This window comes from Canis aureus, chromosome 14 (genome assembly GCF_053574225.1).
Source record: "Canis aureus isolate CA01 chromosome 14, VMU_Caureus_v.1.0, whole genome shotgun sequence".
NCBI lineage: Eukaryota > Metazoa > Chordata > Mammalia > Carnivora > Canidae > Canis > Canis aureus.
The window spans coordinates 65,757,024-65,901,202 of NC_135624.1; the positions used below are offsets into that span (position 1 = coordinate 65,757,024).

Consider the following 144,179-nt stretch of genomic DNA (forward strand, 5'->3'; position numbering starts at 1 on the left):
TTTTAGTGTTTCAATGTCTGAAACTGAAGGTGATGACCTTTAAGAAATAATACTTGAGAATAGTCACAGAGTCCTTTCGGCATAGCAATTACAGTGTAGTCTTTGGGATTTTTATTTATTTCATCAACAAGTATTTATTCGACTCCTACTGTTTGTCAGACATTGTGCATACAAACGTGAGCTGGTTAGAGATGGTTCCCTGTGGCAGGGGAGAAGGATAGTAAACAAGCAATCACATATGATGTCATACGGATAGAAAAAGTCCCTGCTGTGGGACTGCATTGATCGGCACTCAATCTAAGCTGAAGGTGTAGGGGGAGAGTAAGGGGAGGGCACCCCATTCCTACTGCCACTAACTTGCTGTACATCCTCAGACAATTTCCCTACAATCCAAGACCTCCATATTTTTGTGTAACATGGAAGAATAATATCCACATCACATCACAAAGGCTTTAGCGAACTGTATCAAATGACTATATAAAGTACCTAATACAAGGGCCAGCAGACAATAGATGTTTATTTCATGAAGTTATTTTTCCTTTTGCCATTTTCCAAACTTCCATTTACTAATGAGGAGAACAGGAAGAAAGTTTTACTTAGATAATGGATAATAAGTATAGCAAACAGAAGTGAATCAGAGCACAGTTTGCTAATTCAATTTTCCACCTGCTGGTGGATTCTGCTATGTGTCCCATCCCCTACTAGTGGATTCTGCTGTGTGTCCCATCCCCTACTAGTGGATTCTGCTATGTGTCCCATACCGTGCTGAACACAGCAGATGTGAAACCAGAGTCCCAGGAGCTTGTCATCACAAGACTCTATACTCACAGAGGAAACTGCCATATAGCTCTCTGCTGTTGTGCCGGAGAACATACTAATAAAAAGCTGGTAACTGGTGTGATGTGGGGAAAGGAGGGAGAGGAATGGTTTATTCAAAAGATGTATTTTGTCTAGAGAAGAGAGGATTTGGAATGAGGGCAAATCACATGTTCTCTGCTCAGACAGAACCCAAACCGATGACTAGAACACACCAGTACTCAGTGCATGAAGAATTTTCTAGTACTAGAGGTGATTCTAAGTGGGGTAAGCCTCATGGTACAGCAATGAGTACCCAGACTGCAAGCAATCCTCACCCAGGTTTTCTGTGGGATCTGGAGATCCAGTCCTGGTCTTTCTAAGGTTCCTTCAAACTCTTGTTTCTATGACTCATATAAGAATTAGGTTTACTGTGAAATAATATTCATTAAAAATTGTCACTGTCTCTTGTATGCTTTCCATTTTTAATCTTAAAAGTCAGTGTGACTGGGTGACGGGCACTGAGGGGGGCACTTGACGGGATGAGCACTGGGTGTTATGCTGTATGTTGGCAAACTGAACTCCAATAAAAACATATACAAAAAAAATGTCAGTGTAAACATCTCACTCTCTTATGGAACAAATTCCGTGCTACCTTTCAAGTCTTACCACAAAACTCATCCCCTTGCTTTTGTTTAGATAATCCTCGCTGCTTGTTTTTCCTCTGGCCTGAAATTCCATTAGCCACTGATAAAGGACCTAACACGATCTTTTGTTTTCAGAATCTCTTGCTCTGAGATGAGAATTCAAATACGATGTAAATTTTGTCCAATTTTTTCTTTATAAAAAAGAGGAATTAATTTAACACACATGCAACAGTTTTTCTGTTTTTTGTTTGTTTGTTTGTTTTTTTAAGTGTCAGCCCCAATCAATTAATACTGGTTCTCTTGTGGCACTGCACAGTGAATGCTAAAGCTGAGCCAAGGTGCAGAGAGAAAGAGGGCAGTGATCAGTTAGTCATGTCTGCAGTAGGTGACCTTCTGGGGCACTCACCCAAAGGATTAGCCATTCCTAGTGTAATAATAGGTCCAGTTCTGATGTTTCCATAAGGCTCGGAGGAAGATCTCAGGGGCACAGCAGAAGAGACACTGAGAATTAGCGCTCTTTAGAAGACCCTGAGAAGGATGATGAAACCTGCTAAAGAGAATTCTTCCTTTTCTGACTCTAGTTTTCCACACACATCATCCATATTCTTTAGCATTAGCCGATGTGTCCCAAACCTAAATAAGAACAGATCTGTGGTTATTATTATTATTATTATTCTCTAGGAAACCAGAAATAAGAACACATGGGTAGTATAATCAAGTGATGGACTGCCAGTCTTAGATATTATTTGGTCCAAATCCTCCAGATATAAACAAGGAAACTCAGGACAGGAATTGTTAAAGTAGTAACTGGTGATCTTCCATTTCCAAAACTTTTGGACTTCACATTTTTCTTAGACTTTTTATTTGACCAGTAAGTACCTGTTTCCTCCCCTAAACCCCCAATCTGGATGTTAGGCAAAGGTGACAATAGTTCAGGAATGTCGACAGCTTAGTTTTCAATACTAGCTCTTGGATGGTGTGGGCTCCAAAGTCAGACAGACCTGAATTTCTACCTGTGAGTCTATGAGCAAATTACATGCTCCTGAGTCTATTGTTGCTATTGATCATTTTTTTTTAAATTAAGCTTTTTGTTTTGATTCCAGTATTGCTAACATGCAGTGTTATATTAGTTTCAGGTATACAATATAGTGATTCAGCAATTCTATACATTACTCTATGCTTATTGTACACAGTTAAGAGTACAGTAGTGTACCCTTAATCCCCTTCACCTATTTCATGCATCCCTCACCCACCTCCCCTCTGTTAACTGTTTGTCCTCTAAACTCTGTTTCTTGCTATGTCTCTTCCTCTTATTTTTTTCTTTGCTGTTGTTTTGTTCATTTAATTCCACATGAAGTGAAATCATATGTTATTTGTCTTTCTCTGACTTGTTTTGCTCAGCATTATACTCCTTAGCTCCATCCATGTGGTAAGATTTCATTCTTTTTGTGGCTGAATATTCCATTGCATATGTATACCATTTCTTCTTTATCCATTCATCAGTCCATGGAACTTGGGCTGCTTCCATAATTTGGCTATTGTAAATAATGCTCCAGTAAACAGAGGGATGCATTTATCCCTTTGAATTAGTGTTTTTGTACTTTTTGAATGCATACTCAATTGTGTGATTACCGGAGCACAGTGTATTTCTATGTTTAATTTTTTGAGGAACCTCCATACCATTGTCCACAGTGGTTGCACCAGTTTGCATTCCTGCCAGCAGCATATGAGTTTGTCTTTCTCTACATCCTCACAAATATTTGTTGTTTCTTGTGTTTTTTATTTTAGCTATTCTGACAGATATAAGGTTGGTTGCACCAGTTTGCATTCCCGCCAGCAGTATATGAGTTTGTCTTTCTCTACATCCTCACCAATATCTGTTGTTTCTTGTGTTTTTTATTTTAGCTATTCTGACAGATATAAGGTGAGTTCTCATTGTGGTTTTGATTTTTATTTCCCTGATGATATATTGAGCATCTTTTCATGTGTCTATTGGCCATCAGGATATCTTCTTTAAAGACATGTCTGTTTATGTCTTCTGCTCATTTTTAAATTGGATTGTTTGTTTTATTGGGTGTTGAGTTGCATCAGTTCTTTACATATTTTGGACACTAACCCTTTATCAGATATGTCATTTGCAAATATCTTCTCCCAGTCAGTAGTTTCCTTTTAGTTCTATTGATTGCTTCCTTCACTGTGCCAAAGCTTTTTATTGTGATGTAGTCCCAATGGTTTACTTTTGCTTTTATTTCCCTTGCCTCAGGAGACATACCTAGTAAAATATTGTTATGGCCAATGTCAAAGAAATTACTGCCTGTGCTCTCTTCTAGGATTTTTATGGTTTCGGATCTCACATTTAGGTCTATAATCCATTTTGAGTTTATTTTTGTGTATAATGTAAGAGAGTTGTCTAGTTTCATTCTTTCGCATGTATCTGTCCAGTTTTCCCAACATCATTTGTTAAAGAGAATCTTTTTTTCCTATTGCATAATTTTTCCTCCTTTGTAGAAGATTAATTGACCACACAATTATGGGTTTATTTCTGGGTTTTCTATTATGTTCCATTGAACATTGTGTCTATTTTTTGCCAGTACCATACTGCTTTTATTGCTACAGTTTTGTAAAACAGAGAGAGAGAGAGCAAGAGAGAGAGACAGAGAGTATGAGCCAAGGGGAGAAGCAGAGGCAGAGGGAGAAGCAGACTCCCCACTGAACAGAATGCTCAATGCTGGGGTCAATCCCAGAAATGCCAAGGTGCAAAGAAACCAGAGATATGGGAACAAATCAGACCACCCTGCCTCAGGCATCTGAGGTGGGGCCCTTTTATGGCAGTCACATTGTGATCAACAAAGAATAAACAGATCGCAAAATAGAAGGATTTCTTTTTTAAAATTCCCCTGACTATTCGGGGTCTTTTCTGATTCCACACAAATCTTAAAATAATTTGTTCTAACTCTCTGAAGAAAGTCCATGGTATTTTGATAGGGATTGCATTAAACGTGTACATTGCCCTGGGTAACATTGACATTTTCACAATATTAATTCTGCCAATCCATGAGCGTGGAATATTTTTCCATCTCTTTGTGTCCTCCTCAATTTCTTTCAGAAGTGTTCTGTAGTTTTTAGGGTATAGATCCTTTACCTCTTTGGTTAGGTTTATTCCTAGGTATCTTATGCTTTTGGGTGCAATTGTAAATGGGATTGACTCCTTAATTTCTCTTTCTTCAGTCTCATTGTTAGTGTATAGAAATGCCACTGACTTCTGGGCATTGATTTTGTATCCTGCCACGCTACCAAATTGCTGTATGAGTTCTAGCAATCTTGGGGTGGAGGCTTTTGGGTTTTCTATGTAGAGTATCATGTCATCAGCAAAGAGGGCGAGTTGGACTTCTTCTTTGCCAATTTGAATGCCTTTAATGTCTTTTTGTTGTCTGATTGCTGAGGCCAGGACTTCCAGTACTATGTTGAATAGCAGTGGTGAGAGTGGACATCCCTGTCTTGTTCCTGATCTAAGGGGAAAGGCTCCCAGTGCTTCCCCATTGTGAATATTTGCTGTGGGCTTTTCATAGATGGCTTTTAAGATGTCGAGGAATGTTCCCTCTATCCCTACACTCGGAAGTGTTTTGATCAGCAATGGATGCTGTATTTTGTCAAATGCTTTCTCTGCATCTAATGAGAGGATCATATGGTTCTTGGTTTTTCTCTTGCTGATATGATGAATCACATTGATTGTTTTACGGGTGTTGAACCAGCCTTGTGTCCCGGGGATAAATCCTACTTGGTCATGGTGAATAATTTTCTTAATGTACTGTTGGATCCTATTGGCTAGTATCTTGTTGAGAATTTTTGAAAACCATATCTGAGGCATCACAATGCCAGATTTCAGGTTGTACTACAAAGCTGTGGTCATCAAGACAGTGTGGTACTGGCACAAACACAGACACATAGATCAATGGAACAGAATAGAGAACCCAGAAGTGGACCCTGAACTTTATGGTCAACTAATATTCGATAAAGGAGGAAAGACTATCCATTGGAAGAAAGACAGTCTCTTCAATAAATGGTGCTGGGAAAATTGGACATCCACATGCAGAAGAATGAAACTAGACCACTCTCTTGCACCAGACACAAAGATAAAATCAAAATGGATGAAAGATCTAAATGTGAGACAAGAGTCCATCAAAATCCTAGAGGAGAACACAGGCAACATCCTTTTTGAACTCGGCCACAGCAACTTCTTGCAAGATACATCCACGAAGGCAAAAGAAACCAAAGCAAAAATGAACTATTGGGACTTCATCAAGATAAAAAGCTTCTGCACAGCAAAGGATACAGTCAACAAAACTCAAAGACAACCTACAGAATGGGAGAAGAGATTTGCAAATGACGTATCAGATAAAGGGCTAGTTTCCAAGATCTATAAAGAACTTATTAAACTCAACAGCAAAGAAACAAATAATCCCATCATGAAATCGGCAAAAGACATGAAGAGAAATCTCACAGAGGAAGACATAGACATGGCCAACACGCACATGAGAAAATGCTCCGCATCAGTGGCCATCAGGGAAATACAAATCAAAACCACAATGAGATCCCACCTCACACCAGTGAGAATGGGGAAAATTAACAAGACAGGAAACAACAAATGTTGGAGAAGATGTGGAGAAAAGGGAACCCTCTTGCACTGTTGGTGGGAACGTGAACTGGTGCAGCCACTCTGGAAAACTGTGTGGAGGTTCCTCAAAGAGTTAAAAATAGACCTGCCCTACGACCAGCAATTGCACTGTTGGGGATTTACCCCAAAGATGCAGATGCAATGAAACGCCGGGACACCTGCACCCCGATGTTTCTAGCAGCAATGTCCACAATAGCCAAACTGTGGAAGGAGCCTCAGTGTCCATCGAAAGACGAATGGATAAAGAAGATGTGGTCTATGTATACAATGGAATATTCCTCAGCCATTAGAGACAACAAATACCCACCATTTGCTTCGACGTGGATGGAACTGGAGGGTATTATGGTGAGTGAAGTAAGTCAGTTGGAGAAGGATAAACATTATATGTTCTCCTTCATTTGGGGAATATAAATAATAGTGAAAGGGAATATAAGGGAAGGGAGAAGAAATGTATGGGAAATATCAGAAAGGGAGACAGAACATGAAGACTCCTAACTCTGGGAAACCAACTAGGGGTGGTGGAAAGGGAGGAGGGCGGGGGGTGGGGGTGAGTGGGTGACGGGCACTGAGGGGGGCACTTGACGGGATGAGCACTGGGTGTTATTCTGTATGTTGGTAAATTGAACACCAATAAAAAATAAATTTATTAAAAAATAGAAGGAAGCCATTAAAAATGTTATTATCAGTCCTTATTCAAGCCAAGTTGTCACAAGAATGTTAAGGTCACAAACTCCCTGGTCAGTTCTAAATAAAAGACTGTCAGTGGAGATCCATGTTGGTAACCCTGTCAGGACCCCTCCCACTCCTGAGAGCTTTTTCTGTATCCTTGCTTAATAAAATTCTATTGCTTTGCTCACTCTCCTTTGTCCACGAGATTCAATCTTTGACTGTGAGACAAGAACTTAGCTCTCCTGCTTTAAATAGAAGAATAGATTAACTCTTCTAAATAGAATAGATTAACTCTTCTTTAAATGTTTGGTAGAATTTGCCTGTGAAGCCTTCTGGCCCTGGACTTTTGTTTGTTGGGATTTTTTGATTACTGATTCAATTTCATTGTTGGTAATTGGTCTGTTCAAATTTTCTGTTTCTTCCTGTTTCCAACATGGCAGGTCAATCCAAATCCTCCAGGTCTGCCTATTTTCTGAAGTCCCAGGCCTCTGTAACAAGTAAGACTCCCAAGTGTCTCTTGTTGAGGATACTATAGTCAGCATACTAGAATCAGCCCTTGCAAGGATTCCAGATTTGTCTGCTCTGCCAGTAATCATGGCTCCTGGGTGTCTCTGAGTGAAGGATATTCCTGCAGCCCAACAAAGTGTCGTACTTGCAAAGTAGTCCAGACTCCTTTACTTGTACCCTATAGACAGGCTGCATGATGTGTTCTCAAGCTTCCCCAGAGCTTGAAGCTCCCAGGTGCTTCTTTGGCTGGCTTCTCAGTCCTATGGGCAGGCCCTGACTTGGCAGGGAAAATGCAAGTTCTCTGGGTCTCCTCAGATATAAGCCTCAAGAGCTGCATGCACTCGGAAGTGATTTCTGGTTGCCTGTCCTGGGACATTGAATAAGTTCACTCCTTGAACTGATAGAAGAAAAGGCCCAATCTCATTGCTACCTCCCATTTCTCATAGAGCACCTTCAGCACCAGGATGTGCTTCATCTGCACTGTCACTTCTTGACATCTTCACTAGTCCAGTAGATCCACGTGGTACTTGTGCCTGCCCTTGGGTGTCATGATGTTCTCAATCTCATACAGCTACTGGGCTAAGAGCCTGCCTAAGCAGTTGTCTTGGTTCACCCTTGCCAGAGCTGTCAACAGCTCCATGGCCCTTAGACGGACTGCATGATGTGTTCTTGGCCATTTCCAGAACTTGAGTCTTCCAGGTGCTGCTTTTAGGTGGTTACCTAGTATGGCAGGCAGGCCTAGATAATCTTGAGTCCCATTTTCTTTTTCAAGGAATAAGAATTCTGTTATCTGCATAAAGTCATAAAAATCACCAGATTCACAATGAACACTCAATAAGTTAGGTCCCATTTCCTTGGGTTTGCTCCCAAGGCCTATGCTCCCCACTATCTCTAGGGACTTGAAAATGTGCCCAGCACTGGAACCAGGGCTTTAACCATTTATTTGAATCTGTGGTAGTACATGTTTACCTTCCCTCCTACCACTTCAGAACTTTGTACATGTCAACAGGCATTCCCAGGAAATGAAATATTTACCAAAGGTGCTTATTGATTATTACAAGGCCTACATGGTATAATCTTGAAAAAACAAGTAGATTGACATGACTCATTTTAAAATCCAGTATTCATTAATGAATGCCATCCATTAGCAATATTTCTTCATTGCCATGAATTTCTTCAATTTTATCAGGGTTGTATTGGTCTAGAAAAAATATTCACTAGGAAAAGGTTAATTATTAATAGTAATTACTTGAAAAGAGTATAAAGGGATTCCTCAGTTCTTTCAGATGATAGAGCACCTTCTTTAAAGGTTCATCTGGAACAATGAAGATTTTTAGACCTATATGTTTTCTTGTTTTCTTCAGCTACGTTCAATGTCAAACTCTTCAGAGAAGTTTACTAGCTGCAGGTAGGGATCCTATTTACAATCTATACATGCCATGTGCCAGGAGATAAGGCATGATGACTCCTAAAATATATACTTAAATGGAAGAAAAGGCTTATATTCTTCAGTGCTCATCACTGTCAACAGAGTCATTGGAAATTGCTAGAAATTAATTTGTGGAAGGGATGTGAAAGAGAGCGAATATATTGAGGCAACACACACAGAAAGATCTCGTTTTAGCTTGGCTTGCACTCTGGGTGAGGGATCTATACATTTCAAATTTGTGTTTGAAATTGGGTAAACAATTTTGGATAAAGCAACTGTGTTCATAGTAGCAAGAAAAATATTATGACCCACTTTTTTCAGTACCTATTCTGTGCAAGGTGCTGGGCTTGGAGCTTCACATCTATGTTTCCATTGAATCCTAATAACTATCCAATGTGGTAGAGTTTATTTCTGTTTTCTAGGTAGAGAAATAGAAATTTTGAGAGCTTACACAATTTTCCCAAGGCCACACTCAATATAAGAGCTAGAAGTTGAACTCAGAGTAACGGACTCCAAAGCTTTTGTATTAATAGCGATAATAATGTTTCTTTATTTAACAGAAAGCTGTTCAGCTCTTAAGAAACCATTAGTATAAGAAGATATTGTTTTGTTGAGTTTTTTAAAAGATTTTATTTATTTATTCACAAGAGTCACATAGATAGAGGCAGAGACACAGGCAAAGGGAGAAGCAGGCTCCATGCAGGGAGCTGGATGCAAGACTCGATCCCAGGATCCTGGGATCACGACCTGAGCCAAAGGCAGACGCTCAACCGCTGAGCCACCCAGGTGTCCTGAGAAGATATTGTTTTTAAGAGAGAACTTGTAAGTGGAGGTGATAAGAAAGATAAAGTTGATAGTAAACCCAAGATGCTTGAGATGCTGTCTTTGCCAAATGAAGCCTGGCAAAGTGCTAATATTTATACGTTTGCTCCCAATGTTTAATTTTCTTAATATTCCTTGGATACGCTAGTAGCTTCTAATACAAAGAGTTAAATAGCCAAATAGCCAAATCATGTTAATTAATTCAGATGTGTCAACACAAGTACATGCAACTCATTTGTAAGCAAATGACAGATTTCAAGTACACAGTATATTTGAATAGAAATAAGTTATTTACAGAATGCAGTTGAAACACAGGTGAAGGTATATTCTAGCAATTCATTTTAATTTTGATGGCAAATAAAATAGGTCTGGAAGTTTATAAGTGAATAAATATGGATTTCAGAATTATAAAGGGAGATTTCAATTTTGAAAATATCCTCTTAATGCAAAAAAAAAAAAAAAATCTCGTTTTTTTTTTTTTTTTCAGCCTTGCGCCACATTAATAGCCAGAATTATCTGCAGGAGAACTTAAGAGACATGTGAGTCTTATCAATATTCTCTTATCTGAAATTTGAAATCACGATTATTTCGGAAGGGGGAGAAGGGCATTGTTATTTGATCTAACAATAACGGAGGAAGAGTTTGATTTTATCTTTAACACTCTTACAAGTGGTATGTTTCAGCACCAGCATTATGGTTGCTCAGTTTCTTCAGAAGTTAACTTATGAAGAAGTACAAACCATAGTTGAAGAGTTGGTAGATCTAACAGACAAGTGCAAGATTCTCAAGCCACATGAATCACCGTCAGAATGCGCTCACCAATTGGTAGGTAAATCATGTTTTGCCTTTCTCTCTTTTTTTTTTAAACTAAAATTCCAACCAAAAGGTGTTATCATGAAGTGGGATGTTGAATAATTAGGTATGAAATTTTAAGGAAACAATATGTATATCAATCACACTCAAAATATAATCTTTGTAGGTTTATAAATCTACAGTTTTTCACTTCATCTCTGAGGGCTCAGACTCAGAGAACCCAAACACTCAAGAGAATGAATTATAACCTAGAATGCCAATTTGTTCGTTTAAGTTGGTTGCTTTGCCTCTCTCACTGGAATATTGTTGTCTGACATCCTCATATAAAGGTCCCTGGGAAATCAAAGTACTAATTTTAAAAAGTTTTTAAAAATACTTGAAAAATAAGAAAGAAGTGAATATTATTATAGGCCTTTTTCTTAGCCAGCAAAAAATCTTGGGGATTACTACTGTCTCATAAAGTATATCTATCTTGTGATGAGCAAATTTTGATGAACACTAACATATTTGTACAATCCACATATTTTTTGGATCACTTATATCATGCCAAACATTTTAAATTACAAATTAATAGTTTTCTTTTTTGTCAGTAAGTTTTTTTTTTTTAATCCACCTTCTTGGGGCTAAAACCTACCCACCTACTTACTAGACTCTTAGTAGACATAGAAAACCATCAGTCTTAGGACACCTGGGTGGCTCAGCGGTTGAGCGTCTGCCTTTGGACCAGGGTGTGATCCTGGAGTCCTGGGATCGAGTCCCACATCAGGCTTCCTGCATGGAGCCTGCTTCTCCCTCTGCCTGTGTCTCTTCCTCTCTCTCTATCTGTGTCACTCATGAATACATAAATAAAATCTTTTAAAAAATCATCAGTCTTATTAGAAACACATTTTATTTTATTTTTAAACACCATGACCTTAGCTGAAATTCAGAGTTAGCTGCTTAACTGACTGCACCACCCAGGCGCCCCTAGAAACACATTTGAAATGAAGTTCTCCTAGTGACTAGTCTCACTTATTTTAATAGTGATTCCTTTTTAATTCTACTTCAAAAGATGGCCTTTTTTTTTTTTTTTACCTTTATCCCCTAAATCTGGGCATGTATTGTTTGAAGTTTGTAGCATCCCACACATTTACTGCCACTCAAAGGTATTTGAAAAGTAACTGAATTATTACATTTTCATTTGAACATTTGACACTGAATACATACTGTCTCAGAGTTCAATTCTTAAAATAACTTCCCATGGAAACCAAACTAAAAACAATTAGGAAGCAAGGAAAGAAAACTACCATCTTTTTCTTTCTTGGTGGATAGTTACAAGAAATACTTTGATTTTGCTGGGCTCTGAAATTTTGGCTTCTGTTTAATGCCTTTTAATGACTATATGAAAACATATTCAAAATCACAATTATTTTGGAAATGAAAGAATGATAAATTCCATTTAGCCCATGTCTAACATGTGGAAATTTAGACTTAAAAACATAAAAAACTTCTGCTCTAGAGAGCTATGTCCAGGGATTACTAAATACAGAGTGTATGATCATATGCTCAGGGGACTTTTCTTATAATAATCCTTTACCTTTCCTAAGAGTGTAGATCACACCTGCTTCCCCTTTACATTATTATTTCCTCCTGCAGATGACTACTTTTCTGGAACACATTTGTAATAACCAAGGAAAGGCTGAGAGACAGGAGTTTTCTGACTGTTGCAATATAAATAACAAAGCAAGACTCAAGTGCTTCCTATTATACAAAAAAGATGATGCAGATGACAGTGATGTATTCCAAATTCCAAATCCTGAGCAGATCTGTGAGACGCACAAAGAGAATCAAGTGTCAGTGAAGGAGAGGTAAGCCATTTCTCTCTGAAGAAGAGTGTTTTCAAATTTTGAAGACAGGTCTTTTTTTATATATATGGGCCTCTGAGAACACAATGCTTTATTACTTGGAATTAGAGTAAAATTTTGAGCTACAATATATATATTTTCTCCCTCAGAATGACAGTTACAACCTTAGTGAAACCAGACAGGGCATAGAAACATCTGTATGTAGAACATTACAAATGACTAGGACAAAAACATTTTTAAAGATAATTTTAAAAATGACTAGGACAATGTGAAGGACCCATCTCCTTAGGTTAAATTAGTCAGACCCGTAGCAAATGATGTTGAAAGGTACAGCAAGTAAGCAGAGCATAATACACAGAGAGTACTAGGGACAGAGAGTGGGTGATAGCTCTGGCAAGGGGCTGGCATTTGGAAGATCCATCAAGGGATAGCAGAGAGTGTATCTGATAGGCTTGGTGAGAACTAGGAGTAAGTGGCAATTGCAGATTAGACAGAGATGAGTTTTCTGCTCATAAACTCTCATTTTATAATTCCCACCTAGAGTGGATAGCATTATAGCAGATGCGTAGGGAAGGTCTTATTTCGTTTTCCTAATGAGCAAAGAGGTCTATCTGTTAAGAGTGGGGTATGAGCAAGTGCCTGGGTTTAGAGGTAGGTAACCAATGCCTAGAGAGGTAGAAATGACAGGAGAAACACAAGACTTCAGTTCTCAAGGAATGCAATTCTAGCTGTCTTATCAAGACAGGCTCAGATAATGGGAATAAGGCAAAGATCTGATGCTTGTTCTAGAGGGCAAGGAGCATGGTGATGATTTGATTTCAGATTTTAGACATGAAACTTTTGATCAGAGATAAATGAGCAGAGTGACTTGATGCCGAATTACATAAACTACTTTAATTCACTTATTTGGGTACAGAATTACTGAGCCTTGAAGAAGAAATTAATTGGACCTGGATCCTTAGGTAGAAAGGACTAGATCCCTAGGTGTCTCAGTCGATTAAGCATTCAACTTTTTATTTCAGCTAGGATCATGTTCTCAGGGTCTCGAGAATAAGCCCTGCATACAGCTCTGCAGTCAGGATGGGGTCTGCTTAAGACTCTACCCTTCCCCGCTGCTTGAGAGAGAGAGAGAGAGAGAGAGAGAGAGAGCGCAAGCTCATTCTCTCCCTCCCTCCCCCCAATCTCTCTCTCTCTCAAATAAATAAATCTTACCAAAAAAGAAAAAAGAAAAAGAAAGGACTAAGAGACTGGGGGTTGGGCAGGTTACAACCTGTCTGGCATTAGGGGCAACTGAATGGGAACCAAAATAGGACCCAGCTACCTATTTACTATGATGCTTCCATTCTAAGAGAGAATTATAAAATCAGGTTTGGGTTGAACATTCAGAGATTACAAAATCTAACCTATACTCAGACAGTGAATCTAATCTCTTCTTGAATATTTACAATGAAGTCAATATAAGGAGTTATTTTAAACGCTAATCTTAATATGCAGACAACTATAAATACTCAGAGGAAAAATAATTTTCTAATTACTTGTCTCATAATTATAAGGCAACAACTTCATTTAATTCTCAACCAAGGAAACAGTAACCATATATCAGAGCTGGGAGGAAAAGTCAGCTATTTCAGATTTTTCAAAAGACGGCATAGTATACAGATACACAAAACCATCGTTACTGTATCTTTGGATTATCTAAGGAATTTTCGATAACAGTTTTAATTTATTATAAGCTTCTATTGAATATCTGACTGTAGAAACCCACTTCTAATTAAGTGTGACCCTATGATATCTTACTATAGGGACATTTCATTTTTTTAATGTCTCTAATTAGTAGAAAGCTTTTCCTTATATTGAGTTAAACTTTGTCTTTGGAGATTTAAAATTAGAATTGGCTCATATTGAGTATCTTCCAAGGGAACTAAGTTACCATAGTACAAAAATGAACTCTTAATTCAGCATAGACAATAAAGAGCAGAGGTATTGAATGGCTTTGGTGAAATTTGGTATTGACAAGAGAAACACAAGGCTTCAGTTCTCAAGGAATACAATTCCTTATGTTAGGAGGCAGCTGTATGTTGATAATACCAGTTCTGTCGTTCTGTTTCTATAGGTTGGGCTTGAGAGACTCTGCTGATAGAAGCCCATTGACTAAACTTCCAGGGCTTTGAGGCTGCTTAGTGAGAGTGAAGAGGAATTTTTTGGGGGGATGGGGGGAGGGAGGATCACAGACCTACTTTTCTAAGTATTGTTAATGAATGATGTTTGGTTCTATTATTTGGCCTATTTTTCCACCTCCATAGTTTGCGGATGACTTTTTTCTTTATAGGTTTTTAAAAAGCAAAAGTAATAATACTTTTACAGGGTAAGCTAACTTTAGTGTGGTAGCAAATAATCTCTAATTTTCAGCAGCTCAGTATAACAAAAAAACAGAATTTTTTTTCACTCATGCTATCTGTCCAATGAAAATTGGTAGGCAGTCTGCTTATCATAGTCACTTAGGGACTTAGGTTGACAAAGATACCATCTCAACACTTACTTCCTTGATTACTATGGCAAAGGAAGGGGATAATAGTAAATCATGTATTGCTTCTTAAGCTTGTTTAGAAACAGCACTCATCATTTTTACTCACACATCATTAACCAGCAAGTCACATTGTCATACCTCATCTCACAGGAGGCAGAAATGTGCAATCCTACCATTTGCCTGAAAGGAGGGGAGCTGGAAATATTTGGTAAACAACTCTACTGGCAACTGCCTCGGTCATCCACCCACACACAAAAAATGATTTTCTACCTTTAACCGAAAGGAAATGTTACCACAGAATTGCTACACACCAGTTGTTAGATAAGGTGTCTGTTGACGTTTGGTTAGCGCTTCAGGTCTCCTGCAAATCTTGTCTTTATTAGGGCCCCAGGATTTGTATCTGGGCAGAGGGCAGTAACAAATACTCTTCTGATGAAGTCACATATGGATATAGTCCCTGACCCCAGAAACTCTAGCCACCTCCTTCGGTTATTGTTTTCTAGACCCTGCAGCACTAAGGGATTTCTATAAAATATTTTAAGCATTTCCTTGGATATTTGTCATGAGATACCATTGCTTTTTCAATCATTTCAGGGAGGGCAATGGTAGCAATTTTTCATTTGACTTCATTGGCTTCTGCAGCTGTATTTTTCTCTAGGATCCCAAAAGGACTTGGAGTTAGATCCCAAAGGAGCAGGGATATAGATTTATGTATTATCCAAGGAACTGGTGGTGGATGGAAGTTAAAACAAGAACCAAGTTCCTATTCTATCACTTCCTCCATTATCCTTTCAATGTTGAAAACCTGATTTTCTGGTGTCACCATTTTTCTGGTGATATAGGCCAACTCTACAGACACTACATCTTAAACTTGCATTAAGAATAGTATTATAATAATCAGTATGAGTCTTGAGTGTTACTTTCATTTCGTTTTAATTGGCTATCCTGACACTTGACATCTCATCTCTCTCTATCTTGGCTCAGCTGCTGACAGTTCTCCTCCCACGGGTAACCGAGGAAAGCAAGTGTTTCCAGCTCTATATTATCTGGAGCATGTGTTTCCAAGGTCATCGAAATAGAAAAAAAGAGAGCAGGGAAAAAAAAAAAAAGAGAGCGAGAGCAGGGAACTGTGCTGAGACATTACCAGCCACACCTCAAAGCATTGTGGAGCACATTCATTCACATTTCATCCTCCAGAATTCAGTTACATGTTCTTGACCTAACTGCAAGGGAGTCTGGAAAAGGAGTCTCCCTGTGCACACGGAAAAAGAAAATGGATTTGCGTGAGCATTAAGCCAGTTTTTGCCTGTAATGTCATCTGGGTTTTTGTTTTTGTTTTTAATTAGAGAGACAGTATGAGCGTTTAGAGGGAGGGACAGAAGGAAAGGGAGAGTAAGAGAGAGAAGGCCAGGCAGACTCTGTGCTGAGCAGGGAGCATGACATAGGGGCTAGACCCCAGCACCGTAATATCAGGACCCGAGTGGAAGACAGATGCCTAACTGACTGAGCCACCCAGGCACCCCGCATGCCTATAATGTCCTCTTGTTCAGTAGTTTTGCATTTGTGTCTGTGGGGTCTTTAAGCAAACTTTGCAAAAATAGGAGGAGACATGCATTATAAGTGAAAGGCAGACCTGATGCCCAGGCTCTGTGTGTGAGGGATAAATGAACTAGAGAGGGAAATAAAGATGGGGGCTTAGGAACAAACCAAAATACTGAGGGACACATCTTGGAGGACTGGCATTTCCTAGTCTAGAAAGAACTTCTGGATGATCTTGAGAGACTCCCCTCACCCCACTAATAGCTTCTAAATTTAATCCTCCTGCACCAGATGTACAATCCTGCATTTACAATTCATTTTGGCCTACTGAACTTTCTATCTTCCACTTCTTCCATTTATATAAAAATGACAAGTTTTAATTACTTTTTCTTTCCCCACCAGCCTGGAAGTCACAATTGGTCACTTTCTGGGCATTCTGTGAATGTCTAATTTCATAGTGATCTGTCCAGAGTGACGTGAACACGTGATGATGTCTTTACATAGTATAGTGCTATCTTATCTCTTTCATCATGAAATTCTAGAAGTTTCAGGTCGACAAAACTAAATGCAGAAACTGTGTTGACACATGTTCTTGGATTCTAAATTACACAACTTTGTATTTGCCAAATTACAGGTACATTTATGAAATGTCTAGAAAGTATCCATTCTTGTATGGACCCACTATTCTGACAATGTCTGCTTGCTATGAAACAGCTATTCACTCATGTTGCCAAGAAGAAAATAAAACTGAATGCTTCCAGATGAAGGTAAAATATTCATATGTCAACTGTTATTTAGAGCCTTGTTCTGCGGTGTGTGGACTGTGTACCAGCAACATACGCATTACCTGGCGTCTCATTGGAAATGCAGAATCTGAAGCTCTTCTCCAGACATACGAAATAAGACTCCATTGTACAGAGATACTGAAGCAATTCATATTGTTATTAAAATTTGAAAAGTGTGAATTAGCATAGACACTACTTTGTCATAAATATTTAATATTCAAGTTACCATTGTTGCATATCAAAATACCCCAAAATTTATTGACTCAAAACCAAGGATCATTTTATTATCTCTCATGATTTCTGTGGGTCGGGAGTCCAGGAAGGGTTCATCTGAGCAGTTCTGGCTCATGATCTTTCTTGTGGTTGCAGTCAGACAACGGCTGAATTTAGGACTCCGGGGGCCTGAATCACCTAGGGGCTAGTTCAAGATCTCTTTCTTCTCCCAGAATCTCAGGGCCTCTCCACGTGGTCTTGGTTAGTTTGGGATTCCTCGCAGCATGGTAGCTTCAGGGCAGATGGATTGCTTACATGGCCAAAGACTTCAAGAACGCATATAATAGTGGCTAAAGCAGAAGTCGAATGGCCTTTAATGAACTAGTCTCAGAAGTTACTTCTGTCATACACTATTAGTTGAAACACCATAAAACCTTACCAGTTTGAAGGGGACAGTATATATACTGTACCTTTTGATTGGGAAGACTGTCAAAGTCTCATTGTAAGAAGGGCAAGGAATAGAAGATATCCCTACAGCAATCTTTGGAAAATACAATCTACCACACTTAATTTTAACCATGTAGCCTTTCTCTTTCATTGAATGGATATGAATCAGTGATTAGTTCTATGATAAAAGTACTTTTCATGCATGCTCGTTTCAGGATTTAAATATTAACATAAAATGACCATCTTTACTAGAGAGGGCACCAGATGGATTTTCCAAAGGTTGTACTGAAATGAGTAGTAGTTTGATAATCATTTTGATGAATTCTCAAGATTAAATACAGGACCACTTTGTTCTTACTGTTTTCTTTGATCTTCTCAGTGTAAAATTATTTCATATTCTTCAAAACCCCTATTTCTCTATTTCTCTAAACCTATTTTTCATATTGAGCTCCTCTTTGTCTGCTTTCTGTAAGAAATTAAATAATATATCTAAAGAGTTTCTGTCATATGCTAAGTACTCAATAATTATAGCTATTATCGTTAAAGATAATATTAATGATATCATTATAATATATAGCTTTAATTTATATTATATACTTTATATATAAATATATTTATTATATAAATTTATTATCTCCCTCTCTGTTTGTTCCCTAGTGACTCCTTCAGAAGTCAATTTTGAATTCCTAAGCAGGACAGTTTTTTTGCTTTTTGGTTTATATTAATTAAAAACAGAAAAACAAATGATCATGCACACTTATGTCTTATTACTTCACATTTCTAAAGAATGAACGTTTTTGTAGAGGTTAAGTTTTTTTTTTTTTAAGTAACTTGTGCTTACTCTTTTAAGTTACAAAGTTTTCTTAATTTTAATCCTTCTCAGTGGAGAAGTTTCCTTCATGTATAACATGCACCTATAAAGTTACCTTAGAGTTCTTCCCTCCTCTATCCTACTTTATGATCTTTACAGTATTGCTGATACCAGGATGTCTATTCCTAATGGTTCTGGCTTCTTCTCAGGGAAAATGACATAACCAAGTGTGTAAAAATTAAGTCTATGATCAGAGAATATGGTTTATGAATTAAGTCTTCACAGACTCTTGGAGAAGTAGACAATCTTATTTGTACTAGATTTTAAATGGGTAGAATACAACAAAATAAGGATTAAAGTAATAATTATATTTATAATTGATTAAAAATATAATTAGTTATATTTAATAATAATTATTAAATTATGATTATTGTGCCAGTTTTGTGGTTTGAATATTACTTTTGTGTATATTTTTTTAATTTGTTCTTAAAAATAGTACTCTAAGGTACAGTTAGCCAACTGGTCATTATAATGTTTAAGTGAAAATATAGAGCTGTTCTGAAATTTAAAAATATTGCTAATATTTCCAACACATAGAGATACCAATTTTAGATTTTTCCTTTTGTTCATTTCTCTATCCACAGATTTTCTTTTGTACGTTGTGATCATACTGAAGACTTAAACTTTCTTTTTAGTAGAAGTATAAATTTTGTCAAAATTAATGTGCCATTATTTACTTTACCATCACAATGTTGAGACACATTTTATTTGTTTCCAAAATTTTACCATCATAACAAAATATGCATGCTCTTCTTTTTGCATAATTATGTTTTTATTTATGTAGAAGAATTTATTTGCAATAGTTTCAAAAGTAAAAATCCTGGGTTAAAAACTATGAACATATTTGTGGGGGAGGGGGACTTCATTAATGTATATTGCGAAACTGGAGCATATATTTTAGATAAGCAGTAGGAGACATGTCTAAGATGACAGAGCTAGGAACTTGAATAAAAACAAGATACAAGTATAAGACCTAATTGAAATGTATTCCTTTGGCTCTCTGGACTTTTGTTTGCTTAATTTCATGTCTTCTTTTCATTCCAAATGTTTGAGGTTCTAGAACAAGTGATTTCTGGGAAGTAAGATACTATTTTATAAAACCAACCAACCAACCAACCAACCAACCACATTTGATCTCTTTTAAATAAGGCAATAAGGACTTTCTAATTCTGAGGAGATAAACAACTTGTACTTTCCTTTCTTGTTTACTGATTACACGAGTGGCTTTTTCTGTTACTACCACATTTCTGTGATGAGTTGTTTTTCTAATTACAGCTAGAACCCATCAGAAAATACATTAGAGAAATATCTTGGAGGCATCACCATTTATGTGAAATTGGAATTAAATTCAACCATAAAGTAGCAAAAGCAGTGTAAGTTACTGATTGAGATACATGAATTTTATTGCTTTTGGATTACCCCATTTGATCAAACTCATGTGAAAAATTATTTTTCTTTTATTTAATAATGTCTCTCAATGCAAACTTGTTTCCTTTCTCTACACATATGCTATTTGCCCATTTGATAGGACACAGAGAGCTGGGCTTGAGACCGCCCAATCCTTCTCTCTACCCACTATCTCCTGCCTCAGTTTCTTCCATCTGGTCAGATCCCTTAGCCTCTGCCTTTAGTGCACAAAAGATTCTGTACATGAAGATGCAGGCACTTAATTGTTCCACATGATAAAGGCTGGAAGACAAAATATTTTCTTTCCTCTGAGAAGATAGGAAAGATTTTGGCTCCAGTGAAATGCAGAACAGAAAAATTTAGTGGTGTTTTGTAGGTGTTTTGATGGAAGAGTGTGGGGTGAGGAGAATTTGTTTTACTCAGTGTGCCTATTTCCTGGTCCAGATTGTATTTCTGTCCAAGTTTACCTGTGAAGAGATGTATCTTCCCTTATATCACCTCCTTTCCCAATCTGGGACAGCATTGGGCTGCACGGGAGCTTAGTTCTCCTTACAAGGCAGTCTCATTTTTCCTCTTGCCAGAGACATTTTGGGGATGTTGCTCAGCTGTCAATAGGGAGAGGCAAGGGAGACCCAAGACTCTTGTAATCATTGTCTTTATGATGAAGAATTTTACTTGGAAATTCAGGTCAGATAAATTTCCAAGTTATCCATCTAAGCAACTCAGCTTCTTTAAGTGATAACTTCAATGATGAAAATGACTATGTTTTGCATGATTATGAATTGAATGGTGTTTGTTTTATGATTTAGATCTTTGTGTGGCTCTGAGTGCTATCACTGAAGAAATAGAAGGCATTTAAAAGTATATATTTAAAATATACTCTCTTCATCCTACATTTGCAAATGTGTTTCTATTATTTTGGTTACTCAATGAACTAGAACTAATTTTAGAAAGGATTGAACTCAAAATATGGTCTAAAATGTACTTATTTTTCTTTTCAGGGAATTGGTTCTGCTGACTAAAAAACAACCAAAAACTAACTTTTCTGAAATTGCCAGACTGGCCGTGTATATTAAAAATCTGCATCAGACATGTTGTGAAGGAGATGTAGTCGCATGTGTACTTGGCAGGGTGAGAGCCTCTCCTTTCTTAAAATTCACTTCAGGCTTTAAAAAAACTTACAATTCTAAAAACTCTAAAATTCGAAACAATAACAACAAACCTTACAACTCTTAAAGAAAGGTGACCATGATATGTAATGAATCTAAAATGAAGTAATGAGCACTTCTCAATATTACCAGTAGAATTGACAGTAGTGTCTCCCCTCTTCTCTCATCCCAAGTCAGGCAATGATTTTTTTCTTCCTTCCTTCCCTACTTTTCTCCTTCTACTCCTCCATCTCTTCCTCCCCCACTTCCTTTCCTCCTTACTTATCCTGTCCTTCTTCACTTTATTCTGTTACTCTTTAATTTTTAGAGCTGACCTTTAATTTCCTTAGAAATAGGGTTTGTATTTCATTCATCTTTGAATCCCAAGAATTGCAACTGAGGGCCCAGGCCATATCAGCCTGGAGGATAAAAGAAGCATGAAGACAAAGAGGTCGGTGTGGGGTTTGGGGGCATGGACACCATAGAATTCCCCCGCCCCTCATCCAAGTGTAAAGTCTTCAAATGCCAGAGAAGGAAAAATTTTAACTGTCAAAAATTCAACGAGGCTTTAGTAAATCACAGATTACAAGTCCTGTTCTTATTATTTCCGCAAATTAGAACATTGATTAATTTTCATCATGATAAATAAAACCCAGGAACAAAGAGAAGCTAGAATCCTAATTTCATGGGGATATCTATGACTCTTATGGACAGGAGCCCCCACCTTCAACTATTTTAGTCCCATTCCATGAAAGATTAAAGGATGTGAGTAACAGTGGAAATTAGAAATAGAAAGCCATTGCATAGACACTCAGTAGAATCCCTTGGATTCTGCAGCCTCAACTATTTACTTTGTAAATGGAATGGAATGGAGCCAGGGTCAGACCACACGTATTCTTTGGTACCATTGTGGTTGTCAAATCAGTGCCACATTCAGCCCTACTGCTGGGAAAGGTGACAGGAGCCACTGCTACTTTCATCTTGGAGATAGACAATATAATGTTGTTCTTGAGTTACTTTCTGTATGGCAGTAATCCCAACTAGTGCTGGAAGAAACACTACCTTGCATACTTAGAAGGAGTCCTGGCTTTTCAGGACAGGCAATTAGAATGTTATTTGCATGAAGGTTGGGTGAACTTGGGAGTAGAGTTAAAAGAAAGTGGAGGCCTGACAGACGCAATCATAGTTAAAGAAAATAAAACAAAATCTCTAATATCCTTTAAAACATAAATAAGGAGCCTCGGTGTCCATCGAAAGATGAGTGGATAAAGAAGCTGTGGTCTATGTATACAATGGAATATTCCTCAGCCATTAGAAATGACAAATACCCACCATTTGCTTCCACGTGGATGGAACTGGAGGGTATTATGCTGAGTGAAGTAAGTCAATCGGAGAAGGACACACATTATATGTTCTCATTCATTTGGGGAATATAAATAATAGTGAAAGGGAATATAAGGGAAGGGAGAAGAAATGTGTGGGAAATATCAGAAAGGGAGACAGAACGTAAAGACTGCTAACTCTGGGAAACGAACTAGGGGTGGTGGAAGGGGAGGAGGACGGGGGTTGGGAGTGAATGGGTGACGGGCACTGGGGATTATTCGGTATGTTAGTAAATTGAACACCAATAAAAATAAATTAAAAAAAAAAATAATACCTATGCCAAACCAGTAACTCCATTTCTGGTTCTACATCATGTCAGGAATGCCAGAACAATCTTCAATGATTTCATTGTATTGGCTAGTATTCACAGACAATATAGATAACTATAAATGGTTCTAGTATTCCTGTCTTGGTCCAAACTTTAAGGAAACAGGTTTAAAGTTACTGGCTTGACAACGGTATTGTTTACATGTTAAGGGATTTTTCACTCTTATTTTAGAGGTTTGAGTTTTTTAAAAGATTTTATTTATGTATTTGAGAGAGAGAATGTGCATGTGCATGAGCAACAGAGTAGGGATGGGGGTGGGGGTGGGTAATGCGTGTGAGGGGAGAGAATCCTAGAGCAGACTCCACACTAAGCACGGAGCCCAATGAAGGGCTCCATCTCATGGCCCTGAGATCATGACCTGAGCCAAAATCAAGAGTTCCACGCTTAACCAACTGAGCCACCCAGGCATCCTGAGGTTGTTTTGTTTTAATTAGTTTGATTTCTGAACATTAGTAAATGTTTTGTTTTCTTAGGATGATCATTTGATTTCCATTTAACTTATCCATTGGTGAATTATATTTAAAGATTTCTTAATTTTTAACCATCTTTAGGTTGCTTAAATCAATTTAATTTTGTTATATTTCTGGATTTTACATATATATAATTTTCAAATTTTTGCATTTCTGTTTACATAAAATTGGTCTAGAACTTCCAGTATTTGGTAGTCTAGAACTACCAATACTTTTGGTATTCAGTTATGCTAACTTCCAAAAATTACACTGTTTTTCCTTTCAAAATCTCTGAAATAACTTCATAGTATTGAGAATTACCTGCTTTGTGAAGGTTTGAAAGAACTTGTCCATGAAACTGGAGCAGGACTGGAGACAGAAACCTGGGTGACAGCTTTTCCATTTCTTTTGCTATAGATTTATTTTGACATTTTTCAGTCGATCCTCACTACTTATTCACGCACTTGTGAATTCACCTATTTGTCAAAATTCATTTGTAAGCCCCAAATCAGCACTCAGCACTTTTATGGTCATCTGCAGGCTGACCGGTGTGTGCTCAGAGCCGCGAAGAATTGGGAGTTGTGTGATGCCCATAATCCTGGCTGGGGGGGACTACTGAGTCAACAGCCCTAGGGAATGCCTTCTTGTTTTAGCTCTCATACTGTAAATAAGTGTCCTTTCTGCAGTCTAGTGCCACATTTTTCACATTTGTGTGTGTGTGTGTGTGTGTGTGCGTATGTGTGATTTAGCTGTTTGAAATGGCCCTCAAGCATAGTAAGTGCTGAAGTGCTGACTGGGGTTCCAAAACACAAAAAAAGTCATGATGTACCTTAAGGACAAGCTAATGTGTTAGATGTATTAGTTCAACATTAACAAATCATCAATACATATTAAATAAGGGGTATTTAAATAGAAACACACATAAAACAAGGCTATATCTTGATCTGTTGACAACAAAAATGTGACAGAGGCTTATAGGAAACTAGTCTTGGATTCCCCTTAGAGCTGATGAGTTCGTATTCACAAATTCAGTGAATTTATAACTGTTGTGACTAATGAGCATCAATCAAATGTTGTGACTAATGAGCATCAATCAAATGTTGTGACTACCATTTTTCGGTCAGGTTTTATAATATACATTTTTAAAATAAAGTTTCCTTTATGAGCATCTTCTCACTGAGGTATTGGGTTCTACATAATATTGCTATTGGATAACTAAAAACATCAAGCATATAATTATAGTTCTTTTCTCCATGTAGTTGCATTTTCGCCTTTATTTAGCTTTGCAAAGGTCCTACCTAATGTACTGGTCTTCTCCCAGGGAAAGTTTTTGGACTTATTTACTAATTCTGCTAGGTTTCTGCTTTTAATTTTATTAGCCTTCTCAGGTTTGTGTAGCTGTTTTTAGTTCAGTTGTTTGGATTGACTTCTTACTTTTTCTGTACTCATTCTTTTTCAATAACATTGTTAACAAGAATGATTTCAGTTGAACATCATTTCTTTGATACACTATTTTCCAGTTTGTTTATTTATTTATTCATTTTAAGAATGTTAATTCCAAGATAGTCAACATAGTGTCATATTAGTTCCAGGTATACAGTGTAGTGATACAGCAATTCTGTGCATTACCCAATGCTCATCATGATAAGTGCACCTTTTCTACTGTTTATTTTTCATATTGATTTAATTGTCTTTTTATTAGAGTATTTCTCCCAATGCTTTTAGGAATGATACATGGGTTATTTATTACCTTTGAACTGTATGTCCTAGAAAGTTTTCTATACTTATCACTGCTTATAACATTACATGATACTTCACAACATCACATCAATTCAAAAAGCAAGTAATCTGTATTGTAGATGTTAATTTTTAATGTTAACTCTACCTAATCACTCAGTCAACATAATTCAATTTTACATTGCCGAGTTCTCTCTCGTTCTTTGACTTCAAAGCACTATTGGACCAACATTTTGGGGTTGTATAATAATTGCTATAGTACAGACTTTTAAAAAAACAATTTCTTTGTGCCAACTGCTAATTCTAAGCACTTCACTCTTATTCAGAAAACACTTTTTTAGTACTTTACCTGTGCCAGGCTCTTTTTTTTCTTCCTAATAATTATTAAGCCATTTAATTCCCATAATCTTAGCAAGTATTATTTTAACCCCATTTTATAGATGAGGAAATTGAAGGAGAAAAGGCTAAGTACCTTGCCTAGGTCACTCAGTTGGAAGATAGCAGTCAAGACTAGAAATCAAGAAGTCTGACTTCAGACCCAAAGCTGTCAATCACTGTACTGGTTTATTTTTCCAGTGATGATTGCAGAAGATGATAGGGAGAAAGACTGTATTCTTACAGTTTCTTTCATCAATTTTCTTCCCCCTCTTTTTTTTTTATTGGAGTTCAATTTGCCAACATATAGCATATCACCCAGTGCTCATCCGCCAAGTGCCCCCCTCAGTGCCCGTCACCCCATACCCCCACCCACCTCCCTTTCCACTACCCCTTGTTCATTTCCCAGAGTTAGGAGTCTCTCATGTTCTGATATTTTCACTCATTTCTCTCCTTTCCCCTTATATTCCCTTTCACTATTTTTTATATTCCCCAAACGAATGAGAACATATAATGTTTGTCCTTCTCCGATTGACTTACTTCACTCAGCATAATACCCTGCAGGTCCCTCCACGTTGAAACGAATGGTGGGTATTTGTCGTGTCTAATGGCTGAGGAATATTCCATTGTATACATAGACCACAGCTTCTTTATCCATTCATCTTTCCATGGACACCGAGGCTCCTTCCACAGTTTGGCTATTGTGGACATTGCTGCTATAAATGTTGGGGTGCAGGTGTCTCGGTTTTTCTCTGCCTCTGTATCTTTGGGGTAAATCCCCAGCAGTTCAATTGCTGGTCGTAGGGCAGGTCTATTTTTAACTCTTTGAGGAACCTCCACACAATTTTCCAGAGTGGCTGCACCAGTTCACATTCCTACCATCAGTGCAAGAATGTTCCCCGTTATCCACATCCTCTCCAAAATTTGTTGTTTCCTGTCTTGTTAATTTTCCCCATTCTCACTGGTGGGAGGTGGTATCTCATTGTGGTTTTGATTTGTATTTCCCTGATGGCAAGTGATGGGGAGCATTTATTTTCTCATGTGCTTGTTGGCCATGTCTCTGTCTTCCTCTGTGAAATTTCTGTTCATGTCTTCTGCCCATTTCACGGTTGGATTGTTTGTTTCTTTGCTGTTGAGTTTAATAAGTTCCTTATACATCTTGGAAACTAGCCCTTTATCTGATATGTCATTTGCAAATATCCTCTCCCATCCTGTAGGTTGTCTTTGAGTTTTGTGGACTGTTTCTTTTGCTGTGCAGAAGCTTTTTATCTTGATGAAGTCCCAATAATTCATTTTTGCTTTAGGTTCCCTTGCCTTCATAGATGTATCTTGCAAGAAGTTGCTGTGGCCAAGTTCAAAAAGGGTGTTGCCTGTGTTCTCCTCTAGGATTTTGATGGAATCTTGCCTTACATTTAGATCTTTCATCCATTTTGAGTTTATCTTTCTGTATAGTATAAGAGAATGGTCTAATTTTATTCTTCTGCATGTGGCTGTCCAATTTTCCCAGCACCATTTATTGAAGAGACTGTCTTTCTTCCAGTGGATAGTCTTTCCTGCTTTTTCAAATGTTAGTTGACCATAGAGTTGAGGGCTCATTTCTGGATTCTCTATTCTCTTCCATTGATCTATGTGTCTATTTTTGTGCCAGTACCACACTGTCTTGATGACCACAGCTTTGTAGTACAACCTGAAATCTGGCATTGTGATGCCCCCGGCTCTGGTTTTCTTTTTCAATATTCCCCTGCTATTCGGGGTCTTTTCTGATTCCACACAAATCTTAAGATGATTTGTTCCAACTCTCTGAAGAAAGTCCATGGTATTTTGATAGGGATGTGTAAATTTCCCTGGGTAGCCTTGACATTTTCACCATATTAATTCTTCCAATCCATGAGCATGGAATATTTTTCCATCTCTTTGTGTCTTCCTCCATTTCTTTCAGAAGTGTTCTGTAGTTTTTAAGGTATAGATCCTTTACCTCTTTGGTTAGGTTTATTCCTAGGCATCTTATGCTTTTGGGTGCAATTGTAATTGGAACGGAGTCCTTAATTTCTCTTTCTTCAGTCTCATTGCTTGTGTACAGAAATGCCATTGATTTCTGGGCATTGATTTTGTATCCTGCCACTCTGCAGAATTCCTGTATGAGTTCTAGCAATCTTATGGTGGAGTCTTTTGGATTTTCAATGTACAGTATCATTTCATCTGCAAAGAGGGAGAGTTTGACTTCTTCTTTGCCTTGTATTTCTTTTTGTTGCCTGATTGCTGAGGCTAGGGTTTCTAGTACTATGTTGAATAGCAGTGGTGAGAGTGGACATCCCTGTCTTGTTCCTGATCTTAGGGGAAAGGCTCCCAGTGCTTCCCCATTGAGAATGATATTTGCTGTGGGCTTTTCATAGATGGCTTTTAAGATGTCGAGGAATGTTCCCTCTATCCCTACACTCTGAAGAGTTTTGATCAGGAATGGATGCTGTATTTTGTCAAATGCTTTCTCTGCATCTATTGAGAGGATAATATGGTTCTTGATTTTTCTCTTGTTGATATGATCACTAATGGCTTTACGAATGTTGAACCAGCCTTCCATCCCGGGGATAAATCCCACTTGGTCATGGTGAATAATCTTCTTAATGTACTGTTGGATCCTATTGGCTAGTATCTTGTTGAGAGTTTTTGCATCTGTGTTCATCAAGTATATTGGTCTATAATTCTCCTTTTTGGTTGGGTCTTTGTCTGGTTTTGGAATGAAGGTGATGCTGGCCTCTTAGAACAAGTTTGGAAGTACTCCATCTCTTTCTATCTTTTCGAACAGCTTTAGTAGAATAGGTATTACTGCTTCTTTAAACGTTTGATGGAATTCCCCTGGGAAGCCATCTGGCCCTGGACTTTTGTGTCTTGGAAATTTTTTGATGACTGTTTCAATTTCCTCCCTGGTTATCGGCCTGTTCAGGTTTTCTGTTTCTTCTTGTTCCAGTTTTGGTAGCTTATGGTTTTCCAGAAATCCGTCCATTTCTTCTAGATTGCCTAATTTATTGGCGTATAGCTGCTCATATATGTTTTTAAAATCATTTGTAAAAAAATAAAAATAAAAAAAAGAATAAAATCGTTTGTATTTCCTTGGTATTGGTGGTGATTTCCCCTTTTTCATTCATGATTTTATTAATTTGAGTCTTTTCTCTTTTGTTTTTAACAAAGCTGTCTAATGATTTCTCTATCTTATTAGTTCTTTCAAAGAACCAACTCCTGGTTTTGTTGATCTGTTCCACAGTTCTTCTGGTCTCAATTTCGTTGATTTCTGCTGGAATCTTTATTAACTCTCTTCTTCTGCTGGGTGTAGGTTTTATTTGCTGTTCTTTCTCCAGCTCCTTTAGGTGCAAGGTTAGCTTTTGTATTTGATTTTTTTCCAGTTTTTTGAGGGATGCTTGTATTGCAATGTATTTCCCTCTCAGGACTGCTTTTGCTGTATCCCAAAGATTTTTAACATTTGTATCTTCATTCTCATTAGTTTTCATGAATCTTTTTAATTCTTCTCTAATTTCCTGATTGACCCTTTCATCTTTTAGCAGGATGGTCTTTAACCTCCACGGGTTTGAATTTCTTCCAAATTTCTTCTTGAGATTGAGTTCAAGTTTCAAAGCATTATGGTCTGAAAATATGCAGGGGACAATCCTAATCTTTTGGTATCAGTTAAGACATGATTTGTGACCCAGTATGTGGTCTATTCTGGAGAAAGTTCCATGTGCACTTGAGAAGAATGGGTATTCAGTTGCATTTGGATGTAAAGTTCTGTAAATATCTGTGAAATCCATCTGGTCCAGTGTATCATTTAAAGCTCTTGTTTCTTTTCTTCCCCCTCTTCTACTACCCTTTAAAAATTTGTATTGCCAGTAGTCTGTTCTTGGCCTTTTTTCTTTCTTATTTTACACATATAGTCCAAGATGGCTGGCCTGTGGTTTCAAGAGTAGAATTCAGTGGTTCATCACTTATATACAACACCCAGTGCCCATCAGAAGTGCCTCCTTCATGCCCATCACCCATCTACCCCATCCCCTGCCCATCTCCCTTCTAGCAACCTTCAGTTTGTTCTTTATCATTAAGAGTTTGTTTCATGGTTTGCCTCTTTTTCCAGCCTATATTCATCTGTTTCATTTTCTAAATTCCACTGGTGAGTGAAATCATATGTTGTCTTTTTCTGATTGATTTCGCTTAGCATAATACACTCTAACTCCATCCCTGTCTTGCAAATGGCAAGATTTCATTCTTTTGATGGCTGAGTATTATTCCATTGTATTTATATACTACATCTTCTTTATCCAGTCATCAGTCAATGGACACTTGGGCTGCTTCCATAATTTGGCTATGGTAAATACTGCTGCTGTGAACATAGGGGTGCATGTGTCCCTTTGAATTAGTATTTTTGTATTTAAGTAAGTATCTAGTAGTGCAGTTTCTGGATCATAAGGTAGTTCTATTTTTAACTTTCTGAGGAAGCTCCAAACTGTTTTCCAGTAAGCCCCATCATTTCTCAACTACATTTTCTCAATAACCCCCAAATATCTTATATATCATTTCCCCAAATACTTCATATTCTCTCACTTCCAGGATTTTTTATGTATGAAGATGAACAATTTTGGAATATTATTCCTCTTCATTAGTTTCCAAGCAACTTTTATTTGTCTTTCAGGACTCAAATTGTTTAATATCTACACTCTGACCTCCATCCAGTCTGGATTTCCAATCTTTTTCCTTCCAGAGTGTCACATATGTGCTTCTCTTACAACTTCCATTATACTGCATTATGATTGTTGTTTACTTATTTGACTCTAATTATATATTGTGAGTTTAAGTTTAGAGATTAACTTATTCATACACACATGTACATAATTATTTGTGTATTATTATTTAAATAAATATGTTAAATATGTAAGCTTAATAGTAATATTATAGCAATATATGTGGTAAATTATAGGGACAAAACGTATTCTAAGCTGGAATCCTAAAACAATAGCAACAATAGCAAGACAATAAAACCTTCATTTGTATTTTGTGGAGCTAACCATGGAAACAATAATATCATCTGTCTCCCCTAAGTTGTTTAAGAGATGTTTAAAGAGCTTGTTGACACTTAAGTAAGGTCAAATAGAGAAACCTTCTTTTTTAGAACAAGTCACTATAAATGACCTTTTGGTCTCTCAGTTTGCCAAGGATAAAGCAACACATGATGCCAAGTTTTTCTCTGGCTTTCTAGTAATAGCAATAAAGATAAATAAGTTCAGAATGAAGTCATCAAGAATAACTGCTCCTTTTTATGTTTTATAGAGCCAGCTTATGAACTATACCTGTTCTTCACAGTCAATCCCATCCAGTAAAATTGCTCCATGCTGTGCTCTGCCTGTGCCGTTCCAAGGGGAATGCATTATCAACTCAGAAAATGATGATAAACCTGATCTTCCATCCTTGCCCCTCAGCAGATTTACAGAAGATCGATTTGTATGCAAACAATTTTCCGACAAGCAAGACGACTTCTTGCAAGAGTAATACAGATTTTTGTAAAGTCTTAGTAAGGGAATATTATATTTATGGATTTTTATGGGAAAGATTGAAGACTTGAATGATCAGAGGCTAGCCCATGATGTAAATGAGTGACTACATGGGAACTGTGATCAAGAGGAGATGCTTGATGGAGTCTAACGTGGCAGCTACCTATACAGTTCCAGCCACTCATTAGCATATATGAATGAAGGCTTTGAGTGGTTAGGTCTACTGTATTTTGAAAGAAGCTGGAAGTTGCTTGATCTTTAAACGTTGACAACGAATACAGGAATTTTTTAAAACACAGTATGGGTCAAGCGTTTGCAAACTTTGCCCTAAGGTACTCACCCCTAGGTAAGGGCTTCAGATTGGTGTGCCTGGAGAGCTCTTCTATTCTAATTAATTTAATAACTACTACCAAAGCCATGGTGTGGCACTTAAAAGACTAGAGAGATGGAATATTAACATCTCCAGTGTCCATTCAGAAATGCATATTAATTTGTGCAAGACAAACTGATTTCGGTATGTAATATTAAAACAATATTGCTGTGTGATTGAAGTATTTCCTAAGTCATTTTGTGAAGCATTATTTGGAGCAATTAAACTCCAACAAAGCATAAGAATCTGAATTTTCCTCAAAGCTCTTTGTAGGATGATTTTAACTATATTTCTGAAAATACATTTGATACGGCTTATAAAAGTAAATGGCACTGCCTGAACCCACTCATTCCTAAACTTGCATTTGGTACCAGAGAAGTCGATAGGTACAACTTCCTAGTGGAAATCACATTCAGCCATGAGTTAGGAGACTAGAGTTCCAAGTCTAGCTTTGTTGTGCATAAACTTTGGAATGTAGGTCAAGCCACTTAATTTCCTTAGGCTCTTGTGTTCCAACTACTAACTCAGGTGGTTGGATAAGATCCCTTCCAAGATGTCTCTTATGATTCTGTGATTCCTTTGTAAATATTCTAGGGTCCAAATTTCTTGTAACCCAGAACAATGTGTAGATTATGCTTGGACTACTCAAGCTTAAAAGCTTATCTAGAAAAGAGGGGAAGATGGCGATTTAATACCTAGCTAGTACTTTCTATCAAAAAATATCTAAAACTTTTATAATCTTGCCTCAAAGATGATTGAAGATGAAGTACTCTCATCCAAACACTGGATATTAATTTCTCTTAAAAGTAAGTAGTGACGCTGAGCCAGGAACTATCCCCTAATCAGATTGTTTTAATTTCAAGTTCTGAATCGGACACCACTCCTGTCTGACTTTGGAAAAATCATGTAGGTTTATTGATTCCATTTCCTTATCTCAAAATGTAGTCAATAAAACCTCCCTGCCATCTTCCCAAGGTTTCCAAATGCCTAAAATCAGTTAAAATATTGGATAAATTTCATAATAATGATTGGCTTTTGAAAGAAAACTCATGGCTTTTGAATTTTACTGTTTCTAATATGGTTTATGTGGGTACAGGTTTCTTTATGAATATTCAAGAAGACATTCAGAATTGGCAGTTCCGGTGATTTTAAGAGTGGATACAGTATATCAGAATTTATTGGCAAAATGCTGTAAATTAGAAAATCCTCTGGAATGCTATAGCCATGGGGTAAATTCCTTTTTATTTTTGAACTTGTTGCTCATTAGCCATTACCAACATAGGAAAAATTCCAGTGCTATTAGTAGTGCCATATTTTGTAAAATAATTGTGCGTATTCTTGCTAAGTGCCAACACTGCACAAGAAGTATGATTTCCATCTAAACCAAAGGCCACATCATCATACAACTCTGTACATGAGTCATTGTCATATAGATTCTATGATTCATGAAAACTTCTCTGTGCGATCTTCTCTTTTAATGGGTGTCTGCTTGGCACTGTAGCAGGAAACAAAAAAGCACAGGATATTAGGGTAGGGAAAGGTTGACTATTTCCATTAAGCAGTCCTAGAAACTGTCCCTGTTTCAGGCCAGAAATCATATTGTTCACAGGCAGCAGCTCTGTGATGCATGTGACATGAAGAAAAGCAGGTGACCTTACCTATCTGACCAGAAGATCACTTATCCTTGGATTACCAGGAGCCAGGTGGTTCTGGCTTTTGTTATTCTAAGCAATGGTTTACATATTCACAGAGGGTGGGGTGGTGGTAGAGGATTGAAGGCATCTCTTATCCTGTCTGCGCTCAAGCAGGTTCATCTACCACCTTTCTGTTCCCAGAGAGAAGAATCAATGAAGGTAATTTATTCCCCTGTAAGTGAGCACTCTTGGCAGCCCCAGTAGACCTCCGCAATAGTCATTATTGATAATAGCACCTTCAGGGACATGGATGTTTAGAGTTCACAAAGTAACTTTACAACCAGTGTCCCATTTTATCCTAACACCAGCCCAGTTACATGGGAAATGCCAGAATTATTAACTGCATTTTATAGATGAGAGTATAGAGTTTTAGAAGGCTTGAAAGACTTGCCCAACATCACACAGGCAGTAAGGACAAGGCTAAGGGTAAAGTTCAGGCAAACAGTTTGCAAATCTGCTAACATTTTCGCTGTAACAAACACTGGTTAGTAAGATCAGATAGACTGGGTCTTTTAAGTTATGATAACTGATCCTCTTAGTGAAGAGCTAAGCCTGAAAGGTCACTTGTATTTTCCCAGTGGAACTTTATGTGTGTGGTTGAAGCACTCTTTGAACTAGCAGTTAGTTCTGAGAATTCCATTTGCTTTGCTTCAATGTGTATTTGTGAGGTGTTTTACTAAATAGGAGGCTGTTACATGTTTTTATTAAACTGTGACTTTTTAATATGTATCTGTATTTCTATGCCTATATCTGTATCTTTGTATCTATGCTATTTATGTAAAAAGGCTGTATTATAACCACACACTCTGACCAAACTAGGCCTGTAAACTACTTTTAAGGATCTCTTTTTGGCTTGATGAATGATGTGCATTATGCTTGTAAAATACACCATTTCTACCCACACATGAGTTTATATCACCAGAAACTAAATATCACTCTTGTGGTGCTTCTTTTCTCCACAAAGTACATGGCCATTCCTGTTTTACAAAAACATGTTTTTCAAGACTTGCGAGATCACTAAGTAAATAAAGCCCTGGGTTTAGGAAAACAGTTACATTGAACTTTTACAGAAGACGGTTTTGCAATCTTACCTCAAGATACGCTGTTACAGTGATAATCACTGAATGTCTTTATTTTCCAGAAAGAGATGTTCCAAAGAGTGATTCGTGAAAGCCATGAGCGTGTAAAAAATCATTGTGATTTACATGAGAAATTAGGAGATGCTTACTTCCATGACAGGTATGCTTTCAAGATATTGTCCAGATTTATACTTGTGAGTTTTTGTTAACTCCTGATGCTGAGAGTTGCTGAGTCTACATCCAACCTTAAAATCTCAGAGGCCAAAGAAAAAATTAAATGAGTCCAAAATTAACCTAGCTATCTTTGTCTTGATACAAATGTCCACATAGTCTCAAGTGTTTTATGTGGCTTTCTAGGTCGGTTTCTGGATTCTGGTCAATATCCAGAGGTTAGGGAACCAAGCAGGCCCTGGCTGCCTTCCTGTACTCTCTTTGGGGTCTTCTCCCTCCCAACTGGACATTTATTTTGGGGTTTCACCTGCAGTTTTAGGGTTGCTTTGTCAGTTTCAAGTCATGTCATATAGTAAATTTAGTATTTTCACCATGGGTAAAAGATGGGTAGAGGGTAGAGATGAATAGATACCATAACTATTTGCCAGAGAGAATACCCGAATCCCTTGTGTGCAGAGAGACTGGTAAGTCTGTTGTCTTTCAAAGATTAATATGCTAAAAACCAAAAACCAGTTTTTAGTCATCTTTAGAGTCTTACTGTAATAGTCTATTTAGAAGAAGAGTGTTGAGAAAAAATCAATTTGAATAGTGTCCCATAAATTGAGCTTAAAATTAAGACTCTACTTACATTACATCTGCTATTGTCCCATCAGCCAAAGTAAGTCATATGGCCAAACTGAGCCAAGAGGTAGAGAAATAAACTCAACCTCCTGATTGAAAGATCTGCGAAATATTGTGTCCATTAAAAAAATACATATTTCTCACAACATGACTTGATTTGGCTAATGAAATGCTAAAATTTGGGGAGCAGAAGCTTTAACAACCAATGCAGACTTTCCTATTTTCTCCTTTTCTTCTTACACAATAGCCAGATACATTTGAGATGGTAGCTCATCTATCTGCTTTGGTTCCACAATGATCCAGATAAGCAGAACCACCATGCCAAATTGCACCAGACATGTGGCTTGAGTAAGAAATAAACCTTTGTGGTCTGAAGCCATGCAACAAGGTTGAGGTTTTTGTTATTGTTACAAAACCTAGTGTATTTAAACTAATACAAAAATTGTGCAGGAATTAAGTGATATTTTAAAATAACAAATAAATACATAAATAAAATTAATGTCCAGAATAACGGGTCCAGAAAAAATTATTTTCTCAAATAGAATATTTGGCTTATTACTTCTATATTGTATTCAGTTGCTACTGTCTAGTTTAAGGATTAGGTCTATGGTTCTCAAAATTTAGAGTACATCAGAATTACCTGGAGGACTTGTTAAAACACAGCCTTGTCCCCAGAGTTTCTTTTTCAGTAAGTCTGGGATGGGGCCTGAGAATTTGCATTTCTAGTAAGTCCCCAGGGCTGCTGATACTGCTAGTCCATTAGTTACACTCTGAGAACCACTGGATTAGGTTTCCTGTTTATTGGATGTTACAGCTAAATTCTTTCCCCAACTCCACTATAATATAAATGTAATGATTGATTCTGATTGTTTTTTGTCTTCAAACCAGGTCAGTAGAGCCTTTCTCCTTAAAATCTGTCTCATATCCCTCTATTTCCAGAACCACTCTCAGTGCAGGCTATCACTATCTCTCACCTGGATTTCTGGAATGGCCTTCAACTGCTTTTTCCCTCACATCACACCTTGCCCATTTTCATTCATTTTTTTAAATGGCAACTACAAATATTTTAAGAACAATGCAAATCTGAATCTGTAACTAAGCTTTCTTCCTTTGCCTGTCTCCAGTCCCCCGTCACTAACCCCCTCCGCAAAAAAAAAAAAAAAAAAAAAAAAAAACCCACAAAGCCAAAACACAATCACATTCCCACTTTCACTCCCCTTCACCTGACTCACTTTATGTTATTGTTAGATCTTAGCTCACATGCCATTTCCTCCAGGAGGCCTGCCCGACCTCCCTGGGATCAGATTAGATGCCATTCTCTGTGTACCGTCAGTGCCTACAGTCACTACATTGAGCGTACCTGCTATCTCACCCATTAGGGTGTGAGCCCCATGAAAGTAGAGCCTATTTGCTGATTGTTGCTGTCCCCCTATTCCTACACATTATAGACTACCAACACGAGCTTTAATGGCCGTGTATACATTTATTTCTGAAGCTATTTACTAAGTCTGATTTTGTAGCCATACAAATTAGCTCTCATAGTGTCTGTGATAAGTACTTCTTCCCAAAAGGATCATAGTAATGTGTGATGTGTGAAGAGGATTCCAGGTATACTGAATAAGTAATCGGGCCATTAGAATAAGGACTAAAACTATTTAAACCCTGTTTAATGCTTTGTTCAACCTAAGCTAGAGATTGTCAAATAATGAGGAAACTCTAGAATTCTTCATTTTAGGCAAATAGTCATTGCCAAGAGTAAGAGAAAATTATTCTTCCAGGCTCATAATCCTTTATACTAAGAAGGCCCCACAACTATCTGCGCAAGAGTTGGTTATGTTCACAAAGAATATGGCAGCTGCTGCCACCAAATGTTGCCCTCTTAGAGATGAGCAACAATTTGCCTGCATGGAGGACTTGGTAAGTACGTCCATGACTTCATGTTTGCCTGTTCTTGAAGTCCTAATCTCCAGTAATCAATCTCATGTTTTTGGATGCTTCTGTGATCTCTCAGTAGAGCTTAATATTCCCATCCCCAGAAGAATTTCTTTTAGGCCAGCTCATGCCAATTGTCTTGATTAGCAGCAGAGGTAAGATGGTTACTTCCTTAATGGTGGTGGTGTCAGACTCAATGAGTCTTTGCTTGGATCATACCCCAGGGTCTAATTCTTGGATTTGCAATTCTCTGTGACACCAGCTGGCTGTCCTACAGTTTAACTCATTCTGACACTATCTACCTGATGATAGTGTCAGATCCCACAGGTTAAGGGCTCAGTCCTATAAGACTGCTCCCATCCCGCTTCAGATAACAACCGCAAGTTCAGGTTGCTCCCTATGATTCTGACTGATCAGCTATAAATCTAAGATTCCCATGACCACATCCTCAGTTCTGATTAATTTGTTAGAGCAGTTCATAAAACTCAGAGGAACACTTCCTTAAATTTACCAGATAAGTAAAACATATGGTAAAGGAAATAGGTGAACTTCCAAATGAAGAGATACATAAGGTGAGGTCTGGGACCATCCTGAGTACAGAAGCTTCTGTTCCTGCAGAGTTAGGGTGTGTCATTCTCTTAGTATATGGATGGGTTCACCTACCTGGGAGCTCTCCAACACCCATACTGTTGGGATTTTATAAAAGCTTCCTTATGTATACATAATCAATTATTAACTCCATTGCCAGCCCCTCTCCCCTCTCTTAAGAATGGGAGGGTGGTGCTGAAAATCCAAGCTTCTGATCACGGCTTGCTGACTGAGGTCAAAAATCAAATATTTATATTTTCTATTATCTCACATCAAACTCACAAGTGTTAAATTTATTAGAATAACACCAGTGTGTCCATTTACAATGAGAAATGTCTTTCCAATGGCACAATAATTGGGCCTAATAACTAGAGGACACTTCTTCCTGAATCAAAATACTTAGGAAGTTGAATTAGAATATGGTTAGTTGTGCAAATGGAATTAGAAGAAGGGAACGGATAGTCTTAAGGGATATTTCTTCGAGGCTATCCTGAAGAATGAGAAATTATGTCTTCCTCACAACGGAGAACATCCCTCCAGACCCCTGTATGCTCATTTCTCCAAGATGTAGTTTCCAGATCTCTCTCAAGTGATATTCTTTTAACACTACTGAATTCTTGTTTGGTGACAGATTTCTCTGCCTTATGTTCTTGATAGAACATCTTTCTGCTAAATTTGTCTTTCTTCTGATAAAATAAAATATTTTGATTGCAGATTTTTTAAAAAAATTAATCACCTAGCTCTCTCTCCCTTTTATTTTATTATAAATTTTTAAATCTAGTCATGCCTTTCTTGAGGAACTCTTTCAATTACACTTATGTGTTCCTAAAACCTTATTTTTCTTTCAAAATTTTATTTATTTATTCATGAGAGACACAGAGAGGGAGACAGAGACACAGGCAGAGGGAGAAGTAGGCTACATGCAGGGAGCCCGACGTGGGATTCGATCCCGGGTCTCCAGGATCACGACCTGGGCTGAAGTTGGTGGTAAACCTCTGAGCCACCCAGGCTGCCCCTAAAACCTTATTTTTAAGTGATCTCTTTGGTACATTTAAAAATGACAAACTCATACATGAAATGTTGATGCTAACTGGTCTCAATTATTTTATCCCCAAATATATAAATGATCAGGAATTTGGGTAGTCATACTTGGAAAGGCATATAGGCAGGCTTGCAGACAGCATCAGGATAAGAATCAGACACACAAGGAGCAAGGCAAGATGACAGTTCTAGAAGAAGACAAGGAAATGAAAGAGATAACTGAAATAGGATCCAAGAATTTCTTACATCATTCATTCATTCATCCATTCATTCATTCATTCATTCATTCATTCAATAAATACTCATCAAGCACCTACCATATGCCAAGTTCAGTGGTGGTTACAGGTATTCATTAAAGAAATAGAAACAAATTGGATTTGAGCTTTTTAATTTGAACTCCACTCATCAATTTTACATTTGAATCAAATTAATAGTACTGTTGACTTGAGGCTTGCTTTTAATTTATTTTATTTTATTTATTTATTTATTTATTTATTTATTTATTTATTTATAGTCACAGAGAGAGAGAGAGAGAGAGAGAGGCAGAGACACAGGCAGAGGGAGAAGCGGGCTCCATGCACCAGGAGCCGGACGTGGGACTCAATCCCGGGTCTCCAGGATCGCGCCCTGGGCCAAAGACAGGCGCTAAACCACTGCGCCACCCAGGGATCCCTTGATTTTAATTTAAAAAAGCATAAGAAACTCCTACCTTAAGTCAACACTGGTCTATAAGCTGGACTGGGAAGGAACGTAGAGGTGGAATCCAAGTGAACTCAGCTTATTGAGAGGAAGAGGGGGGACAAGTCTGGGAACCAGACTGCATCTGACACTCCTACTTTTTCTCAAACAGTGAAATCTAGGCCAAATTAGTAGAAACCAGAATTTGAGAATGCTTAGGAGTCTTATTCTCTGTGGAGTAAAAAAAAAAAAAAAAGAAAAAAATAATTACCAAACCTTATGGCTCTTATTTTAATTCTCTTCTGAGAAAGGCAAAACTAATTCTTGGAGCTTTATGCAGAAGACATGAGGCAGAGCCTATCAATGCTGCTGTGGGCCACTGCTGTGATGACTCATATGCCTTCAGGAAGCCATGCTTTGATGATCTGCAAGTTGATGGAACTTACATTTCTCCTCCTTTATCCTGTGACCAAGTCATCAGCCTTAAAGAGAACTTGTGCAAAGCTCAGGAGGAGGAATTCCAAACTGAAAAACAAAAGTAAGAATCTTTGTTTAATTTGTTCATTAATTTGTTCTGCCAACAAGGGATCCGGTATAGAGAACTGTAAACTGGGCCCAGATATAAGTATTATGCAATGAATGGATCAGTTAAATGTTACATTGAAGGTCAACTAGAATTGAGAATATTCTGCAGTTTTGCAATATGGCTATCGTGGGTTGTTTCCTCAATTAGAACATTTTTTGAAGTCTATTGATCAGAAAATATTGACAGAAAAGTATACTAACGTATTTTTCCTAAAATGGGAAATTTGGAACATTTGTAAGTGTGTGTGTATATTACATACACATATATAATGCATATGAAAACATTTATAAATTAGACAATTTTATGAATATGTTATTATTTTGCAAAGTGTTATTCTGATTTGGTTGCCGTTACCAATACTGAAGCCTAGTGGTCAGAAATGTTGCCAGTAGAATACAATGTCCAGACATTTAAGCAGAGTTTCCCAATATGCAATCTATGTGAAAAGGGCTTCTGGATGAAGTCAGTAATGGAGTATGTAGGTTGACTGGAGAGTCTGTTGACCTGGGCCAGCCTCAACCATTCTCAGCTGGGCTTGCTCAAGAGTCAGCTGCTAAGTGAGCTGGGAGCTGGTTGGCCTAAGATGGCCTTGTCCAGGATGCTTTGTCTCTGCTGCACGCGATCTTTTTGCCCCCAGCAGGCTAACCCAGGCTTCTTCACGATAGCCGGGAGAAGGTGGATGTGTGGAGGTCTCTTGAGGCCCACGTTTGAGACCCTGCATGTAAGGTAGGATAGGGCCAGCCCAGATGAAAGGGGTATAGAAAAAGACTTCATTTCTTGATAGGAAGAGTTGGAAAGTCACATTGTAAAGGTCATGAATACAGAGAAAGATGGACAATGGGTCTATTTTTTGTAATCAATCTGCCACATGTGGATCATTAAAGCAGTTGTCAAAACTACAGAAAATTATAAATGGTGGAAAGAGAGGTGATTAACTGGGTCTGAAGTCATCAGAATTGAGGGAGAATAAGACTCTCTCTATGTGGCAGGAATAAGTAGGGATGAAAAATGTTAGAGTTTGATAATATGTACTCAAAGGAGCTATGGCTTTTTTAAAAGAGGATGCAGAGGGCAGCCCCGGTGGCACAGCAGTTTGGCGCCGCCTGCATCCTGGGGTGTGATCCTGGAGACCCGGAATCGAGTCCCATGTCGGGCTCCCTGCATGGAGCCTGCTTCTCCCTCTGCCTGTGCCTCTGCCTCTCTCTGTGCGTCTATGAATAAATAAATAAAATCTTTAAAAAAATAAAAAAAAATAAAAGAGGATGCAGAGAAGAGAAGCTGGAAGCAGTAGGAGACTTAGATACTAAGGTAAGTGGAGTTCAAGCAAAAAGAGCTCCTCTTGGAAGGTCCTGGGGGAAGCTGTGTCCTCTGGGGAGCCTCATGTTTTCATGTAGAGCAAGACGGAGGAAGAGAAGCTTCAGAAGAGAAGCTGTGGATATAGGGACGTTTTCTTGAGAAAGCCTCAAGTTACAAAAGAGACAGAGGATCAGGAGAGCAGTAGACGGGTCAGATTAGGAATGTACAAATGTCAGTATGATGACAGATGACCTGAGAGGCTCAGATTTCAGACTCTGACTGAGGCTGAGGTGACTGAGGCATCAGGGGCTTGGCTGTAGAAGTAGCAAATCAGCACACCCAACTGTAGGCAGCTGATTTGCCCTTTGCCACTGAGAGCATGAGGTGATTAAGATCTCACAGATGGTTGTTGGCCTTTTTTCCAATTCTCTCCACTCCTGCATAGATGGATTGAACGGAACACTTATTGTCAGGTCTTAGAAAAGAGACTACTTGTTTGCTGCTGCAGACCTAAGGACTGCCTTTCTTAGTGGCATCAAATCACCCATCTTTTTATCCCTATTCTGCTCCTGAGCTTGGAGCCAAGATACTCCCATGGTCCAGGCATTTTCCCCAGGAATGAATTCTGCTTCTGATGAGTATGATGTTAGAGGCCCCATCTGGAGTTGACCAAAGGTGACTGTTCTAGGAAAAGCCAAAGGGTGAAATTTGGTTTTCCCTGAATCAGCAGCATGCATTGAAAGTGCTCCAACCCCCAATGGTGGGGTGATTCCTTATAGTGCCCCTGGGCCTGTCCTTAGGAGAAAGCAAGTGAGCTCTAGTCCTCATAGTTCCTTCTCCCCCAGGATCGTTAGAATTGGTAGCCTACTATATTTCTAATTAATTTATTTACTCTACAATATCCACTTGCAGGATCTCAATATTACTCATCCAACAATATCATCTTTCCAAGTGAGGCAAAGTTTTTGTTGCCTCTGGAACATCCATTTACTCGTGGGCAGCAAGCACAGGCTGTTGCTTGCTCTGTTTTACCATAGCACTTGCAATTCTTAAGCCAACTGACCCTTGGAATCCTTTCTGCAGTCCCAAGGTGAGCCAACCACAAACTAGATGTTGACACTTCCCAATAAACACCCAAAGACCATCGTTAACATTTAGCTAGCCATTCTTTCGTTAGCTCAGGCTTAATGTGAGAACATAGGAAAACGAGGTCTCTGTCACTTCTATTGTGCAGGTTTGCTTTCTCTTGAGGAAGTTCTCCAGGCATAGCTAGGTACTGCTCTATATATGGCAACTCACCAAACACCACAAATTTATGAGGTAGATAACATTGTACGCCATTTTAATTGTAAGGAAACCAAGGCTCAGAAGGCAAGAAGACTTGGTATTAGATCACACAACAGGTAAATAGGTCGTTGAGGTAGAATTTTCACCCAAGCTACCTGGCTCAAGGCACATATGCTTTAACTATCAACATACAGCTTCTAGTGTGCCCTAATCAAGGGCTTATAATATTGGTTATAATTTTTAAAACACTGAGTTCTTGGGGCACTTGGGGTCTCAGTAGGTTAAGTGTCCATCTCTTGATTTCAACTCAGGTCGTGATCTCAGGCTTGTGAGATCAAGCCCTCAGTAGGGCTCTGTGCTGAGTGTGGAGCCTGCTTAAGATTCTCTCTCCCTCTCCTTCTGCCCCTCCCCTCCTGTTCACATGCATTGGCACTCTCTCTCTCTCTCTCTCTCAAAACAAACAAACAAACAAACAAACAAACAAACAAACAAACAAACGCTGAGCCCCTAGCTAAGGGCTAAAAAATAAAAAGCATGAAATATTAGGAATTATCCTTGTCCTAGTGAATTCACTATATTCTCTGTATGGAGAAAGCAGTAGCATAGAGACAGTTAATGTAGACATTTCTGGAATATTCTGGGAGAATCCATATTGGGAGTCAAGGGCCAAACTGGAAAAAAAAAAAAAAATCCCTGTTACTTCCTGGGATAGTGGCCAGGGGTCTCTACCACTTTCATCCATTTGTAATTCGGGCTGACTTTCACAGCATAAACGCAAAGACAAGCAAAGAAAGAAAACAGTGAAGGGGCTCCTGGAAGAAAAAGAAAACTTCAGCAAGTTAGAAAAGAAGGTAGAAGTTGAGATCATGTAAAAAGACAGAGACAATCAAAAGGAAATGGAAGTTCAAAGCAAAATGATTAAAAATCCAATTAAAAATATTGAGTTGAAATGTGAAGACTTTTCTCTCTCTTTATGTACTTTAGACTAGAATAAAGACTAGAATGACTAGAATGTACTTTAAGTGAAATGTGGGTAAATGTAATGAAAATAAAAGATTAATATCATAGAAATGAAAAACTGAAAACAAGTTGATGGTTTTGAATTGAAAATGGGATTTAAGTTTTTAAAAGGCAAATTAAAATTTTTAAGCTATAAAATAGAATTAAGAGAACTATTTTGAAATAACAGCAGTCAGGTTGGTAGGCAGAGAGATCAGGGTGGTGGAAGGAGGAAGTGGGCAGGGGAGGTAAATCACCTGCAAGCAGATCACAAGGGTTTGACAGTTTTTTGGGGAGGAAGTCAAGCTTCTAAGTGGCAGAGACCCCAGTTGTAGAAATGACTGTCTTTATATCTGGAGTTCCAAGGAGAGATAACATGGCTCCTGATACCCCAGCTCTGAATCTCACTTCCAGATCATCTGTTTTCTCATAATGGGAAGTGCCTATTTTCACTTGCCTATTCCAGTACAATTGGGGTATTTCTCCTGGTTTAAATAAGCAGCTGCTCACTGATGTTCTGGAAACCCAGCAGTCTTGCTCGTCTTCTCCCTACTGGTCCCTCTGGGGAAGTGCATTTGGCCACCAGCCCACCCAGCAGGGAGAAAAGGAGAGCAGAGTGATTCAGTGTGACTGAGGTATAAGTGAGAGAAGGGAGAGACACTTCTGGGGTGGGCCTAGAGGGTTAGGGAGAGGCCAAGCCATGAAGGCATTTGGACCCCACTTAAAAGTGAGAAAAGAGGAGACTATAGACAGGTGAGCTTTCCTGCCTCTCCCATTAGGTTTCTCTATTACTGTTGAATCTACAGCTCAAATCCTTAGGGAAATTGTAAAGATGCTCATCAATTATTGACTGAATGAGTAAATAAATAAGTAGGAGAAAAGCTGTGACAAGGTACTATTAATTGTGGGAGTCAGAGAAGAAGGAGACTGTGGTTGGAAGCAACTGACAATTTGAAATGGAAGCAAGTTGTGTCATTATTTTATTTTTAATATTTATTTATTCATGAGAGAGAGGAGAGAGAAAGAGAGAGAGAGAGAGGCAGAGACACAGGCAGAGGGAGAAGCAGGCTCCCTGCGGGGAGCCCCATGAGGGACTCCATCCCCGGACCTCAGGATCACGCCCTGGGCCGAAGGCAGGCGCTCAACTGCTGACCACCCAGGTGTCCCAAGTTGTGCCATTATTAACTATTCATCATTACTATTATCTTTGCCATTATTTGTCGCCTTAAGAATGCCAATTACTATACTCTCAATCTTTTAATATCTTATTTTTGGTCCTTACAAATACCTTGCAATGTAGGTGTTCACATTTTCTTTTCATAGATAAAGGTCAGAGAGGATAAGTATCTTCTCCACCCTCACACGAACTCATTGAACCAAAGTAAGTTTGACTTCAAAATTTGTGCCCTTTTTATGACAGTAGAAGGAAAGAAAAGTCCAGATTTTGTGGTAGTAAACTCTGTCCCCTTCCCATGTCAGCTCCTGCCCTTTCGGTGCTGAATCCCCTAAGCCAGACCGTAAAAAGCCCCAAACGATGTTTGGAAACAGGGTATTCCCACAGTGTAGGTTACCCATGACAGTTTCTATTGCCTGGGACTTAAGCAATCCTATGCTTTCATGGATTGGACAGTGAATTTCAGCATCAGGAGTAATATTGTTTTTGTAGGAAAATATTTTCTAAGATAAAATTCGCCAAATTCCAATGGGAAATAGCCTGTGTTTCTCACTTTTACTAATCAGTCTCTTAAAGACAGGTAATTATTATTCAAAGATAGTAGAGACTGGTTTGATGATATATAGAACCATGCAGACTTAAATTACATAGAGACACTTAAAAACAAGTACAGCATTTTTTTTTCAAGTGGGATCAAGTTTATGTCTAATCAGAAGATTAAATATGTACAGAACAGTTGAGAAGAAAAAGTAATCCTTATACTATTCTATTTCCTTTCAAAACATCAATTTATGTTATTATTACAGTAATGCATAATCATTGCGGAAAATTGAGAATATAAAGAAGAGAGAAGGAAATCATGACCCTTTTACTCCAACACGGCAGAGGTGCCCATTATAAACATCGGTGTAGTTGTCACATATGTATATGATGTCACATATGTATACAAGCACAATGTCACATACCTGTCCACATGTATACAATGCCATGTCACATATGTACACCAGTGCACACTCCCACGGTTGCCCTTTGTTAGTCAATGGTTCTAATATTTAATAATACTATTTTTGCACAGTCTTGTGACTACCTGCTTATGCAAAAATTTCAGTTCCAGCAATTATCCCTAGAGTCCTTAGGGGAGAGCTTATGAAACTCCCTTCACCCTCTGTAATTCCCCAAGCATGCTTTCCCTGGCACCACTCCTGGGCCGCTGGGAACACTCATGCCCTCCAGGTGCTGCTCTCTCCTGCTCAGCTGCAGACCGGATCCCTTGAAATGACAAAGCTGCATTATGTTTTGTCCTAAAAAGGAAATAGTCCCTTTCCCCTGACCCCAAGATCATACACTTTCAGGGGGTACTAGGGCAGTGCAGTTTGTGTGCGTCTCCATGGTTGGCAGGACTCAAGTGAAAGTTCTCTTTCGGCAAATTTTCTAAGTCATCCTGGTCCTATATAACTCAGAAATGAGTCTAATGAAGGCTCAGTTGGGGAACCAAGGAGTCATTCTTGTCTTCCGCTGACCTTTCTTATCCGATGGAAGTCTGTGAGGCTGATTTCTGTCTCAGGAGGAGTCCTCCCGAGTGGTTCCCAATCCTAGGGCATTCTAGGAGGAAGACTGACCTCACTGGTTTGCTATATACGCCCAGAACTATAATATTCCCAGGAGGTCTGAAATCACCATTACTAATGTAAAATGGAGATGACATAGAGCCTTATTAAAAAGGTAGAAGACAGTATTACATGGCATAATATTTATAAATTCTCAGCACATTGCCTGGATCACATTAAATATCAGTACACTCAAATGATGTTGGCTTTTGCCATTATTTTCTAATATAGCTTTTAAAAATTATAACGTATACATTTTGGTCACCAATTTTTCTTCAAAATCACATTCAATGGCAATGTAATATTCCACCATCTGGGTACCATAATGAATTTAGCCATTCCTAATTATTGGACGTGAAAATTGTTTTCAATCTCTACCCATTATACATTGTGACAATGAGCATTTTTGCACATGAGTCTTTGTTCCCATATCTGATTTTCTCTCCTATATTCCTAGGACATAAAATTAGAGGCAAACATGGAGGCAGTTAAAATCTCTTTGCTTCTTTCAGCTCTGTCTGGCAGCCAAGGGGCAGCAATTATGTGTTCTTCAAACCAGCCCTCTTTTTTTTTTTTTTTTTTTAGGTTTTTTTTTTTTTTTTTTGAGGCAGTTTCTGAAAAGAAATCATTAGCTTGTGCTTTGCTAATATTTTTAGTCATTCTGTTGTTTAGCTTTGTCTATCCTCAAGGCAGCGTAGGGGTGTGAGCATTGCGGGTGGTGGGAGAGGGTAGAGTTGAAATGGCAAGTTCAAAGAGGCATGTCCAGTGGGCTACCATGTTAAGTTGGATGTCTTGTTTTGTTGTTTAATGGGATCAGCATGCTGTAGACAGCTGGGTGTGGCTGATTTTTAGGTTCTGAGGCACTGCTTCACTGGGCAAGGCTCAGAGCTTCAGAGGGCCCAGTGTGCTTCACCCATGACTCCAGGTCGCTCCCATGCCTGCCTTCCCTACAGGTGACCGTGATCTCTGCTGCCAAGTGCCTGAGCTGATGCCACCTATATATTGAGGACTTTGCTGTTGGCCATTTATGGGCAGCAAAAGGTGGTGTCATCGTGTCATCTTAGTCCAGAAGTCAAATGACTCAGAAAGTGGCTCAGACCAGCTGCCCACATTGAGACAGCCAGGAGCAGAGGAGGGCGTGTCTGCTGCTGCGGAGAGTGACACTGACCCCAGGGCATACCTTCTCCCTCAGTGGCTGGTCCCTCTTCTCTATCTTCGCCTGCTGATGGCAACTGGACACAAACTGCACCTGCCACAGGGGCAGCCCACCCTAGACAAGCAGAGGTTTGGAGTGTTCTGTCTCGAGATACAATACATTTACAACATTATACTTCTATAATATCCTTCATTTTGCCTCTCTGCGGGCAAAGCCTAAAATATTTACTGTCTGCAATTTTACTGGACCTCTGGTTTAAATTGTCATAGAAGTAGCTACTTAGGGGATCCCTGGATGGCTCAGCGGTTTAGCACCTGCCTTGGGCTCAGGATGTGATCCTGGGGTCCCAGGATTGAGTCCCACATCGGGCTCCCTGCATGGGGCCTGCTTCTCCCTCTGCCTTTCTCTCTCTCTGTGTGTGTCTCTCATGAATAAATAAATAAAATCTTAAAAAAAAATAAAGAAGTAACTACTTAGAGCCTTGAGATATTTTATTTTACACCCATTCAAGGTGGAAATAAGGCCACTGGGTATTATCAATGTGACTTGAAAATGAAGAATATGCAAAGGTTTTTGGTTGAACAGTAAAATGCTGATTAATGTATTGGTTAAATCTGTCTTGGTCTAAACAGTAAAGAGAGAGATAGAAGATAACACTGGAAGATTTGGAATACTATTTTTTTTAAAGATTTTATTTATTTATTCATGAGAGACACATAGAGAGGCAGAGACACAGGCAGAGGGAGAAGCAGGCCCCACGCAGGGAGCCCAATGTGGGACTCGATCCTGGGACTCCAGGATCATGCCCTGGGCCAAAGGCAGGCGCTAAACTGCTGAGCCACCCAGGGATCCCCAGGAATACTGTATTATTAATTAGAGAGACAGAAACCAGGTCACATTTTTGAATATTCAAAGTGGTTGAAACTACAGTTCTAGGGGAAACTCCGGTGAAAGAAATCAGAGATGATGATGCTCAAGCCATTATAGTTTCAAGTTAGTTTACTGACCTATCATTAATAACGCCTGTAGGACCCTCAACTTCCAGGTGTGTTATACTTGTAATATTTATTTGGAAGTCAGTTGTTCAGAATAAATGTTCATAACAAATTATTAAAGAAAATCTATTTAATTTACTGTATAATTTATCTATCATCCAATGCAATAAAAATAGAAAACAAAAATATTTACCCTAGTAATAATTGTATAAAATAATTAAATTTAATATATGAACTATGTAAAAGAGATGTGCTGGAATTAAAGTATGTTGGATAAAACACGGAGATGGAGATGGGCAGTGTGAAATCTGGGGACGCATCATGGCATTTTCAGGGCTTCCCAGCTGCAGAGTGGGAGCAACCAGGAGGCATGGGGGGTGTCCAGCTTTAAATCAGTAAGGCAGGTGTGCCAGGTGGCCTCTAGACTCAGGGACTACTTGTGTTTCTGCCATTCCTTTCTGATGCAGGCTCCTCAGCAATCTCGTGAAGCAGAAACCATACGCGACAGAGATGCAGTTCCAATCAATTATTGCAGATTTTGCCCACCTGGTGGAGACGTGCTGCCAAGCAGAGTCGAGTGAAATGTGTTTCCGAGAAGAGGTCTGGTATCTCTATTTCCTTCTCTGTTCTCTCAGGGTACTTAGGATATACTGAAATTAAAAAACCAATACGTTCTCCATTCCCATTGTGAGTGAATGAGAAGAAAATCATAGTCTGGATGGCTTGGTGTAATCAATTATATTTGGGTTTCAGATATGTTAATATTTATGTTTAGTTGAGGAAAATAGCAGGGTTTGACACAGATAGAGATGAATACCAGAGTCATAACACCAGATGGAGTGGAGATGTACAGGATTGGGGGTGCGAGGAGGAAGGATGAACCGAAGACTTTGGTAATTGTAGAGAAATGGTGTCCTTGGAAATGTAGTGAAATTTTAAAGAAATAACAGTTTAAAAACCTTTGGGAAAACTGTAGTTTTGTTCTAGAAATTTATGGGGTCACAATTAGGAATAGTCATCGAATGTAGTGGGGCTTAATGAAGGGACCAGTGAAAAGGGTTTTATATCCTCAGTGGCCAAAAGATCATTAGAACAGGGGTTGAAAAAAAAAAAAAAAAAAAAAAAAAGAACGGGGATTGAAGAACATAGAAAGAGCAATGAAGAGTATCTATCTATGCTCACCCACCACACTGACTACCCACAGATTGTTTTCTGTAATTAATTTAATTGCATATAGTTGACAAGTAAGTGATTTCATTTTAAGTTGTAGGACTTCAATTCCTAAGAATATCATGATAGGATGTGGCACAGAAAATCCATGTAATTTCACAGAGGGACCCCAGGACGAACTGCTCTCCTAGAGACATGACTTGAAGAGCAGAAACTCAGATATAGTAGATTATAGTATCTGAGTAGAGGAATGCAAAAATGTAGTTAAGAAAAAAAATAATAGGGATCCCTGGGTGGCACAGTGGTTTAGCGCCTGCCTTTGGCCCAGGGCGCGATCCTGGAGACCCGGGATCGAATCCCACGTCGGGCTCCCGGTGCATGGAGCCTGCTTCTCCCTCTGCCTGTGTCTCTGCCTCTCTCTCTCTCTCTGTGACTATCATAAATAAATAAAAATTAAAAAAAATAAAGAAAAAAATAATAAAGCAGCCTTTATAAAGGAAAGTGGCTGGGGATGGTTTGGACCAGGGTTAAGTCTAGTGGTGGCCCAGGGAAATGTTTTCACAGGAAATAATTTTCATGAATGCCTTAATTACCTTCATGGCTCTTTTTTACCTATTTAGCTAAACTGTACATGTGTTTATGTTAAAAATCATATACCTGTAGTCTAGTCAAGGTTAGGCAAACTGCAGCCCTCAGGCTGCTGGACTCTACTTCCTGTTTATATAAATAAGGTTGCATTGACATACAGTCATGCCCATTTATTTGCATATTGTCTACTGCTGCCTTTCTGTCCACAACAGCTGAATTAAGTAATTGCCAAACTGGATGGCTGTGACAGGGACTGTATTGAACTGCAAAGCCCCAAATGACTCTCAGGCTGCTTACAGAAAAGTTTTACTGATTCCCAGACTAGCTGATACACAATCAAAGTCATCACTTATGCTAGAGTCTAGTTGTTTATTTTAAAGCCTTCTTGCTTTTTGTAAAGCATTCAGAAAACATGTCTCCACCTGGGTAACAACCCCATAGCCACATAGATCAACACTTTGAAGAAGGGCCTGTGCTTATATCTTGCTCCTGAATAAGAATACTACTTGCTCAAAATATTATTGGTGAACAGCGTGACAGGAAGATTTCTGTGTGCTTTTTTCCCATGCTTTTTACCTAACAGCAATCTTTAACTTAGTGGTTGAAAAGCCCAACTATCTTCCCCTTCCTTCCCCTTCCTTCCCTATTTTCTTTTAGGATTTGTCCCCCAAATTAAAGGAGAAAATAGAAGGTCTCTGGAAGGGCACCTGGGTAGCTCAGTGGTTGAGCGTCTGCCTTTGGCTGTGGTCTTGATCCCAGGGTCCTGGGATTGAGTCCTGCATCAGGCTCCCGGCAGGGAGCCTTCTCCCTCTGCCTGTGTCTCTGCCTTTCTCTGTGTGTCTCTCATGAATAAATAAGTAAAATCTTAAAGAGAGGAAGAAGAAGCAGCTCTCTGAAGAATGTATCATGTTAATTAAAATTTGCCAGAATTAATTACAGATAATAAAAATGCTTATTATCTGTAATTATGCATTATCTCTAAAGTTTGGTCAAGTTTTCCCTTGTATGCTTATTCTAAGGCAGTGTTTCTGAAATTATAGTGTGCATCAGAATCAATTCCAGAGCTTATTAAAACAAATTCAGAATTTCCCACCTACAATTTCACCACTTGAATCAGTAATTCTGGGGTGGGGTGTGATAATTTGCACTTCTAACAAGTTCCTAGGTGCTGCTGATGCTGGCTGGTTTGAGGACCACTTTAAGAATCACATTGCTAAGGTGCAAGCGGCTAATCATAAACTCTTCCCCAATTCCCTCCTCATATTTTCATAGGCCCAACTCTCAGTGTGAAGCTGGTACCAAAGATGGCAGCAGAAATAATGAAACAATTGGAAAATAACATTTATGAAAGAAAGGGAAAGAATTTGAAGGTATTGAATATAAAGATAAGACTAGAATATTTAAAAAATAATCTTATAGTGTAGCAAAAAATGTGGGAATAGGTGATCAAACTATTTTAGAATCTTATCGTCAAGAATTCTTGTCTTTGTGCTTCTATGTTTATGAAAGGAGTCTAGGTTTGACTATAGTGCAGAGGAATACCTAGATACCCCAGGAACCCCCATGCAACCAAGACCCCAGAAGTGAAAAGACTCAGTCAACTGGCAGTCTGGGCATGTTCCAAGTTAGCTATAAAAGACTAACTGCTCCAGGGACCTACAGGCATTTTCTTTGTTTTTGTTTCTGAGATTATAATAGTCACTTATGCGAACCTGTTCTGCCTATTAAAAGAGAAAGTGGGCAGGTTTGAAGACTGCCTTTCCTGCTTTGGCTATTGGGAGGATAAAGCATTTTAGACAAGATGGAAAACATATTTTGAGAAGCAAGCCAAATTCTAAGGAGAAAAAGGGTGAACTAAAGTCAATGTTGGAATGCTGGCAAGAGTAAAACCGAAATATATAAAAGGAGAAAAAAAAGAAGAAACTCAGCTATACAGGGTGAATTCGGATCATCCAAAGAAGAAGCATCTCACATTTCATGAAATAATAACACAAATTGTAGACATCAGCAGGTTCAAGGAGAAAATTCAGGTCCAAGGAGAAATTCTCTTTGCCAGGTCAGTGGCAACGATAATTATAGCCTGTGATATTTCTCTATCAGCCAATAGAATATACTACAGAGGAAATTAAACATGAATTAGCAGAAATGTGTGCAGGTTGAAACAATGCTTTGAAAATAATAACGTGAAATTTAGCAATGGGAAAAAAAAGCAAGGTTCTACTTTTAGACATGATTTAACACAGGTTCATGTGAAAAGATCTGCTGGTTAAATAGCCTGAACTTAACAACTGGATGGGTCTACTGACCCAGAGCTGCTGCAATCTCGGATGTGTTTCCAAAGAAAAAGACAAAGATCAGATTAAGCAACGTGATAACCCCAACCTATGTAAATCAGGTCATTCTTAGTTACTATGTTCAGTTTCTTATAACACATTACACAAGCTTTGAAAATTATAGAATTAATACATGAATATGGTAAAAGCTCAAGCAGAACAGCAGGGTACGTTTCCCATTCCCAAAAGGTAACCAATGTTAAGTTTTCACTTTTAGTTCTCCTAGTGATAACTGTCATTGTTTTATTTATTTTTTATTTTTAAAATATTTTATTTATTGATTTCAAAGAGCAAGAATGAGAGAGAGAGTATGAGCAGGGCAGAGAGGCAGAGGGAGAGGGAGAAACAGACGCCCCACTGAGCAGGGAGCCTGACACGGGGCTGGATCTCAGGCCGCCGGGATCATGACCTGAGCCAAAGGCTGACACGTAACTGACTGAGCCACACCAGCATCACTTTAATAGTTTCTTAAAATATTAAAATCACGTAATGAATATAGTGCACTTACACTAACATCAAGAACCCTATCTGTGAATGCCGTCTTAATCTGTTTGAGTGTTTTTAGTTCTCTTATTAGTTATATGTTATATTTCTTGGCCCTTTAATTCCATCAACATCTATTGATTTTTCCAAAACATAGTTAATATGTCTAAACTTCCTTTGACTTCCTTGCCAGCTTTTCTTTTTAAAGCTGTATATACCATTACTTCTACATTGTCTGAGTTTATTTATCTGCTTATTAAATATAAGGTTTTTATGCTTTGTTCGTAAGTTGATGCTAAAAACTGGAAACCATTAAATAGTCTATTTAATTGTGTGTTTATCTGCAATATTATTTACATCAATACCACAAATGGATTGACCAACGGTATGATTTACCATTAAAATCTCTTTCTTACCTACTAAGCTACAGAAAATCATGCCACTTTTATTCATTTTGGGACATTTGGACTATAATTTCCTAGTATATCCTTCTGTTTTTGAGAGTTACCAATTGTCTTTCTTTTCCTGTGTTGGCAAATAAAGCATCTACTTTCATCACACCACTAAACTGTTTCAGGCTCTTAATAATGCAGTTTTTGTAATAGAATATTCTGTTATCTTAAAAGTAAATTTCAAAAAGTCCTCTGGCTTAATCTTCCAATTGGATCTAGTTATTTCTAGGACTGATTCATGGCTGTCCACATAGGATCTCATTTTAATGTGATCCTGGGTAAATTGAATTATTTCTAAAATACTATGTTTTTTTCTTGGAGCATTTTATGTTTTGCTGGGCTACATTCTTTTTTTATTGGGGTTCAATTTGCCAACATAGAGCATAATACCCCGTGCTCATCCCACCAAGTGCCCCCCTCAGTGCCTGTCACCCAGTCACCCCAACCCCCCGCCCATCTCCCCTTCCACTACCCCTTGTTCGTTTCCCAGAGTTAGGAGTCTCTCATGTTCTGTCTCTCTTTCTGATATTTTCACTCATTTTCTCTCCTTTCCTCTTTATTCCCTTTCACTATTTTTATATTCCCCAAATGAATGACACCATATAATGTTTGTCCTTCTCCAATTAATTTACTTCACTCAGCATAATACCCTCCAGTTCCATCCACGTCGAAGCAAATGGTGGGTATTTGTCGTTTCTAATGGCTGAGGAATATTCCATTGTATACATAGACCACAGCTTCTTTATCCATTCATCTTTCGATGGACACCGAGGCTCCTTCCACAGTTTGGCTGTTGTGGACATTGCTGCTAGAAACATCGGGGTGCAGGTGTCCCGGCGTTTCACTGCATCTGAATCTTTGGGGTAAATCCCCAGCAGTGCAATTGCTGGGTCGTAGGGCAGGTCTACTTTTAACTCTTTGAGGAACCTCCACACAGTTTTCCAGAGTGGCTGCACCAGTTCACATTCCCACCAACAGTGTATGAGGGTTCCCTTTTCTCCGCATCCTCTCCAACATTGGTTGTTTCCCGTCTTGTTAATTTTCCCCATTCTCACTGGTGTGAGGTGGGATCTCATTGTGGTTTGGATTTGTATTTCCCTGATGGCAAGTGATGCAGAGCATGTTCTCATGTGCGTGTTGGCCATGTCTAGGTCTTCCTCTGTGAGATTTCTGTTCATGTCTTCTGCCCATTTCATGATTGGATTGTTTGTTTCTTTGGTGTTGAGTTTAATAAGTTCTTTATAAATCTTGGAAACTAGCCCTTTATCTGATACGTCATTTGCAAATATCCTCTCCCATTCTGTAGGTTGTCTTGTAGTTTTGTTGACTGTATCCTTTGCTGTGCAGAAGCTTTTTATCTTGATGAAGTCCCAATAGTTCATTTTTGCTTTTGTTTCTTTTGCCTTCGTGGATGTATCTTGCAAGAAGTTGCTGTGGCTGAGTTCAAAAAGGGTGTTGCCTGTGTTCTTCTCTAGGATTGTGATGGAATCTTGTCTCACATTTAGATCTTTCATCCATTTTGAGTTTATCTTTGTGTATGGTGAAAGAGAGTGGTCTAGTTTCATTCTTCCGCATGTGGATGTCCGGTTTTCCCAGCACCATTTATTGAAGAGACTGTCCTTTATCCAGTGGATAGTCTTTCGTGCTTTGTCGAATATTAGTTGACCATAGAGTTGAGGGTCCACTTCTGGATTCTCTATTCTGCTCCATTGATCTATGTGTCTGTGTTTGTGCCAGGACCACACTGTCTTGATGACCACAGCTTTGTAGGACAACCTGAAATCTAGCATTGTGATGCCCCTGGCTCTGGTTTTCTTTTTTAATATTCCCCTGGCAATTCGGGGTCTTTTCTGATTCCACACAAATCTTAAGATGATTTGTTCCAACTCTCTGAAGAAAGTCCATGGTATTTTGATAGGGATTGCATTAAACGTGTACATTGCCTGTGTAACACTGACATTTTCACAATATTAATTCTGCCAATCCATGAGCATGGAATATTTTTCCATCTCTTTGTGTCTTCCTCCATTTCTTTCAGAAGTGTTCTGTAGTTTTTAGGGTATAGATCCTTTACCTCTTTGGTTAGGTTTATTCCTATGTATCTTATGCTTTTGGGTGCAATTGTAAATGGGATTGACTCCTTAATTTCTCTTTCCTCAGTCTCATTGTTAGTGTACAGAAATGCCACTGATTATGGACATTGATTTTGTATCCTGTGCTGGGCTACATTCTTTTTCTTTTTCTTTTTTAAGATTTTATTTATTTATTCATGAGAGACACAGAGAGAGAGGCAGAGACACAGTCAGAGGGAGCAGCTGGCTCCATGCAGGGAGCCCGACTCTGGACTCAATCCCAGGTCTCCAGGATCATGCCCTGGGCTGAAGGCGACGCTAAACCTCTGAGCCACCCGGGCTGCCCATGGGCTACATTCTTAACATATACGTGCACATGTATGTTTGTGTTATTTCCAAATGGGCACTTGGGAGATAAATTTTCTGAGACCTTGCATTTTAAAATATTATTTTGTTTATTTATTTGCACAGCGCTTTTGCTGAATAGGGATTCTTTAGGTGTAAATCATGGGGTCAAATTCTGGCTAAGTAAAGATCAGTTTATTGAAAGGATAGTGGTGGCTGCCGGAATCTTTAGGATGTTTGAAAAGCAGGCTGGGCAGCAGACAAGAAGCATAAGCAACTAAGAAATCAGTGACTTTCTGCTCTTTTACTGCTATGACATATCACCATTTTATTATTCTGAGCTCCTATTTTTGTACTTTGAAATATTGGTCAGTGTCATACTGATGACTTTCTCTTTTTTCTTTTTCTAGCAGTTCATCAATATTTGTTACATTGCTTTTTTTCTTTTTAGTATCAATAAGGCTTTCTTCTTTTTTTATATAATAATTTTACCATTATTGCACAGGGATTTTGGAAGAGATGAGAGACAATACATTTTATAAGGACAGTGGTGAATTGTTATGTCCAGAGAGTATCTAGAATGAAAAAAGTATTGAAAAGCATGTCAAAGGGATATGGAGAAATCGGTAATATTTATTCCAAAATCTTAAGATGGGTGACATGGCAACAGTCTATCAACATGTCCAGGATTATAAGAAATCAGAGTGACTAATTTGGGGTCAGTGTAAGGAAAATGTTTCCTCTTTCTTTTCTGTGCTCTCTGCATTCCATCATGTGAGTTCATGTTTTCTAGTTCAAAGTCTTGCTTGGGCTTTGCCTCAAGATATAGAGTCATCATCCCTTATTTCATGCAGGACATTTCTCATTATTATAGTTGTTCCTCAGATGCCTTTCTTCTACCCCACCTTTACCAGAAACTTCCCCCTTGCCCTCACATTTGTTATCATTACAAATTAGAAACTTACTGAGGAATTATGGAATAAATAAAGCCAGGAAGGACGGATGTGGAGAAATATGACTTACACTACTAGTGTTAGGTTCAGAGCCAATGAACAAGATTAAGTGTGAGGGTCTTGAGGTTAAGCTTATTGGAAAACTTTCCATGAAGATGGACTCTTAAAAGTCATGGGTGACCAAAAAAACAAGGATAGTTTAAAGTTCACAGCTATTTTTAAAAGCAAACTTAAAAAGATTCCAGTCTCTAGATTATTTAGATGTGGTACTGTTTGAGGGTTGGAAGAAGGACTAAATTAATAGACTTCTAACCATGTCCCACAGGGTGCTAGGAGCCCTTAGGAGTGCAAGTCATCCATCACCTAGGGTGTGTGTGTGCATGTGTATGTGTATGTGCTAATCTTAGCGGTGGAGTTCAGGGGCTCCCATTCCCACTTCACTAAAGATGAAATAACTTTCACTGATCTCTGTGGGCTTCCACAAATGCCTTTTACTTGAATAAAGACTATATGGTAAAAATTGGGGGAAACTGATGGGCTTAACATAGAGGCCAACACCAATATATATGAAGGCAGTAGAGACACTCTGATCAATGTTAGTGGTCTTGTTCCTCTTGAGTTCTTGCACTTGATTATACAATGATTTAGTGTGGGATTAGCCTTGGGAAGTTTTAAAATGCAAAGAGAAACTGATATAGATTGTCCGTTTTTACCCTGTAGCAAAAGAGTCCCATATTTTTGTGAGGAAAATCAACTTTTTAAAATTCTAAATCTGAGGTCCTGGGAGTAGAAGAGGTATTGCAGTTAGTTAAATCCTTAAGGTCAAAGACTAGGCCATGAGAAATCCTAAGACCTTAACCCACGGGCATGTTAAAGCCACTTTCAGGCATATAACAGGTAAGTCTTAAAGATTTTCTATTTGGGGATCATAGATGTTCAGGTGTTTTGTTTTGTTTTGTTTTTCTCTTTCTTACAGATGTACTTATTTGCTTTTTTCCCCCCAGGGATCCAAACTGATTGAAAAGTGCCAGTCTCTCTTGGGAGGCAAATGATCCCAGAAAAATGTCAATATAGAGTCTTTGCTGAGATCTGCCTTTTGTTTTTCACGAGTAATGAAACTACAAATCAACAGCATCATTTTTCAGCTACTCACAGTGTTACTCAGGATACTAGCCTGGGCTTCACTGAATCCTTTTCTACTTAGCAGAGAAATCTCTGTATTGTAATCCTCATACAACCAGCTTACCTGCTTCCTTTCTCTCATAAGCTCTCAGCTTCTCAAAAGCAACACCAGAAATAGGAAATCAAGGGACCTTTCAAAACCTCAGGTAGATGCAATGGGCTGCCACATCTGGCTGGGAGCTGGCTTCTGGGTTTCTAGAGTGAAAAAGACCCCAGTGCAGCTCTGAAGCTTCTGTCGATAGCACTGCAGAAAATGCTTATTGGTTAACTGAATTGAATGTGCTTTAGAATAAGTTACCTTTAGAACTGCTTTGACTTTTTTTTTTAAGAAGTATGGGACTGGGAAGGTATTTGGAACCACTTACAACATTTATTCATCCAATAGATTTTTAGTGGGTATCTGCTGGGTACAAGGCACTGTTCTAGGAGCTTATGCCCAAACAGAACAGAACAAAATCCCTATCTTCATAAAGTTTACCTTCTGGTGCAGCTTGGTGAAAACATATGTCTCTTCTTCTTTTTCTCTCTCTCTCTTTCTTTCATATCAGTTAGTCTTGAACGAATCAGGACTTTGCCTCATCCCTATGGCATTGAACACATTATGAAATCAAGAAAATATTTAACATTCTGTTTGCCAAGAGTCGTTGTGTTAATAGAAAAGCTCCAAAAGGTCATGACTGAGGTGAGGAATAGGTCCTATTGGCCGTGCATGGTCTCCTACATGCTAGGTAAGTCTGCTTTTGTAACAGCCAATGTCCTAAGACATGTAACTAGACTTAACTTCTGGCTTGTTATTGTCACTGGCTGCAGTAATAGCAATTAGCATGGTGCTGTGTGCCAGATATTATTGTAAGTTTTTCCCTGTAAAGACTTATTTGACCCTCATAACTCATAATAATCTAATGAGGCAGGTACTATTATTAACCTTCTCATTCTACAGACCAACACAATGAGTGCAAAGAGGTTAAGTAGCTTGCCCTAGTATTTACAGGTGGTTTGGAACTAGAATTCAAAGCTCAAGTTAATAAATTTAAGGGCTCCTGGGTTCCATTGTCAGCATCACATATACAGGGTAAAGATAAAAGGTGGAGGGACGGGAAAAATGGGTTGAGGAGGTTGGAGGTGAATTTAAAAATTTAAGAAGAGAGCACACATACAAAAAGGAGTTTACAAATATATATTAGGGAAAAGAGATATGAGAGAAAGAATCAATGGACAGTAGAGAATGTGAAATTGAATGAACATGTGAGGACTTCTTCCAAGGCTGAGGCTTTATTTTTATTTATTTATTTTTTTTTTCAAGGCTGAGGCTTTAGCTGCAGAGTCAATGGTTAACTGGAGACAACCTCGATATTTGGTTAACTATTCACAGAAAGTCTTCTCAACACTGTGAAAAGAATATCACCACAATTTGCAATGAGTGCTTCAGGAGGATTTCTCTGGCATTGAGTTTTCAGATAATGATGTTCTTTGACATGACAAAGTAGCCCTAATGCACTGGTGAAGAGCCCAGTTGCTGGAGCTGGATGGTCTAGATTTGAGTTCTGCCCCGACTCACCATCGTATGCTTATCCTTGTTGAGATCTTGTTGCCCCCAACTACTGAATTTTTGTCTTAAAACTAGCCAAACCAAATCACTCACCATCCCCTAAAACACCTCACACACCACCACATCTCTATCTGTTCAAACCCTGCCCAGTTTCTAGTCTTTGACCAGGGCCACTTCTTCCGTGACTTTCCCTGGTCTCTAGGACAGTATGTGATCTTAGACTCCTGTGCATCACATTACCAGTCAGCTCTGCTCTTGTGACACCAGAAGTTTGAAATCTGCCCAGTGTTATAATTCCTTATGTGTTTGTCTCTTGTATAAATTCATTAGTTATCTGATTCTAGTATGTTCATATTATGCTCTGTAGCACCTAGCAATGTATGAAATACAATAGAAACTTAACAAATGTCTTTTGGAAGCTAATTTGCTAATGTATAAGAACATGTCCAAATAAGCGGAGTGCAGCTAAGATACCTTTTATGTGTCAAGTATTAGTCCTATAACTTGCACAACTGTCCACTGAAGTAGGTACTTCTATTCCCATTTTACAAATGAGGACACATAAGGAAAGCCAGATTGAGGGAATATAGTTTAGGGTGAGATCCTAGATTATAGCAGTTAAGAGAGAGAACTCTGGAGCATAATTCAAATCTTACCTAGCTCTTCTGCTAAAGACTTTAGCAAATGTCCTAACCTCTCCATGGCTTGCTCTCTTCTTCATCTATAAAATTGGGTTGAAAGGGTAATTTCTTCGTGGGACTATAATAAACACTAAATCAGCTGATATATATAAACCTTAAAACATACTGGGCAAATGGCAAGTATTATTAATGTGAGTAATATGAAATTGCTGCTTTTGTAGGTTAAATTGACAATTTCAGATGGCTCAGCCTAATAGGTGTTAGCTATTATTATTTAAAAGACCAATGGATGCCATTGAGGGTTTTGTTCTACTTGCTTCTTATTCCTTTCTTTCCTTTCACACGTAGATATAGAGCAACGTAACAGTTACACCTGCCATCTTTTCCACCTCATCAACTGCCTTGAAAATGGGCTTCTTTCTCCTTCATTTCCTGAAACCAGTGTGAACAGCCCTAAACAAAATTCCATAGCAACACTGCCTTACTGTTTCATATAGCCAAGAGATAATGTATGTATATATTTCAGGTAGCCAAGAGATAATATATTTGCATATTTCATATAGCCAAGAGATAATAAAATATACCACCAAATTCAGGGAAACCAGTAAAGATTCTATATTTCTTTAGCTACTGAGTCAGATTTGTGAAAAGGAGGTTTATATACAGGAGGTTTTCAGAAAAAAATATTTCATGGAACTCATTCACTCATTCTTTTACTCACTGATTCACTAAGTCACTAAGTCTTTTATTCAACTGATTTATATCAAGCACATCCTATACACAAGACAATATTAGGCACAGTGAAGTATACAAAGATGAATGCAAAAAGTCCTCTACCATTAATAAGTATAACATGATCTGGGATTGAATTTGAACTAATATGTAACTGGTAGTGAAATATTTGAGCCACCTAGAACAAGGATAAAGAGTTTTATGACAAAAGTTAATATTTTTACATTATGCAAAGATGCCTCTGAACAGATTTTTGTCTGTTACCTATTGCTATGTAACAAATTACCCTAAAATTTAGCAGCATACTACAAGAAACATTTCTTTTCTCATATGTTTTCTGAGGATCAGGAACCCAGGAGTGGGTTAGCTAGATTTTCTGGCTCAGGGTCTCTCACGAGGTTGTAATCAAACTGTTAGGGCTGTTCTCTGAAGGCTTAATGGGGGCCAGTACACGGCCCACTCATCTGGCTTCGGACGGGAGCCCTCAGTTGTTGCTGACTTTGGCAAAGGTCTCTGTTCCCATCATGCAGGCCTTTCTCCAGTGCTGCCCCCCTCATGGCAGTTGGCTTCCCCCAGAGCCCGTGATCCAAGAGAGTAAGCAAGGAGGATGCCACAGTGTTATATGACCTAGACCCAGAATCACACACTGTCACTTCTGCTTTCTTCTATTCCTTAGGATTGAGTCACTAGGTCTGGGCCATGTGCAAGGTGACTTCTAGGCCCAATGTCTTTATGAATATATTTTAAAACTACCATGGAAGTGAAGTTAATGTCTTATTTAAAAATTTGATATTTCTGCATCTACTGGAACTCTGTTCTTGCTTGCATGTTCTTGCTACTTTTTGTTGGTAACTTCCGTATTTTTAAAAGATTTTATTTATTTCTTTTAGAGACAGAGAAAGCATGAGCATGGGGAAGAGCAGAGGGCAAGGGAGAGGGAAGGGAAAAGAATCTCAAGCTGACTCTGCACTGAGTGCAGAGCCCAATGTGGGGCTCAATCTTACGACCCTGAGATCATGACCTGAGCCGAAACAGAGTCAGACCCTTAACCAACTGAGCCATCCAGGTCCCACATTGGTAACTCTCTGATCATAACTTTTCCATTTCCTAATTTAAAAGTAACATGGGTTTATTATAGAATATTTAATAAGCATGGGAAAATAAGAAATGATTTACCCATAATTCTATAGCCCATATATAACCACATTTAATGTTTTCTGGTTTGTGTGTCGACACAAATATTAGTGTACACACACACACACACACATATTTTACGGCTAAGAGATATTTTGAATTTTTGTATGTATATTCTTACTTAGATACATAAGAATTTTCTTCTATATTTAAAGTTCATTTGGAAACATAATTCTAGTGGCTGCATACCATTTCTATGAGTAAATGTTCTTTTCCTTCTTTAATTATTTTTTCCTATTTTTGATCATTTAAGCTATGTACTTTCTTTTACCACAACAGCAATATAATAAATATCTTTCATAATGTCTTTGTATGGCTCATTATTTCAATATAAGATCCTGTAAGTTAAATTATAGGATGAACTTACTACTGAATTGCTTTCAAGAAAAGTTAATATCCATTCCTATTTCTACCAGTAGTCTGAGTGACCATCTCATTGTAATTTGTTGAGTATTTAATATCACTCTTAATCTTTGCTAATAGACCAAAAAGTGCATTTTCCTTTATTTTATTTTATTTTGTTATTATTTTATTTTATTTTATTTTATTTTTATTTTATTTTATTTTATTTATTTTATTATTTATTTTATTTATTTTATTGACATCTCAGGTATTTTATTGACTCTCAGCTCCAAATTCACTGTTGGTTCTGTAAAAATGGTTGTGGAACCTTTAAAGGTTTTTTCCTTTGTATTTTGCGTGATGTCATGCTTCGTCAGCAGAGGGCGGTGAAGAAACACTGTAGGAGAAAGTCTGGTCTCCTGATTCCCGGCTGATGGCCAAGACTTCTGGGCCTGGGCTTCCCTCCACTGCTTTGCCCAGGGTGCTTTCTCCAGGGCTGATTGCCTGTAGGGTGCAGCTCTCTTTCCCATTTGTTCCCTCAACCCCTTCCCCACTTGCGGTGACAGCCTGGAGCTGAGTACAGGTCTGTGCCCTGATGCCAAATCACTGCTCCCCACTCCAGCTTCTCAATTCAGGGCTTGCTTACAGAGAGCCCTGGCCCAACCCCACCCCGGCATGGCCTTCTAGGAAGCCACTTGCCCAGACTCTGCGCCACACAGTCTCGAAGACCCTTTGCCCAGTTCATGCACAGAGTTATCCTGGGTTCCTGCAAAGGGTCCCTTGAGCCCCTAGTCCAGGCACACCTGCAGCAGTACCCTCTATGCTTTCTTTGTGCCCCCAGACTTCCGGCAGACCTCCGGACACAGACACTCTGTGATCTGGGCCCGGGGCCTTCAGAGAATCCCCAAGGCCCTCTGCACACTTGCCCACTTCCCCCAAAGGGTGTTCTCGTCCGACCTACGACTGTGGTGCTGGCAACCAGCAAACTGCTCCACCACCCATGGGCTGCACCCACAGCCTCTCCAGGGAACTTCAAACCTCTGATTCCAAACTTGCCCTTTTTGGGGTACTCTTCCCCAGCCTTGGTGTACCCTTTAGCACTCTCTTTCTTACAATTCACCTATCATCACAGCTTAATTCTTTATATTAAACCTCTGCTTAAATTACTGTGTTTCTGTCTCCTTATTAATAAGGACACAAAACAGTGAGGTTGATCACCGATAAGATACAAGTCCCCCTCCCGCACTTGGTAGCTATTGGAATTTCCTCTCCTGTGATTTTAATTTTTATGTGTTTTCTTTTTTTTTTTTTTCCTATCCACATCTTGGTATTTTTCTTACACATCTTGTAGACTTTGTATTAATGATTAATCTGTCATTTATGGCAGGTACCTTACACTACTTAATTTTTTTTGTAAGCACACTGAATTTTAACTATTTCATTTGCCCAATTTTGGCAAGATGAGACCATTTTCTTATTAACTGATAGCTGGAGAGATAATGAAGCAAGCCTCTATTTTCCTCAAAAGATTTCCTTTCCTAGGACTTACCGATCATAACACACTTTTACTTTCATCCAGTTAAGGTTTTGGTTTCAGTGACACTAGGAAGTAATACCTTGGTCTTAAAAATATTTTGCATTTTTATTTTGATAATTATTAGTCTTCCAACTTGGGTTTATTACAATACAACCCTTATCCCTTAGTACATGCAATGTATCCAAACAATTTAATACAACGCTTTTGAGGAATACAAATGAAAGCAGCTTAGAGAATGGAACAGTGTTGCATAAAACTCCAATCTAACATGGAGTTCATAAATAAAATCATAGATGATACTTGCGGCATTCTCAGTGGTTTTATTTTTTGTTTTCCAATTGGTTTTAGCAGACTTTTAAGTAACTCATACCGTGGAATGAGTTGTCTTGGATAAAAAGAGCAGAGCTCCAGATTCCTTGCCTACCATCAGCTACAAGTTTTGCATTATCCTTTGTTTTCATTCAGCAACAAGCGGTTTCTGTGGGCCAAATCTTGTCCTAGCTGATTAAATATATGAGGTGTCTGTGGTAGACTTGTTTGGAAAAATAAAACTAATTCAACCGACTTTAAAAAAAAATGCTCAAGAATACTTTGGAAGTCATGAGTAGAAAGAGTGGGGGAAAGGAGGTTCAGGTTGAGAAAATTGCCAGTTCGGATTTCTTAAGAGTCCATGATCTTTTCCAACCCAAAGGACCACTAGCTCTGATGCTACAAATGGCCCAAAGTCATGGACTATAAAGAGACAGTCCTGGATTTCTCAAAGATGCTAGAGCTTTCAGGGAGCTGTGAAACACTCTTACCATGCAGTTCCTTGGTAGGGTAAGAATATGCCTCTTTATTTGCAGAGCTGGCTGCTTTTACGTCTGAATCACGTCTGATAATCAGTTGATGATGTTTTAGTTCTCCTGACAGTTCAAGCTAACAGAAGTTTAGGGTACTTGACATCTGAAGACACCATTTAGATTCGAGTTCTTTGAGTGTTTTAAAGTATTTGGAATACACAGTATCCAAGCTTGTTCCAGTTACTGGAACTAAATTCAAGCCCCTTTCAGTGCAGCTATGAACCCTCGTTAACCTCATCACTTCAAAGACAGACAGGCTTCTTCAACATTAAATTGCCTACAAATTCAAGTTCATATGTATTTGTATGAACTCGAGTATCGAATGGATGCACTCATCAAATCGTAATATCCCTCTGATTTTGTTGAAGTGTTTCAGCAATTGCAGGCTGTACTGCTAAACCGTTGTTTCAGTTTTTACTGCCCGTTTACTTTGAAGACATTTCAGTATAATAGCCTTTTCTGTACTGAATCTGAAAATGAGAAGGAGAAAAAGAGTTATTAAAAATTGAACACATTTTAGTGCACTGGACCTCTTAAAGGAATGGGTGCCCAGCATGCATGCTCCTGACTTACTTGGCTATTGTTCTTTGGATCTCTTTCTTTTCTTCTTCATTTAATCTTTGAAGGATGGATTCCAGGAGAGAAAAATGAAAGTTAATGTACTGAGCCACCTGGAAAAGGAAAACACAAAATGAGACAAAAAAGAAAGCAGATTCTGTGAAAGGTGCTAAGTCAAGAGGAAGCAAAGACAGATTCAGGGTAACAATATCCATACATCACTGCTAATTTCTTCTGCATCTTTATCCATGAGGAAAATGCGAGCATTCTCTTTGGAAGGTCCCTGTAGGAGCCTATGCAGTAGTGGGACATCTGTCTCCTTTAGCCGTTTCCGCTCTGCAAAGGAAAACAAGAATCATCTATAGTCAGGAGTCCATCCTAGAGAAAGAGAAGAAATGTAAGTCATCCATTCACTTTCTCTCTAGCTCACATTGGAAGAAGACCGAAAAATTATTCATTTTATCAGAATGAAGCATGAACAGAACATACAACAGGAGGCACTCATTCAAATGAGTAAATTAAAATTGAAACCTTTCCAAAAAAAAGTACAAATGGACTTCTTTCTCTTGCTATCTCTTAAATTTGATTTGTATCTCATAGAATTCATCCTTACCTTTGATTTGGATGTTCAGATATATCCCCAGGCCCATTTATGCTTTTATCAAGTAACACTCCCATAAAATTCTTTTTTTTTTTTTTTTTAATGATTTTACTTATTTATTCACGAGAGACACAGAGAGAGAGGCAGAGACACAGACCAAGGGAGAAGCAGGCTCCATGCAGGGAGCCCGGCATGGGACTTGATCCCAGGTCTCCAGGATCACACCCCAGGCTGAAGGCAACACTAAACCACTGGGCCACTGGGGCTGCCCCCAAAAAATTCTTAATAATTTTTCATTCATTCAACAAATTTTTATTGATTCTTTCCTAGTTCAGTTACTGTATTTCCATATTCCCAGTTGTTCAGGTCCAAAATTTTGTAATTATCTTCAATGATTCCTCTGTTTCTCATTCCAATGCAATCCTTGGGTCTTTCTTAAACATATACTCATGTTTCACATCACAGATATTTTTATTATTTCATTTATCTGAGGGCCATAATAATGAAATGAGAAAGAAAATAACTTCCAATCTGGTGTATTCCTAGAACTTCAAATTTCCTAAAGTTACAAATTTCCCACCCACCAAAGCACTTCCAGCTTTCTGTCAAAATAGTTTCACATCTGTGATTTCATTTTTATCAGAATGAAGCATGAACTGAACACATTGCCTTTACATCCATCTCCTTCCCCCCTTCTTCAAATATTTTTTGAGTTCCTACTATGTTTCAGGCATTGTTTTCTGTGCTGGGCACCTTATAAAACAGAATAAAATCACTTCCCCTGTGGACCTTACATTCCATTCTGTGGAAGACACAGATGCTAAGGAAGATAGACCAATAAAACATGTCATATATTGGTGACAAACATTCAGAAGAAACATAAAGCAAGGAAAGGGGTAGAAAGAATGCGTATGTGTAAATAGGTATGCATAGGGGACAAGTATGCAATGATTGATGGGGTGGCTTCAAAAGGCCTCACTGAAGACATAACATATGAATAAAGACTGAAGGAGTTGAGGGATGGAACCAGGGAGCTATTTGGGGGAAGAATGTGTTCCAAACAGAGTAAGTAAATAAGCCAGGCACCCTCCAACTCAGTGCACACCTAGTGCTATCCAAAAGCAACAAGAGACCAGGGTGGCTAACATGAAGATGATGGAAGGGTTCTTAAAAGTTGAAGAAAACATGTAGTGGGACCAGCATAAAGACTCTGGCTTTACTGTGGGGAAGAAACACCACCGTAGGATTTGAGAAGTGATGTGACATAGTCTGACTTACATCGTTAAAGAATAATCTGTCTGCTATGTTGACATAGACTGAAAGGGGCAAAAGGTAGACCAATGAGTCCTTTCTACATTGTCACCAATGAAATCAATTACCCTGGGCTACCAAAGTTCCGAGAATCAGAACTGTTCTCATCCCCAGGGGCTTGCCCCAGGAAAAAGTTAGGAGAGGATCCAGAGCACAATTAAAGTAATATTGTCCATTCTTGCTTCTATAGAATTAGAGTTCATTGCTTTAATTCCTCTACATTTCTGAAGCAAAGGAGAAACCCAATAATTCAGCTTATCTTATTAACCCACTAGGATCCTCTTCTGACCTCTACATCTTACGTTAACTTGGTTTTGCATCCTCAGTGTGTTACATTCTTGATATCACAGAGCAAGGTTTCTTGCTTCATAACTTTGTTTCTGGGATAATTATCAGAAATACATATTCCCAGACTGTTCCTGGATCTGGATAGTTTGGGAATCTTTATTTTAATGCACTTATCAGGTAATTCTGAAATGGACTAGAAGTTGAAAAACACTTGATCATGAGTTAGCTGATACAAGGTATTAAATGCACCTGTATTTTCCAGATTAATACCTAAACAGGTGCTATTGATTCCATTCTTTTCTCTGTCCCTGATCCCTAAAAGGTGGTAGTTATGATTATCTTCTGGATTTTATGTATTAGAATTTTGACACAAAAATTGAAATAAAACATGATTTTTCCGGTAAAATTTTAAAGAACTACATTTTTGCAGTGAAAATAGACATTTTATCTGATTATAAAAAGCAACAACTCATGCTGTCAGGAAGGGAAAAGATGATAACAAAGGTACAAATTTTCAGTTATTTGTAGAATAAGTTCTGAGGATCTAATGTCCAGCTTGTTGACTAGAGTTAATAACATGATATTGTACATTCAAAAGTCGCTGAGGGTAGATCTGGAGCATCTCACACACACATGAAAAGCTTTAACTATGTAATGTAATGGATGTGTTAATTATCTTGATCTTGGGAATCATTGCATAACGTAAATGTGTATCAAATCATCATATTGTATACTTTAAATATATACAATTATATTTGTCAATTATTCCCAATGATTCTTTAATAAAGTTTTTAAAAACCGCACATGCTATTGTAAATTGAAACTACGGAGACAAGCACAAAGCAGAAAGTAAAAATCACCTGGAATCCCAGAACTCTGAGACATCAGCCTTATTACCCTTCGTGTGGCCAGCCCTTCCTATGTGTCTTTATGCACAGACACAAGCACAATACATAAAGGAGGTCGTGTGAAACTTGCTATTTTTATTGTAGCGTGTAGAGGTCAGAAGAGGATTCTAGGAGTTAAGACATGTTTTTTTAAATGATTTATTTTTTTGCTTCTGTGTTTCTCCTTTTTCCATCCTCTTCTCTGCATCCCCCCAACCTCCTAGTTGGGTAATTGATGCTCACGACTCAGTATCTATCATTTAATACCTTTCTCTCTGGTCATAGGATCTTATATAACACATATTTAAATGGGATTTGTAATTCTTTTACAAAGATGGGATCATATTATGTACATTTTTAGGCATGTTGCATTTTTCACAGAATAGATATTATGGAATTCCCTCCATTTAACTTGTATACATCTAACAACTCCATTTGATGGCTGCTTAACAACCACTTATGCAATCATTCTCCTATAATGGGTGACTTTGTCTTTAATTTGTTGTCATTATGAATAGCCTTGCACATAAATCTGTAGGTATTAGTCCTTTCGTTTTTGTGGAATAGATTCTCACCAGTGGGATTGCTGAGTTAAAGGATACATATCCTGTATGTTAATAATAATGTTAATAATATTAGAATAAGTTCCAAAAAAGTAAAAGCAGTTACATTTTCACCAGAATTGCATGAAAATACCCTTTTACCTTTCACCACACCAGGCATAGGTAGAATCCTTCTGAAACGTTGCCAATCTGCTAAATGGGAGCTGATATCGCATTGTGGTTTCTGTTTTCATTGCATTGTCTTTTTGTTACCATTTTGCAAGAACTCTATTATTATAGGTATTAACCTTTTATCTGATAGTTTTCATAATTTACTATTTGTATCTTTTACATTTTTTATAGAGTTCCTTTCTGCTTTTTATTTTATACTTCTTAGTTTTTCCTAAACAAGTAAAATATGAATATATATATACACACCCTTAGAATTTTTAAAATTCATATATTTCTTATTTTCAAAGCTTCAATTTATAAGGACTTTAATTTTATATACTTTTAAAGATCCAACTTTCATTTTTTTTTTCATTTACATTTTTGTCCTGGCATCAAAATGTATTATTTTATTCTTTTTTTAATTTTAATTTTAATTTATTTGTTTTTATTTATTTTTAAGATTTTATTATTCGAGAGAGAGAGAGGCAGAGACACAGGCAGAGGGAGAAGCAGGCTCCATGCAGGGAGTCCGATGTGGGACTCGATCCTGGGTCTGCAGGATCACGCCCTGGGCCAAAGGCAGGCGCTCAACAGCTGAGCCACCCAGGTGTCCCAGTATTATTTTATTCTGTTCAATTTCCTGTTCAAACACTCTGACTCTTTAGCCGGAAATATTTCTACAATTTAACGTAATTTTTTCAGCTTTAGGGTTTTTAAAAATTTCATTTTAGTATTTCTTTAGCTTTTTCTCTAATCTCTCTTTTATCCCTGCTCCCAGCACCCCATGTGTAGCCTCTTCCCAATGTCCAGCTGCCAAACTTTTGCTCCTGACCACCAAGTTGTGCATATTTTTCTCTACTGAGGGAGAAAGAACACTCCTGCAATGCCGCAGACACAGTGCTAAGAAAGCGGTAATAACAAGATCAGAGAGAGATGGTTTGCATTGATAGCTCCAGTAAGAGCTAGAATGAGAAGGGAAAGTCAAAAAGAAAGAGGTATAGAAGTCAGCAACTTCAGTGCATAACAATCCTTGGGAACTTTCCACAGACTCTCCCAGGTCTGACCACCATTCAGGTAATTTAATGTCTGGCCAAATAGCAGATGAACTCTTCTGTATTATAAGCTCTTCTAGGATACCTTATTCTTAAGTTATCTTCCTCTGAAATTGAGATATGAATAATCTTCTAAAACACCCTCCCTCGTTTCCATCTTGCTCTTTTCTTTCCCTTTCTTCCACAGAATGACGTTTAACTGTCTTCTGCCTCCCCCGTGGACATAAAACTACAACCTCCTGGAATCATATAAAAAGAGTGATCAAACTTACCACCTGTTGCAAAAGTAATGTAAAGTGCAAAATCTTGGGCACTGTTTTCAATCTGTCAATGCAAAAAAATAAACGTACATGAATTCTTTCATATTTGACTGATTGGTCATTGTCAGATGTTTTCTAAACTAACCTGACCCAAATAATCTGTTTCCTCACTCTCAGTTTGCACTTTTAGACATGAAAACAGCTCTGCTCACTAGGGCTAAAGTAATTTCTCAAGGCTCATTTACAAAGAGATGTTATACTTAAGAAAGAATTCTTCAGAAGTGAACAACTTAATTTAGATCATATGTTGATAGGTCTTCTTCAGAAGAGTGCATTTATGTATCTGCAGTTAAATTATATCCAATACAGTTCTAGCTCAGTTTTGTGATAAAGATTACCTTAAATTTTTGGAGAAGTTGCTCTATTACTTCTTCAGTCCTCATATTACTATTTATTCTGACCTTAGTTTCTGACCCAAAGGCTGGAGTGAAAATCGATGTCTGGGAAGAAAACAAAATTCTTAACATTACATCAAACTAACAAGAATCAATATGTTGAACCTGGCCTTCTTACCCTCTTATGTGGAAAAAAAAAATCCCAAATCACCAGTTTAAAACTTTTGTTCTTTTGTGCTTGCTTTCTTTGTTGTTGGGATATTATGTATCCTTTTAAGCAGCTTTACATTGTTTGTTTCTAGAGTAAGTGGGTTAAACATCGTTTGAGGATGTTCGAAACATTTTCACTAGATAACCATCTCATTGTTCAATGTGGTTCAAGATTTTAAATTAAATTAACTATGACTAAACACAAATGCAAAGTAACATGAATAGTGTTCCAAGACTCTAGAAATGAGTTCGGTTCAGCAGACATGGAGATGGGTGGGCTCTGGGGTGGCTCAGTGGATTGTTAGATGAGCCTTTTATTGGGAAATCAGTGAGTAAATATCAAAGTGCATATATGCACAACATCTGTGTGAATAGAAATATGGGTATGGAGATAACTTTTTGAAGCAGATATATGGAGGATTTCTGGGATAAATTCTTGCTAAGTGTGAGAAAATTCAGTGTTTGTGCACATTGTGAGGCATTAATGAGTCACTCTGAAACATCTGACTGGTGCTTATGAGTTCCATGGAGTCCTGTAGACCCATGTGTTCATCTAGTACTAGGGCGAGAGTATGTTACATACATGATTATGTTGTTTATATGAAAAATATTTATGGAGTTTGGCAACAGCACTAGATTAAGACTCAGAGCCCTAGATCATAGAGTCTCCTAACTCCAACTTTGTTAGTTCACTTAACATTGAGGCCTTAAGAAGCCTCGAGGATTTCATTTGTAAAATAAGAGAGTGGGACTAGATGATCTCCAAGAGCCCTTCCAAAGTGCCAACATACAATGAACTTGGAATCATGTTTTTCAGAGTTTTACTTGGCCAAAACACACAATGGAATAAAATGGTTTCTTATTGCACGGGTAGAAGCATACCACAGGTCGTCAATAGTCATAACTTATGTACAAATATCATAATCTAAGTCTCTAATATGGCTGTTATTCATATCCTAACAATATTGGTGTTATCATGGGGTTCTGTGACATAAAAACACATCTTATGACTCTATCGACTTAAACTCCTAGATGCCTCTTGCAGCACGTTCACCAATGGAGTGCTTTGGGGCTTGAGGGTTTGTTTTGTTTTCTGCTAGTTATTAAATTGCAGCGAATGGCATCTGTATGACATATGTGTGGTTCCAGCTTGATCTCTTTTAACCAACAAAAATGAAACTAATGTAAATTGAGTTTTTCTTTGTGCCAGACACTGTGCTCAGTGCTTAGCTCACCTCATTCCATTTAGTCCCATCAACCTGCAAAGTAGGAAGGATAAAGGAACGAAAGCTAAGAGATGGAGGTATTTTTTTTTAACTTCGGTCATCAAGAATTTGAAATCAGGGTGTCAAGCTGCAGCCGTCCAGCATTTAGCCAGGATACTCTGCGGCCAACTTCTCATCAATTTCATTCTTAGCACAGGGGGGCCCCGCTGGTGGCTGTTCATTTGGAACAGTGAGGTCTTTACAGCCTTCTTTAACACCAACAACCCCCACAAGATGATGACACAGCATAATTATAAGGAATAAAAACCAGGGCAATTGGTAGTTGCACATCTATGCGGGACTGTCAATGGCTAAGGGGAAATTCTTGAGCCAGAAAAATGTTGAATTTGAACAGAGAATTCACAAGGGAGGTTTCTCCCCACCAGTCTCCAAAGGCGCACTTTGGATATGTTCCCAAGGGTAGAAGAAAGAACAAGGCAAAAAAGCTTCAGATGAATGAGTTAACATTTTGTATTAAAGGGCTTAGGATGGTACCTGGCACAGAATAAGTGCTTTTTAAGTATTTATTAAATGAATGAATAATTGCTGAAATACATGACATGAAAAACTTCAGTTCTGATCTATTTCCCACCATCAACAAAGTGAAATGTCTTACAAAAACTGTGGAAAGGAACACATAAATTTAAAACATTAAGTGAAAAATTAGAATACAAATTATATCCAAAGTATAACTACGCTTACATAAAAAAATACATCTATATGTTCAAGACCCGGAAAGGAACGCTGTGAGATGAGAAATTTGATTCATTGGAATAAAAGGTCTGTAGCTGTTTTTTTTTTTTCTTTATTTAAATGTTAATGTTCAAATGTACTTTGAACCATTCTCTATTGCAGCCCTTACATTATTCTAATGCCATTTGTTGATGTACTGGTTTCCTTGCCCGAGACCCGAGCTCCATGTGGGCAGAGGCATTAACTGAGCCATCTTTATAGTGCTTGGCACAGAACCAGACCCTTAGATAGGGCTCATCCATCACGTCGGCTAATACTTGGGTTCTGGAGTCAGACAAAGCTGGCTTCAAGTTCAGAGCTGCTACTTAAAAGTACTGTGACCTAAGACAAATTACTTAACTTCTGGAGCCTCAGTGAACACAGGCAGGGAAAATAATGGTACCTATTTCAAAGGATTGTTTCAGTGATTAATGAGATAATCAGAATCCAACTTAAAACAGTTTAATACCTAACACATAGTGAGTACCCAATAAACGTTAGATACACTACTACTATTTTATTACTATTTTTAATTGTAAGTTGAGTTGAGTGGTATTGTTAGGAAAACAGACATCATTTAAATGACATTAATGGAATTATGACTCACTTCATGGTTATAGAAGTGCCCATTAATAGAGGCCCTATGCTTCTGTCTCTCTTTTCTGTCCATCATTGGAGACTTCATCCTTTTTCTCACCAGGGTTGCTTCACTCATGGTTCGATAGAGCAATGGGGATTCTGGCTCTTCTTCTGCATAAGGCTTCAGAGTGCTACTGTGATAAGATAAATAATCTGGGAAGAATAAAGATTATAAGGGCCATATCATTAGCCGCCTACCTCCTTGGGTGGATTTGTATATGTATTTAATAGGAAAATATATAGCTAGGCAGTGAACTATAATGTTTTCAAACAGTAGGAAATAGTGTTCCATTTTACTTTGGGATTTTAAAAAATGTCCTAATTAATTAGAGTATCATCCAATAGTCTTGAGATATTTTATCTTCCTCTAGCACTGGTGCTTGGATACAAATAGATTTTTATGTTATCTTCGATACCAAGAAATTAGGATTCCCCTGAGTTTATTTATTTTTTTATTTTTTATGATAGTCACACACAGAGAGAGAGAGGCAGAGACACAGGCAGAGGGAGAAGCAGGCTCCATGCACCGGGAGCCCGATGTGGGATTCGATCCCGGGTCTCCAGGATCGTGCCCTGGGCCAAAGGCAGGCACCAAACCACTGCACCACCCAGGGATCCCTCCCCTGAGTTTAGAGAAATGTTTTCAACAGGCTAACTGGAAGGACCTTTATATAAAAGATGCCAAGAGCCATCAAAGATAGGGGAATCTTGGAAGGAACATTATGTTAGTTATTGAATGTGGGTTTTTATGGAGACAGAAGAAAAAACTGCGTTGAGAAAGGCTTGGAAAAAATAAACATTGGAAGTTGTTGGTAGATTAATAAGATAATGTTGACGAGAAAAGTCTGAAATCAGCTTTGTAATAGGACGACCCCAGAAACATAAACTCTGCCCCCAGCCTCAGTCACCAGCTCCTCCCTTCTTGGTTCCCCATATCTATGTAAGATACACAATATCATGGCTGACACTTAGCAGAGTCTCAGTAAATGGTAGCTACTAATATTACTACCTTCACATCATCACTGTGGCTACCGATGTCACGTGTCATAGGAGCTGCCATTTACCATTGGTTTGTGTGAGTTCGATATGAACTTATTTGATGTTTAAGTTGATTTCTCTTTTTAAAAGAAATGGTTGAAATGACTCTATCAAATATACTGATTTCAGTATATCTGCCTCTTTTTTGGGGGGAAATGGTGTTATGTAAAGACTTATTAACTAACTAAAACATTCAACTTCTAAAAAGATGTAGAATTCAGTCTGAGGGGATTGGTCTAACATAAAAAACTACTGAGTATAATAAATGATCCTAATCCCTAGGGAAAATACTGAAGAATTTTACATATACAGATTTATTCAATTCATTAGCTTTCCCTAATCTAATAAATCTAAGTGAGTTGGTGTAATTTTGAAAATAGCTGTGGGGCGCCTGAGTGGTGCAGTTGGTTGAGCATCTGATTCTTGGTTTCCACTCAGGTCATGATCTAGAGTCATGAGGTGGAGCCCTGTGTGGGGCACTGTGATCAGTGGGATGTCTCCTCGACATCTTTCTCTCCTTCTTTCTCTCCCTCTGCCCCTCCCCATCATGCTCTCTCTCTCAAATAAATAAATAAATCTTGAAAAATAAATAAAAATCATCATATTTTTATATAGTAAAGTTCTTAAATATCATATGAGCATTGTAGTGACTTAATATGATCCTAAGAGTTTTTTTTAATATAAAAGTTTTATTAAATAGTGGTGCGCAAAATGCTAAATATCAGAGAAACTTTTAGGATTCATGCTTTACATTAAAAAAGAGGTCTCTCCATTAATAAGAGTTTGATACTTACCTCCTTGGGAAACTGTTGCTTCAGGCTCTGGAATCTGGGTCCTATCCAGATCACTAATATGGTAAAGATCGTCAAACTCCCCCCAGCGTGTCATTCCCCTGAAAAGTAGTGAATCATGTAAATTACATCAGTTCTATTCATAATGGTTTTCAGATTTATAGCATTAATATAGCATGGAGAGCCTCCACAGGTAGGCATAGTCCAAATTATAATGATTTCATTTATTAAAATTCTATTTACACCAGGATGGTCATCGTGTGCTTTATATACTTCTGTCCTCACTTGAAGCAAAATTGACAATTCAGTTATACCCTGAAACACAAGATTGTACAGCTTCTGTAAAATGTGTATGCAAATGGAATTAGGAGAAACCAAAATAATCCATTGTTTACACAGATATCTCTCAATGCTCTTAGGAGAGTTAAGATATAAAAGTGTTCCTTCTTCCAACAGGCTTTGAGTTCCCATTGTATTCAAAGCATTTTTAGGTAGAATGGCTCTCAGTAAGATGTGGTGCTTATCTTTAAGGCTCTTTACTACTGTGAATGCAATTTACGAAGGAGGAAAGTATATGAGAAACTTTTTTCCTAAAACATTATGATTTATATACAGGATACTAACAATCTTCAATGCATCTTAGTGATTAGAATACATAAAACTGGGCAACTACTTATTTTTACCAGCTGGGCTGAGTCACTTTTACTTTATTTATCTAGTGACTTATCTTCTCTGTGCCTTCTCCCGTGTCCTTATCTATAAAATGGGGATGTTAATTATAGGAGGTTGGATAGGGTTGCTGAGAAGATTAAATGAGTTATTTTGTGTAAAATTCTTCAAACAGTGCCTGATATGCACAGTAAACTTGCAATATGTGTTAAAAGTTATCAAAATCATCCTCATTTTCATTGTCATCCTCATCATGATCACCTGTATCCGTTTCATGATAGGCAAGGAACCACTAGGGAGCTAAGATATTCCTGAGTCTCTCTAGTTTAATGGATACTTTTATTACTCGGACTGGTTTTATTCTTACTAAAAATCTCTAGCATAAAGACAAAAACCGGTAAGTGGTGGCATATACTCTATCCAAATGTAGCATTTGTAGCACTAATTCTATCCAAATTCCACTGGTGGCAACAATAACAAAAAAATGCTTATTAAGACTAGTGGTGGTGAACATGACAAACGTGATTTTTCCCCCTTGATCTTTGAATTCTTTTGGTGTCTTTTTGCGACCTTTATATCATTTGAGCTTAATAATGTAAACAAGGATCTAAGGGATCCCTGGGTGGCGCAGCGGTTTAGCGCCTGCCTTTGGCCCAGGGCGCGATCCTGGAGACCCAGGATCGAATCCCACGTCGGGCTCCCAGTGCATGGAGCCTGCTTCTCTCTCTGCCTGTGTCTCTGCCTCTCTCTCTCTCTCTCTCTCTCTCTCACTGTGTGCCTATCATAAATAAAAAATAAAATAAAAATTAAAAAAAAATTTAAAAAAGGATCTAAATAACGTCTTAGTGTAAATAAGATAATTCTAATGTTTTTGTTAGTTAATTTTTTCATAAGCCTTACTCTCCAGAATATAGATAGTTGAGTGTCAGAAAAGTCCAACAACTATAAGTAATAATGAACTCAAAGGAGACCTATTCAGATCCTGACTCAGAATCAAGTTATTCTTAAGGTAGACAAAACTACCCATCTTCCCTAATCTACAAGAGATTAATTATCACAAGGAGGCAGATGTTATTATCATAGAAAGAGAGTTAGCAATGGGGAAGGCTCAATACCAATGAAAAGCAGAAACTCAAATGGGAAGGCAGCCTAATGCTATTTCACATGGGGGAAGATGAGAGTGCCCAGGAGTGCCCAATCAGTATTGTATAAATCCTCGGTTATCTCGGCAGACTTGGCACTTGTCCTCACTTCCTTATGGTTCAGTGGTATCACGGGGAACAAACATGGCTCAGTATATGAATCTTTGGCCCTTCCTCCTCTCTACCCATCATAGTAGAAAGCACCAGTTTTGAGCTCTGGATTGTGTAATTCGAAGAATCACCCACGTACAACTGTGCACAGGACTACACTTGAGGACAGTTACCCAGAGCTGTTCAAAGAAACTGGATGGAACTTAATGCAATATCAAATAGCTTAACTTGCCCAAGCATGGGACTGTTAGCATTGCTCTGACCATGCTTCACCATATATACTATCAGTAAATTTAAATCGTGGGGAACTTTTCTGACGAGCTGCAAAATAAAAAGGAAGTAGTAATTTGATAGACAAATGGAATGTGGTCATTTTTCTACCTGTGTTGTAAGAAAAAAACCACACTATGAATGTTATTCAAATGTACACTTGTCCAGCTTCTGTTGTTTATGTCATTCTGTCACGACCTGTATAAAATGTGCAAACACAGATTTTAGAAAGATTAAAGACTGAAATCAAAACTTGTGCAAGCAAATGTAATCTCAGTAAGGCTTGGGTTTTTTTGAAAAAAAAAATGTTTTGAAAGATTTTCGAAACAAAGGACTTGGACCATATATGAAAGATCAAAGTACTGCCCAAAGAATTGTTTCCATAAAGGGCCACAAGTGGTCACAGTTCAAACAGACTGATTTATATTTAAGCTTCTACCACTCCCTTTAAGCTGACTCAGGGTGACTCATTTGGAAGATCATTAAAGCAAATTAGCATGACAAACTGATGATTGTCTCCATGGGTGAACAGAAAGACAAGATTGCAGCCCTTCCTGCAGCTGAGTACACAACTTCCTTGTCTTTTGCTCCACATCCACCCACTGAAGATACCACATCTGTGACCCTGTGGGAGCCGAGGTACAAGTTCTGCACCAAGGAACCCTTATGAGAAAGGGGACTTGAGAAGTGAGAGTGAGGGAATAGGCTCTTTCTTCATTGGATTTCCTTCAAAGCTCAGAATTCAAGTGAATGCCATCTTAAGGGTGGTAACCAGAATGACAATGTCTAGAATTGGACTGAAACAAAGAATAGGACCCTCGGGTGGCCAAGCACCCCACTAGGGAACCAGAGGCCAAGGAACAGCCATTCCAAATCATGCTGTCCCTTCCTGCTGAGTGTTCAGCTGGTTTCCAGGAAGGATTCTTGCCTAGTTAACCACAAGTGAATCTAACTTTGCTCTTGAGTGTGAGAGGGTAGGACCTCTTTCTGATAATTCCTAACCTTCAGTAAGATCTGATACACCACAAGTGTGCCCTTTGCTTCGTTCGAATGCTCTAGTAAGTCTCACTACTGTGGTCAAGGGCAGGCAGAGTTCTCTAGGGAATTCTTTCTCAACTCTAAACTAAAGGAGATAGTTCCTGTTCGGTTCACAGCAATGGTCTTTCTGATAAATAATTAAAAATGCAGTTGGTGTCCATGGAAGGCATGTCATGAGAATATTAAATTTAACCTGCCACAGTGTATGGAGAGGCATCAATATTACTTTGTCCACCTGGTCTCTTGAAAGTTATGCCCAAATTGAGGATTTTTAGGAGCAAGTGTTTTGAATTTTAATTTGAAAACTCCAAAATACCTTGGGGCAGCTATTTTTAAAAAGGTTTCATGTGATAATACAAGTACCTTACTGCATCTCCTTGACATCTTCCCTTAATGTTCCATACTTATTAAGTTTTCATGACTCAAATAATTAAAATGTATCAAAAGCAGCTGGCTGCTCAGAGAACTTTGCAATGAGTTTTTAGGCAATATGAATAATGATAGCTAATTCTGCCAAATTCATGTCTTGTACAGTGATCTAAGAGCAGAGCCCAGGGGTAATTTCTCCTCTTACAGGATGCTCCTAGTCATTTAGAATCATCAGCCCATCAGTCATCTGGTACCTGAAGATGAGGCATTCGGGGCTTCATCAGAGCCTAAGTCTGTGGTCTCCCTTCTGTTCTTGCATAGACACAGGACCCTTTCCCTGCTGGCAACCCTTAGCCTGGATGGGAGACTAGTCAGAATGGTAGATGGAGACAGTTTTCACAACAGAGCAGAGGTTAATGTAACTACCAGGCTTGTGGGGACTTAATTCAAAACTATATTTTGAGTCTCTTCTTCATGCCAGCACCACCATAACAGATGAATAAAGTGTGTTCATAGCCCGAGAAAGCCCTCGGGCCAGAGGAGGAGATAGGGGCATAAAAAACCAATTGATGGTGCATTTTAAAAGCGATTCTAGAAAAATTGTCAATGCCCCTGGTGCAGACAGAAGGGTCAGAAAAGACTTTCTGGAGAATGTGTTACCTGACCAGAATCTTAAAAGATTGATTGAAGGGAGTGAGGCAAATGGATGTTGAAAAGCAGGTAGACTTTCCAGGAGTCAGGAAAGTAAGAGACTGCATGGTACCTGTAGGGAATTACAAAATGTTCAGAACTGCTGGAGCATCGTGTTTGAGAGAATTGGCAAGGTGCAAATAAATCACAGTGGGGCATCAGTGTTCTTTCCATAGGAAAAATGGGGCTTCCTTCAAGGTGATATTGGGTTTTCCTTGCCTATGGCCAAAGATCAGATTGAGGAAAAGGTCCTGGGCTCTCTCTTCATCCTCTCTTCCTAGAACTCCAGCCCATCTAGTTATATATAGATGGCAGGATGAGTGAGGACAAACCTTGGTGCCTCTATATACGTAGTAGGGAGACAAGCTGGAAAGTTGAGGATTAAAAAGGAGGGAAGGTAGAGAAGAAGAGAAAAAGAAAAAAAATCACATGTATGATTCTCCCTGGGAATATTTGTTTTTCTAAAAATTGCAAAGGATAAAGAAAAAAATCAGCCCAGCCTTTGTATTTGGGGTTCTGATGCATAAACCCACGCAGAGAACGGTCTTGTGCAGTTACGAGCTTCACGTGCATTTTGTTGTGCCCTGTTGCACGGGATCAGGACAATTAGGTGGAGCATCATTAAATCTGCTTTCCAGAAGTCTCCCCTCAGGAAGAGCCCTCTGTTCCAAGGAAAGGAGAAATTCAAATTTTCTCTCCCCTTTTGGTGTCCAGGTCAGGGCTAATGGAATCTTGCCTTTACATTTTGTCTTTTCTAACAAAGGGACGCAGCCTTCAGGAGAGAAGCAACACAGCAGACAGGCAGACCTGAGGTCCAGTCCGGTTCTGCTACATGGTATTTGGAGATTTTGCACAAATTGCCTAACCTCTCGGAGCCCCCGGTTCCGAACACCTACTTCACAGAGTTGCTGGGGATCAGATGAGATTGTGTTATAAGCATTAGCGCTCCCATCTCTAAGAATCCACACAAGAAAGGTATGTAAATATGAGGATGCTCCACTAAGGAGTTAAAACACGAAAGGCAGCTTACCTTTTGGAAAAGACATCTGGTGATCTCAACATAGTGAAAGAAGGGATTTGCTTCTCATCTTGGATTTTCAGTTGTATAGGCCGTTTTACTCCCCAGGAAATGTCCAACATTCCTTCAACAATTAGTTCGCCCTCTTCTGTCTGGGGAAGAAACCAATCATCTCATACATGGTTTTTGTGTCATTTATAGAAGGTAAATCTTTTAACTGAAAATGTAGAAATCAGGTCTGTAAGGCATCTTAATAAATAAATTCCCCAGTGGGATTGTTTGGCTTTTCAATTTATCCTCAAAATAATTCATTTTTGGAAACACCTATAATCAACAAAGTAAGTCATGATGGTAATGACATGCCCACCAGAGGGCATAGCATGTTCAAATGCAAAATAATTCATTTTTGGAAACACCTATAATCAACAAAGTAAGTCATAATGGTAATGACATGCCCACCAGAGGGCATAGCATGTTCAAATGCTTTCTGAACTCCATGATTCTTCACTGAACTGGAAGTTTAATTCTGTTATCTTCAGATTAAAGCAGAAGTAAGCACTCTAACTAAACTAGAAATCAGAGGAACAGCTCTTCAGAGACTTAGTGGCTGTTTCCTCATTTCTGAGCAACAAATTTTAGCTCAAGGAATTATTATGCAGAATGAGGGAAAAATATATGAAAACACAGTATAAGTTGTATAACAGAAATTATTTATTTGAAAAAATCAAAAGCATTTGATTTTAAGTTGAAAATATAACATAGGAAGGAAATTCCATGCAAGCATGGGTTATAGACATTTATTTATTCTGTGGATGTAAATATTAGTACCAAAGCATATTTCCATAAAATTTATTTTCTAATCAATGTTTCCCTTCTCTATGTAAAAGCCTTTCTGTTATTAGGGTAATGTATTGTCATTATGGAAATTTCAAAAAATATAGAAACTAAGGAGAGTCATATTCCAACCATCCAATAAGTACTACGACATCCAATCAATTATTAGAGAATGTAAATGACTCGATTTTTATTTGGGAGTGTAATGAAAACTCCAGACTCTGGAATCAGACCGAACCGTGTTTGAACCCTGGATCTGCCACTTCCCAGCTGTGTGACTTTGGATGAGATGCTGGACACCCTTAAACCTGATGCTTCTGAAGAATGGACATCACAATAACCCCTAATTCATAGGGCCTGACAGTTAATAAGTGCTCAATAATATTATTGCTTATTATTTCTTTGGCTGACAGAAACAAAGTTGTGTTCTTTCTCCCACTTTTGAGGTCATGTTTCAGATTACTGAGAAGTCAGGTTACCAATCAGTTGTTTTCAACAACCAAACATAATTTGGTCTCTGGAAGGGCAGTACATGACGCAGGTCCTACATTTTAGTTATTGCTGTATAGCATCCCTTCTTTGCTTAATTACACTTCAATTAATCCCTTACAGCAAAAAGTCAAAGAGTATCTGCTCTTCTGAGATTACCTAATTCTTGCTTTCAAGAAAAAATACTCCAATTGCTATCAGACAATGTAAGGTTTTCTCATGTAAGGAATATCAGAATACTCTCTAATTGCACAGTGTCTATTTTTTTATTTTTATTTTTATTTTTATTTTTATTGTTTACAAAGTGTCTCTTTAGAGGTCAACTAAATAAATTATCACAGAAGTCTTGTTTATACTTATTTAATCTTGTTGTCTAAATCCTTAGGCCTCTTTTCTTTCAGATGTACACCAGTATCCTTGGTGATCTCAAGGATCCTTAAATGCTATCTCTAAACTAATAGCTTCCAACTTTATATTTCTAGCCCAAACCTTCCCACTGAACTCCAGCCATCCAATTGCCTACCTTCCATCAAACTTAGTGTGTTCCTAATTACCTCTTGGTCTTTCTCCCATGAATATTTTCCTCCCCAACTCTTCCATCTTGGTAAATAACACCCTTATCCTTCCAGTTGCTCAGGCCAGGAATTTTAGAGCCACCTTTAATCTTTCTTTTGTTCTCAACACCCAACTCATTAGCAAATCCTATTAGCTCCACCTTAAAAATATATCCCTAATGTGACCACACTCACTGTATCCACTACCATGATTTTGGTCCATGCCATTGCCAATGTTTGCCGGGATTATTGTAAGAATTTTCTTTCTCATTCTTCTCTTGTCCTTTCCTATACTCCGGATAGCTAGGGAGATCCTTTTATTTATTTATTTTTTATTTATTTTTTATTTTATTAATAATTGGGAGATCCTTTTAAAATGAATCCTTTTAAGTAATGTCACTGTTCTACTCAAAATTTCCCTGTGGTTTTCCATCTCATTGCACATACATGCTAAGGTCTTCACAATGATCTACAAGACCCACAAACTCTGGTGCTTTCCTTTCACAGTTATGTCTCCAGCTGCAATGGCTACTAATTCCCCTTTCTCACAAGATTCCTGTTCTCCTGGCTTCCCTGCTCTCCTTCAATTACACTAGTCAGGCTCCGTCCCCTTATTCAGGCTGTCTCCGCCTGGAATGTGCATCCCACAGACTTCTGCAAGGTTTGCTTCTTCACATCTCCCAGAGTCTCTGATTGAATGCTCCTCTTCCCTCACCCCACTTAGATCCCTGAGCCCTCTTCCCTGCTTTACTATTGCCCACCACCTTTATTACCATTTGATATATTGTATATTTTGTTTCTTATCTGTCTGCTATAATGTAAGCAGCATAAAGGCATTCTGTCCAATTTCTTCATTGCTTTATCTGCAGCTTCTAGAATGGTGTCTTGCACACAGGAGACAATCAGTATTTGCTCAATTAGGGGCACCTGGGTAGCTCAATTGGTTAGGCAGACTCTGCCTTCAGCTCAGGTCATGATCCCAGGGTCCAGGGATCGAGCCCCACATCGGGCTCTCTGCTCAACAGGGGTCTGCTTCTCCCTCTCCCTCTGCCAGCTGCCCTGCCTACTTGCGCACCCTCTCTCTGTTAAGTAAATAGATAAATTTTTAAAAAAATATATTAGCTTAATTAATCAGAGATTAAGAAAGCTGCATTTTATCCTCCATACTGCCCCTTTTAACAGTGTTTGTTATTGTAACCAAGGATATTTTGAAAATTCTGAATTCTAACTTTATTGACCAGTGAGTAAAGATGGAAAGATTAAACAATTTGATAGTCTCACTGTGCACTTTATTCATGTATTTTAAAAAATTAAATGACTTTTGTATTATAAATTGAACACTGTTCCTAGAATTGGAAAGAATATGGCTCAAATTATATGTTCATAACATCAAAATTCAAATATTTTCCTAAAGGAAAAAACTTAACATTATGAACTTTACAGAAACTTGAAGCAAAATATAAACAATCTTTTTTAAAGTTTTGGTCTTTTCTTAAATTTTCTTTACAGTTATATACATTAGAGATCTTAGATATAGGACAATATTGAAATAATTTAAAATTATGCCCATTTCTTCATAAAGAGATTAGTTACTTCCTTCTCCTATCTATCACATTTGGGAAGGTAACAAATATTCAGTTGAATGAAATCATTTAACCTCACTAGTAAAGACCAGAGTAGTTTGCAAGTTTCCTTCTAAAGCAATTTTAAGCCAAATTGCACTGGCCTAAAGTCAATGCTGTACCATCAGATTTGAAGATTTAAATCAGAGGTAGAAATGTCTAATGTTCCCTGGGACCAGGAAGATATCGTAAAGATGTGAAGTTAGCTCCATTAGAACACAAGACTGAGTGGAGAGGCTTGTGGGAAACAGGATTACTAGGAGACGAAGAGGAAGAAATGAAAAATCGAAGCCCGGATTGTACAACAGCCTGCACTCCCAACAATTTGCACTCCCAAAAAATGCTTTGTAGCGTCAGGACTTTTCTGAATTGTTTCTTTCACATTTTAAAATTTGTTGTTATAACGTAGTACACATCCATTGGAATTTAACTGATTCATCTTAGCAACCAAATCAAACTATGTTACAGACTATGCCATATTTCTTTGAGCTATCTCTCATTGGGATAGACTGAAGATATCTTCAAATTCTCTCCATTACAAATAATGTCACCATGGGATGACACGACCTTCTCTATATGTTCTAGTACATTTGGCAAAAAGTATTATGATAGATTTCTGGTGGACTTGCTGTTCAAAAGATACTTACACACTTTTAAAAATAGAAAGTAAATAGGTCATTAAAATTATTTTTAAATACTTTCCTGTCCCCAATACTGCTTAAAAGGTCACATGTTCCAGGACTAGGATTTTGTGATTTGGTCTAAAAATGAAAATCATGATCAAGTCAAAGATTTGCCAGTTTTTCCAGACCACTTGTGCCGCTAGATTATGGACTCGAACTCATCCTGAATCCTCCATACCTTTATGGAATTTCTTCCTGTGAATCAAACTGTATTGCATTTCTTTGATGGGCTTACCTGTCCATATAAAATATGCAGATTTTTCTGGTTCCCATAAAAAATATTATAGTTCTTCAATAAAGAATTAAGTTGTTCCCTAAAAAAAATTACATTTGGTTATAATGAGGCTCTCTAACAGTAAAAGGCAGAAATAGTGCATTTAGTTCGTACAGGTACGATATAGAAATGGTTCAATGGAATCTTTACGGTGCTGTCATTTTCACTTAATGCAGGCCATTGAAAACAGAAGTCTTTTGGGGACAGCAACAAATATTGGTCATAAATAAATAATGAAAGAAGGTAAAATGACTGAGGGCAAAGTTGTGGGAGTCTGTTCTGTGACAGGAGACGGCCACCAAACAGGGATTTGGTATCACATTTCTTCTTGGTTTTCCAACATTAATCAGCCTCAGTTAAGCATCTAGTACGTGCCTGACACTGTGTTTCCTACCTGGGGTATAGTAACAGTTCAGAAATGGCCACTGCTTCTGAGTTACTTTTCCTTTGTGACAGGTAGGCTCTGGCAGTAGGAATACTGGTTACTGCCCCTCCTCTGTCCTTTCCCCGGTGCGCCCATAGCCTAAGATCCTTGCCTTCCCTAGCTAACCTACTGGTCCATCTTTCACCTGGATTACTGCAACAGTCTCCTAAAAGCCTCCCTGTATCTCTAGCCTGTTGTAATAGCAGGTGTTATTTTAATGCAAACCTGATCATTTCTCTCCTCAGCTCCAAATTCTCCAATATCTTTTCATTATTTGGACTAAAAGCCAACATGCTTCCAGTGACTTAAAAGGCCAGATGTGAGCTGGTCTTCTGTTTCCCTTTGATCTCATTTCCTTCCATTCTTTCCTTCACTCACTACACTTTAACCACTGGCCTCCTTGATATTCCTTTAATATGTCAGGCACGTTCTCACCTCAGGGCCTTTGCACTGATCCCTATGTCCAGAAAGACCTCCATCCCCATCCCCCACGCTGTCACGCTGTTCACACATTTTCTTTAACTCCTTACCCAGAATTCACCTTCTCAAGAAGTCCTTCCTGACCACTCAATCTAAAGCGCTGCCTTCTCCCAACATTCATATTCTGCTTTCTTACCTCTGCCCGTTCTTCACCTCTAACCTTGTGCATACTTATTTGTCTTGTATTTGGTCTCTCTCACCAGACCATAGCTCCGCGAGAATAAACGTGCTTGTATGTTTTGTTTGCACTATATTCTATCTGCCTGGAGAAGTGTGTACCCTGCCAAAGAAGCTTTTGAAGGTGATTTTTTTGTGTACCTGATGAAACATTGGTCGCTGGTCATAAAACAGCCTGTAATGTGTAGATCTGACTTGTTGGCCCTGAAGACACAAGGACATGAAGAGGGACTGTCAAGATGATCGCCCATATCTGGTTCAAACTGGTTCAAACTGCGGCTTCTAATAGCGAATGGCCATGCACTCATGCATTCACACAGTTGAACCTGAGGACAGGTGAGAGCGTGGACAACAGACACTGCCTACCGTGAACTTGGGGGGGGGATCAAATGTGAAGAGTGTGAGGAACTTACCAGGCAGAGATAACTTTCACAAGGACATGGAGCTATTTCTATAGTTTTTGTGGAGAAAGCTGAGTGTCAGGATCTAAGAGTTGAACATGTAAATGGAGAGTGGTGCGCAGTGAGCTAAAGAAGCAGGCAGGAACCTTGTGAACCATTTTAACAAGCTTAAAGTTCACCCCGCAGGCAGGAGGCAGCTACTGAACAAAGTAGCTTTCTTTCTAGGCAAAAGAAAGACATGATGCTAAGGGCCACTAGGGGACTGACAAGACACAGATTTTAGGACAAGATGGAAGCAGAGAGAGGAGGGTGGGACTCCTGCAACAGTACTGAGATGAGGCGCAGGGGCAAGGCTGTGCACCATGGAAAGATGCTCAAGGGTCCTGCATGTACAGAAAGGAGTGAAGTCTCAAAGGGACTTAAAATACGTATAGGGATTACATGATTCAGATACATCTGAAGGTAATCACAAAGCGTCATCTAGGCAGTCAGGAAAGGGGACAGTGATTTAATATACAACGTGCCCTGTCAATGCTTATTGTAACAGATTTCTTGGATCCACTTAAATGTTATATATGCACCTTCCTCCCCCCCAAAAAGGAAACAAACATCTGTGCCCCTGTGCTCTCAGCCACCAAGATGTTCCTCACCCAGCCTAGATCAGACCGCTAAGCAGCTATTCAGCCGCCCTAACAAAACTATAAAATGGATAATAAGCAATGGATTTCACATCCAATCTTCTCAGTCCACAAATCTGTGATGTCCAGGAGCCACAAGGATACCCAAGAAGTAGACATAGGTTCAAAGACCTCACACGCTCTTGTTTGATACATAACAAAAGGATTTTCTGAGAGCTTCTTTTTTGGAACATGAAATGCTGCATGTGATATACAACAAGATTTGAAAAAATCAAACAGTATATAATATGGATAGTGTTTTAAAGATGTATTTACTTATTTGAGAGAGAGAGAGAGAGAGAGAGAATGCACTAGTGTGGAGGAGGGACAGAAGCAGAGGGAGAAGCAGATTCCCTACTGGGCAGGGAGCCCAAGTGGGGGGGGGGGCTCTATCCCAGACCCCGAGCTCAGGACCTGAGCTGAAGGGGCAGACACTTACCTGAGTGAGCCACCCAGGTGCCCCCATATGGACAGTGTTTTTAGAAAACTGAGGAATGGCAAACTTCCGTGCAAACTGGACTACCCAAATGAAGGGATAGAATAATAAGCTTCCCGGGACAGAAGCTGGCCCTGTGCACCGGCAGGGCGCAGATCAGATCCTGGCAGCAGCTGACGGCTGAGAGTTGCCCGCGGCTCGGGGAGGGTGCTAGCCGGAGAGACGCTGCATGGGGAAGGATGCAGAGGAGGGCTCCGGGCTTCTGTTCCTTTAAGGCTCCCAGCTTGGTTTTATGAGCAATATTAGATCCAGAGCTCACTGTAAAATGCTTAGGCGTACTTTGTACTTTGTGGCCTGAATTGCAGCTGCTCAGCAGATGGGAATTACCCACACACTGACGTCTGCCGTGAATAATGGACCTAGCAAGAGAGGAGTTCCTCAATCTTATCATGCTACTTAGCTGGCCGGAAGAAACAATTTTTATTTGATCTTGTAAAACTGTAATAGTCATGGGCATGGGACGGCATGATGGATGGAATGGAGTTAGCCTTGCAGCCACAGACGGATGGATGTCAGATATTAGTTGTAGCAAGAGGTCTGGCTCCTGCGGTAGTGGCGATTTGCAGTGTGATGAAATGGATATCCTAACCCTTCCCCAGAAACCAAAAACCTTGTCCCCCTCTTTGCTAAGTGCTTCTTACAGTTTGGACCCAATAAAGGCAAACCAGCAATACCGTTGCACAGGGGAACCCAGTACAAACTCGCGAGGCGGCCTTAGGATGCGAAATAAACCAGAGAAAAATACAACCGGGCTAAGGCACGGCGGGGGCAGCTCTGGCCACGGCGGTGCCCCCCGAGGGCGCGGGGACCTGCTGGACCCGCCAGGCCCCAGCCCAGCCGCCGCTGAACCGCATCGTGACAGCAGCATCAGGAATGGCCTGAGGTCCACAGCAGCGTGCTTCGGAGCAGGAACCCACGACGCCTGAGAGAACATCCCCAAAGAGATGAAAACCTGAGACAGGATACAAATGCTAAGTTGCCGTGTCCTACATTCAGTTCTCCGCTCAACACACGTGGATTTTGTTCACGATGTTACATTTTAGCATCGAGATCAACAATTTCATGTCAGGTTAAAAACCTGAATTTAAGGGGCACCCCGGTGGCCCAGTGGTTTAGCACCTGCCTTCGGCCCAGGGCGTGACCTCAGGGTCCCGGGATCGAGGCCCAGGTCGGGCTCCCTCTGCCTTTGTCTCTGCCTCTCTCTCTCTCTGTGTCTCTCATGAATAAATAAATAAAATCTTAAAAAAAAAAAAAACTGACTTTAAAATGTAATATGTTTTTAATAAAATAACTATGAATTAAACATGTGAAGGCGACCCAGCTGGGACTCTGCTGGGAATCCAGATTGTGATTTATTTTAGGAGTTGTAGTTCTGTCTATTTCCCAAACTTTATACAGTAAGTGCATAATACGATTATTATGATGTCATAGATTTACTTCCACAAAAACATAAACTCCTGTAAGTTTTTGGAATGGTGGAAACAGGAAATAGGACACCAGAAAACAGTAAGTAGAGCCTTATCATTAAGCCATTTGCCAAGACAAACCATCATATCATATTCCTGACGTCTGCGTGATGCCCGCAAGCAGTAGCAGAGTTCTCTCAACTCACTTTATCCTTCATTACTGCCAGCTTGAATCCTGGAATTAAAATGGGAAACTTCTAGAGTGTCTGTACCAGTTCACATTCCCACCAACACTGCAAGAGGATTCCCCTTTCTCCACAGCCACTCTGGAAAACTGTGTGGAGGTTCCTCAAAGAGTTAAAGATAGACCTGCCCTACAACCCAGCAATTGCACTGCTGGGGATTTACCCCAAAGATTCAGATGCAGTGAAACACCAGGACACCTGCACCCCGATGTTTCTAGCAGCAATGTCCACAATAGCCAAACTGTGGAAGGAGCCTCGGTGTCCACTGAAAGATGAGTGGATAAAGAAGATGTGGTCTATGTATACAATGGAATATTCCTCAGCCATTAGAAACGACAAATACCCACCATTTGCCTCGAAGTGGATGGACCTGGAGGGTATTATGCTGAGTGAAGTAAGTCAATCGGAGAAGGACAAAAATTATATGGTCTCATTCATTTGGGGAATATAAAAAATAGTGAAAGAGATTAAAGGGGAAAGGAGAGAAAATGAGTAAAAATATCAGTGAGGGAGACAGAACATGAGAGACTCCTAACTCTGGAAAGTGAACAAGGGGTAATGGAAAGGGAGGAGGGCAGGGGGTTGAGGTGACTGGGTGACGGGCACTGAGGGGGACACTTGGCGGGATGAGCCCTGGGTGTTATGCTATATGCTGGCAAATTGAACTCCAATAAAATATATATATATATATATATATATATATAATTTTTTTTTAAAAAAAGGCAAACTTCTGCAGCTGCTCTTCTGTAAGCCAGTACAGCTTCGGGTTGTTTTGCTTTTGGCTTCCTCTCCAGGCTCAAATGAAGAAAGACTACCCTTCAACCTTTGCATAGAGACCTTTCTCAGCTTGCAAAGTAGGTTATTCACATTTCCATTGCAAATGAAAGGATTTGGTTCCACAGTTTGAAAACAGCCCAGTTGGGAGGAGGAGGGCTGTCTTGACTGCAGTAAAAATGCAAGCCCTAAATGATCAAGAAGCTCCAAATTTGCCCCCTCTCCTGACTTCCTTTGAAGGCTGTTGCCCTTTTTGAAAAGGAAGGGTTTCAGGGTGCCCGGGGGTCAGTTGGTGGGGCGTCTGCCTTCAGCTTGGGACATGATGGCAGGACCCTGAGATGGAGCCCAGAGTTGGGCTCCCTGCTCAGCGTGAAGTCTGCTTCTCCCTCTCCCTCTGCAGTCCCCCTGCTTGTGCTCTCTCTCTCTCTCTCTCTCTGTCAAATAAATGGATAAAACCTTGAAAAGAAAAGAAAAGGAATGATTTCTAACATTTCTAGTAATTCTGCTAACGTATCCATAATCATTGCTAGTGGTCAGGTGACAGTGCCTGTGATTTGTTTGCTTTGTTCTTCCAAACAGTTCTATCCTAAGACCCAACTCCCTCTTCACTGCTGACAACCAATAATAAAAAGGATGTGGGAGTTGCATGAACTCCACAAGAAATCTAATCAATAAGGAATCAATAAGGTGGTGCATAACCAGACTTGCCTCTCCTCCACCACAATCAACCCTCAGCTGCTTTTGGCCATTTTGGACTTTTGTATTTTCCAGGCATTTATCTTTTGCTGATGACCCCTGTAAAAAGTGGGCCAGAGCCATGAGTGGATAGAATTGTCAGCTTCTCTCGGGTCCTCAACCCCTAGAATTCAGATAACAGCAAAAGGATGAAAAACTAAAGGATAATTTTGTAGTATTAAAAAGAAACTTGAAGCGATGGCTAATTGGTGGATACAAAACAAAAACCCCCCAAGTATTTTCTCGATGATGAACTCTACCACTGGAGAGAAGGGCTTTAGCTGCACAGAACCATGTCACTAGATGTTGATAAGACATAAAAGAAGGGATTAAAAAAAAGGGAGGGGAGAAGCAAAGGAGTACATCCCTTGTTAAAAGGCCAGTGCTTCTGAAGAAAACAGGCATGTGTGCTCTAGATCTGACATCTGATTTATAAGAGAATCTCTTTATAAGGGTAACTCTCAGTATTTGATATTTTAACAAGTTACGTGTTTTCCAACAACCTCAGATGAGGGAAGATATTTATCTATTCCCTTTTCCTCTATGCTTGGGTTTTTAAAGACTTTTATGAAAAAGCTTTAAAAAATTCACAACCTGTTATTCCGGTTGGCAGTGGCAATGAGCCTGCTTCCACACCAGCCCCTGTTTTCTGTTATCACGTGCAACGCTGAATTCCTAGGGGCAGCCCGAGCAGTTCGCGGACAGGGAAGAAAGAATGAAGGAAGTCATATGCCCTATAATCTTCTTCTCTGGCCTGAGACACAGGAAGATATGGTCTCTGCTTCACAGCCCTAATACTACTGACAAACCGACACTGATTTTTGTATTTCTATTCCAAGCCCAAAGTAAGGACTTGAAACTACCACTTTGATGAAATAGTCTGTTTTCTTGTTGCAGCAGAGTGTATTGGAGAGAACAGTACTGATTCGTGAATCGTGTGAGGGCTGTGAACCAGGAAACTGTTCACCTGTTTGCTTTCTTCCCAGAGCCTGCCCACATTCCTCTGCTCTGGGCCCCTTTTCATCTCAAAGCAGCAATGACCATTTGCTGCAGCCTTGCTCTGACACAGACTCCTCGTAGAGCTCCCCTCCTCTCCCCTATTTAAAGACTCTTGCGATGACATCGGGCCCATCTAGGTAATCTCTCTATATCAAGATCAGTCAATTAGTAATCTGAGTTACTTTTTGCCACGCAACGTAAAAATATTCACAGCTTCAGGGGATTAGGATGTAGTCATCTCCGGGAGCCGTTATTATGTCTATCACGAGATTTAAAAGCGACTCCTATCCCAGCATTGCTGAACACCCGGGGGGCAGCTTGTTAGAAATTAAAATCTGTATTTTAACCAAGATACCAAGGAAATGTGCGCGTACATTAAAGGTAAGCCCTGGTGTAGTCACTTTGCCCCTAGATGCAGAACAGTACTTAAGGGTAGCATCTGGCAAACACTAAGGTCCTGGTTCAGGTCTCCGAGGTTGGCCATTGCCATACTCATGAATAACCAGCAAAATTGTGTGGGGTTACTATGTAACAGACACTGTGATGGACGCTAGGGGGGCTGCAGCATATGCAGCTAGTGAGGTCCCTGCTACCAGGACTTACTTCTATAGGAGGAAGGCAGAAGAAAACGAAAGAGCAAAATAAGAGATTTGCTATTTTTACTTAGGGAGGAGCGCTCTGAGATAACAGGATCATCTGACGCAGTGCACGGCAGAGGACGCGTCAGTGAGGGCCCTCGGGAGGACTGACACACTAAACACACACTCATGGGAAGGAGCCAGCCGCATGAGGAGTCAGGGAATGCATCCCAAGCAACAGATGCATGGCCCTGTATACAAAGCTATGCTTGGCATGTTTGAAGGGGACAAAGAAGGGAAGAGCGGTTCAAAATGAGGTTCTAAAGTTCCTCTGGGCCGGATCACGTCGGACCTTAGAGCCTCCTGATAGTAAGGAGTCTCTAGAAGGAAACGTAGAGGCTTCAAGCAGGAGGCTGTGCCTTACATGGTCAGGGGCCATCCTGGGTGCTGGGGGGCCATGGTTACTGGGGCAGGGAGTAGGAGCAGGCAGCCCATCAGGAGACATGATGGTGGCTTGGAGAGGAGTGTTTGGATTTTGGAGGTGGAGCCATTTGGACTTGCCACAGGGCTGGGTGGCAACAGGCTCTTGGACCGTTGGGATAGTTCGCAGAGTGAATCACAGCAGGTGGTCAGTGACCCTTGGAGCCATGTTCCTGAGCTTCGATGTGGATGGAACTGGAGGGTATTATGCTGAGTGACATAAGTCAGTAAGTCAATCGGAGAAGGACAATCACCATATGGTTTCACTCATATGGGGAATATAAAAAATAGTGAGAGGGATTATAGGGGAAAGGAGAGAAAATGGGGGGGGGGATCAGAGAGGGAGACAAAACATGAGAGACTCCTAACTCTGGGAAATGAACAAATGAAGGTGGAAGGGGAGGTGGGTGGGGGGATGGGGTGACTGGGTGACGGGCACTGGATGGGATGAGCACTGGGTGCTATACTATATGTTGGCAAATTGAACTCCAATAAAAAATATACAAAAAATAAAATAAAAGCTACTGAAAACTTAAAAAAAAAAAAAAAGAAATATGCCAGAGAGGGCTCTCTTATCCATTATTAAAGACAAGAGTCCAGTGGCCTTCAAAAGAGTGGCGTCTTCTTCCCAAGCCTACCTGCCGAGCATGCTGGGGCACGCAGTGTTTGCGCCAATGCCTTTGACCAAGAGAAGACCCTGGCCATGGAAACTGGGCAGACATTGCCCTCTGGCTCTACTGGCCAGGTAGGAGCAGCCTCTGGAACACTGGCTCTTTGTGCTAAATGTATTCTCAGAGGTACAGGAGGCTGATTCCTTTGTTTTAGTAAAGGTGCCTGGCCAACATGCTTGGAAAAAGACACTGTTTGGAATAATGCACTTTCGGCTAAAATGTATTACATCATGCTAATTAAAGTTATTTACTGAGGACACATGCCTTGTGGGCCGCTGCTGGAAGAGCTACGGCCTGCAAGGGTCTATAGTGGGTTCCCAAGTAGGAGAAAAAGTCGACCAGATTCCGAGAATGAAATCTGATCTGCGTTCTCACACCGATTTGAACCTGTTTCAAGTATATGGTCAGCATTTACTCACCTCCAAAGCACCCTGATTTCAGACTAGGACCTGAAATGAAAGTACTTTGAAAGCAACCAGATGGAACCGTGTTTTTAAACTCAGCTCACTTAGAATATTTACCATGTGAAGCAACAGAGCAGTGATGACCTCAGGCAATGAAACGGCAACTGGAGACTCAGGCGTTTGAGCATGAAGCTGGCTTATGCCAACACCCTTCACCCAGGGAAATTTTTAAACCCAGAGAATTCTCACTCAGTGGTAAGACTCAAATGTCATACTGCTGCTGTGCTCTTAATACCATGACCTCTTATTTTATTGATCATATGTCGCTCTCATGAAATTTGCTGAAGCCAAATTTTCCCCTAAGCAGATTCTATTTTCCTATTAATGTCCACTACTTCCCTGCATTTCCGTGGAGGGAAATAAAACTCCCTTAATAAGTTCACAGTTTCTGTCTTGTTCCCTGGAACAAGCCTTGGATGGAGTGGGAGCTGAATGACATTTGTCCTGTGGATAAGTGAACGGAGGTGTTTGTCAGACCTGTGACATGTTGATATCACAGGTGGTCAGTGGTACTCTCAGAATTTCCGGCGACTGTTTTTAAAATTTTCCCCAGGGTTTTGTTTATTTCAGGTGGTCAGAGGTTCTCACACTTTCCTCCTTTCCTCCTCTGAGCAGTGATTCTTAGACTTAAGTGTGCATCCCAATGACCTGATCTATGTGGAGCGGAGCCCAGGATCTGCACCGGTAACAGATGGTCTGATAGGGAGGTGGGCGGCCCATGGGCCGCAGTGAGAAGTGCTGTCGTCAAGTCTGGTGTTTGTGTAAATGTCATAATATTTTATTTTACCGTCTGGAGCTCCTATTAGTATGCGGAAACCAGGGTCTGAAAGGGGTCCTGGGTTACAGAAGGTAAATGATCAGTCCTCAATTTGATCAATTCAAAATATGACATGAAATAAGGGTCATAGCATCCCAGACCCTTCTCCCCCAAAATGTGGTTTCATTGTCTCTTCCATCAAAATATATGCAGAATTTGCCCTTTTCTTTAGCCTCCATTATTGTCACCTTGGCCCAAGGCACCATCTCGACCCTCAACTATCAGCTCCTTGGTAATTTCTCTGCTTCCCCTCTTGTCCCCCTCTTCGACATGCTTTTTTTTTTTTTTTTAAGAGTTTATTCATTTACTCATGAGAGACACACAGAGAGAGGCAGAGACAGAGGCAGAGGGAGAAGCAGGCTCCATGCAGGGAGCCCGAGGTGGGTCCTGGGATCATGCCCTGAGCCAAAGGCAGGCGCTCAACCACTGAACCCCCCGGGTGCCCCTTCAGTCTGCTCTCAAAACAGCAGCCAGACTGACCCACGCATGTGCTCCATATCCTTCAACGGCTTTTCCTGCCACAAATGGGAGAGCTGAAGTCTCACAACAGCCTGTGGGATCCTGCATGCTCCGGCCCACAGTGTCGGGAGCCTCAGGGTCTGCTGTCCTTCCTCCTTCACGTCCCCACACTGGCTGCCTCCACTCCTGGAGACAGGGACCTGCCTCAGGGCTATGAACCTGCTGTGCCCCCTTTGCTACCAGTCAGCAGCCTGCACAGCTTGCTCGCTTACCTCCTCCAGCCTTTCCTTCTAAGGCTCAGTGAGGCCTCCCCGCTGGCCTTCTGCTAGGACATCATGACTCCCTGCTGTCCAGCCCTAGCACTCATTAGTCCCTTTCTGCTTTATTTTTATTCTTCATTCTTTCCAGTGTCTAATAGTGTATGTGGCTCCTCGCTTACCTTACAGAGACTGTATCCTCCAGGAGGCAAGCCCATGAGGCTAGGGGTGTTGCGTGGCAGAAGCCTGTCTGCAGGGAGCCATTAATAAGTGCTTGAGGAATGAATGTATGGATCCACTGTCTCCTTTACATCCTCTCCTCACCTCTCATATTTCGTATTTGTCCTCCAATTGTGACTTTAACTCCATTTTTTAAAAAGATTTTATTTATTTACTCATGAGAGAGAGAGGCAGAGACACAGGCAGAGGGAGAAGCAGGCTCCATGCCGGGAGCCCAACGTGGGACTCGATCCCGCGTCTCCAGGATCATGCCCTGGGCTGAAGGCGGCGCTAAACCGCTGAGCCACCCGGGCTGCCCTTTAATTCCATTTTTGACCACATTTGTTCTCCCTGCTTTCCCATGGCCCAGTTCAGCTCCATTTACATCCACTTCCTTCCACCATTATTTCTTTGGCTTTCTTCCTTTTCCTGGTGAGACGTGGGTCCTGTTCTAGGGCTACTTGGGTTTTTGTTGAACGGTTGCATCTTTCTCCTCATCCACTTCTGCCCCAGCTCAGCCAGTTCAGTGCTCAGCCCTACCCTTAGAGTTTTCAAATCCCTCCTCTGTTATCTTCCAATGTAAGATGCTATTTGCTGTGTACATGCAAACAACTGTGGATGTTCCTTCCATATGTTGCATCACCGAACATCAAGGTGGGGACATAGTGAAAATGAAGTGTGTCCTGAGGAGCAAGGGAGGGAGAGAAGAGGACAGGAGAGCCCTGGACGGATTCTTTGGGTATATTATTTTTGAGGAGCCTTAGATCCTTTACTTAAGGCTGTTCCTGAAAATTCTGCCAACTGTTAAAATAGAAATTTAGCATTTAGTGAAATTAGACAACTATTTAGGAAATATGAGTGATTGTTCCAGGAGAGGTTATAGGTTGGCAGTCTTTAGGGCCATATTTATTCAAATTCCTACTCAAGGGCGCCTGGGTGGCTCAGTGGTTGAGCATCTGCCTTTGGCCCAGGGCGTGACCCCGGGGTCCTGGGATCGAGTCCCGCATGGGGCTCCCTGCAGGGAGCCTGCTTCTCCCTCTGCCTGTGTCTCTGTCTCTCTTTCTGTGTCTCTCACGAATAAATAAATAAAATCTTTAAGAAAAAAATTCCTATCCAATGTCTCCAGTGTTACGAATCAACATTGATGTTATTGATATTATTGATCTTGTGGGTCGCACATGGTGCTTGGAATGACAGGTGCAGGGCAGAATCCAGCGAGTGGGCAGAGGAGAATGACACATAACACAGGCGCATAGTTACCCCGTAACGAATGTCCTGTCATTGACGAAGATCCACGATGAGTGCTGGTGAGCCATCATAGTCGTCTTTTCCCCTTCTTTGACGTCATCTGAGTTTACCCTAAGACATTAGAATATCATTAATGGTATATTCCTGTGATGCATTCAGAAATAAGTTCCTGACTTAAACTGAAATATTTTGTCATGTCCCTAGTATGTCAAAGTATTTCGGGCAAGTTTTTTTTTTTTTTTAACGTTTTATTTATTTATTCATGAGACACACACACAGAGAGGCAGAGACACAGGCAAAGGCAGGCAAAGGCTCCCTGCGGGGAACCCGATGTGGGACTGGAACCCAGGACCCTGGGGTCACGCTCTGAGCCAAAGGCAGATGCCCAGCCACTGAGCTCCCCAGGTGCCCCCACTTCGGGCAAGTTTTTAAGCTGTGTTTCATCCATGGGCATGAGGGTTGGGTTGGGAAGGGAAGAAAGGAGAAGGATTTTATTTTACCATGTGCCACAGATCTTACACTCCATATGTGAACCACTTTATGGTATCATCTAATGTAATCCTCAGACCATCCCAGCAAGGTATGGGTATTCTTAACCTGTATTTCTGACACTTAGTAAGTAGTGGCACACATCATTTGAAGAAAGTCTGAATGTCTTTTTAAAACCTCTACTTTCTTCTTTGTGCTAACATTGTTTTTGCATTTCAGAAAAGTTACACAGATTAAAATTTTTGATTTCCTGTCTATTGGTCTCTTCTGAGATATTTTTCAAAAACTTTTTCTCTATCTAAGGGAATTAATAAGATAAAGGAGATGCCCTCCAAAATGTTCAATGGTATGAAACTAAGCTCAGATTTCAAAGTTGAACTCTCTCAGAGTGAATTTCCAAATGGCAGCCTCTAAACCTCTTTTTTCGTAATTGTTCACAAAGTGACTTGTTGGAGACCAAGTAATAGTGTGTTCCTTTCTCTGCTCTCACCTTCCTTCACTCCCCCAGTATAAGATGTTTAGGTATTTTGCTCTGTTTTTATTGCTCAATACATGCTTTTGAGAAAATTCCATTTTATTTCTCATGATATATTTCATTTGAAATATATCAAATTTTAAATTTGATTTTAAATTGAAAATTGAAAATTATATTCTTCATGTAACTTAGGGAAAATAAGTAGTAAAGGGAGAGGAACATACAATTTAATTATAACAATCTCTAAAAGAAAATGGGCATAAAGAGGGCATATGAAAAAAATACTAGATGAACCAGAAATATATAACTTGACATACAGTCTTCCCCTTGGTAATCAGTTTGAGAGATTGAAAGCTATGCAATGGAGAGATGCAGAGAGAGAAAGGCAACAAGATAAAGTGATATTTCTAACAAAGTACAATATAAACCATAATGCTGGCCCATGATAAACGCAAATGATTTGCAAATTTTTAGGTGGATCCCTGGATCAAAATCGTGTTGAAAATCACTTTATAGTTGATGGCCCTGTTAGCTATGCTTTTGGTCATGAATGTATCCAGTATGGCTGGATACATGTATCCAATTTGGCATAACTCCTGTTAGAAATCCTTTTTCTGAATTTTTTTTATTTGGAATATGCTTTAAGGATTTTTTTCCCCATTTTTCAATTTATCCACAGTTCTTATATGACCAGGTTTTAGTGATGCAACAGTTACCTTCCTGTTCTATATTTCTATAAATGCACAGATGTGCTTGGAATGTTTGAAAGTGCTGTTTCTTGGTGCAAAGCTTACTTTTTATTGAGAAGTATAAAAAGAAGAAAAAAAAAACTGCATGAGGAACTTTGCCTGGCTGGAATAATGTTTCTGAAGCCTTGCTGGTTTTATATTTTATAGTAAAAATTCCGGAATTTTATGAAAAAAATTTTTAGATGTCTTACCATGTTTTTAAAGGAAATTTCCAGAGACTTGTGAAAATTTTTTTAGTCAATTCTGAACTTCTGCTTAGCAGCTCAGTGTTATTTTCTTTAAGAAGATATTAAATTCCCAAAGGCTTCTACAACCCCCCAACCCCAAAAGGCATTTTATAATCACTGAAATGTTTTTGGCAACATGGGAATACAAAATAGCTAAAGGAGAGAAGAAATCCTAGGGCAATGTTTGGAGATGTGCAAAAAAGAGGAAAATGTACTATGTAAACCGAAAAACCCCACAATGAATGGCCCAAGGCAAGAAAGGACTGGCCGACTTGGTAAGTCTATTTTTGCAGTATCTCTAGAATGAGTTCCCTCCTATATGATTCTGTGCAAGGGAACACATTTCTTCTATTATAGCCACTCAACTCAAATGGGCTGAACCCTGCCCCAGTCCTGCAAACACAATTTTTAGGTTTCCAGGCAGCTAAAATCAAGCTCTGACTCGCAAGTGTTGATTAGGTGTGATGTAACATTCTTCAAGTTTCCTGCAGGCTCTGGAAATCATGGTTAGACATGAATAACATCCTCTTTTATGTCTTCACCTAAATGGCATTAGGGTGCGACCAGAGATTTTTTAAGTATAATATTTTCTAGTCCTTCCATTTCGCTGAAATTAAATATTTAATTACTATTGCTTCAAGCCTATAGAATTATAGGGTAGGTAGCCAGAATAAAAACTTAGGCTAGAGAGAAAAGTTCAACTTTTTATTTTAAAAGAGAGGGGGAGGCACTTTCTCCTTTTACCAAGTCAGCTTAGTTTGGTTGGAGGAAGGTGTTTGGAAAACATTTCATGTCCTCTTTCTCCAGGAGAATAGCAATCCCTCACCCACTGCCCAAAGGAAGGTAAAAGGAAAAAGAAAAGAAAGCTATTTTCACAAAATCCCTGATGCATATTTCTCCTTAGAGCCCATTATTTGAAATTATATAATCTATTTGAAAGCTATGAGTACATCTCACCAGGCAGATCATAATAGCCTCGAAGCTGAGTGCTTGACTAATTTCCCTTTGTGCTTTTACTATTCTGACCATCACATCATCTTCTTGTTCACAAACCTTCCTGAGGATCTCATTCTAAGCAACTGACATTAAGATTTTCTGCAATTCCACCAACACCTACGTTCTCCAAACTGAAAATTGAAGTTTTTCTCAAATACCAGGACTACCGGTCTAATGGATCTCAAACCACTGAGTCTCTTCTCACCAATTAGTTACCTCACACGAGAGGACCCTCATCACCAGAGGCTGATGTCCAGATTTCTGCTTCCTCCTCATCTCTGCTCAAGTGGGACCTTATCAAATCTCCCTATAGCCGATTATCTGCACCTGCTGTGATGCCATTTTCTGCTTTCCACCTTGCATTGTTTCTTGATTCATACCTTAGTTCTTTTTTTACTCATACCCTCTTGTTCAAAGAATGGTGCTCCTCCAGTTGGGGATGTCATCCTCTTTGATAGCTCCTCATTGGAAGGGAGACTAATGGAGGACTGACGCTGGAAGGGACAGAAGCTTAGCCAACCAGGCAAATTAACTCTGCACAGGTCAGAAGTTACTTGGATATTTTAGGCTGCCTTGGTACAAAAAGGTAGCATGTTCCATGAGTCCAACAAATCCCAGTTAGTCATTCATAGAATTTGTTCTGGACTGTTTGGTCATACGGCCTTTGCTCTTGCTTCTAAAACCTGAGTTTCGCCCCTCCATGTTGTCATACTAATCACCCTCAGAAAGGGTTATTGTCGCCCCCTATTGAGAATTCCCCAGGGGTGACCTCATTGTGCAAACACTACCTTCTTCCAGTTATTTACCACCTCTCTTTTTAATTTGCCCTTCCTTGTACCTCCCCTCCCGCATTCCAGTGGCCTATGGCTTGCCAAATGGTTCGTTTTCTCTCATTTTCTCGGCCTCTTAGCAGCATTTGGCAAAGTTGATTGTTTCCTGCTCTTGAAACTCTTTCTTTTCTTGAGGCTTCTAACCATAACAACCTTACCTTGGTTTTTGGGTTGGTTTGTTTGTTTTTGTTTTTGTTTTCTGTTTCACAAATCTCAATATTTTAGTTTCCTCTCTGGAATCCTCTGTACAATCATGGAATGCTGGCTTGTTCTAGTCTAACCTCAGCCATGTCCTCTTCTGGGTCTATACTTTATTCCAGGTAATCGAATCCATCTCCAGCCCAACCTCCCTGCTGAGCTCCGGACTCATGTCACTATCTACTTAGTTTCTACTTGAATGTCTAGCAGGCATCTCCACATCAATCAACATGTCCAAGACAGGGCCACTGACATTCTTTCATCTACAGAATCCCCTTCTCCCCAATTATTTTCCATTTATCCAATGAGGCGCTATAACTAAGATTTTATTTTTCCTCTCTCATTATAACCAGCGTCCAATCCAAAAGTAAATCCTGCTGGTTGTACCTCCAATATATCACCCGAACCTCACAAGGTTCTCTTTCCAATGTGACCACCCTGAGCCAAGCCATCATCATCTTTCTCCTGGATTTTTGCATCAGTCTCATGGCTAGTTTTCCAGCATCCACACTGTGACTAGTATTCTATCGCCCACACAGCACTGAGGATGATCACTTTCAAGACTGAAACAGACATCATCATCTCATGATTAAAAACTTTCAATGACTTCCAAGAATGAACTAGAATAAAATATAGCCTCCTTATGATGACCCACAAAATCCCGTCAGTCTCTTGAGTGTTCATTCCCTTATTTTTCCCATTGATTACATTTTCTCTGGGTTGGCCTTTTTTGCTGGTTTTCAGTCACTTCTTAAGCTCATTCCCATTTTAGGGATTTATACTTATTGCCTCTCCAACTTGGAGCGTCCTGCCCTTAGATTTTCACGTCTGTTTCCCATCATGCCGGTCTCAGGCCAAGTATCTCTTCTCTCAGAGGCTTTCCCTAAGCAAGTCTCAGCCACTACCACATGATTTCTATTTAGGTATCTAACAGTGTCTGAAAGGATCTTATCTGTATGTGTCTGTCTTCCCCAACCACAAAATGAGCTTCTTTCGGACCAGGGCTTTTTGCATTTACCTGTGTTCATCCAGCTCTTAGAATTTTGCCTGGGACATGGAAGGAATTCCATTAATGTTTGCTGGGTGGCTGACTAAATGTAAAGTTGCACATGTGGCCTGAAGGATTAATTGTTAGCCATAAAATTTTCTTGACTTCATAGTTAACATGATAGTTTTACTAACACTAGAAGTTGGGTATATACTGAACTGAAGAAGCACCAATGGAGGTTGGTAATGGGCTGAAGAACCATTGCAGGAGCTTCCTGGTTAGCTCCCTATTTGCCTTTATAAAAAAAAAATAGCTGAGGTATCACTAAAGATACCAAATAACTGCTGTGGAATTATATTGTCAAACCCAGGAGCTTTGCTGAAGCAAGTCGGAAGATCTCAGATGCGATTAAAGGATTTCAAAAGCCCTTCCATTATTCTCTGACCTCAGGAAGGAAGACAGTTAAGTGGAATTTATGGAACAAAATAAAAACAGGATAAATTTTTGTTCGTGGGCAATATATGCTAATTGAACAGGAAATAATATTAACAGTACAAACAGTCCAAATATCTGAAAAGTAAAAATGCAACTTGGTCAAAGTCTCACTTTTATTATTAATTGTCAAGGTGAGAAATAGATCTGTGAATTCAAACAGTTTCCCCTCCCTATTAACCATAATCTATAGCCATTTAAAAATCTGGTAGGACCTTTGTGAATATCTTCTAAATTATAGAGACTTGATGATTCAAGCATCAGAGCTAGTTTCCTCAAAAGACTTATGAGAAGGATAACGGAGGTCATGATTAGCAGAGATGAGGATTTATGAAAAAAGGGGAAATGATAATTCTAGAAGCCTAGAGGTCTTACACTGGACATTTTCACAACTAGTTTGGTAGAACAAAATAAACTATGCCTTGAGGAGGAAGGTAGTTGTTACAAATCTATGTACTTAACTGGGAGAGTAAATCATATAAGCTCTCTGGTCCCGGGGTGAGAGTTTATCGACTCAGGCTGTACAAAAAATAAGATCATTATTTAATAAGTTTGGTTATTTATTTCTTCATTTTGTCCAGCCAGAACAGAGCTCGTGAGATAGGAAATTAGACAGGTCAGCAATCAAGTCCTGGAGACATAAACAGTCTTGGAAGTTCTACGTAGGTCTAAGCTCAGACGGGCTTCAGTGGCTCAACAGGGCAGGGCGGACACAGGAAAGTAGACTGGGTCTGAACAGGCAGAGGAGATCAGGAGCCTGAGAGGCTTCTGACAGCAGCAGGAAGCACCCATGCTTTGCCGGCCCCTGCTCTGTATCCTGCCTAGACGTTGGCTAGCCTGGACCGGCCAGTTATCGAAATGAGGCCAGAGGATGGGAGACGCGAATCCCAGCCTCAGTGAACTCAACTGGGCCAGTCACTTAGATTACCTTCCTGTGCCCTATCATGGATTAAATGGTTACTTGTTTAAAAGAGGAAACTTGGGGGATCCCTGGGTGGCGCAGCGGTTTGGCGCCTGCCTTTGGCCCAGGGCGTGATCCTGGAGACCTGGGATCGAATCCCACGTCGGGTTCCCGGTGCATGGAGCCTGCTTCTCCCTCTGCCTTTGTCTCTGCCTCTCTCTCTCTCTCTGTGACTATCATAAATAAATAAAAATTTAAAAAAAAAAAAAAAAAAAAAAGAGGAAACTTGGTCTGCTCCTTTATGTAATCAACAAATGTTTCACGAGTTCCTCCTCTGGGGCTGATGCTAGTCACAGAAGTGTGGCTTCTAGGTATATGTGCAGCCCCTTAGTCCTCAGGGCCACTGGGTGTGTGAGGTGGCAACAGTCCTCCGTTTACATGACCTAGAGAAATATAGATGCTAACTTCCCCAGATTCCCCAGCCAGAGAGAGTTTCTCCTGCCTCTGAACTTTCCCAGCAAAATATCTGCAGCTTTCCCATTACTCACTGCTCTCTATCTCTATTTTACTTTATTTAATGTAACTCTTCCTTTAGAACGGGATTATTGCTTATTTCCTTTTTGTACCTCCTAGAGTGAGCGTATGAGTGCAAGTATATAGGTAAAAACAGATAGGATGAATATGTTCAATATGTAGGGAGGTATATTAAAATATTAACCACAAAACTGTGAGCCATGATAGTATGAGTGATAATTATTTTTGTTTTGATTTTGTATGTTCTCTCTAAATCATATACAATGAACTTATCTTAATAACACACACCATAGGGGATCCTTGGGTGGCTCAGTGGTTTGGCACCTGCCTTTGGCCCAGGGCGTGATCCTGGAGTCCCGGGATCAAGTCCCACATCAGGCTCCCAGCATGGAGCCTGCTTCTCCCTCTGCCTGTGTCTCTGCCTCTCTTTCTCTCTCTGTTACACATAAATAAAGTCTTAAAAAAAAATAACACACACCATAAAAGTTACTAAAAAATGGAAAGTAACATTGGAATAGCAAATGTGTATTTAAATTATGAAGTAAGATTATATTCAGGGATGTACATATGGAGTTTTAAAAAATTATTGCTTTGACCTGAAGAAGCAATGGAAAGTTATAAACATGTTTTCAGCTCCAAAATAAAGCAGTTCCCTCTACGCTCTGACCAGGAACCTCAAAGTTGAGAACAGTAGATAATTATATGATTTCAAGGAAATGAGAAAAAAAATCTTTAATTGCATCCATTATCCAACTCTTAATAAAACAGGAAAAGAATCCAGAGAAGCATGGTTTCTGGGAAACATCTGGCCCCACATTTTTCTAAAGAATTTGCTTCACTCACAAAGACCACCGTGGGAAGCTGGTATATTAAAACTATCACTTTATTAAGTGATATGTGTTGCAATTAGGAAATGCTTGTTTCCAGATGCAAATAAAAATGTCTTATAGCACTTGAGTTGAAAGCAGCACTAAACAGGATATGTATCAACCACCCGAACGGCTATATGAACATTCATTCCCATTGGTCCCGGTGGAATTCATGTGAAATGCCAACCCTTCCTGTTCTACTGCCTAGTGACAGGGCAAGAACGCCCTGGCTCCATTTTCCTCTCAGTGTCCTCAGGGGCCTGGAGCCTTATTAGCAGAAGCACATGAGCTTTAAGCCACCTCAGGATTCAAAGTATCTTGTCACTGCTCGGGCCGGAAAGGAGCTGCTCTGTCTGCCAAAGGAATCTTCTGGAATTGCTGCTGTGGTATGGCTCAAGGATTCTCTGCTTCATCTAGTTTCCAAGAGGAAACTCTAAGCTTGACTTCACAGGGAGTGTGAATCGTTTTTCTGTTGGCTGCAGAATGAGCTCTTGAGCCCCATCTACTAGACTCTTGGACGATGGCGGAGAAGTGGCCCTTCAGTCATCTCGGTGGCTGAGGTTACATGGTCATCACTTGAAAAGGAGACATCTTCACATTCAGTCACTGAAAGCAGTAGCATTTGTCTACTACTTGAAGTTATGAAGTGATGAAATCACTATATCTGATAGCTTTGAAAGACAGATGAATTTCTTTCTTTTTTTTTTTTTTAAGATTTTATATATTTGAGAGAGACAAAGCATGAGCGGGAGATAGACCATAAGCAGAGGCAGAGAGAGAGGGAGAGGCAGACTCCCCCACTGAGCAGGGAGCTCAATGCGGGCCTTGATCTCAGGACCCTGGAATCAGGACCTGAGCTGGAGCAGACGCTTCACCAACTGAGCCACCCAGGTGCCCCATAGATGAATTTCTGCAACAAAACCTAACCCTCTCTAACACTAGACTTTAGAGCAAAGAGAGAATATTCAGAAGTTCCTTCTCACAGGTTGTATTTTTGATTGACCAACATTTGAATTTTTTTTTAAATCTAAACCTTAAAAAAAAATAAAACAAAATCTAAACCTTTTTAAAAAATATTTTTAATTCCAGTATAGTTGATATACAATTTCAAGTGTACAATATAGTGATTGAACACTTCCATGCAACACCCAGTGCTCATCACAGCAAGTGCGCTCCTTCGGCCGCATCCCCTATTTCACCCAACCCCCACCCACATCCCCTTTGGTGACCATCAGTTCATTCACTAGAGTTAAAAGTCTGTTGCTTGGTTTGCTTTTCTCTTTTCCCCTCTTTGTTTGTTTGTTTTGTTTCTTATATTTTTTTTACCACATATGAATGAAATCATATGGTATTTGTCTTTCTCTGACTGACTTATTTTACTTAAGGTAATGCTCTCTGGCTCCATCCTTGGCATTGCATATGGGCAAGATAAAAAAATCAAACTTTTATAGGAGGCCCATGTATCTCTAATAATCCTAAATTCCCTATCTTCAATGAATCTGTACAAGGAAATTGATGGTTAACATTAGATTTCTATTTCAATTAAAGTATAGGATGCTTCTTATTTAAGGAAGTTAAAAGTTAAACAAGTATCAAATATGAAATTCTGAATTACATGTTAAAAAACATATTACATATGTGTTATACTATTTCCAATAGTTGGGATAGTTTCCAAGATAATTGGGAAGTTAACTTTTTATTAATCAGTGTTGGTTATTTCTCACTCCATGGACCAAATAATTTGATGGTTTACTGTGAAACGTTATAGGTATTAGAAATAGTAGAGACATATATGAATGCTAAAATAAGAGTTTGGGCAGCCCTGGTGGCTCAGTGGCTTAGAGCCGCCTTCAGTCCAGAGCGGGATCCTGGAGACCCGGGATCGAGTCCCACGTCGGGCTCCCTGCATGGAGCCTGCTTCTCCCTCTGCCTGTGTCTCTGCCTCTATCTCTCTCTCTGTGTCCCTCATGAATAAATAAGTAAAATTTAAAAAATAAATAAAATAAGAGTTTAACTAGGAAGACTTAACACAGTTATGCCATTAGATAAATTAATCTCAAGCTAATCTCAAATATGGTTAAGCAGATTAATCTCAATTGGGGCTACTGTTTGTTGTGTAGACATACACCATCGAGAAACAGTAAATCAAATAACTTGGTTTAGGAAGTTCCAACCGTATCTATTTGGCAGGAAGGAATATTTCCTCTTTGGAAAACAATTACTGAATACTGGTCCTATAATTTATTCTAAGTGGATTAGATTATTTTATGAGTTTTTAGCTATAAACACTAAACACAATCAAACCCCAGAGGACAGTTAAATAGGAAAGTTCAGTTTCATTGGCTTTAGAATTCTATGCACAATTCTTTAGTTAGTAGCCAATCATAACTACATTGGAGAATTTCAAATCTGCAGTTTGAAACAAGAATCCATTAAAACGATGATGATGTTAAGCTAGGATCAACTGCAAACCATTTAAATGTTTATTATCGGAATAATAAGATAAAATGTCAATGAAAATACTTCGCTAGTCACAACTTCTAAGTTTGTCCCCTCCTCCAAGTTATCAACATTAATCAAACTAACAGCAACATTAACGAACGTGCCCTTTAAATACAGATTGATAAAGTAAGTTCGCTTCCCTATAATTTAAGTTCAGAGGTAAAGACCGACAAAACACAGGTATCACTCTTGCACGTTTCTTGTCCATAAACACAAATGAAAGTCTGTAACACTTCAGTACAAACCATACAACATGGGTACTACAGCATAGGGTCATGGACCTCACGGTCTATTTTTTGAAAGTTGTTCAAGGGCAGTCTGTCCTATAAAACTAAATGCCACAATATGTGGTTGCGTGTAACTCTCCTACTACGAACTTGTATTTTCTATTTAGAAATAATAAGTCAATGTGAATGTTACTTTTCCAAAGTAAAAGCGATTGAGTAACAAATAATTTTGCTTTTGTTACCAGGTACTTGTCAAAAAGCAGCAAGAAGCCAGATCATTTCACTGCCATTCAAAGACAATGTTTTGCCCATTTGCCATCTGCTCACATCCTAGACCCACTCCCTGGAGACCAGTCTACCTTTACCACCTCCACACTGTCCGGTCTCCCCAGCTTAGCTCACCCTCCCTGATCTGGCCCTTTTGGCAGAGCTGCTTCTCTCCTAAAGCTAACTGGAGGTAGCACTTAGAGAACGCTTGCTAAGTGTTCAATTCCCATCAAAGCCCCCTTGGCATATCCTGTTCTGGTGCTTGTTCTACAGATGAGCACTGAGGCTTGTTTAGGTGAAGTAGCTTGCTAAGGGATAAACGAGTAAGTGGCAAAGCCAGGATTTGAACTTGCGTCCTTAACTCACGGACTCCCATTTAATTACTCATAGTAGTTTAATGTCTGTGAAGTCTTAAAGTACATCAGAAATCCTTTTCAATTTTTAGGGGGATATGTCTCTGTTGCTTTGTGGAAATAAATACAAGTTTAGCAGAACCCTCCCACAAAAGACATTTCAAATCCGATGATTCAAGGAAAAAGGGGGATGTCACGCAGGAGCCAGTACCTTGGTGAAGGCAAGTGCAATCCCAGGTGCAGCTAGTTGAGCTACTTCCCCTGAGGAAGGGGGAAGGGCTTCTGTGGCCACACTCACCCCCATGCCGTTCCCTCTTTCCCCACAAGCTCACCTGGGTCAGGAATGCGCATTTTGAAAACAATCAAAAGGAAAAGCAACGTCTGGTGCGATGTGTGCCCGCGCACATCCAGCTTGGCTGCCCAGGCTTCTGCCTTCTAACACCTGCCCTCACCGCGACCTCAGGGGCGGATTGGAGGCGTGCTCTCCCCTGGCCCCGGTTTCACCTGCTAGTCACGCTGTGACCAGGACAAGCCTCCGTACCTGAGTCGTTGAGCTGAACTCGCTCCGGGGAGTGTCGTCCTGCTCGGCCAGGTCCCAGGTCGGGAAGGCGGGGCTCGTGCACCTGCAGGGAGCTGGAGCCCAGCACCGACCAGACCGCCGGAGGCTCTGCGGGCCCAGGCCAGGCCAGGGCCCAGGCTGTTGGTTCTTACCCCCCTGGCCAGGGCAGGGAAGTGTTAGAGACCTGAGCCACTCCCTGTGCCTCAGTGCATGTTGGGAGTGTTTACTTTCTCTCCTGGGAGTAGCTGATAGGAACGGCCTCTGCTCCCTGACACACATCCTGAGAACGGAGTGGACTGTACCTGCTGAATCCGATGGACTCTAACTCACCTCCACCCTAATCTCCCCACATGAGAAATGAGTGGCCCATAAGAAATGACACCACCTGGGAAAGAATGTCGTGATTCACACTTCTTTCTCTTAAAAATGTGCTCTTTGAATTGGAAACGTCTTATTTTCTTTCCTTTGTTCCAACGCCGCCTCCTTTCCCTGCCGGCACCTTTCCACCCAGAGCAGTGGTTCTCACATCTCAGGGCACCCCAGAGCCACTATGCGACTTGCTAAACCTGCATACCTCTTGGCCTAAGCACCCAAGAGACTCCAATCTAGCGGATCTGGGGTAGGCTACAGGCACCTGTATGCGTGCACACACACACACACACACACACACACACACTCCAAAGAAGAACCTGGTACCCATCAAAGCTTAAGAACTATTGTAATGAGGTGCAGAAGAGGAATTAGATAATAATTTAGTCGTTCACCTACTGAATTGAACTTGGAGACTTTGCTTCTCCTCAATACCTCCAGTTTCAAAAAGGGCACCAAGGACGTAGAGACCCTCAAACGGCAGACGCTGCGGGAATACGAAGCACTCCTGTTTGGGTGGGCGTGCACACACGCATGCACTCACACAAACGCTTTTTGGTGTCATTGCTCATTTACCTGTTTCTCTCGTAAAGCAGCCATTGGTCATTTTTAAGAAATCAATTATTCTTACAAGTGTAAACCTCAGAGCCCCCACAAAAGAAATTCAGTATAATTTCAACAATGAGTTCAGCAGGCAGAATTGACCTCTGGTGTCTTTTGAGTTCAAATGTCAAAGACGGGACTGACCATTATTATAGATTTGCAGGTTACCTGTTTCATAAATATGGTGTTTTAAGGATTCTGCATGTTCAAGAGGTCAGATGGTTTATCTATTTCACTTGTGTGTGGAGGAGTGCTCATCTTTATCATTGTGGAAGGTTATTTTAATAAACTGAGCAGACTCAAGCCAATGAGCTTATTAAATCACAATCAAAGCTTCTACAACCTCATATATGAGGACAGTGTATTTTGAGATTACTTGTAGGTGTTAACTTGATTAGTCGGCCCCATGACCCCTGCTGCATGGACTAGCCTTTGAATGAGGACTACCAGGACCTGCAGCATCTCTAGCCCCCAGGCTTTGTCTCCTTAAACTTAAACTTATGCTCTGCCTCCACCATCTCCACTCTGTGGGGATCATTTGCTTATTATCGGTATCAGGGCAACTTTATTTTTCATTTTTTTATCACAAGCATCCTTGAGGCCTTTATCTGACTTCTGGTTTCCAATCAGAGGCTCAGTGACTCCTTTTATTTTTGAGTACTTACTCTTTTGTAAGTATGTCATTTTTATTTTGTAATATGAAAAACACGTAATTACACATGCGCAATGTGGAAAAATTTAAAAACACAGATGAATAGGAGCAAATTTCACCTATAATCCCAGCCCTCAAATATAGTTACCATAAACAATCGGTGAATGCCTTCATTGACATGGTTTCTCTATGGGTATTTACTAAAATATTGTTACTTTTCCCTTGATGTTTTATATTTAGTGATTTCACCATTAACCATTGTCTTTGGCAATTTGTCCTAGGCCCCAGGCTTAATCCATGTTAGCAGTTGACTTCAGGTGGAGGAGAGAAAGGTTCCTAAAGGGAGATTTTTGTTTTGTTTTGTTTTGTTTTCTGTTGTTTGCTAATGCCTTCTTGTAGGGTATTCTAATGAGTGCTACAGCGACTGCAGGAATAGCTCTGTTTTGTTCCCAGTATTGCTTGGAAGGACTTTCCTATGAGGGTTCTGGGTTTGGACCTGTGACTTGCTTTGATCGATGGGTCTGTTCCAAGTGACACAAGCAGAGGCTTGAAAATCAGCTGGGCCCTGAGGCTTCACCTTTGTTGCTCTTCAAGCCCAGAATCACAGTATGGACAAGGCCGGGCTAGCCTGTCAAATGATGAGAGACCCTTGGCCCAGTTGTTCCCGTTACCATAACTGACAGCCTAAAGGCAGAGCCACTAAACTCATCTGCAGCTGACTATAAAGACCCACGGATGAGCCCAGCTGAGAACAGCAGAAACACTGTCCAGCTGAGCCCAGCCCACATTGGCAACCCACAGAACCATCAGTGATATCAATGGTGGTTGTGTTAAGCCACTAAGTTTTGAGGTAGGATGTTTTAGAGCACAAACTAATGGATACATCTGGTGTGTTTTTGTAATACACACACAAATATATGCATGCAGACCAATATCTCATTAATTGGAAGTTGAGACAAATACTTGGATTACAATGTGTTCCTACTGCAATTTTGCTACAGGGATACAGCGACCCATAGCAATAGAACAGAAAAGGAGGCAAAAAGAGATGTGGGTTGTCATCTGATTAGGTGATTTCCACAGACCACTAAATCACCCCTGAAAAATGCATAGAGATGATTGTAACTTGAGGAAAATACACGAAGAACAAGAAATTGCCTGATTCTAATGCTGTGGGACCCAATTTACTATCAGTTTGTTTCGTGGCCGTACACCTCATTTTGTTTCTGAAGTTGTACTTGCCTATGCTAGGCACTAAGTGAAGTAGAAAAGGAAGCAAAGTAACTCTAAACATTGAGGGCACGCCCAATAAAAACCTAATTGGATTGCCTTGTTAAGGAAGCCAGCCATACACAAGGAGGCAACACAATAAGTTACTTTTCCAACATGGAAAGCTTAAAATAAGTAAGTAAGTAAGTAAGTAAATAAATAAATAAATAAATAAATAAATATTTATGATAGTCACACACACACACACAGAGAGAGAGAGAGAGAGAGGCAGAGACACAGGCAGAGGGAGAAGCAGGCTCCAGGCAGGGAGCCCGACGTGGGATTCGATCCCAGGTCTCCAGGATCGTGCCCTGGGCCAAAGGCAGACGCCAAACCACTGCGCCACCCAGGGATCCCCTAAATATATTTTTCAATTGGAAAATTTTAACTTCAAGATCTTAGTGAATTACAACAATTATAACATGAATTCTTCTCCGAGAATTCATGTTTAGATTTAGGAACATATAATTTATTTCCTATGAAAACAAAGACTTTAGAACTCACTGAGGGGGGCACTTGATGGGATGAGCACTGGGTGTTATTCTATATGTTGGCAAATTGAACACCAATAAAAAATAAATTTATTTAAAAAAAAAAGACTTTAGAACTTTGATGTAAAAAACCCAAAATTTCTCTTAATTGGGAAAAATGAGATAAGGAGTAAGAAATTCCCTTTTAAAATTCTTCCAAAACTTTCATGAAAGCATTGCTGTCATTGATGTACAGGTCATTTAAAAAGCTTCCATAGTTGATGAGTTTTGAAAAAGGTTCCCTGTCTCTTGTTACATTGTAGGGCTGCAGCGTAACTTTTGAATCAGGTTATGATTTGTCATAAAAGCCACACAACTACGTTTACAATCTGAACAACGAAAAGTAATATTGAGAAATGACAAAAATAATTTCCATTTCTAAGCACACTTCCTCTCTAAGAGAAAATTTCTTATCTAAATATAGATCATTTTTTAACAGTGTAATGGCCAGTGGAGAGACTTCCACTTAGACATTGAAAAATTGCTGCGCTCCAGGCGGATGTAATCATGGCCACATAAGTATGCATAAGGCAGTCTCTGCCCTCAAAGAGGTACAATCTTCAACAATAACAGACTCTGTTCAGTCTTCTCTGCCACAGGAGAGAGGAGACTTAAAAGCACACATACTTTCAAAATTCAGTGACAGAAAGAAACCCAAGTATAAAAGTGTTTTGATAAATTTTAAGAAGTGGGAGCCTCACAATTTTTGTTTGTTTGTTTGTTTTTAACAAACAAACATACTTTTTAAATGAATGGAGAATCCTTTTCAAATGAAATAAGGAATAATTGTTCTCCCACCCCAAGTGTTACTGCCTTCTAATATTGTAATTGTGTATAAAACATAAAGAAATCCAACAGAATTTGACAATGATTGCTTTTTTTCTAAATATGGTGGTTAGCCATTTGATTTTTATACCATTCAGCTTCTTCATTCCTTTTCTTCCAACACATGCACACACCCACTCCACACTCTTCAAGTTTTGGAAAAAGACGGATAACGTGCTAGCAATAGCGATAATAATAGCAACAATAACAACAACATATAAAAAGTTTAATTCCAAGTGACAATAGCTTATAAGCAGTTAAAGTCAATGTTCTTAAATCTCAGTGTAAGCAGTTGAAAGAAACTGAAAGTCAAGTCATGGGGCACCTGGGTGGCTCAGGTCAGTTGAGCATTGGATTTATTTTGGCTCAGGCCACGATCTCAGTGTCCTGAGATCAAGCCCCTCACCAGGGTCCACACTAGGCAAGGAGTCTGTTTGCAATTCTCTCTATCCCTCTCTCCCTGTCCTTCTCCCCGCTCTCATGCATGCATGCACACTCTTTCTCTCCAAAATAAATAACTTCTTAAAAAAAAAAAAAGAAAGAAAGAAAGCCAAGTCATAGCCTGGACATCCTTTAATGGAGTATTTAATACTGATCCTATTTCTTATTAAAAAATGGAATATTTGGTCTGATTTCTGGACAGAACTCATGGCTTTAGGAATTTCCTAGGAAATCATGGACATATGAGTGTTAAACAAATAACACAATTTTCACTGATCCAGACTATAAGTGATGTGTTCTTGATCCTTGTCTGCATTATTGCTAAAGGAACCACAGTTTTGATAGCTGCCATCTTTTCACATTATTTAAACCTTCCTATTGCTTACAGCACACACTTGGCTCAGTAGTCATTGTGGAAATAACTAAGCATGTGTGTATGTTTTGTTTTGTTTTGTTTTGTTTTTTTGGTTTTTAGTTTTCATTCAAAAGTCTTGACACTTAATGGCAGACTTAAAATGTTATAAACTGTTAACTATTGTTTTTCTTAGAAGGATCACAATTGCTTTCTATCCCACCTTTAAGAACTCCAGCTACATACAGGTCACATATTCTAAACACAGGTGCTTGTATAGTTTCAGAACATAGGAGATGGTTGGGCTTTTGTTGGCTACACCCAGAGCATGCAGTTCCTGGTGTACATCCTGTTTGCACTAAGGGATCCCTCCTGAGAACTCTTGTGACATCAAGTAGATCATAACATATTTGTGGAGCAAAGTTAAACACTTGAGTGATGTAATTATGTATCTTCCGAGTAGAGTCCGTTTATTAGGATAAAAAGGAGCAGCTATTGAAATACTCCTCTTAGCCTTGGCGTCCATCGCAAGATGAATGGATAAAGAGGATGTGGTCTATGTATACAAGGGAATATTCCTCAGCCATTAGAAACGACAAATACCCACCATTTGCCTCAACGTGGATGGAACTGGAGGGTATTATGCTGAGTGAAGTAAGTCAATCAGAGAAGAATAAACATTATATGGTTTCATTCATACATACAGGGAATATAAAAAATAGTGAAAGGGATTAATGAGAAAAGGAGAAAAAATGAGTTAGAAAAATCAGAGAGGGTGACAGAACATGAGAGACTCCTAACTCTGGGAAACGAACAAGGGAAGGGGAGGCGGGCAGGGGGATGGGGTGACTGGGTGACGGGCACTGAGGGGGGCACCTGACGGGATGAGCACTGGGTGTTATACTATATGTTGGCAAATCGAACTCCAATAAAAAAAATATACAAAATTGGGACGCCTGGGTGGCTCAGTGGTTGACACCTGCCCCTGGCTCAGGGCGTGATCCACAGTCTCAGGATTGAGTCCCACATCAGGCTCCCTGCCTGGAGTCTGCTTCTCTCTCTGCCTACATCTCTGCCTTTCTTTCTCTGTGTCTTTCATTGAATAAGTAAATAAAATCTTTAAAAGTATATATACTAAATAAATAAATAAATAAATAATAAAAGAAAAAAAGAAAAATACTCCTCTTTCTAACTATATATGTGTACAACGCCAGTTTTTGCCAATATTAAAACAGACTAAAGGCAGAAACAGATATGAGAACCCAGGCGATTTCTATTACACTAGATACATATTTTTAAGATATTTATTTATTTATTCATGAGAGACACAGCGAGAGAGAGGCACAGACATAGGCAGAGTGAAAAGCAGGCTCCATGCAAGGAGCCCGATGCGGGACTCCATCCTGGGACTCCAGGATCACACCTTGGGCTGAAGGCGGGCACTCACTGCTGAGCCGCCCAGGCGTCCCTATTATGCTAGATGTTAAGGAGATTTGCAAACTGCAAAACAATGATATTCTCTTCAGCACATCTTTTTTTTGTTTTGGAAAATATAGCTATTTTCATAAAATATAATTAACATGTAGTGAATTATATTTTTAAATACACTAATAAATTTAAATTTTTTCTCAGTTTTAATTTCTAACATAGTAAACATTGATAAATATAATCTACATAAGCAAAATTCTTTGAGGTTGTCAATAATTTTGAGAAATGTAAAGAAGTTCCACTAAATGAAAAAGTTGAGAATTGCTGGTTGGGAAAAAAGAGACAGGTGGGACCTAGAGTATTAAATTTTGGGAGTAATCAGTGATTTAAACATGCATCCATGAAATTGACCAGAACAAGTTTTTAGGGAAAAGAAATGACTCAATGAAAAGCTGAGATTTAGTTTCTTATCCTGCTCAAGTGTACCTCACCTACAAAATGTGAAGAACATTCTATGCATTGCTGTAAATGGGTCACCATTTGTAAAGCACTTGGCATAAAGAAGGCCCTCAATAAATAATAATTCACTTCTTGTTTTTCTTTTTACATCTTTCATCTTTCTAATTCTAATGTAGAATTAATGTTTTAGACATTTTCCAGGTGACTAGTCGAGTACTCTTGGTTTCCCTTATGCAGGAGCAAGTGAAGAGAGGAAGCAAGTGGGGAGAGAAAGTTTGAGACAATGAGGGGAAAGGTAAGTACAGCCTGTCATTACCCTTATTGTATTCATGTGGTTCAAGCAGCCTCTGCCACTGGGAAGACTGGCTTTATTACTTCTTTTTTTTTTTTTTTAATTTAAATCCAAATAGCCAACATGAAGTACATATTTAGTTTCAGATCTAGTGTTCAATGGTTTATCAGTTGCTTAGAACACCCAGTGCTCATCACATCATGTGCCCTCCTCAGTGCCCGTCACCCAGTTACCCCTTCCCCCACCTACCTCCCCTCCTTCAACCCTCAATTTGTTTCCCAGAGTTAGGAGTCTTTCACGGTTTGTCTCCCTCTCTGATTTCTTCCCATTCAGTTTTCCCTCCCTTCCCCTACGATCCTCTGTGCTGTTTCTTATATTCCACATATGAGTGAAACCATATAGTGGTCTTTCTCTGACTAACTTATTTCACTTATTTCACTCGGTACATCCATCCATGTCAATGTAATGGTGAGTATTCATCCTTTATGATGGTTGAGTAATATTCCACTGTATACGTAGACCACATCTACTTTATCCATTCATCTGTCAACGGACACCTTGGCTCTTTCCACAGTTTGACTCTTCTGGACATTGCTGCTATGGACATTGGGGTGCAGGTGCCCCTTCAGATCACTACATTTGTACCTTTGGAGTAAATCCCTATTAGTGTAATTGCTGGGTCATAGGGTAATTCTATTTTTAACGTCTTGAGGAACCTTCATACCATTTTCCAGAGTGGAGACACCAGCTTGCATTCCCACCAATGATGTAAGAAAGTTCCTCTTTCGGGATCCCTGGGTGGCGCAGCAGTTTGGCGCCTGCCTTTGGCCCAGGGCGCGATCCTGGAGACTCGGGATCGAATCCCACGTCGGGCTCCCGGTGCATGGAGCCTGCTTCTCCCTCTGCCTGTGTCTCTGCCTCTCTCTCTCTCTCTCTCTGTGACTATCATAAATAAATAAAAAATTAAAAAAAAAAAAGAAAGTTCCTCTTTCTCTGCATTCTCACCAACATTTTTTGTTTCCTCTTGTTAATTTTAGCCATTCTGACTGGTGTGAGGTGGTATCTCCTTGTGGTTTTGATTCGTATTTCCCTGATGCCGAGTGATGTGGAACATCTTTTCATGTATCTGTTGGCCATTTGTATGTCTTCTTTGGACGACATGTCTGTTCATGTCTTCTGCCCATTTTTTGAGTGGATTATTTGTCTTTTGGGTGTTGAGTTTGATAAGTTCTTTGTAGATCTTCGATGCTAGCCCTTTATCTGGTATGTCATTTGCAAATATCTCCTCCCATTCAGTAGGCTGTCTTTTAGTTTTGTTGACTGTTTCCTTTGCTATGCAGAAGCTTTTAATCTTGATAAAGTCCCAATAGTTTTTTGTTTGTTTGTTTGTTTGTTTCCCTTGCCTTTGAAGATGTGTCTAGCAAGAAGTTGCTATGGCAGAGGCCGAAGAGGTTGCTGTCTGTGTTCTCCTCTAGGACTTTGATGGATTCCTGTCTCACATTTAGGTCTTTCATCCATTTTGAGTTTATCCTTGTGTGTGGTGTAAGAAAATGGCCCAATTTCATTCTTCCATATGTGGCTTCCAATGTTGGGTTCAAATGTTCTAGCCATTTTTCAGTGTGGCAGAAAGAACACAAAGCAATTGGGACCAGATGTGATTTGAATTCTGGTTCTGCTTCATACTGGAAGTGTGACCTTGGGAAGTTAGCTGGCCTTTTGGAGCCCTACTTTCCTACTCTGCAAAATGAGAACCTCTGATAGAGACCTTAGATGGGAATCCTATTGCACAGGAGCATATAAGTGAAGAAGTATTGTGTGCCTTGCACATAATAGTTGTTTAATAAATGAAAACCATATTGGTGTTTCCTGAGGTGTAAACAGGAGAGGGCAAAGATCTCAAAGGCAAGAAACTAACACTTCCAAGACTGAAGTTATGAGTTATAATTGAGGGATGGAACTAAAGGAAAAATAAAAATAGACTGTGAACAGTGAAAAAAATTTTCAGAAAAAAACAATCATAGTTGGAAGTTTTGTTTTTCCATTGTGACTCAAGTATCCATTTTAATCTGTTCCAAAAGGATGGACATGCACACATATCTATACCTGTATCATCTATATCATCCATATCTTTATCACATTGATCTGTCTACCCATCTAAGTGACAAATATAGACCAACAGCCACTAAAATTCAGTGGGGATGGGCAAAGAGTAAGAAGAGTGGTGGAAACGCAAACCACAGATTTCTAGATATACAGATGGACAGATAACTATGACAGAAGACAGGTAGATAGGTCCCCACAAATTCAAAGGTTGAAAGACTTTTTGCAATGTCATTCATACCAAGGCCTACCTTTTGCCAAAGTGATTGTCCTGTTGTCTGCCAGGCTCCACTCTCTTGGCATCTCCATGTAAGTTATTAATGTTAAGGCTTATTTATTTTCCTTGGGCACCCCTGGTGGCGCAGCAGTTTAGCGCAGCCTGCAGCCCAGGTGTGATCCTGGAGACCCAGGATCCAGTCTCACGTCGGGCTCCCTGCATGGAGCCTGCTTCTCCCTCTGCCTGTGTCTCTGCCTCTCTCTCTCTCTCTCTCTCTCTCTCAGTAAAAAAAAAAAAAAAAAAAAAAAAAAAAAAAAAAAAAAAAGCCTTATTTATTTTCCTAAAGTGCCATGAATATATTAGAAGCACAGGGCACAATAGAGACAGTTCAGGCTTTGGAGCCAGGCAGAACTCAGTTTGACTCTTAGCCCTGCTAATTTGGGTAAATTAATTAATGCAACCTGTATTATTGAATGCCTACCATGTCTCTGGTATTGCACTATTTTCTTAGGATCTGGTAATGAGCAAAGACACCTAACATCCCCACTCTAATGAACTTCAGAGTATCATATGGGAGACAGACATTATTTAAAAATGACACAGGTGAATATATGATTACACACTGAGATCAATTCTGAACCGCATTACAAGTTAGAGGGTGGGGGAAATAGTATATAATCAGAAGTAACAACATCTGCAAAAGACTTTCGACAGAAAGGAGAAAGGAAAATGAAAAGACAGAAAAATTCAGTGTAGCTGGAATGAAGACAGCCAGGGGAGGCCTAGAGAAGCCCTAGCTTCCTCATCTGTAAACTGGGGGCAATAAGGTTATCTTATAGTAGTGAGAGCATCTGATACTGCCCAACCACTAGTGGGTATTCATTAAATGGTGGCTGCAATCATAACTACATGATTGCTGCAAAGATGAAGACATTTCTTCAATTATGTAACATTAGATCAGACCTTCTCTAACATTTTAGTTGTGCTCATCCTTTACAACTGACCACTGATAGACAAATGCATCCCAGTTCTTGCAAAGCCCAGAAGACTTCTAGTTTATGGAGAAAATATGGGTGTTTTCTTTTGGTCTTGGACTATTAGATGCCTGTCAATGAGAAGAGAAACGTCAGAAAGGCGTTGTTGAAAGGAAAGAGAAAGGAATCAAAGAAACTCAATGTTCTAATTTTTTTTCCTAGACATGTCTTAAAACGTGACATTCCATTTCCCTAATCTGTCATTTCCCTGTCCTGCAGGCAAAGGTTCCAAGCTCCCAACATGTTCCTGCAAGCAAAGATCTGAACAAGGAAGGTACTGCAGAAAAAGTGGTATTGGGGAATTAAATCGAATTGCAGAATTAGGTAGTCTGGAGAATACAGTGCTATGTAGTTAGTTTCAAATTTCAGTTATTTAATATGCAATGTAATATTAATTTCAGGTGTACAATATAGTGATTCAACACTTCCATACATCACCCAGTGCTCCTCATGAAAAAGTGCCCTCCTCGATCCCCATCACTTATTTAACCCATCCCCCCACCCACCTCCTCTCTGATGACCATCAGTTTCATCTGTTAAGAGTCCATTTCTTGGTTTACCTCTCTTTTTCTTTTTTCCTCTGTGATCATTTGTTTTATTTCTTAAACTCCACATATGAGTGAAATCATGGTACTTATCTTTCTCTGACTGACTTATTTTGCTTAGTATAATACTCTCTAGCTCCATCCACATCGTTGAAAATGGCAAGATTTTATTCTTTTTATGGCCAAGTAATACTCCACTATGTATATATACATCACATCTTCTTTATCCGTTCATCAATCAATGGACACTTGGGCTATTTCCATAATTTGAGGATTGTGGATAATGCTGCTATAAACATTGAAGTAGATGTATCCCTTCAAACTAGGATTTTTGTATTCTTTGGGTAAATACCTAGTAGTGCAATTGCTGGATCATAGAGTAGAAATGGATAAATTCCTAAAAACATGTAAACTACCAAAACTGAAACAGGAAGAAAAAACTTGAACAGACTGATAACCAGCAAAGAAATTGAACTGGTAATCAAAAAACTCCCAATAGAGGCTCAATCAACTGAGCATCTAACCCTTGGTTGGTTTGGCTCAGGTCATGATCTCAAGGTCATGAGCTTGAGCCCCGTATTAGGCTCCCTGCTCAGCATGGAGTCAGCCTGAGATTCTCTGCCTCTCTCTCCCTTTGCCCTTACCCTTCCTCAGCTCTTGAGCTCTCTTCCTTTATCTCACTCTAACATAAGTAAATAAATAAAATCTTAAAGACAAAAAAAAAAAAAATAACAAACAAAGCCCAGGGCCAGATGGCTTCTCAGGCTACTTGTACCAAACATTTAGAAAAGAGTTAATATCTATTCTCCTCAAATTATTCTGAAAAATAGATAAGAAATGAAACTTCTAAGTTTGTTCTATGAGGCCAGCATTACTCTGATACCAAAACTAGATAAAGACTCCACTAAAAAAGAGAACTATAGCCCAATATCCCTGATGAACATGGGTGCAAAAATTCTCAGTAAAATATTATCAGACCAAGTTCAACAACACATTTTAAAAAATCATTCACCACAATCAAGGGGGATTCATTCCTGGGTTGCAAGGGTGGTTCAATATTTGTAAATCAATCAGCATGATACAACGCATTAATAAAAGAAAGGAGAGAACCATATGCTCATTTCAATAGATGCAGAAAAAGCATTTGACAAAGTACAACATCCATTCATGATAAAACTCTCAACAGAGTAGGTTTAGAGGGAACATTCCTCAACATAGTAAAGGTCACATATGAAAAACCCACAGTGAACACCATATTCAGTGGAGGGGAAAGCTGGGCGCTTTTCTCCTAAGTCAGGGACAACACAGGGATGTCCATTCTCTCCACTGTTACTCAACACAGTACTGGAAGTCTTAGCCTCAGCAATCAGATTACAAAAGGAAATAAAAGGCATCCAAACTGTCAATGAAGAAGTAAAACCTTCACTATTCGCAGGCGACATGATATTTTACATAGAAAACCTGAAAGACACCACCCAAAAATTGCTAGAGGTGCAGGGAGTTCTATATGGATCCTAGGGAGCAAGCCCCTGCAGGCCAGGGTCATAGCACTAACAGCCTGGATCCCAACCCCTCCCCACTACTGATGTCTCTGTGCCTTAGCCTCCCCACCCCCAGAAAAGGAATAATGATGAAAATAGTAATATGTGTCTCAGGAGGTTGTTGTGAGGATAAAAATGAGTAAATAGAGAGGATGTGCAAAGCCATTAGAAGAGCTCCTGGCCCAGAGTAAGTATGGGCACGTGTCAGCGACACTTCCCCCCAGTTTTATCAAGGTACAGTTGAGACCAGTCACTGTATATGTTTAAGGTGCACTGCATATTGTTTACCTAACATTGCATATTTTGTGAGATGACCACCACATATGTTAGTTAACACCCATGATGGTGTTTCTTGATGGTGTTTCTTGTTAAGCAAAACAAGAAAACCTTTTGTCTTTGGGATGGGAACTCTTATGGTTTATGCTCTTAAGTTTTCGTGTGTGAGCTATGGTTGCCATGTTGTAGGTTTTCTTCCCTGGTACTTGTTTATCTTATAAGTGGAGGTTTGTACCTTTAGACCACCTTCCTCTGCTCCTCCCCTATCCCTCACCCCTGGTTAACTACTAATCTTTTTCTTTTTATAAGATTTTATTTATTTGTTCATGAGAGACACAGAGAGAGAGGCAGAGACACAGGCAGAGGGAGAAGCAGTTTCCCCGAAGGGAGCCTGATGTGGGGACTTGATCCGATCCCCATATGGGTGGGGATCACACTCTGAGCCAAAGGCAGCGCTCAACAGCTGAGCCACCCAGGCGTCCCAGGTAACCACTAAGCTGATCCCTTTTGCTATGAGTTTGGTTTGTCTGTTTGTTTATGAGATCATGGTATTTGTCTTCCTCTCTCTGGCTTATTTCACTGAGCCGAATGCCCTCAGGTTCCATCCACATTATCACAGAAGGCAGAATTTCTTGTCTGTAGACATACCACAACCTGTGTGTGCAATTATCCATGAACTTGAGTTATTTCCATGTCTTGGCTGTTGTAGGTGATGTTCGCTACTGATTTAATGCTTGAGGTAGTTGCCAGTTTTTCCTCCTCTGCCTTCCAAAGTATAACACATGTTCTCATATACACATATAAACACACACACACACACACACACACACACGCAGGTTTTTATATTCTTTTTTTAAAAAAATTTATTTTTATTTATTTTTTTTTAAATTTTTATTTATGATAGTCACAGAGAGAGAAAGAGAGAGAGGCAGAGACACAGGCAGAGGGAGAAGCAGGCTCCATGCAGGGAGCCCGACATGGGATTCGATCCCGGATCTCCAGGATCGCGCCCTGGGCCAAAGGCAGGCGCCAAACCGCTGCGCCACCCAGGGATCCCAGTTTTTATATTCTTAATGTCAGGGTGTGTATGACCTTCTTAGGGTGCTGTGTACAATTAAAAGAGCTTTGGGCTGGATGAGTGTTCAAATACTGTAGCTATTGAAAGCAGTAGACAAAAGCAGGAATGTTGTAATCTCCGCAGCATCTTTCTGGGGACTAGTGTTGTTTCCTGAAAGCCAGGGCATGAGGTAGAAAAGAGCTACTCTCTGGGTGGCTCTTCTTCTTAATTTCATGTGTGAACACCAAGCACATTAACCTTACAGGCTGCCCCCGTCCCCTGGCATCCACCCCGGGAAGATGAAGGCCTGGGAAAAAGTGAAAGATAGAGCATAGAGCGCCGGGATGGGTGTTCGGACGCTCCCATCATTTGCAGGCAGTTGAGCATCGTGCATCCAGACGGATGTCCTGTGACCAGCTTTGCTTACAGAAGGCTGAACTCCTCTAGGCTGGAACTCAAGATGTGTTTATGGGCTTTCCGCGCACAAGAAGGGATGAATGCATCAGCATCCCCTTCGGAATTCCACACCAGCTGTCCCAAGACGCAGTGGGTCAGCTTTTCCAGCTTCGGGCTCCTACTGGTACAGTTTCCTGGAACCTGAAAAGTAGAGGCTCACATGCGCATCGCAATTTTACAGGCAGAGGGTTCCCTGGTTCCTGTCTAACTCTCACTTGGAGTCTGGTTTTGTTGCCATTATTTTATAAAGTTGGGGAACTTGAGGCCACAGGAACCCATGATGGTGAGCTCCTGATGTCGAAACTGCAGTTCCTGAACACAAATCACCAGCTTCTCCTTTTTTACACATGTTACTACAGTTGACCCTTGAACAGCATGGATCTGAATTGTGGGGATCCACTTGCGGGTGCAGATGGGGTCTTTCCAATAAATATGGTACAGCACTGTAAATGTATTTTGTCTTCCTTATGCTTTTCCAGATAATATTTTCTTTTCTGTAGCTTACTTTATTGAAAGAATACAGATGAATCTAATACATGTAGCTTATGAAACGTATTAGCTGACTGTGTCATTGGTAAGGCTCCTGGTCAACAGCAGGCTATAGTAGTTAAGCTTTGGGGGGAGTCGAAAGTGGCATGAGGATTTTCAAAAGAGCAGGGGTCAGTGCTTCTAATGCCCGTACTGTTCAAGGGTCAACTTTATCTGATGCATTTATGGCTCTTTACATTGCAAATTTGAAACCCTTTTCTTTGCTGCCACTAAAGAGTTGCCATATTCCTAACTGTCTTTGCTCCAATCATTTGACTTAACCTAGAAACACTATAAGAGGAGGTGTGGACACTCACAAGGCAGTGAAATGTGGCTCAACGTGGGGTAAATGGCTTGCCCCATATTTCACTGCCATTTGTTTTTTAACTAAATGGCACCAGAACTCAGCCCCAGCAAAATCCCTTCTAAGTAAGGGCTTCTGAATCTCCCCAGGGATTTTAGTCCCGTTGTCCTATATTCTTGCCTTTGACCCCCTTCCGCAACCACTCAAAGCCACACCACTTTCACTGCCACGGGGTTTCCGCTAGGACCCAGGCTGCTGTCTAAACCTGGGTGTTTTGTCTTGAGGGGCCAAAGTAGCGCATGCATGCATGAGGAGAGGATTCTTGCTCCTCTTGCCACTGCCACTGACCTACCTTGTTCTTTCAGGTCCAGGCCTCAGAGAATCCCTCCTGCAAAGGCAAACCCCTCAGCTGCCACAAGCAGCCTCTTCACCAGATCAGTTGTGAATCTAAGGAACACAGTAAAGACTTCTGGTTTCCTGTCTGGTACGTAAGGAGCTTGGCAGTCACCACTCTGCTAAACCGTAAGTAAAAACCTGAACTGACCAAAAAAATCCTAAATCCATCAGAGAGGGGAAGTAACAGGGCAAACTGCTTCCCCTCAAACTGGAGAAACCTATTTCTCCAGGAGAGAGACCACGACTTACCGGAAGAGAAACCAAGAGCAGAAACCTCTGGGGGAAACCGGTGCTGGGATAAGAAAACCTGACCCGAACTTGCTGAATTGCTGGAGGCTCATGTGGACAAGTGAGAGTTAAAAACTCCAGAGGGAACCAGTCTTTGGTGATGGAGGGGCCACTTTGGTGAGCTTTACCTCCAGGAGCCCTACCGGATCCTCAGGCTAAATCCCAGGGAACAATTCGCTCGTGCTCTTGTGCTGGGGTGGAAGGTGTGGAGGGGTTCCGCTTTAGAATACACCCCGGCACTCTGTTCTTCACAAGGCCTGCCCTCCAGGGAGCGAGCTGACTAAAGCCTAGTGGACCCGAAGGAAGGGAAATACCCAACTTCAGCCACCTGTGGCTTTCCATGTGAGGAAGGAAAATACCCAGCTGCAGACGCCTCTACTTATCCTGTCCCTCCTGGGGGGAAGGACGACTGAGGAGCATGTGTGAGGTTCACAGCCCAGAGACCCAAGCTCACTGAAAGAGTAGACTCAGTCATAGGCTGGAGAACACTTTCTCTCCCCTCACACCTCACCACCACATTTAGTAAAGGGCTGTTTACCTCAGTTCCTTTCAGTCAACACACAATGTCTGGTTATCAAGAAAGAAACCATAAGACATACTAAAAGGCAAAACAAAGAATTTGAAGGGACTGCATCAGAACAAGCACCAGAACAGAAATGGATATGGCAGGAATATTTGAGTCATGAGAACAGAAATTTTTAAAGACGGTGATTAATACGTTGCCTGACATTGACTGTGAAGACCTGATAGAGCCTCTGGAGTGAAACCTGGGTATGTGAATAGCCAGTGCGCCAAGGAGGCAGCAGGCAAGAATAGGTGGGCCAAGTAAGCTAAGCAGAGAGATGGGAATTCTAAGCTGGAATACAAAAGAAATGCTAGAGACCAAACACACTGCAAGAAAATGAACAAAGCCTTTGATGGGCTTGTAGGTGAACTGTGCATGGCTGAGGAAAAAACCTCTGAGCTTGTGAATATGCCAACCAACAGAAACATCCGAAACTGAAAAGTAAAGAGAGAAAAAGACTGACAAAGACAGAATATGGTATCTAAGAATTGTGGGGACAGGACACCTAATAGGAATACTGGAAGAAGAGGAAAGAGAGAGAATAGGAGAAATATTTGAAGCAAGAATCATTCAAAAAATTCCCCAAATTATTGTCAGACACCAAACCATAGAGCCAGGAAGCTCAGAGCACACCAAGCAGGATAAATGACAAAATCCATAGTTAAACTGCAGAAAAGCAAAGATGTTTTAAAACTACTAAATGAAGTCAAAGGAAAAACACCTTCCCTATAGAGGAGCTAAGATAAGAATTACATCCCACTTGTCCTTGGAGCTCAAGCACACGAGAGAGAGAGGAGAAATGTTTAAAATGTCCTGAGGGGAGCACCTGGGTGGCTCAGCAGTTGAGCATCTGCCTTTGGCTCAGGGCATGATCCTGGAGTCCCGGGATCGAGTCCCACATTGAGCTCCCTGCATGGAGCCTGCTTCTCCCTCTGCCTGTGTCTCTGCCTCTCTCTGTGTGTCTCTCATGAATAAATAAATAAAATCTTAAAAAAAAAAAGTCCTCAAACCCTCTTACACTGTTGGTGGGAATGTGAACTGGTGCAGCCACTCTGGAAAACCGTGTGGAGGTTCCTCAAAGAGTTAAAAATAGACCTGCCCTACGACCCAGCAATTGCACTGCTGGGGATTTACCCCAAAGACACAGATGCTATGAAACGCTGGGACACCTGCACCCCGATGTTCACAGCAGCAATGTCCACAATAGCCAAACTGCGGAAGGAGCCTCGGTGTCCATCGAAAGATGATGGATAAAGAAGATGTGGTCTATGTATACAATGGAATATTCCTCAGCCATTAGAAACCACAAATACCCACCATGTGCTTCAACGTGGATGGACCTGGAGGGTATTATGCTGAGTGAAATAAGCCAATGGGAGAAGGACAAACATTATATGGTCTCATTTATTTGGGGAATATAAAAATAGTGAAAGGGAATAAAGGGGAAAGGAGAGAAAATGAGTGAAAATATCAGAAAGAGAGAACATGAGAGACTCCTAACTCTGGGAAACGAACAAGGGGTAGTGGAAAGGGAAGTGGGCGGGGGGCTGGGGTGACGGGGTGATGGGCACCGAGGGGGACACTTGGCGGGATGAGCACTGGGCGTTATGCTATATGTTGGCAATCTGAACTCCAATAAAAAAAAATTTTTTTTAAATGTCCCGAGCAGTAGGGTCTTTTGCTTTTTTCCTGTACTTCCTCCAGTTTATTGACAAACTCTTCTTCCCCAATACAAAACCCCAACAAGTCAACTGTGGCTCTGTCTGAACATGTATTTGGTGTGTCCCAGTGTGCTGACAGGTGTCTGTCACAGAACAGTCTGTAGGAAGGTAGAAGCTTTGCTCCCATGGGACTTGAATTCTAGTAAGTTTAGATGGAAGTTTAAGGGTATAAAAGTAACCAATGTTTTGAACCCGTAGTAGACTGATTCTTTTTTCAGCAGTTTCATAATTTTCAATTTCAAAATTTTCATGACAGATTTTCAGTGTAAAGAAAAAGAGTTTACAAGGAATACCCATATATTCACCACATTAATTCTGCAATTAACACTTTAACTTTACTTGTTTTTAAAATTGCCGATGAATGTATCCATCCATCCATTCTTCATTATCATCTTTTTTGTATGTATTTCAAAGTAAATTATAGAAATCAGCTTATTTCACCCCTAACCACCTTCCTATGCATATCACAAATGTTATTAGCTGGAGTTCCGTATTTGCATATGAGCAAACATTGTTTCTTTTTTGAGATGTAATTCACATACGGTGAAATGCACAACTCTTACACGTTCCATTGGATGAGTTTAGATGAATTCATGTACCAGTGCAACCCAAACTTTTATCAGGAAACTGAAGTCAGCATCACACCAGAGATCTCTCATATGCCCTCCCAGTTGATTCCTGCAGGGGTAACCCTTCAGAGGCAGTCACTGTTCGGATTCTCCCCCATACACATTGGTTTTGCCTGTTCCATGTAGATGGAATCATACAGTGTGTATTTTTCTTTTTCTTTTTCTTTTTGTTTGTTTTTCTTTTTTTTTAGTGTGTATTTTTCATGTCCTACTTGTTATGGAATCATAAAGTGTGTATTTTTTGTGTCCTACCTCTTTTATACACCATCATTTCCATGAGCTTCATTCAGGTAGTGGCCATTTTCAGAAGTAAATATACTTTTTATGACTAATATGCCATTGCATATACCACAGCTTGTTTATCTATTCTCCTAGTACTGGACACCTGAGCTTTTTCCAGTTTTTAACGGTTATGAATAAAGCAGCCCTGAACAACCTTGTGTAAGTTATAAGCTGGTTTTATAAAACTGTTCTCTTCTTCCTCAGGAAACAGCTATTGTCGATATATATGGCTGACTTCTAAAGTCATCTCTCCAGACTAACTCTGCCCCTCCACTCCAGACTCTTAAATCCACTGCCAACTCAACATCTCCTCTGCAGTTCCAATATGTAACTCAAACCTAATGTTTGGAAGCAGACCGCTGCCCAGCGCCCACCCCAATTGCAATTTTTCCATCCCAGTAAATGGCGAATCTAACCTTCAATTATTAAGACCATAAAACACAGAGACAGCCCCAACCCCTCTCCCTTTTCCACCATCCAGTCCATGGGCAAAACCTCTATTTCTTCTATCTTCAGAATATATCTAGAATGTTCCAATTATTAGCACCTCTGCTTGCCATCTGGTTGGAGGCATCGTTGTTTCACTCATGAATTTTGGAAAACCTAGTAAGTGGTCTCTTGCTTCCATTCTGCTACTCCCACATAGCCTATTCTTAGCACCATAGTCAAAGTGGTCCTTTTAGAGCCCGTTTTTTAGCTCTGACCATTCATGCTGCCTTATAAAGCTCAAATGGCTCCTTACTTCACTCGGAGGAGATGTCCTGACAATGGCTCCCAGGCATCTGTGTAGCCTGGCTCTCCATTACACAACTGGCCACTTTCCTGTCCTCTCTCTACACCACCCGGTTTTTGACTGGTGACATTGGCCTCCTGGTGGCCACTCCGTGTGTTTGCAGTTGCTGTTCCCTCTACCTGGCACACATTTCCCCAGGTGAGACAGCATGGCTTACCTTGAGTTTATGCTGCATTGTCACTGTCCAGGAATTTGAACATCTCAGGCCAATATCGTATTTGAGAAGAAACTTTTAGCCTAGTAGACAATATGCTCTGACAAGAGAATTTTAAAAGAATTATTTCCCCTGAATCTTAACAAAGCCAAGCCCTCTTCACATGTTTAATTTAATTATGGAAACTATTGACAAAATGGTGATAATATCTTTCTTTTTGCTGCTCTTAAGTGGCGTCAGAATAAACACACACTTATGTGTGTACAGGTCTTTTTAATAATTATTTAAGGGCCTGTGAGATTTGCCAGGAAGAAAAATCTTTTTACTAAGGAGCGTGTTTGATTCATGAAGGAGAGGCCCAACCTTGCAGCAGGTGCACACCCAAAAGCCTTGGACCTTAGGGAATCAGGACAGAGACTCAGGTTGTCCAGGTTCTGCAGCACTTGGGGCAGTGGTTCTCAGACTTCAGTGTCTGAGACTTGTTAGAACACAGACTGCTGGGCCCCAGGCCCAGAGCTTCTGATTCCGTGAGTTCTTGGTGAATTCTGAGAACTTGCATTTCCAACAAGTTCCCAGGTGACGCTGTGTGGCTGGCTCAGGGATCAGACTGTGAAATCGAGCTTGGAAGGCTGTTTGCTGCTACTTTCTCCCCTGGCTGGGTACAAACCCCCTCCTCCATCCTTGCTGCTGGACTCTGGTCCAGGCTCCCCGGCCCTCATAGCCCCGGCTGCTGCTGGTGGCAGAGGGGCTAGATGTGATGGATGGAAATAAGCTCAGCCTCACTCTTCCCAGCTGGGCCTTGCTTCTGCAGCCATGAGGACTGACATTTCCAACCGCTTGCAAGTGGTGATGACTCCATAGATGCATCAGTACCGAAGAACTGATTTAGTTTATTAGTTCCTCAAGTGAAGAAAGGGAGAAAACAGACCAGGAGTAGATTTAATACACACATGGGATTCTCTGCTAACTCACAGGTGTGGTGTACCAGGTTGAAGGCGGATTTAAAAGTAACATGTAAATAAACACCCAGGTGATTCAACTGTGGGTCATCAGGGGACCTACTTTCAGAAATATTCAATTAAATAATGTCCCCAAGTTCACCCAGATAATAATATACATGGAAGAGGACCGTGTGAGGTTCATTGAAATCTGTCCTTGGACGCCCTCCCCGTCTAAGCAGTGTTCTGGGCCCTGAAGCGGCGACGGTCCACAAGGCTCGCCTTGGTCTATACCGCGCTCGCTGTGCCTTCCTGAGTCTGAATCAGAGTCTGAAGAAGCCCTTGAGACGAATTATGCTTTGTCGTGTTTCCATTTCAGCCACTGATATTAAAGATGACAATTAGGGGCATCCATCATGGGGATCGATTTAAAAAACATGATAGCAAATCGCATTGTCTCTAAGACAACCCTACCACACACCGTACAAATCTGTACCCCACGACACGATTCCGTTTCCATCGAGTAACTTTGCCCCGGTTTAGAAAGGAAAGGAGCTGAAATCAGGCGACTGCTTTATTGGGCAGCAGAGGTTACGGATTCAGAGGCCCATCTGAGCTAACTAATCGTGTGGCCTATACAACAGATGGTCTTCAACGCATTCTGTCGATTTGTGATGAATAAAGGAAGAACAGTAATGAGCCTTTTCTCCAGCAGCGTCAGCCGACTGCAGTGGCAAATACAGGAGTGTGGGAAACTCTAAGAAGGATCAACGTCGTAGAAATACAAAAATAGAATGTGTAATAGAATATAACAGATAGAGAAGAATCTGTGTTCTCTAACAGAAGCCACGTCTTCTCCGCGGTTGGACAGGCCCTGCTCCTCTGCTTGGAGATAGCAAGGACGATGTTAGTGATTAACATTCCTTATTTCACAAAATGTACACGCATAATTACAGCTCATTCAATTCATATTTATTGACCCTCCAGCATGCTTGAGGCTCAAATGAAACACACACACGCACGCGCGTGCACGCGTCCACTCACTAAGTCATTTCATCTGCACAGTAAACTCCTTTTCCTGCCTTGCACATCGCTGAGGGCGATGGCAGCTTTCTGCGTGCCAGGCCCTGTGTTAAGTACTAGTAGAACTCGCAGTCAGGGGCTGACTCATTCTTCTCCTCTGAGGAAAGTGTGTCCTCTGATTGGACATGGAATTACGTGGACCCCATACCAGCAGATCAAATTCAGGTGACGCACTTAGGTAACTCCTGGCACTCTTTGGACAGTTTGGACAGTAAATCGACAAGTGTAGCCATCCTGACTTGAGAAGGTCACAGTGATCAGGGCTTTAGGCTCTTCAAGGACAAGCTTCTGGACCATGTCACCAGGAAGCCCCAAGGTCAAGCAGAGCTGCTGACTAAAGAGAAGGGAGATCTACAGGGGGTAATGGAGAAGGGAGACAATGCACATCACTTGAAATTCCAAGATCATTTGCGGTACAGAGACTATAGTTCCTCCCACTTAATTTCCTCTCTCACATCGCTTCCAGAAGAGAGACCCCTAAGATCCTGGAAGAGCTGCTTCCTGTGCATAGGTGGAGAAGTTGATCCTGGCAGAACCGGAGTAGGCTGCAGGGCACATGAGCTAGGCCCCCAGACCTTCCTTCACCGCCCCGGCTATCAGAGTCCTGCAGAGTGTAGTTCAGGATCCTTCAGCATTTGCCTCGGCTGGGGAGTCTCCTCCCCCAAGGTCACACCTTTCTAGACCCTGCCCACATTCAATGACTGATTACGTGGGACTATAAAGACCCATTTAACTAAAAGCAGGACAGCTCCAATGGGGAGGGGCTATTATAGCTCCAGTAATGATCATTTAAGTTATGGCTTAATAGACAATCTCAAAAATTTAAAAGCAAATATATTTGGAATTTGTTGTTGTTTGAAATCAGGATGCTATTAAATGTTAATTACTACAGATAATTTGAGGATAACATCTTAGGTATGTAATTTTTAAAAAATATGTTTCTGTAAAATAAAAAAAAAAATTCCAATTAGCCCATGCTTTGTAAACATTTCTACATAGACATTTCTACATTTCTACCATATAGCATGGGCTATCTGGAAACATATTTTGATATATGCTACAACAAAACAGCCTAATCCTTTTGAAAAGGATTAGGTCATGGGGTAAGGAGGTCATAGGGGTAAGGAGATAGAAACATATATGTGTTAGTAAGACACCCCTCCCCGCCGTGTGCTTTCTCTCTCACACAACAAGCGACACAAACCACTTGTTCAACTACAGTGCTGTCCTGGGGGATGAGGGGCAGGAGAAGCTCTTTACTTCACCTCTTAGTAATTTCAACTTAAACATTTTCTAGAACTTTGAAGGCAAAGATTGATTAACTTTAATCTATGTCCAGGTTTATACTTCTTTAACTTACATGAAGTTTTCTCTCCCGATTTCCTCAACTTTCAGTACACTTTTCTTCAGAAAAGTAATAGGTCCACAGCAATGTTGTTAAATGTTTGGCAGTCTTCCTTCTCCCCAAATATTTCAATATGTGTGCATGTGCATGTGTATGCACATATACGTGTTTTATGTATTTCTCCCTTTAAAAAAGTTTATCATAGAACAGCTTATGGAGAGATGACAATTCAGTTTGTGTTTGGCTGATGCACTTGTCGTTTGGTTGCAATGGCATTTTGAAATTTTGCGGCTTCCTCCTGACTTGAGCAGAATGGATCCAACTACCTGAGGGTAAGGAGAAACACTGGTGAGACAGGAACCAGGCAGAGAGGTACATAGGATGTAGTTTGGAGAAGGGTCTGTTTTGCATGTAAGGGCTCTGGTAGGGTATCAGATCCAATATGAGGAGGCCAAATTTTGCAGCTGTCAATAAGTCAGGTCAGTGGAGAGACTGAGTCATGTTCCATATGTGTAATTCTTTGAAGTCCTAAGGAAAACCTCATGGCGGAAATGGTTTTGAATAAAACGGGAAAATCAGTTTGGTCATGTTTTATTTCTCAACATCATTTCCTGTTCTTCGACTAAAAGCCACGTATGCCTGATAACATTTCCTCCTAATTCTCAGAAAACAAGGCTTGTTTTCCTTGAGTTTGAGATACATTGTGTTTCACACCGTTACACAAGTTGGTGAATAGTAATATAATTGACTCAGTGTGAATGTCTTAATTTTTATGAACCTATCATGATGAATTTCAAGTTACTAAGTCTAGATGAGCTGCGTAGCAATCACCTAATCACTGCTTTGGTCTAGAGACAATTCTTTTATCTCCAGGGAGAGGTCTACAATGAAGCTCTCACTAAAACTATACTGTGTAGGGGCACCTGGGCGGCTTTGTGGTTAAGCATCTGCCTTTGGCTCAGGTCACGATTCCGGGGTCCTGGGATCCAGTCCCGTATCAGGCTTTCCACAGGGACCCTGTGTCTCTGCCTCTCTCTGTGTGTCTTTCATGAATAAATAAAATATTTTTTAAAAAAAACTATACTGTGTAGAAAGTAAATCCCTCATTTGAAGTCATTTCAAGCACCAAAGTATACACTATTGGTTTCTACATGACAGCTAAGAGCTTTTGTTGCAGAACACCTGAGTCAATGAGACTTAATAATACAAATTAATTAGCTCAAGTAACTGAAAACCAAAGGGAGATCCAGCATCAGACATGTTTTGGTCAAGGTCTTGTCTCTATCTCTTAATTCTGGCTTTATTATTAGCCAGGATGTGACTCCCTGGTCAAAAAGACGTCTATCAGCAGAGACTGCTACCTGTTCATTTCCAGGGTAGAAGGTGGCATTTCTCTCAATATCACATGATATTTCCAGTTCTTCATGCAGATTAAACCAAAGTACAGTGACGGTTGTCGCAAGAAGTACGAGAACCAAACAACTGATCACCACTTGGAGCCCGAAATGGGTAGTCCACTGAAACATCATGATTAATGCATGGTCACTACAGGTATTTCCTTAAAGGAAATCAGAGTTCTGTTGGGTAAGGGGAAGCGAGAAAAGAGATGCCGGTCTGCCTGGACTATCCAGGGCTTTCTGTTTTAAACCTTATCCCTATATGAAGTGTTATCCCATTTTACCTGTAGGTGGCAAGATTGGGCTACGAAACATGGGCTCTGGACTTCGGTTGCAGCCATTCAATTCCTAGGTCTAACACAGTTGCAAGCAGTCCGGTTTTAGGAAAGTCACCCAAACTCTGCCTGCCTCAGCATCTTCATTTGCAAAATGCAATCAGTACATTCGCTCTTGAGAGCTGCTACGAGAACTCAACGAGGATGCACACAGAGCACTTAGCATAGCACATGTTGATTTCTAAGTACCGGAGACAATATATTTGCACATAAAGTAGCCATTTGATGGACCCTTAAAGACATCCTTTTTATCTGCTTAGGCATCTGTGTGCTGCCCAACATATTTTGGAAGCTTCTCTTCCCCTCCCAGATCATTTTTGTCAGTTACTGAATTCATTTTAGGCAGAGTCCGCTCTTTGACCCTGAGATAGAGAGTGAGTGCTCGGATACTGAAGCGATGCCTTGTGGCATATAGTGGCACAAATGTTTAAAAACAAGCCTGACCAGGTGTTTCTGATGGGGAGTTTCCTTCACAGGCTAGATATTATTCTTACGTGGTTGAGAATAGGGTACCAGGGTTATCTTACTGGGCCTCTATAGTTTCTTGTTAGGAAAATGATCACATTAAGGCCTGCTAAGCCCATCCAGGGCAATAAAGTTTTGATTATTCCTTCCTTACCTCCTTTAGCTCAAGTAATTAGGAAGCTAAATATACTTACATGGCAATAATGAAGCGATTTTCTTTTGGCCTCCAACTCTCATTTTAATTGAGGCTAGGAGGTGAGGTGGGGGAGAGTGCAGGCCAGGAGAAAGGAGAGGAAGTAAGCCTAGCTATTTGTTTTAAATCGCACCCAGGTGAGGGATAAAATCGGAGCTTAGAATATATATATATATATATCCTTTGGGAAATCTATGTAAACTTTGTAATATATAAAGTAGGTAAATTAGGAGTGATTGCATCAAATAACTCTTTGCTTTTCAAAATGATTTATCTTGGGGATCCCTGGGTGGCGCAGCGGTTTGGCACCTGCCTTTGGCCCAGGGCGCAATCCTGGAGTCCCGGGATCGAGTCCCGCGTCGGGCTCCTGGCATGGAGCCTGCTTCTCCCTCCTCCTGTGTCTCTGCCTCTCTCTCTCTCTATGTCTATCACAAATAAATACATCTTTAAAAAAAATGATTTATCTTGTGTATTTTCAGAAGTGATAAACTTGGTGAATCTGAAATATGGTTTGTGTTCATATGAAAGCAATTAGCTCAAGGGAAAGCGTCAGCTTGGGAGACAGAAGGATCTGTCCCTCAAACCCTGACAGCACTGTTTATCAGATGCACAAACTTGGTGAGTACCTTAATATCTCTGAGCCTCAGTTTCCAAATCTGTGAGAGAAGGACAATAATACCTTCTTTGTACAGTTTATGGGATGGTTAGAAGAATAGACATAATTGTCTAGTACAGTGTATGATAGGAAGAGTGCAAAGATTATTCTTCTTTTTAAAGACTCATTGAACATGTACAGCTGTAAGGAAAGATCTATTACCTGAACTAAAGCACGACTGCACTAGAGTTCCCTGACTTCTTGTTGATGTCCCACATCTGACGACGAAGCTCTCTCCTGGCGCGGGATCTCATGGCCTCAGGTCTAAAACTGAGAAACTTACCTACTCCCTAGCATCACTGAGGAGGACAAACAAATATGCTGAAGCTGCCACCATCAGCTCACTAAATCCGTGGTCTCAGCCTTGGCTGCATACTGTAATCACCAGAGAACTTTTAAAAACCTCAGTGCACCCACGACCTGTACCCCAGAACAGCTAACTCAGAAGTTCTGAGGTTTGTGCCTAGCTGGTAGTGTTTTTTAAAGCTCTGGAGAAAATTCAAAGTGCTGCCAAGGTGGAGGATCACTGCTCTAAGCCATTGCTTCTCAAACTGTGAGGTGCATACAAATCACCTGGGCCTCTTATTAACTTATTAACTCACAGCTTCTGATCCTCTAGGTCTAGGATGGGGCCTGAGCTCCTGCATTTCCAACATGTTCCTGGGCGTTGCCATTGCTACTGGCTCCTGGACTGCACTTTGAGTGACAAGGCTCTAAGATCCTTGTTCCCCTCTCTCTTCCTACCACTGCCCAGTTTGGGGGGCGAGGGGAGCCTTTTATAGAAGATCATTCTCTGTCCCAGGAATTGCTTTTTTTCCCTTTCAGTTTTATTGAAATATAATTGACACAACACCATGTAAATTTTAAGGTGTTCAGCATAGTGACTTGATGTACATATATTGCAAAATGATACCACAATGTTCAGCTAACAGCACCTCATATAATTTTTTTCCTTGTAAGGAGAACTTTTAGGATTTGCTCTCTTAGCACATTTCAATCTATCACACGGCATCGTTAACTATAGTCATCATATTGTACCTTATACTCCAGGACATATTTATCTTATAAATGGAAGTTTGTATCTTTTGACCACCTTTACTCCGTTTCTCTATCTTCTAACCCACTGCCTTAGGTAATCACAAATCTATTCTCTTTTTCTATGAATTTGATTTTCTTGGGGTTCCCCGTATAAGTGATATTATGCAGTATTTGTCTTTCTCTGTCTTTTTTCACTTAGTATAATGCCCTCAAAGTCCATCCATGTCATTGCAAATGGCAGGATTTCATCCTTTTTGATGGCTGAATTATACTTCATTATATATATTTGTTTATATATACACACGCTTTATTCATTTGCATAAATAATTGTTTATTATATATATACTATACACACACACACACCCCTCCCACATTTTCTTTATCCACTCATCTATTGGTAGACACTTGGGCTGTTTCCTTATCTTAGCTATCATAAATAATGCTGCAATTAGCATGGCAGTGCGTATCTCTTTTTGAGTTAGTGTTTTTGTTTCCTTCAGAAAAAGAAGTGGAATTGGTGGACCCTATGGTAGTTCTATTTAAAATTTTAACTCCATGGTGTTTTCCACAGTGACTGTATCAATTTACATTCCCACCAACAGTACATGAGGATTTCCTTTTCTCCACATCTTCACCAACACCTGTCACCTCTAGCCTTTTTGATATGGCCATTCTGACAAGCATGAGATGATGTCTCATTCGTGGTTTTGATTTGCACTTCTCCTAGGAATTGCTTCTTCTCCTGAGGCTACTGACATTTTTATCCATGACAGTAGAATGTTATTCTTTCTCCAGGAGTGTTCCAAATTGCTCTGGCCTTCTTAAATTAATTTTGACTTGTGAGACACATATGCCTCTGTTTTCAGTACCAGATGACTCATAATTTTATCAGAAAAAAGAAATTGTTTAAGTCTTTGACCTAATATGGACACCTTCAGAAATTTATTCGGTTGTTCTGGGAAGTTTTTAAAGAAGATAATTTGTGCACAACTAAAAGTCAAAAAGAATGCTTATTCAGGGAATATTTGTTTAGACTGAAAACTATCAAAAATTGTTGATACTTCAGGACGCCTGGGTGGCTCAGCTGTTGAGCGTCTGCCTTCGGCTCAGGGTGTGATCCCGGAGTCCCAGGATGGAGTCCCATTTTGGGCTCCTTGCATGGAGCCTGCTTTTCCTGTCTCTGCTTCTCTCTCTGCCTCTCTCTGTGTCTCTCATGAATAAGTAAATAAAATCTTTAAATTTTTTTTTTTTTTTTTTTTTATTTATGATAGTCACAGAGAGAGAGAGAGAGAGGCAGAGACACAGGCAGAGGGAGAAGCAGACTCCATGCACCGGGAGCCTGACGTGGGATTCGATCCCGGGTCTCCAGGATCGCGCCCTGGGCCAAAGGCAGGCGCTAAACCACTGCGCCACCCAGGGATCCCAAAAAATAGTTGATACTTCTAACATATAGATTAGAAACACTAAAGCAGTTTTAAACCAAACTGTCTTGTTCTGAATGATTTAACTAAATTTCACCAGTCAGAATTGTATTATCTGCTCTACAGCTGACCTTAACTTAGGGCAAAGAAAGCAATAATTCCTGAACAAATCTGGTACTTGCCCAGTATATGCTACAAGTATATCCACTGTGTAAAGGGAAAGAACCAGGATATTTAATATTCATTCCTTACTTTCTTAGTGTTTTACTTCTTTAGCCCGGCCATAGAGGACCAGGCCAATCAGGCTTTTGAATCAGATATATCTATGTTTGATATATCTCCTCTTATTTATCTTTAAGCCTGGGAAAATGTACTTTGTTCATTTATAAGTAATTGTTTGTTATGGTTTCATATAACAGAAAGTCATGAAATGGTTGGTTTTGAGAATGAGTCGGCAGATTGACCATGTTATCAAGGCTCTTGCGATCCTATCACATTGACGATGTCTTTCATCATAGTTATAAGATGGGGGTGGTATCTCCAAACATCATACTTGCACAGGACAATGCCCTTAGTAGAAAGAGAACATATTTATCATATCCTTCTATCTTATTAGAGAAGAAAGTCCTTTCCAGGAGCCTTTCTTGTATATTGCTCTATCATCCAACTGGCCAGAAATAGGTCACAGGTCAACCCCTAAACCAATGACTAGCAAAGGAAAATGGATTTAGAACAGTCATAGTTCATCTCTGGGGAGGGGGGGGGGCGGGGACAGAATTCACACTGTCACATTGTGGAGAACAGATAGTCAAATCAGGATTTTCTCAGCAGGAGAAAAGGGAACAGTCTATTGGATTGACAACTATTAGTCTCTATCACAGTATTGGTAAATGTTTTTCCCTGTTCTTTTTTTTGTTTTTGTTTTTGTTTTTTTGGTTTTTTTTGTTTTTTTTTGTTTTTTTTTTGTTTTTCCCTGTTCAAAGGATCTCTGCATTTAGACATTGACCCATGGGGGAATGTCAATAGGCTTGTGAGCCCCAGATTGGTTTATTTATTTACATGAGAATGTCTTAGTTTGCATTATGTAAATTCTGTTTCTAGTAAGAAGAGTGATTCTTATTTTGTCACCCTCAAAAAAACTTGTAAAAAAGTCTTTGCCTAGCAATTGGGAACCTTTGCTCCTCTGCTCAAAGTCCAAAACTAAGAAGACAAACTATTTATAACTAGACTCTAAGATAGCATCAAATTAAGTTTACCTCAAAAAGGAAAGAAGACAAATTTTGCTCCTCTGTATTAATATATCATGGACATTACTGCTTCCACTGCTGCATTACATGTTTGGCACTAGATGTGGCCATGTCTTATTTATCTTTGTGTTTCAAAAAGCTGACACATTTCCTGGCTCATGATAGACTTTAAGTAAATGTTGTGTTGAAAATAATCTCAAAACACATGATTTCATACAAGTTACTTGGCAAAGCTATAACACAAGCTTCTTGTTTTAGCATCAACAAGCACTTCTAATTTCCTCTTACCTTACTTCAAGCAGTTTGGAGATGGCCTTCCCGTTTGCTGTGAATGCACCAAAAGGGGTTAGCATTGTCAATTAAGTCAGGATTTGTTGTTGCTCGGCATATATATAGTAGATATGGGATTAAGTTGTTTTTGTAGCACAAAGTCCTGTCTGAACCAAGCTTGTTAGTGTCTCTCAGTCCCAGAGTCCATAGCTAAAGGATATCAGTAGTGCCGGGAGTCAGCTCATTGCAACCTCCGCCTCACTAACAAGTATGTCTGAATCAGAGGAAGGCATGAGTGTGCAGGATTCACCCTAACTTGTTTGGCTGGTTTGTAAGAGCCGATGGATTAACTTTGACAGTCAATTCATTTCTCAGTTTGATAAAGACGGAACCTATGTGTTACTAAAGCTTTCTTGGGGTGCTGGGCTGGCTCAGTCAGTAGAGCATATGATACTTGATCTCACAACTCAGGGTTGTGAGTTTCTGCCCCACATTGGGTATAGAGATTACTTTAAAAAATAAACATCTTTAAAAAAATGCTAAAACTTTCTTGAAAATTAAATACATACACCTGAAGAAAGTCTGAGGGGGAAATGAGAACGAAGAGTAGCTGCCGGGATCCCTGGGTGGCTCAGCGATTGGGCGCCTGCCTTCAGCCCCGGGCGTGATCCTGGAGTCCCAGGATGGAGTCCCGCATCGGGCTCCCTGCATGGGGCCTGCTTCTCCCTCTGTGTGTCTGCCCCCCTCTCTCTCTCTCATGAATAAAAAATTAAATCTTAAAAAAAAAAAAAAAAGAAGAGTAGCTGCCGATAAAGAGTAGCTGCCGATAAATCATTTAGAACATGATTTTCTGGAGGGCATTGATCTATGACTTCTCTCTCCTTGGTCCCTATTAGTCACCTGATGTGACAATCCACATTCTATAGGGGAAATCTTCAGGGGAATTCATATATGGCAGAGACCCTTTTTCCCTCTTGAAACATAGTGCAGCAGGCCAGAGGGGCACTGCACCCATCAGCATTTCGAGGCGGTCCTCCTGACCTAGTGTCTCTCAGTAGGAGGCAGTCCTGTGGGGCTGGCCTTTGTAGCAGGCCCTGGCTACGCCAGTCAGTTTGTGCTTTTCCAGTCACTCCCAGTCTGGGTAGCTCTTGCAGACTTTTCTGAATGGAAAGCTAGAACATGACCTTCCTCACCAAGAGCCCCTATGAATTGTGACTGAAGCTCACATCTTGGGAATAACATAGAGTCAGAGTATGGGTGTGAAGACCCCATACTCTGAAGCCTCATTTTCTCAGTTTAAATCCCAGCTCTGCCACTTGCAAGCTATGTGACCTCAAGTGAGTCACTGAACCTCTCTTGGCCTCTCCTGGCCTCTTTGGCTCACTTTTCTCACTTTTGTTATAAGGCTTTAATGAAGATTAAATGAGAATCTTGTCTGCCACAGAGAAAATATTAGGTAAGGAAGTAAGATTATCGTCATTTGTGTCCCTTCCAATTCAGACATACAGCAGCATTTGCGATTTGCAAGCAGCCCGTACACCCGTGGCATCAATTTAGAAAATTGGTTAGCTCCACAAAATTTGTGCCAAAATAATCTGTAGAGTGACTAGATTATAATCACCATTTTGCATCAATATTTTTGTTTTAGATTTTCTTAAATATCTTTCTTATAATTTATTTTCAAGTTAAAACAATATTTAAGGACTAGGACTTTCTTTATTAGTTTCTGTATATACCCAAAGCAAAAGTACTATATACGGTCAAACAAAGAAAAAAAATGGACTGTTTTAAAAAATTAAAAAAAAAAAAATCTTTTGAAAGGCAAGCCCTTCACAATACCAAAACAAATAACCAACCAGTTCAGTCACAAGGCTCTTAGTTTCAGAAGAGTTAAATTCTAGGATTGGTTTCATTTTGTGTGCAATAATCTGATGACAAAATGGTCTTTCTCACATAATCTCTCCACTCAACGTCCATATGACTTCAGGATGCGTAGGCCTCACTATTGTCTTTCATCTTAGGAGGTTTGTATGCTGGGATTGCTAATGGCTTAACTGAAGATAGAGGTTGTGATATTGAGGACCAATTGCTACTTAGAGATTAGGAAGATTCATGAACAGGTCATATGCAATTAGTATGTTTTTTAACCAGAGAAATATCCAGTTAGCATTATTCAGGTAACACAAGAGTTTCTGATGATTGCAAACCACGCAGTGGTGGACAAAATTTTGACAAAACATGATGGCAGTTCGTCCTAGTCTAAAAGATAACATTTTGGTCAATTCTCTGATCAATGAAGAGCTGCATCTACATTACAGCTTCTCGTAGGTGACTTAGAATGGATCGTCTCAGCAGGGCAGTGGGTTCGGCCCAGGTAGGCAGCGCCGCAGAGTCATTAAATGGATTGGCACTGGAAATGGACTCCTTGGGATCAGATGAAAGCACTTACCTTGGTTGTGACCTCAGGCTGGTTCCTTGATCAGTCTAAGGATCTATTTCCTTATTCAGACAATTGACATAAAAATAGTGCCTGAATCATTAGTTTACTATGAGTATCAAATTTAAGAAAGTTTACAAAGTGCTTAGCCCAGAAAATTTATGGTAAGAGCTCAATACATTTTAGTTCTTTTTTAGTATCATTTGAAGATACTTCCCAGCTTAACCCTGCATTGGTGAACAACAAAATGATTTAAAAAAGGTTCTTCCTGATTAGTAGCAAGTCCCGCTCTAGTCAGGGAACTCTAATTTGTGTTTCAAGAAATGATTTTAATACTGGTAAGACCAGAGGTCCTGGAAGTGGATACTCATCCTGTTTCTGTCAGAAGCTGTGAGTCAGACTGAGACCAGGAACACCTTCTTACAGTTTCCATCCAATGAGGTTCCTTTCTCTCCCACCTCTTTGTTTTTTGGTATGCCAAGGAACTATTGAGAGAACTGTCAACACGGGAAAGTAGGCTCCTAGAAAGAGGAAGTAACTTGCCTTAGGCCAAGTTTCTGTAGAAATCCTCCTACTGTCTTCATAATAGCCAACTTGAATGAGCATTTACTATGCGCTGGCACTGCGTGAAGCGCTTCACACGAGTTATCTTGCTTAATCATAACAACTTTTCGGAATGGCACTTTCCTTATCTCATTTTCAGGTAAGGAAATTAAAGAGAGCTATGTCATCTGTTCAGAGCCAGGCTATGCTCTGCACACTATACAATGTCAGATATATATGGACTTCGTGTCTGAAAATCTTTGTCCCTATGAGTCCTATAGACTGCATATATTTTTTTGGAAGGGGAGATGTTAGTTTCTGTTGAACTTTTCCCGTTTCTTTATTTCTGGATGACTGTTTCCTTTTATGAATTCACCAGATGATCTTTTCACAGTCACCTACCTATAGAAATTCTGGCTGACCTCAGAGGGCAGCCAGCTGGTCTTGGTACATTGTAATTTTATTTTTTCATTTTTAGGAAACCGCAGAGACGGTACAACTCATGGCCTGCACTTTAGTTAGTGATCTTATACACTGGACTTAGATAAGCCTGTCCTGGATCATCTACCAGTAAAAGCTAAAGACTAAGCACACACACACACACACACACACACACACACACACACACAGATGTGCCAGAAATGTTGAGATTCATGTACAAGAATTTCTATTTTTTAACTCGCTTGGGAAATATGGAACAAATCTCTTTGTGATATGCTGTGTCCGAATCTAGAAAGGACGTGAAGAGAATCTCAGATTCTATCCTCTAGTATCCTATGGTGTTTCTTTTTGCTTACTAGAGTGTTGTTAGTGGTAGTTATGCAGAAAAGTATGTTGTGCTTTAGCAAGTTTGTGAAAGTTAATATAATACTAAATTAAACAAGTCTTTTCAAAAAAAAAAAAAAAGAAAGAAAGAAAAAACCAAGTCTTTGTCTTTTCAGAGCTTTTATTGATGATGTTTGTAGTAAATTGCCAGGAATGAAGATACCTAAGTGACGCTAAAAACAATTTTATGGATGATCTTGTAAGGCTGTTTTCCTGTAGAGCACATTTTGAGAGTCCTGGTAAAATTGATGACATGCGCAGGCTGAGGTCAAATTCAAGCTCTACCACCTAGGTAAGTTATTTAAACTCTCCGTACCTACACTGTTCTTTCTTCATCAGTAGAATTAATATAATAATGATATCTACCTCATGGGGTTTTATAACTATGGTTTTGCTTATATTTAATAAATGTAAACTGTTATCTTTGAAAAGGGTCAGTTCAGTTTTGAATTTTTGAGTTAGTTTCCACACCCTCAAGTAACTTCATCTCATTTCCTCTTTAGTGGTCATCTGCCGACCTGGATGGGGGCCCAAAAGCAAAAGTCCAAAACTTCATCATTGCCTTGTGGTAGGCTATGTTGCTGACCTCTTGATGCAGCTAAAGGTATCATTGACCCATGAAAGCATTAAGGGCAGCAAGAAGTTCCTTATATGGTAACTGGGGTCTATACGCACATTTTCCAGCATATAGGAAGCTCATGTTGTAAGTCTATAATTCTGAGTTTTCCTGACCTGGAAAATTCACATTTTCTTCCATGAGAAAGCCCTGTGGCAGGCCGACCTCTATAGGTAAACAACTGAAGACATCCTTCTCAGTTGCTCTGAGAACCCTGCAAGTCAAGACCCACATACTTCAGCTTTGAACCATTGACTTAGCATTTAGCCAGTTTGGGAAACAAAAGAAGACAATCAAAGGATGTCAATTATTTGGTAAAAAATGTTAAAATTTGTGGCCCATGAGATAATGGGGTGTACCTGGAACTGTAAATTAATAATACCATCTCTTTTTCATTCCTGAGGCTACAACCATGGAATTTGTAGGATAAGAACCTGCTCCTTTCTCTGAAGGAATGTTGGACTCTGGA

The 144,179-nt window shown here is 39.8% G+C and overlaps 2 protein-coding genes across 6 annotated transcripts; one reads left to right on the forward strand and one right to left on the reverse strand.

Annotated features, from left to right (window-relative positions):
- The first annotated feature begins 8,587 nt into the window (after positions 1 to 8,587).
- LOC144283783 (alpha-fetoprotein-like) lies at positions 8,588 to 62,216 on the forward strand. Of its 2 annotated transcripts, XM_077848337.1 has the most exons (14): positions 8,588 to 8,701; positions 10,032 to 10,083; positions 10,228 to 10,369; positions 11,993 to 12,204; positions 16,902 to 17,034; positions 19,859 to 19,956; positions 20,992 to 21,121; positions 30,721 to 30,935; positions 32,408 to 32,540; positions 34,147 to 34,244; positions 36,655 to 36,793; positions 39,427 to 39,653; positions 48,683 to 48,815; positions 57,616 to 62,216. In XM_077848337.1, exons 1-14 carry the CDS (start codon positions 8,617 to 8,619, stop codon positions 57,661 to 57,663), a joined length of 1,845 nt encoding a protein of 614 aa, XP_077704463.1. In that variant the 5' UTR covers positions 8,588 to 8,616; the 3' UTR covers positions 57,664 to 62,216. The 2 variants fall into 2 exon arrangements, with proteins under 2 accessions (XP_077704463.1, XP_077704464.1); XM_077848338.1 differs by lacking the exons at positions 30,721 to 30,935; positions 32,408 to 32,540.
- A 1,656-nt stretch (positions 62,217 to 63,872) lies between these two features.
- On the reverse strand, positions 63,873 to 108,996 carry RASSF6 (Ras association domain family member 6). 4 transcript variants are annotated; one of them, XM_077848339.1, is made up of 12 exons: positions 108,779 to 108,996; positions 97,153 to 97,251; positions 86,356 to 86,418; positions 85,095 to 85,173; positions 80,690 to 80,829; positions 75,374 to 75,471; positions 73,510 to 73,694; positions 70,699 to 70,800; positions 70,313 to 70,364; positions 65,406 to 65,524; positions 65,204 to 65,301; positions 63,873 to 65,100 (listed from the first exon to the last, which is right to left on the reverse strand). In XM_077848339.1, exons 2-12 carry the CDS (start codon positions 97,209 to 97,211, stop codon positions 65,025 to 65,027), a joined length of 1,071 nt encoding a protein of 356 aa, XP_077704465.1. In that variant the 5' UTR covers positions 97,212 to 97,251; positions 108,779 to 108,996; the 3' UTR covers positions 63,873 to 65,024. The 4 variants fall into 4 exon arrangements, with proteins under 4 accessions (XP_077704465.1, XP_077704466.1, XP_077704467.1 ...); XM_077848340.1 differs by lacking the exon at positions 108,779 to 108,996 and adding an exon at positions 108,573 to 108,772 and having other exon boundaries at positions 97,153 to 97,253; XM_077848341.1 differs by lacking the exon at positions 86,356 to 86,418 and having other exon boundaries at positions 108,779 to 108,994.
- Positions 108,997 to 144,179: the final 35,183 nt, after the last annotated feature.

What these genes read in the sequence shown, in the direction of transcription:
- LOC144283783 (XM_077848337.1), top strand. Translation starts at nt 8,617, where the DNA reads ATGAAGATTTTTAGACCTATATGTTTTCTTGTTTTCTTCAGCTACGTT. An exon ending in CAGGAGAACTTAAGAGACAT is followed by an intron (nt 10,084 to 10,227) that starts GTGAGTCTTATC and finishes GGTATGTTTCAG; the next exon opens with CACCAGCATTATGGTTGCTC. An exon ending in CAAGACGACTTCTTGCAAGA is followed by an intron (nt 30,936 to 32,407) that starts GTAATACAGATT and finishes ATGTGGGTACAG; the next exon opens with GTTTCTTTATGAATATTCAA.
- RASSF6 (XM_077848339.1), bottom strand. Translation starts at nt 97,211, where the DNA reads ATGATGGCTCACCAGCACTCATCGTGGATCTTCGTCAATGACAGGACA. An exon ending in TGCATATTTTATATGGACAG is followed by an intron (nt 80,830 to 85,094) that starts GTAAGCCCATCA and finishes TTTCTTCCCCAG; the next exon opens with ACAGAAGAGGGCGAACTAAT. An exon ending in AGCAACAGTTTCCCAAGGAG is followed by an intron (nt 73,695 to 75,373) that starts GTAAGTATCAAA and finishes TATTCTTCCCAG; the next exon opens with ATTATTTATCTTATCACAGT.